Consider the following 144,179-nt stretch of genomic DNA (forward strand, 5'->3'; position numbering starts at 1 on the left):
GGTCATATATCAACTCATCTATAAAGATGTCTACATATTCACATTCGAGCAAGATTAACTGCTCTCATAACTGTACTCAAATACTTATTAGATATTTATAATACAAAGTTTCCCACATTGAATTATAGTTGATGGCCTCTGTGTCTTTCTTGTCTACTTAACCGTGAATTCTTCAAGAGAAGGTGCTGTCTTCTTTACCTTTGTTATGTCCAGAGCATGCTCAATAAATTATATTAAAGTAATTAAGAATTGTATGTTTTATCAACACAATAAAACAATTCTCTCAGTAAAAGTAATAGACAAGTAAGACAAGTTTCAGTTTTGCAATGTTGACACCCTTGCCTTCACCAAACTCTGTGTGGCTAGATGCAAAGCAGTTCTATCCATGTGTTCCTAAATTTCTAACTATGAATATTGGTGTAGTCATCATCATCTCCTTTAAAGGTGTCATCTCCACTATGGGAAACTTTATGATGAATTCCAGTATTATTTTCTTTTAAACTCAAAGAGAGTTATTAAAGGCTAATGTCAGATTTTTTTCACATATTAATGCCCATTCCTGGAAAAAGATTGCATATCCCCACTCACTTCAACTCAAACATACTCATGTGACATTCTATGACCAATCACTATGAATGAAAGTGCTGAGCATTAATTTCAGAGCAGAAGCTCTAACAGCCAGCAGATGATTACCAAGTTGCTTATTTTTTCCCCCATTCAGTAAATATCATCAGTGTTCTGGGTTGATACTGTACCATCAAAAGGAAAACCAAAACAGGACTGTAGTTGAGTCATGTGGATATGTAAAGAAAAAACAAAATACACTATGCTTTTGCAAACCACTTAGCACAGTTTGTTATATCCTGCCTGAGGAAATGCTCTTGTGACATTGAACTCTTGACTAATCATAAGCATCTTAGAGTTTCCCAAGCAGATATGACAATTAACCTGAACATGGAAACCTCAGCTACTGGGTTTGCTATGGTGTATTCAACAGTGTTTTCAGCTTTTTTGTGGGGAGGGAGTGAACACGAGGACATTTAGAATTCTGTGTGTGTGTGTGTGTGTGTGTGTGTGTGTGTGTATGTGTGTAGGGGCTTGGCTGTTATAGTTATGGGGGACGTACTGTCATGTGGTACCTAGGGGCTACAGATGCTATACATCCTGCAATCCAAGAGAGAGCCCTGCTTAAGAATTGTCAAGCCCAAATACCCATTGCTTTGGCTGAGAGACACTGGACCACGCAAACCAGTGACAAATGTGCAGATTCATTAGTTACTTTCATAGTGGGTTTATCAAAAGTGTGCACTAGAATTTAACCTTCATTGAAGCAGATTATTGAATCTACTAGTTTGTCAAGAATATTCTCATGTATTTTTCCAAACCGTTATTCAGAAAGTCATTGCATTTCTAATTTTATGGTAAATTCTTGAGGCAATTCGTTAATCAAAGGGTCATGTATGAAGACTTTTTTCCTGACATACACTGTTTTCCCTCCCACCAAGATTTTTAATTGTTACTAATATAGGTATAAATTTATTTATTCCCATTTTTACTAGTTTTATGTTTTCCTGCCCTTTAGAAAATATTATCTTTTGCTGCTATCCTTAACAGATGTGATATATCTGCAGACTGACGTTATAGCTCCTTTCCCCTTTGTTTAACAATACCATACATATTTTGATTTTTCATCATAAGCTGATCCTGCTCCTTCATCATCATTCCTGTTGCTATGCTCTGATTTTCCTCTGTACCTTTTTTTTATTCTAGGAAGAAATGATTCTAAAGAGAATAAATTCTGCCTTCCAGAAGAAAATTTAATATTATACTCAGAAACTGATGAATCTTTTTCATCTTCTTCTAATAGATCAAACATTATGTTATATCTCTTGGGTGATACCTGACACTGTAAACTTATATGCAAGTTGCTGTTTCCTGTCAGCTCATTGCATCCTTAGCATTGCTACTGCGTGTTTCTCTCCCTTCCAAGTTACTCTTGTGCATTGCATTTAATATATGTATTTCTTACTTGTGCTGGGACATTGGTGTAATTTTACTGGCCTCACTGCTTCTAGCAGCACCTTGTATCAACTGTGAATTTGGTTGGAATACTTCTACTCCCTTCTCTTTATTTAAGTACCATATTTAACTTTCACCTTGAGGGCAGTATCTAACATAAAGTATCCACAGATTCTGGTGGAATCCAAGTATACTGATCACTAAGAAGTCAAGAAACCAAGAGTGCCTGTCATCTTTTCCATGGATCCTTAGTATTAGACCAGGAAGATTGGATGACTGAAAACATTGGCTTGTCCTAAGACACAAGAAAAGACGAATAAAGGTATCCATGACCAAATTTTAGAGCATGAAGCGAATAAATAAGTTAGTAATATAAGTAACTTTCAAAAACAGCAAAAGTCTTTGAGGCAAAATCTATTTTCTTCTCTCTCTAAATCTGGATTGATTGTGTATATTGTCTGTAGTCATGGGGTGCATTCTAAGTCCTTTATTCCATTTCTTTTCATCAAGCCCAAGAAAGCAGTGTGAAGGTTAATAGGTACTGAATAAACCCTGTGATCACTGTAGTACCTTATAATGATGTGTTCCCAAGTTGCCATATCATGGTTCTTTTTCTTTGCAATCCTTCATTTAATTTCCATTCCTCACCTTGCTGTTAATATTCCTGACTATTTGAATTCATTTTAGAGTGCATGAGATGCTGTATCAAATGTTTTTGCTGAAATCCAAATGTATTACATCTCCCACATTGCATTCATCCACTAATCTTGTAATTCAATAAAAAAAAAAAAAGCAATCAGATGTGTTTGGCATGATTTGTTCTGTGTAAACCCATGCTGTTTATTGCTCAATGGTGCTTAAATGATAAGTAGTGCTCAACGCAAATTTCCTCATCTAACTTCTCATTTTAGCTCAGAAAAGTCTATAATGTTTTTGTTCATAGATTTCTTTCTGGCATATAGCTAGTTTCTAGGTCCTAAAAACCAGAGAACAGAAAGACTACACTAGCTTTATTAGAGAATTTTTTTTTTGCTTTTATATTATTCCTTTCCCAATTATTATTCCTACATTTTCTTATTAGATTTTCATTAAATTTACTATGTGAGTGATTTCTTTATTATTATTTTCATACAACATCTATTTAAGAAAAGTGTTAGTGAAGGTACAAGAAGACTATGAGAATGCAATTTATTTCAAGCATCTCCATTGAGAATAACGGATGATGCCTTGGTTATATTTATACAGTTTCTTTCTCTATATTAGTCATGTAATATAAGAAAGATAGATTTGCAGTTCATCTCTTAATCTCAAATATACTGGTGGTAGTCATTTGATTTTTATGGATCACTTTCATTTGGCCATAATTTAAGAACTTACCACTGCTTGTATTGTGTCTCTCAAAGAAGACATGTTGGAGTCCTAACCCCAGTACCTCAGAATGTGACCTTATTTAGAGATAGGGTCTTTATAGGGGTAAGTTGAAATGAGATCATTTGGGTACGACGGAATTGCAGTATGATTGGTGTCCTTCAAAAAGAGGGAAATTCAGTCAGAAACAGAAATGCGTACAGGGAAGATGAGAGAGACAGAGAGAGGATGTCATCCACAAGTCAAGTAAAGAGGCTTGAAACAGATCCGGCCCTCAGAAGGTACCGTCCCTGCTCACACCTTGATTTTGGAATTCTAGCATCTAGAATTACAAGGTAATAATTATCTGTTGTTTAAACCACCATCTATGCTACTTTGCTACAGCAGCTCTGGCCATCCAGTGTAGTACCTATCTCTTTTGTTGTTGTTGTTGTTGTTGTTGTTGAGACGAAGTCTCGCTCTGTCCCCCAGGCCTGGAGTGCAGTGGCCGGATCTCAGCTCACTGCAAACTCCGCCTCCCGGGTTCCCGCCGTTCTCCTGCCTCAGCCTCGCGAGTAGCTGGGACTACAGGCGCCCGCCACCTCGCCCGGCTAGTTTTTTTTGTATTTTTTTAGTAGAGACGGGGTTTCACCGTGTTAGCCAGGATAGTCTCGATCTCCTGACCTCGTGATCCGCCCGTCTCAGCCTCCCAAAGTGCTGGGATTACAGGCTTGAGCCACCGCGCCCGGCCTGCAGTACCTATCTTACATGTACATTATTTTGTTATCATCATTATTCTGCTTAGATTACACTCTTCTACAATGTGATAAATATTTCTGGTTCTTACTAATCACTGCTTTTATGCACATGTACCACAGCAAGCTTTAAGATACTTTAGGAATCAAAATATTCTTGAAAAAAAAATGGAAGAAAAAAGGGTATTATATATTCAACAGTTTTCCACTTCTAAATTTGGATGATATTATTTTTAGTGACTTTGAGAAAGACTTGACACCCAGGAGTTAATTCTACTTCTTTTTAAGTTGTCAATTACTTGGGGGAAATACCTGTCATCCGTTGGTCAAGGGCTTAATGAAACGGTAAGATAAGATTCCACATCTTTTTATAGGCACGGGGTGGGGACACAAATCAAGAGAAAATTTTTGGTTTCTCTCTTTTGGGTTCTGAATCTTGTGAGAAGTAATGCAAGAATGGAAAGATAGTTGGTGATCACTGATTTCAGCAACGGTAACTTAAATAGACCTATGATTTTTCTCCTGCTGGAAGAATCAATAGGAATAATCAATAAAAAAGAGTTTTTAAAGCAAAATTCTCTATTATTCCATCAGTTTTGCCATCTATTCGCATCCTTCTGCTATGCTCCTTTTCTACTTAAACAGGCATGGCCACGCTACATTCATTTTCATGAAGATATATCTAAAAGTTATAAACCTTAAAATCTACCCAGTTCAGCCTCATGCAAACTCAGATGCACATGTCCTTAATTCCTATAAATTTCCACAATTGGTTGACTGATAAAATAGAAGATGAAAGCTATTATGGGTCACCATAGATATATAAGGGGAAAAAAGGTTAATTTTACCAGATATAGAAAAGTATTCCTGTTTGGGATATTTGTTCTGGAAGGATATTGTGATAATTTAATCATAAAATTTCTCCTGCAAGGCAACTCATGAAGAGCATTTCAACCAGGTTATCCGATCTAGGGTGCAGTTAAAGAGTCCATTTATTTTCTAAACTTTAAGAGTAAGAGTGGGCATTGTTAGCAATATGCTGAGAAAATAGATGTAAACTCCTGAGATAAACTGTTGTACATAGGCAGTACCAAGTTAGGAGCTTCCTTTTACAAAATAGTCACTGCAGTGGACAGGTAGATCAAGGATTGGAATCCCTCAGTGTCGGAAAGATCCTGTGACTCACTTCTGGTGCCCTTCCTGAGCATCGATGGTGGTGGGGTTGGGGCAGGGGGCCAGTTGTTAGGTGTGCTCCACAGCATCCACCAAATAGGGGCCTCTTGGCTTTGAAAACCTGCTAACCAGTTACTAATTGTTGCTTGGAACCAGCAAACACTCACTAATACAATGACCCTTTTAGAAAACAGTGAGGACTCCTAGTATGTACGTGTGCACAACAAGTGGGCAGTTGATAAATGCTTTTAATCAAGGCGCTCATGATCAAGGCAGTCCACAAGTTAATGAGTCAGTGATCTGCCCTGCCTTGATTTTAACTTAAGTTTTCAATATCCTACTGCGTTTTATGCCATATAGACCTACCTTAGTGATTAATTATTTTATTTGATAGCAACTGGTATGATTGAACTTAAACTCTCATAAATTTGAGTAAAAGTATCCAGGCTTTTCACTGCCATCAGCAATCTTAAAGCTAGTTATTTACTGTACTCCTTTTACATAGGGTTTAAACCACATTGTTGAGCACTAAATGAGATATGACATCATATATCATCGAAGTGTGTGTTAGATCTACGTGGGTTAGTCTCAGTTTGAGGACAGGGATCACTTTTTTATAACTCTATTATATCTTCCATGGAATCCACCTATGAATTGGGATCCAGAAAATACACAGTCCACTGATGCTATAGTGGTGTTTAAAACTGATTAGGAAGATATTCCTATTTGGGGATTCTGAAGGATTGAGTAAACGGATTTCCCAACATAGAACAAAGTGAAATGAATAATCCAGAGTATGTTCTAATACAAGTGAATTAATACCCATTCAATGAATGAATCAGTGTACAGCTTTTCTCCTTTAGGACCTAAATTATCCAAATATTTATTTTCATATTTCTCCTTGTTTTGGTTTTAGAAATACTGCCTCGGTCTTTCTACAGACTCACAAATTCTTGTGAAAATAAGTGAACAGTAAATGCAGGGGAAGAAGTCTTTTTTCACTTGATTCTGTTTCATAATTTTCCTGATACTGCATTTCAGAGGTGAACATGTGAAATAATTTGAATGGCAATTTTATGAGTTACATTTGTAATATTTACTATTTATACCTGAAAAACAAGCTCTTCATAATGCCAACAAGTCAGAAACAATGAACACACTTGGAATGCATCTCATTAGGGGTTGGTATCACAGGTGTCCCTTGGTATATGCTAGAGATTGGTTCCAGGACCTCCACATGTACTCAGATCTGGGCATTCAAGTCTGAAAAGTTACAGAAAAATATTCAGTTTCTGTTTTAATTTAGCAGAATTATCTCATTAGCCTATTTTTATCTCATTAGCCTAATTTTACTTTAGTTAAATACTGTTGTTAGATCTAGCATGTTTCGGTTTTGGAATTTTTTTTCCTAAACAAAGTTATCTGAAATTATTATAGTCCTAAAGAGTTTAATAATAATCTATAGTTGCAATACGTTTGTGTCTTTATGATACAGTAATCAAATATATTAATTCAAACCAAAGAAACATGAATTCAAAATATCAGTTTGTTGTTTGATGTGATTTGTTTTAAGGGGCTGCTTGTAAATATAAATATAAAATACTGAATGATTTCAAAATATTTAACATGCTACTTAAACTTTTTTTCTTGCAATGGCTATTGGAACTATGTAAAATAGTGTTTTACACAACACTATTTATATACAATGTTCATTTTTTTTCCTTAATAAAGCTATTAGACCAGGCACAGTGGCTGACACCTGTAATCCCAGCACTTTGGGAGGCCAAGGTGGGTGGATCACGAGGTCAGGAGTTCAAGAGCAGCCTGGCCAAGATAGTGAAACCGTCTCTTCTAAAAAATTAGCCGGGCATGGTGGGGGGCGCCTGTAATCCCAGCTACTTGGGAGGCTGAGGCAGAGAATTGCTTGAGTCCAGGAGGTGGAGGCTGCACTGAGCCGAGATCTCGCTACTGCACTCCAGCCTGGATGACACAGCAAGACTCTGTCTCAAAAATAAATAAATAAATAAATAAATAAATAAATAAATAAATAAACAAAGCTATTAAACTACAGTATAAAATCAAGGTCAACCTATTAGTAAATAAATTACAATTAATTAAAATTATTAGAAAGCATAAATTTGCGTATTTAAATTACTAATTGTAATATACAAAAAAGTAGTTCTTTGACCATTTTTATTTTTATTTATTTTTAGTTAATTTTTTTTTCTTTTTTTTTGAGATAGAGTTTCACTCTTGTTGCTCAGGCTGGTGCAATCTTGGCTCTCAGCTGATCGCAGTGGTGTGATCTTGGCTCTCAGCAACTTCCATCTCTCAGGTTCAAGTGGTACTCCTGCCTCAGCCTCCCGAGTAGCTGAGATTACAGGTGCCTGCCACCATGCCCAGCTGATTTTTTGTATTTTTAGTAGAGATGGGGTTTCACCATGTTGGCCAGGCTGGTCTCGAACTCATGACCTCAGGCAATCCACCTGCCCCAGCCGCCCAAAGTGCTGGGATTACAGGCATGAGCCACTGTGATTGGCCCTAAAAAAAATTTTTTTTAAGATGGAGTCTTGCTGTCACCTAGGCTGGAGTACAGTGGTGCAATCTCAGCTCACTGCAACTCTGCCTCCCAGGTTCATGCAATTCTCCTACCTCAGCCTCCTGAGTAGCTGAGAGTACAAGCGCTTACCACCACACCAGGCTAATTTTTGTATTTTTAGTAGAGACAGGGTTTTGCCATTTTGGGCAACGTGGTCTCTAATTCCTGACATCAGGTGATTCATCTGCCTCGGCCTCCCAAATTGCTGGGATTACAAGCGTGAGCCACTGTACCTGGTCTCCTCGACTATTTTTAATAATACTTTATGAATAAAAAGTCTAAACACTTTAGAAATAGATAAAGGTGATGATTACACAACGGTGTGAATGTAATTAATGCCACTGAACTGTATACTAAAAAACAGTTAAAATGATTAGTATTTCATATACATTTTACCACATTTTTTTTAAAGTATAAAAATATTTGTTTAAAGAATGTAATGTTTGCAAATAATTTTAAGAATAAAGAAAAATATTTCTGTGGTCATTGAAAGTAGAATAGTATTTTGCAGTTTAAAAAGTAATGGCCAGGCATGGTGGCTCACACCTGTAATCTCAACACTTTGGGAGGTCAAGTCAGGAGGATTACTTGAGTCCAGGAGTTCAAGACCAGCCTGGGCAACATAAGAACATGGGGAGACCCCATCTTTATAAAAAAACAAAAACTAAAACAAAAAATGACCCCAAAAAATTGTGAGACCTCACCTCTGTAACAAATACAGACATTAGCTGGGAATAGCGGTGCACACCTATGGTCCCAGCTACATGGGAGGCTGAGGTGGGAGGATCACTTGAGCCTGGGAGGAGGTCAAGGCTGCAGTGAGCCGTGTTCGCATGAAACTCTAGCCTGGGTGGTGGAGCGAGATCCTGTCTCACAGAAAAATAAAAATAAAAAAAGTAATGTCACATGTGTAATCTTAATTTTTTTCTTCCACCAACCTTGCCAATTAAATTCCCACATTAAAGTTTCTATAAGACAAATAGTTTTAATGTTACCTAAATGTGTACAAGAATGCCATAGTCCCCTTTGCAGAAATATATCATTTAAAACAATTAATATTCTTTCATACATTAATTTATGTTTCTAGTCTTTCTTTCTTTTCTTTTCTTTTTTTTTTTTTGAGACAGAGTCTCACCCTGTCACCCAGGCTGGAGTGCAGTGGCACCATCTCAGCTCACTGAAAGCTCTGCCTCCCAGGTTCACGCCATTCTCCTGCCTCAGCCTCCTGAGTAGCTGGGACTACAGGTGCCCGCCACTATGTCCAGCTAATTTTTTGTATTTTTAGTAGAGATGGGATCTCACCGTGTTAGCCAAGAAGGTCTTGATCTCCTGACCTCGTGATCTGCCTGCCTCGGCCTCCCAAAGTGCTGGGATTACAGGGGTGAGCCACAGTGCCCCGCCTCTAGTCTTACTTTCTATTTTAAAAACCATTTTTTGGCTTTTTCTGAATCATTTGATTTGAATCTTCCATGCTTTAAAAGTTTTCTGAAAATTCTATTACTTTCAGAAGTCCTGTCTAATTATGTAAATTATGGGGATAGTGTATATAACTTTCTGAAGAGTTTGATTAGTATTTCTGTTTCTTCATTAAGCTGTACCAATCTCCAATAGAAAGAAATAAAGAGGTACTTCAATCAGTTTGGTTTCTAAATGCTTAAAGACACTTAAAACAAACTCAGTTTATTGTTGTTGTTGTTTACATAGTGCTTGATTTCTTTTTAGATTTTTCTACAAGGACTATTCAAAAATGATAAAAAAAAATTAACACCATGTTTCAGCAGAATGTGTTATTATTATAGATATTTTTGTCATTAGAAATTAAATCAGAAAAGTAGCTAGGTCCAAGTTCCACAAAAAAGATAGAGTTCATGATTTGCCTGTGACTACGACATCTTGACACAAAGACATTCTGGTTTTGCCATTGACTTCAGTTTCTCATCAGACAAAACCAAGCAATTTGGAGGCAGTAACATAAGTCACATATCTATGCTGCCTGGCACGTGGGAGTCACTGAAATAATTTAGTTAGTTCCCTTCCCCAAATTTCTCCATGATATATTTATGAATGATTTATGTGAAACAAGGTATTTAAAGATATTAGAACATAGAACTGAAAAAGGATTTATCAGGTGTCCTGGTATCTAAATTATCTAAAAAGAGAATAATATATGGAAAAGTAGTGCAAAGACATTACTTGAGTGCCATAGTCATAAACTATTAAAAACGACAAGATGATTAGAAGGCAGTCAAAAATTTAGATGACATTTATCAGTTTTAGATGTGCTACCTTTCAGAGTGATCACGACAGTCCAATATTTTCAGTTTCTGGGCTTTTATTTTAGATTTAAATTTTGAGCATATTTAATTTGCTATAATCACGATTTTCATAGCATGTTTTCTCAAACCATAAGTATAATTTTAATACAACCAAATGAATTAAAAATGTTCATCCCCATAGAAGCATAAATATAATTTTAGAATGAAAGTAAATAAGACTATTGGAGTCTATATGCAAAAAAGGCCCTACCTTACATATGAATCCATAAATAATAGCTACAGTATATACACTTTTAATTGAAAAGTCTAAAATCATTAATATTTCTGTAAAGATATCCACTAGTCTAATCAAATTCTCCTCTTAAACTATTCTTTCCACAAACTGTTTTTTTTTTTTAAGTATGTCCAAGTGAGTCTCATGTATTAAAAAAGAAGTCCTAAAAGTACTAGTTGAGCTCTGAATAAACTGGGTGAAATTTTCTACTATCATGTCCAACTATTACCATCTTTTTGAAAGTTGGTTTTTGCAATTCTTAGTAGAATTGCTTAATACATACATTTGCCTTCTTTATATTTTTTCCACCATCACTTTTACCCAATTTGTATTTTTTTTGTAACTCTATTTCCTCTCTTCTCCATACCAAAAAGCAACTGGAAAACAGCTTACTCACTTCTTATTTTTAAATTTTAGCTTTTGTTTTCTAAGATTCCAAGTAATAAACATCCAAATGACCTTCTCCTCTGTAATGTTTTCTCATTATAAGCTCTGAAAAGGTTGCATGATAGACAAAGTGGCTCATTTTAGAAATCCCTATGATCTGGCAAAATTCTGTAACTTCTGGCAATATATTTCTTTCCTGGTTATGTAAAGACAAGTTGACTCATTTTTACAATTGTTCTTTTGAATAATGGACATATTTTACACATTGCTCTTACCTAATAAGTAATAATCAACTAGCAAATGATAAGATCACATAGTAACTCATATTACTATTAGTAACTCACCAAAAGAAATGTATTAAAAAATAAAATCTGGATTAGACCACTGATTTCACTCTTGTTACTGTTATTATCATACCTTCTGTTTTTCTCTCTCATGACAGTATTTTCCTGGAGGCTGGGGAAGGATTTGAATAATCTGAAAGCTTGATGTGATTACCAGACATTTTAGTGGAATAGATGAACTTTAATATAGCAAACTTTCCAAATTATTTATGCAAAATAAGGAGAAAATATCTCAGTGGTAAATAAAAACGAACTCTGGTACTTTCAAATCCTAGCTCCCTCAGCAGAACTCTATTGTTCCTGAGTAAATGAATTAGAATTTTTGCTACACAGTCTTCCTCCATGTGGTGTTCTGAATAACAGCCCTGCCCTCACCCCTTATATCCATGTCCTAATCCCTGGGACCTGTGAATAATTATCTAGCCAAAGGGACTTGGCACACATGATTAAGTTAAGGATTTTGAGATGGGGAGATTGTCCTGGGTTATCTGAGCATCCCCTAAATGCAATCACAAGTGTCCTTATAAGAGGCAGGAAGGAAATTTGAGTATAGCAGAAGAGTATGTGACCATGGAAGCAGAGATTGAAGTGATGTAGCCAGGAGCCAAGGAATGCCAGCAGACTTTAGAAGTGAAAGCTGGAAGAATCTCCCTTGGAGCCTCCGGAAGGAACCAGACCCAAGGACATCTTGGTTTTACTCTCTTAAGGCTTCGTTTGAACTTCTCCCTCCAGAACTATAAGATAAATTTGTGTAAATGACTGAAGTTTTGGTGATTGGTTACAGCATCTACAGGAAACTAAACCTCCAAGATCCTTCTGTGATTTGAGAAAAATGTTCTGCACTGTCAGCCTTGTGGATTTTTATTTTGAAGCATTTTTCATGGACTTAAGAAAAATTATTTTTCCTTAGTTATTTAAGATATAAAAGTGTTTGTTGCAATTAATCTATTGGGTATTAGCAGGTCATCATCAAGAGACAGCAAACAGCAGTGAAGATAAAAGCTGAGAGAAGACATTACATCATTAATGAATGATTTCTATGTTTGAGTAGCCAATTCAAAGAGAAATTCAAAACACAAGAATCTTGCAGAAATCAGCTGCCAGATTTATTAATCTACCTGAAAATAAAAACATAAAAACACAACCAAAAAGTGGAATAAAAACAGAACTTAAAAAATTTTAGATACATTTTCCAAAAGAGTTTATAATGTAATATTTTCAACCCTTCTGTATTGGAAATACACTTAATGTTGGTCAATTATGTATTTAGTTCAGTGAGTCACTACCTTAAATAGCAAAACATATAGTTTGTCCTTAAATATTATATACTTAATACCATTTCTGCCATTGATCTCTTGTGATAACGCATGGCCCAATTCTTCCTCACTGACTGACTAAAACTAGACTATTAAAAAGAAGAAAAAGGAGCAAAGGGAAAAGGAAAAAAACAAAAGAACAAAAATGAATCTTCAATACAGTTTTCATTCAGAATATATTTTAAAGACTCACTTACATTTTCTCCTTCAATTTCACCAAATCTCAATTATATATCTCAATTCTCTTTCCAATAAAACTTTCACTGAATATTTTAACATCTGTTTTTATTCTAAGTGCTGTAGATGGCCACATAAGCATAGTGGGAGGAAAAGGTTCTGATTTTTAAGGCATAGTTTTCTTTTTTAGGCCCATAATGGGCCAAAATAATACATGATGTATATGAACAACAATCACTGAAATCGCAGGTTACATACGTATTTTGAAATTGGAGTATTTTTTTGTAGGATTAAATGTGAAGAGTAGCAATTTTGGTGTTTGGGTTGCTCGATAACTGCTCCATTTAGAGAAATGAGCTGTGATCTGTGTAGTTTTGGAAAATGGAGAGCTGGGGGGATCATCTTTAAACAATCTTTTCCATGCTCATCATGAAATGCTTTTATAATAGGTTTATTTTGACTTTGTGTTTAGAACTTTTTTTTTTTTTTTTTGCATTTTGCTATAGACTCTTTAAAAAAAGTTGTTCTTCTGGGATATTATTGATAGATGGAACAAAATTCATGTCCCTTGCTTGAATATTTTAGCAAGCTATTCAGAGATCCTATATCTCCATTGACTCATGTTTTTTTCAAGGTGAATGAAACAACATACCCTGCTTTCAGTATTTTCTCCAAATGCAAAACAAAAACAAAACAAAAAACTTTGAAACTTTAAATCTTTAAATCTTCTTTCAAACAATCCAATCACATTTACAGAAGTGTCCAAAAAGAGATGATGGATACTATCAGTGCCAGCACTATGTCATACAGCAACTTCCTCATATTCTTTGACAGTTTGTAAATAATTTTCCATATCACCAAAAGTTACAAAAGGTTCCACAGTTTCCCTTAGCAAGCTGAAGCTTACTTTTCATTTGTCAATGTGCATAAAAGCTGCTTATAGCATAGCATGGCATAAGCTATTTTTTAAGCAATAAATGGTTTGAGTCATCTATTTTGTCCTGAAATGCTATCTGTAGTTAACTGCACTGCTCATAAATGGTCATAGTAAATTCAGCATGAAAGAGAATATTACAGAAAAGACAGCAGCAGAAGCATTAGCATTATCTAATATTTATATATGTTATCAACATAACACAGCAGTAAAAGGTTTAAATGCATATCAATGGGTACCATGTCTAAAAATTACTATAGTATCTATTTAGTGTATTGGATATTTTTCTTAAAGAGTGCTTGCTGTGAATAGAACAGCATAATATGTGATTTAGTACAGTTAATTCTTATTGATTAAATAATGTATTTATGTACTGAAGAAAGTGAAAAGGAGACAGATTTTTTTGCTCCATTTTGATTCCAGATTTAACATTTAAATGAAGGTTCCAAAGGACCATGACATGTCATTATTTAACTGAAATGGGCTTCAAAATATTTAAGACAGTATGATTTGTATCTAAACAGCAAGGTGGCACCAGATACACATAATGCTACTGGCCTATGACTCAGTTTGGAGCCAGAGTCCAAAATTGTGCCCCTCATTTACAGTCATGGTGATTATTCAAATTCAGAGAGAATTACCCATTTTGTGGTTATCCTCTGCAAGTCATATATAAAGCAAAACAAAACAACAAACAGCAAATGCAATTGCTAAATACCTTTTTACAAGAGGTGCAAAAAACAGTCATTTCTAACAATTAAACTGCCATTTACAGTAGATTGGGGTTTTTTTGTACACCTGCAGAGACTCATAAATGATAGGGGAAAATGCCCAAGGCAAATAGTCTCCAAGTGGATATTTACACAACGTGAAATTAACTGTACCATAGACACCCAGAGAAAATAAACATTATCTTATGTTGTTATGAAATCAAATAGACATGATATAGTTTCATCATACTCAAAACTTGTAGGACCCCATCCCAAGCCTAAGTAAAAAGTAATCCCCAAATCCCTCTCCCCATTCACCCATTAGCTTCCTGTTACACAGAATAAATGTTTAGATTACTCCCACCCACCCTCAAATAAAGTGCACAGTCCATGGCAGACCATAGAATAATGCAACAGGAAAAGCCCCTTTTTGTGTATTATTATTTAAAAATAAAATACAAACAACAGAAATAAAACAAAGATTCTGCGATTCTCTGTATCTTGCAGAAAAAAGGAAAAGCGCAAAAACGCCCTGCTTGACTGTCACTTGTGTTAATACACGTAGCCTTCGTTGTAGGGATGGGGGTTGCAGCAGCCCCCTTCCGGCATGTAGGCCATGCTCTCATCAAAGTGAGAGAGAGGCACTGTGTCCTCCTCATTGATGTGACGTTCCATGTCTGTCTTCAGCAGTGGGCGCTGGTTATCTGGAAAGGCCATGGAGAAAAGGGCTTCTGGATCACACACAAATTTGTAGACATATCTCTCTCCAGCCACCTGATGATAACATGGAAGAGAAAAACCCATCCTCACCATCGCCAGATGGGGAAGGACAGGGAAGGAAAAAAACAAAAACGTGGTTTAATATACCAGAAAGGATGCGTAACTCGGGCCCAAAAAAAGCAAACAACTAATAGCAAATACACATACAAAAAAAAAAAAAAAAAGTCTCTACTTTGTGGAATAAACTATGGTTCAGTCAAGGGAAATGCAAAATGTTGACCTTGAATAATAATAGTTAATTCCAAATATAGCTAGGAAGCACAGAAATTTGCTTGTTTTAATATAGAGGTAAACTTATATTGTTGTTTTGAAAAAAGTCATTATTTTATGCAGGCATTTCATATTGAAAGTTTTTTTCTGCATTTTGAAAGGGAGTATCTACAAATCTGTACTTTTAAGGTATAATCTCCCTTTTAATATTACATATCTGAAATGGTACAGAAACTAGGTTCAAAATTTAAAAGAAAAATGTGCTTTATTCCCAGTAAGACTAGAGTAGTAATTCACTGATTCACAGAGTAAACTGATTCTTTACTTTTTTTCTTTTTGGCACTATGTGTTTTCACAAAGGAAAAAAAAAGAAAAGAAAAGAAAAAGAAAAAGAAAGAAAGAAAAGGAAGGAAGGATACATAGCCTCATTTAAATGAAAGATGGATCAAAAGGACAGTATCCTGGGTACATCACTTTTAAAAATGAAGGCAAGATGCATTAGACAGAGTTAAGGATGTGTGTAAAGTGTCAAATTGAAGTAAGAGGTGTAAAAAAGTGAAAGGAATTTAAAATACACAATGCCTAGGGAGGAAATGAGAAAAAAAATGTGACAACTGCCTGGAATAAAGAAGTAGCATAATTTACAGAGTATGACATACCCCAAACTTAAATTCTGAAGAGTAATGCTTTCCTAGAAAATTATAAACAACTGAGTGAGATGAATACGCCTCTTGTTAATAGACAATGCTGAGATGCTCTCAAAACCCAGGGCGAGTGGGTGGATGAATACAGTTCTTTGTATTATCTTTGATAGTCACTTTGTATGGGTGTGTAGAGGTATGACATTTTAGAAAGCTGAAGGTGACACGATACCTCCATGTCCCTGTATATCAACAAAGGCATATGCTACTTGATTTTTGATGTGGGGCAACAGTGTGTTCCTGGGTTATAAAGTATCGCTATATCTTTGGGGGAAAAGGAACAGTTGCCAATGAACACTGCTGCTCTGAATTCAAATTTAGAACTTTTTTTTTTTCTTTTGCCCTAAATTTAAGTAAGAGGAACCACTTTACAGAATTCAAACAATCTGAATGTTCCTAGGTTTGAAAGAAAGAACAGTTAGTAGTTTTTATGAATTTGGACCTGTTTCTTAGACTACTTCTCAGTGGCCTTTTCCGTGAAATGGAGACAGGAATGGCGCCTTAGAAAGCCCGTTGCGAGGTTGGGATGGAAGTCTCCAGCACAGAGAACTGTGGCATAAACAGAGGAGTCTGGCATACATTTATTTACTTTAGTCCTTCGTACAAAGAAAATTAAGATCTTAAAGGTGAAGTGATGAAATGACCATAAACATAAAAATAGGCACTATAAGGAACAAAGCTGAGATAATAAATCCTAGTTTTCCTTTATTTTTTATTTGTTCAAAGTATTTGGAGAAAAAATAAAATAAAATAAATGGCCTGCATACCTCTGAGTGTTTTATAACATGCTTTGTTTTGTTTGGGGCTGTGGAGGAAGAGACATTTGCTTTAAGTACTGGACTTTCTTTGACGGGTTGCTATTGGCTATACTTAGAAATCATGTAACAAATGAAGTAAAATGTGTAACATGCAATCAAGCTTATACAATCTCTTAAGGACTCTGCCTTTCCTCACTGCTTCCTTCTGTATTCCTTTTGAATAAACATTTTTAGGGCTACTACTTCATTTGCTGGACTATGTTAAATGCTACTGAGTCTAGAACAAGGGATGATAACCAACCAAGGGGAATGATGTATTCCATTATTAGTAATACTATAATACTAACATCGAAAACGCTGTACATTAAGTATAGCCAAACTGCAACACTGAGACAGACAGAAAAAACGGGAATTTTTCCAGGGAGATAAATCAAAAGTAAACAAGGAGATAGCTTTAGAGCTGTGCTTTCAATGGCTGGATATTTAAATTATGTTTTATCTCATAAAATTTCAGAAGTAATATGTGGATACTGAAGGATAAATTAGAAATTTACAATTAAGTTAAAACAAAGGGTCTATAATTATATCATCCAGAATATAATCACCACTAACATATTGGTATATATTTTTCTAGGCATTTCCAAATTTTGAAATAGAAGTACACATAGGCATTGTCTGTAAGGTAAATATACACTATTCCATTGTTTCTTACTTCTTCCGTAATTACTAAAATTAATTACCAGTTGTCAATTTTTTTAACATGTTTAGATGTAAGTTATTTTTTTCTCTAATCTTCTAATTTTTTATGTCACATACATCACATATGCCCACAAAGTTTGAAGTTAATGAACAAATATGGCCATATAAATATTTTCTCCTACATGTTGAAATACATAATTCAACATCATAGTTTTTGCTATTTAAAAAAGAACAGCATAGTTTTCCTCTGAATGACTCTATTAGAATTTACTTGAACATCAGAATGGTACACATGTGAGAATGTGATTAGCTGGGTGCAGTGAAGAAAACCTGTAGTTCCAGCTGCTCAGGAGGCTGAGGCAAGAGGATTGCTGGAGCCCAGGAGTTCAGGGCCAGCCTGGGCAACATAGCGAGATTCCTTCTTCAAATAAGTAACTAAATGTAATTTTAAAAATAAAGAACGTGAGTGATACATTGGGGGAGTCGGTGTGTGGCAAGAAACAGTAAGAAGAATGTGAATGAGAAGGGTAAATATAGTCATAAAAATTGTAAGGGGCCTTGATTGTTATGCTAGTTACAAGTTCTGTAGACTTGAACTATTGCATGTCCATTAAACAGCTTGCCTCTTCCTTCCTCCCTTCCTCCCTCCCTCCCTCCCTTCCTTCCTTCCTTCTTCTTTTTTTTTGAAACAAAGTCTTCGCTCTGTTGTCCAGGCTGGAGTGCAGTAGCATGATCTTGGCTCACTGCAAGCTCTGCTTCCCGGATTCATGCCATTCTCCTGCCTCAGCCTCCCAAGTATGGGACTACAGGCACCCGCTACCATGCCCGGCTAATTTTTTGTATTTTTTGGTAGAGACGGGGTCTCACCATGTTAGCCAGGATGGTCTCGATCTCCTGACCTTGTGATCTGCCTACCTCAGCCTCTCAAAGTGCTGGGATTACAGGCATGAGCCACCATGCCCGGCCAACAGCTTGCCCTTTCTTACATTATACAGTGACACCCCAAAAGGTCTATCACATTGCACTTTCCTATATTTGCTGATTAATGAGTTGTAAATAGTTTCCTCTGACAGTTACAGCCTAATGGGGAAAAACGTGAGGAGCAACAACACTTTAATCCATCATTCAGTATCTATGCCACCATTATTTGATAGCATTTTGCTTTATTAATTTATTAAAAGAAAACACACATAAATGTGATATGGGGTACAAGGATGAATAAAGAGGAATGTGGAAGTGGTGATACTAGTAACAAGTTTGAACACATTTGAGAATATTTAAGACCAGGCATGACAGCCTAGAGATACCCTGTCTACCACTGCATGTAAAAGCTGAGGTGTAATTAGGGGTCTCATAATAATTTTTAGTTCTCTGCAAATGCTCCCTTTAATAAGAGACTTGATGGTCAAGAGAAATACACCAAATATGACTTGGCTTACACTGACTTCAGGAGATGAGATGAACTGAAGCTACCCTTTATTGGAGACTCTTACTGTGCCAGTTACAATGTAAAGTATGTCAAGTACATTATTTCATTTAGTAATCACAGCAACTTTAATGAGGTAAGAATATCACCATTTACTAGGAAAATAATCTGTTCAAGAATCTGGTGAGAGGCTAGCATTCAAACCTAATTCCTGACTGCCTTATCTGTTACTACTGTGCAATACTGCCCAGGGACACTGCTGAGCACCATCTGTGACAGCCCAGGTGATGTGCCCCTGCATTAGGAGGATGGTGGTGAAAAAAAAGGAATGAAATGTATTTGAAGGATCTGACTACAAAAAAGTAGTTAAGAGAAAGGGAGGAATTAGAAATGACCCCAAGGTTGAGATGAGAAAGACAGGAGGAGCAGGTAGCGAACAGTTACACATTTTGAAGGCATGATTCAGAAAACAGGAAGCAACTGAAAATGGAAGTCAGCGTTTTCTTTTAAGGATCATGGAAGTTCTAACATCTGAGCCAGCAAATTCTACAGCATTAAGATAATAAGCCTCTTGTTAATAGACAATGTTCGAGGAAAGTCAACAGTGCTATTTTTCGCTGCTATAATAAGCTTCATGTAGCAACTGGTCTAGTTTTTCTCGGTATAACTATGGTGACATAAAAATATGCCCAATCTATAACATGTAACTATGTTTACAAACCCTAAAGTAAACAAACAATACAAAATAACACTATAACGTTCACAATAGGTAAATCATAAACTTGGTTCATAGTCAAAGCAATTAGATTTCTGTACACATGCAAAGCTAAAGAGTGTAATAAAAACAAATATCCATGTTTTATCTTCATTCATTTATTTATTCCTTTCTTCAAAAATTTTATATTTTAAGTGTAATTTACTTGTTTTATCTCTACTCTTTTTTAAAAAGTTACTTTTGGCCACGTGCATTGGCTCATGCTTGTAATCCTAGCCCCTTGGAGGCCAAGGCAGGCAGATCACCTGAGGTCAGGAGTTCAAGACCTGCCTGGCCAATATGGCGAAATGCCATCTCTACTAAAAAGACAAAAATGAGCTGGGCGTGGTGGTGCGCGTCTGTAGTCCCAGCAACTCAGGAGGCTGAGGCAGGAGAATTGCTTGAACCTGGGAGACAGAGGTTGCAGTGAATCAAGATCACGCCACTGCACTCTAACCTAGACGGCAGAGCTAGAATCTGTCTCAAAACAAACAAACAAACAAAAAACTACTTTCAAATATTATGGGAAGCTCATTTGAAATAAAATATATTGAACTTCCACCAACCAAATAAGATCAAATGTTTACTTTTTAATGAATGGTTTAGGATGTCAAACTATCAGATGATAAAACTAGGCAAGATTTGAGGCAAGGAAAAAAAATGTTTTTACAAATGAGAAAAAGAAATGTCTGTTTTAAGAATCAAAAGAAGAAAAAAGTACAAATTTATTCTACGATTCTTTATTGCTACAAACGAAAGCATTTCAAAATTATATAATTGTGGACAATGTACAATAAAAACTTCTGAAGACAGATGTGATATTAATACTAAAACAACCTTTTTTAACCATGTGCTGCAAAGCAGGACCTTCCAGAAAGCCTATTATTTTGTATATAATATCGCTACACATTTGTCTACAATGTCTATGCATTTATACATAGAAAGGCTTGTAATACCAAAACCAAGAGCTAAGCATTTGATAAAACGAGTGAAAACCTTGCTTCAGCAATGCAATGATATGTGGCGTTTAAAGTATGACGTGCAGATTAATGTGCAACATTTCAATGAATTTTAATGCTGTATTAGCTGCTCACCTTTTGCATAATTCCTTTCTCATAGTAATAGCGGAGTGAACGGCTAAGTTTATCATAGTTCATAGCTGGCCTGTTTTTCTGAATGCCCCAGCGTCGGGCCACCTGCCGCCAAAACAGAATTACATTATAGTGTTAAGTATTAACTTATCAGCATATTTCACAAAAATTAATTAACTAATTACTTCCAAACCCACAAAAAGGTCCAAGTCAAGGATATAAGCAAAGTAGCAAAAGCTATTGTAATCTGGATTTCCCGTGTCCTGGTTTGCTTTCTTTTTTTTTTTTTTTTTTGAGATGGAGTCTTGCTCTGTCACCCAGACTGGGAGTGCAGTGGTGCGATCTTGGCTTACTGCAACCTCTGCCTCCCGGGTTCAAGCAGTTCTCCTGCCTCAGCCTTCTGAGTAGCTGGGATTACAGGTGGGCCCCACCACACCTGACTAATTTTTGTAATTTTAGTAGAGATGGGTTTCACCATGTTGGCCAGGCTGGTCTCGAACTCCTGACCTCAGGTGATCCACCCACCCATACAGGCGTGAGCCACTGCGTCTGGCCTGGTTTACATTTTAAACCAGGCGTGCAGTGATCCTACTGAAGCACCACAATGGAATTATTTGTCACTATTGTTTTGGATACAAAATTAAATGAAAATAAGAAAATGTTTTCACAACAGGAATGAACAAGTTACAGTTCACCAAAATAAGGCATGTTTTTCATTCTGAGATATACTATCTGTTTTATCCTTCTTGGTTTTTCAGACAAAAACTATGGATAAAGAGTAGCTTAGTGATCTCCTTGCAAAGGTGTTTTACTGAGGTTATGATAAGCCAAAGGAAAAAAGATACCCTGCTCTATACTATGTGAAAGAGTGAACAAGTGACAATGTGTGTAGCAGAGGAAACAGTATACAAATTAATAAACCGACTGCAAATACTTTTTATTGCCTAAAGCAGCAGCAGAATAAAACTATGGGCAATACTAAACTGATGAATTAAGCATTCATTTAGAGAACAGTAATTGGATGCTAAATATAAGAAGGAAGTGGAAAAGGTCACCATGTATATGAGTCCGCAAACAAAAATCTCTAAAGCAGAATGTCTACTCTGTTGTTTAGTAAAAAATCTCAGAGCTTTTTATTATGTGGCTTTGGAGGAGCAATGTATCTAAGAGTTCTTCAATAGAGTTTTAAAAAAATCCTCTCTCCTCAATGTATATATATATCCCTACCTCATCACCATCCCAGGCTAGCCAAAGCAGTATACAGAATAGTGTAGCTTGCTTTTGCTACCCCAGCTAAAGTGATTAAATCTCATTAATTTCCGCTTTTTATTAGTCCGAGCAGAAACTGCAGCTGCCATGCAAACCTAGGCAACCGCAAGAGGACATTATCTAATAGGGCTAGGGAGTGCCTTCATTTCCGTAAAATTCCCAGTTGTTGCTATGTCACATATACTAAAATAGAATGCTTTTTCAAAGAGATCATTCTGTCTCTCTTCGCTTTATTAGTAATAACCTTTGTCCAAGGCTGTTTTTTTTTTCTTTTCTTTTAGAAATACCGATTCTAGCTATTTCTCTCTCAGTAATTTTTATTTTCTGAGTGAAGACATAAAGTACTTTAATGACATGCATCAGTATGCCTTTTTAAGAGTAGAGAGATGTGATGTAACAGGGACAACATCATATATCCCAGCAGATAATCACAGTGGCAGGTACATCTTAATTTTCCAAAGATAAACGTCATTTTAATGTAAATCTTCTGAGCAGTAGTGAATTGAAAAGGGGGTGGGGGGCCTGGAGAGGGAGGCAATAAGAAATGGAAGCATTTTCTAAAGAATATTTCATTCAAAAACCTAACTATGGACATCAGTGAACTTTTAATAGGCATAGCAGCCGAACAACATGCAAACCTGGAGGGGATGTGAAAATAAAGTATTAGTATCTCTTTAAACAATAATTTCTGAATCCTTATTCATTTATAAATGATTATTTCCTAGAAACTCACCAGGATGCACCTAGAAAATAAAATACTCGCCACAACTTTAAGACAATGTTGTGGAGGTCTCTAGGGAGAGAAATATGATTTTCAAAAATACCACAGAGTTTGATGCTTATCATGCCAGTTCACTCTCAGCATCATGGGTATTAGTGGACATTTAAACACAATAAAATGTATTCTTAGAGTTGTTTTTGTGTGATATTCCTAGTAAAGTTGAGGTAAATGGGAGAGAGCAATATGCTTAAGAGATGCAGACAAGAGAAAAGTTTTAAATTAATAGCATAAATAATTCCAGGCCAGGTAGACCAACCACCAACTGAGAAAGTTCATTCAGCCTTCACATATGACCCACCAATCGTCACCATATCACAACACCACTCAAAGTCAAGGCATAATTTCCAACACGGAGTGGGAAAAATGGTGGGAAAACTTCCAGTGACTTCCTTATAATACACCTTCAAATGAAAACTTAAGTTGTTAGCAAAGAGAGTAAAAAGATGATAGCACTATGGCATTCACTCTTATTGTCAAATATATTACATAAGACAATGTAATAGCTCAAGCATTATTCAACTTATTTTAAAATATCATGGTCGAATATGTAACATTGAACCTGAAAACAACAATCAGGGCCTGGCTATCAGACTTCCTGGTAACTCTTCCAGCTCAACAAGCTTCAACTTCATCAAAAGACTTTTATACTGAGTCTTATAGATGACTTACTATGTTAATAATTATTTCCTGGCCAGGCACTGTGGCTCACACCTATAATCCTAGCACTCCGGGAGGCTGAGGTGGGCAGATCACCTGAGGTCAGGAGTTCAAGAACACCCTGGCCAACATAGTGAAACCCTGTCCCTACTAAAATTACAAAAATTAGCTGGGTGTGGTGGTGCACACCTGAAGTCCCAGCTACTGGGGAGGCTGATGCAGGAGAATCACTTGAATCCAGGAAGCAGAGTTTGCAGTGAGCCAAGATCACACCACTGCACTCCAACCTGGGTGACAGAGTGAGATTCCATCTCAAAAAAAAAAAAAAAAATTGTTTCCTGGAACAATTCCCTAGGAGTCATGACTAATCCAAAAATAACATTTCATTATCTCAAATATCTCAGAGACTTTAAAGATCATGTGTTTTCTAAAGTTACCCTAAACACATTGAGCAGATAATCTGTGCAGGTCTGGAGTCTCACTCAATATCATTTTAAACTGCAAGTTGAAATATAAAGAAATGGAACCCATCAGTAATTCCAATAAGATGGCTTCAGAGACATCTTTCACGGATTGTGCTGACACAGGCACCCAATGAGCTGCTAGGCAGTAGAGGGAACAGGGTGACCACAGGTCACACAGACAAGAAATTTCACAAACCCTTTCCAAAGAAGAAATTTAAATAAGACCCTACAGTCATTGCCTGATGGAAGTAATAGCAACAGTCAGCAATGCAGCAATCAGATACGGGATGTTTCATTTTGAACAAAAGCCTTAGGAGACATTCAGTGCTTATTGCACAATTCCCATTGAGTTAGTTATTATTTGGAAATGCTCTACTGACTCTGAATTATCCAGCCTCCTTTTAACTTTATGAGGCTGCTACAGAAAAGTTGTCTAAATGTCAGTCTGTTGTATGGAATAGATGTAATTCTACTTCTTCCCTCCATTTAAAAATCACAATAACTCAGAATTTGATGAAACTTAATGGTCATCTGGTCAAATCTCCTACTTATTCAAATCTGAACATCATAAAAATCAACAGTTGCTACATAAAAAGCTTAATAATTTGCAAAAGAATTTTTCTTCTTCTGAGTGGATCAAGAAATACTGGCATAATTCAGTAATGTTCCCTACCTTAACAAATACATGGCAAGAACAACAACAACAAAAACCTCTGCTCAGTTTATTTTAATCACAGGTGGAGGGATCAGTTAACTGTTTAACTGATACAAATCCCTGTTGAATGTGCTCAGTTCCAGCATGAACCAACTCTTGCAGAGATTATTAACGTCTTCCATGAGGTGAAGAGCACACACTCCCATCATGAGAAAGGGCTTTCAAATTACTTTGTTAAATGCTTCTAGTCTCAATTTGTTAGTGCTTAACATTTTTGTGGTTCTTTCACTCACATCATTTAAGTATATCTATGAAAAACTAATCTTCTTTGACAGCTAAGTTAATTTTAAACTTAACTTACACTACAGCATTCAAACACACTACATCATCCTAGATAATGAGAATTTTCAAATACTGACATTGAGTCTTCTGTGTGTGCGTGCTTGATGTGGGGCAAGGGAGATACCGCAAAACTAACCCTCTAGTGTTACTAAAGTATTGATAGGAGACTTAACTGAAGGAGACTTAACTGTTCTAACCAGTGCCTTTTATTTCATACTTTCAGTACATTCTTGAGTCAGATAATCTCTTAAATTTTAATAAGTTATGTAACTTTATCTTCTGGACATCAAATTAGGGCATATTATCTGATTATAACTGAATACATGGTTTAATAAAGTCAGAAAATTCAAGATGGATGGACCCAGTAGTCGAGGGTGTGGATGTTCACTGTATATGAAAATCACTTTGGGTTCAAACATTTTTTTAAACTAACTGAATTTTTCAATATTACTGAGATGTTTAGATTCAATACCTAATATAATCAGTCAGGGGTATGCTAGCTAAAATTTTCCATCGCTTTTTTGGCTGATATAAACTAAAGTTAATTTTAATAGTAGCAGAGAAAGTATCTTTAGTAATGAAGACACAACAACTTGATATTAACTTTACCTTTCCATCAGAAGTCCAAAATGCTATTGATTGAGTTATGCTACAGGAACAATAGCAGCCTTAAGCCTAAAGCTAGTTCTAGGAAGAATAAAAACTGAACTGAGAAATTCTTCATGGAAATACTACATTTGTACGTAGGGAGTGGGAAAGAGGGGACAATTGAAGTTAGTTGAAGGTGTCCTCCATTTGTCCGTACAGTATTATCTCTGTCCAGGCTCTTCCTATTTTAGTAATTTCTTATGTGCTATGGCAACATTTTAAACTTCATTCCACCCTTCCAAAGGAGTATGCCAGTCCAGCTGACTTGGAACAAGTGTCACTAACAAAGGAAAATGTTTCTACCAGGCCTGTGTCTTGTAAGAGACACTTAAGGGCTGAGAATTTTCCACTGTTGCCCTTGCATCCCTTTATCCGCCACAGCTGTTTTTCCTCCATCTTCTTTTGAACATAACTTTGGCCTCTAAATGCTCCTCTCCAACCCTCATGACAAAATCCAGGTTGTCCAAATAATGATTGCTAATTTGAAAGAATCATTTGCCCATCCCCCAACCAGTTGACTTTTGCAGACATCGTTTCTCTCCCCTAAGGACCATAAAACCTCCTGCCTCTTTTCTCTAATTCAGATACTCCTTTAGAAACCCTGAAGCCAGACATTCTTAAATAAAGGTGCAAAGGATGCTCTGGTTAATTTTCTCCAACATCAATTTTGTAGGATTGTATTCAACTGGAAGGAACATGCAATACACTGGTGATTTTAAAGGTAGACATGTTTTATCTTTGCATGCTTTTTAATTCAGAAAGTTTCCCTAAAGTCTTAAAATGATTAAGAATACATTTTTGGTATATTAATCAAATATGTCAGTTTCTTTATGTTATAACATGCCTGAGTGCCCTAATTAAAATCTATTAAACTAACCTCTTCAGGCTCAATCAGTTTAAATTCCATGCCTCGACCAGTCCAGGCAATAAAATGAGAATTTGAAGGGTCATCCAGAAGAGCTACCAAAAACTGCCAGAGCTGAAGTGATCCTCGCCGTTGGTATGTGGGTCCTTCCCGATACATTCCTGGCTCTTGTTTGATGTCTCCTAAATTAAAACATTTTTAAGTTTCTGTTATTAGCAATATTATGCTATTTTACATAAAATTCATCTTAAATCAATAACTAATATGGTTAAACCACAATCAACCACTTTATAGGTTTTCATGAAATATATTGTTACCATTAAAAATGAATTTAAAATGGTTAAATGGTTGAATATAAACGAGCAAGCTGTACAAACTTACAGATAACTATATATAACACAGGTGCAGAATAAATCCTGTGTCAATATGAATGACACACATCATTTACTTACAAACATATTGTGGAACTATCTTTTTTTAAAATTGATCTCTTTAAAAACCATCGTATCTAATCAGACTTCTTTGCTTTTATTGTTAATGCTATTACCCACTGCTCTAAGCAACACTGAAGAGGGAATAATCAATCTTAAGCTCTGGACATTTTATTCATACAAATTAAATTCTGCAAACTATAATTTATAAATAACTTATTGACCAGCTCATGAAAAACTATTGAAAATTTTAATGCAAATATTTCAAAGCAAATTTAATAGTATCCTAAACTGAGTTAAGTAATCTTCACTTTATACAAATAAGGAAAATCTTATGGGTAATTCAGGGCATACTGCATTATCATATTACTGTTACTACCTTTCCTTCACCGGCATCATATACCTTCCTATTAAAGCTACTACTTTTTCAACTGGTAACAGAAATTCTCTCTCATTTTTCTTTATCTCTTGTTTGTCCTTCACTCACTTGAATTTAACTTGCTATTTTTTTTTCTAAAAGTCCAATTTAAAAATGTATGCATGAGAGATTTCTGTAAGTATGTATTTTTAAGCACAAAAAGTTTGTGTTACATTTATTTGATATTCATATCTAGTGTGAAAATCTGTTAAATAGAGCACAGCAATAAAGGTGTTCGTGTTGCAATGCTTCTGGTATAAATCTAGTCAGTTATATTAATTTTACAAAAAAATACAAAGTTTTATGAATGCTGATTATTTACTCTATCTGCGGCCACATGTCTCAAAAATATGTGGAACTGCTCACATTGGGGATTGAGTGTCTAGGGCCCTGCAAGTGTATCATTGTTAATGCATAAATTACTCTTCTCCACTAAGAAACAATTCAGACAAAATATATCTAAGCCTATGTAGTCATACTAAGTGTGAATTATAAAATACACCAAATTGCACACTTTCTAAAACTTACCTATCATCAGTAGAGACATATACCTCTTAAAATAATTATAGAAAGAGCAACATTTGAAAAACCTAAACCAAAATATAAAATGTGTGAGTCAATAGCTGCTAAAATCATTATGTTGTTTTGTTCTTAACATGATAATATAGAAGTGTATCTTCATATTGATTTCAATGACAGTTTTATTTATCTCAGTTTTTCCTTCTGAGATTTACAATTTTTTTTTATGGGAGTAACTAAGCAATTATGCAGATAGAGTAAAACACTGTTAAATTTTATAGTCTCTGTATTGCTTCTGCCTATAAATGTGACTGATCACACTGACCATGCACAGTGAAAAAATAAACCCCTCATTTTTCTTTCTTCTTGTTCTACATTACTTATAAAATACAAGACAAATACTATCTTCCAAAAAATGTTTTATTAGTATAAAATTTAAGAGTATTTAAAAGTCGAAGGGAATAAATAATCAAGGCAGCTAGTTCCCTAAATATTAGTGTGACTTTGGCCTCTCAGATTATATTGTAATTCTATCCATAATTTTGAGATATTTTTCTTCCTTATATGCCCTTACTAATTTTCAAGATCTCTGAAAACATGAAGCTCATCAAACACGAAAGAAACTAACGAAGGTCATTCCAAGAATAAGGGGCTTTATACTTTGTCTCAAGAGAAAAATCTGTATTTTAAGAATTCTGATGGTCTGCTAATGTTGCTGAATAGTAACGTTCACTCCTCTGAAACACAAAGCTTAAAAGCTAACATCTATTGTAGAATAAAACCAAAAATGTGATTCCTATAGGTTTTTTTTTTTTTCCTTGAATGCATTTAGAAACTTAAAGTGTGGATAAAGAAGCAGATCTTCCCTAGACTTACCAGCCGTTCTGAGAAGGGTAAGGGCAGCAGAAAGCTTGGGAACATAGGGTAAACTGCAAGCAACTAATTAGAAATTGAAAAGCAATCTGACCATGTACTTTGCTGTTTAAATAATGACAGTTTAAAACTTCAGAGAGTGCCCAAGTCGTTATAGCCAAGATCCCCAAAGTTTGTGCAATCAGCTAATCAGAGGGCCCCTGCTTGTTTCCTGTCAAACAATCAAAGCAGGAAATATGAAGACCCCTCTGAAGATCCACTAAACCAATTAACTGTTTACTTTTAACCCAAGCTTCCTCAAGATGCCAACTTTTGTCACCTTTGTCCAAAAAAAAAATCAATTTAGTTTGACACCCTTTTCTAACATGAGACCTTTGCGTTGCAATAGCAAGTGATATTAAAAAGGTAATGCTTTCCTAACTCCCTTTTAAGCAATTACAAAGTCATGCTACATTAGTAACATACATCTTCCCCAGTAAAAAAAAAAAAAAAAAAAAAAAAGAGGGGCTAACAATCACTAACTAAATGGGCAGTTATGTTGTTCCTGTGTTCCATAATGCATCTTTTCATGAACAATAAAAGAAGAGAGGTTGCATTAGTCATCAGTACATCCACAGTGGCACGTTTTCTGCTCTGCTTTGCTAATTACAGGATCAGCTTTCAATAAATCTTGAATAACAAGCTGCATGTGCTCAGCAGGGCAATGGAAAGCCCCCTCTTACCCTACACAAAGCTCAGCAAGAATGATGCTCTTTGGTTATTTCTCCAAAAGGGAACTCTCCCCTAATACAAAAGAAACGGCTTCTTACTGGGGCAAGGAAAGAGATAAATTGTAATAGGTCAACTTTAGCTAAAATTAAGTGCATGATGAATTATGTGCATAGAAATCTTTAAGTAGGGATGTCCACTGCTTTCAGAAGAAGTGAAGGTAATCACTCCATCTTTAAAAAAATCAAAACTTGAAGCAAAGTGTAAAACCTACCATCGAATTTTTCTGGGACAACGCAGGTGTCATCATAAAACTGCCTCGGGCCCTTTTCGAACATACAGCCTGTGGATGAAAAAGGAATACATTTATTCATGATAGAAATGAAGCCCACACACACTTAAAATATAACCATTTAAAATAAAAATTGTGATAGAAAATGACTCTGCCACCACCTTTCAGTTCCTTGACTCTGGACACATTATTTAACCTCTGTGCCTCAGTTTTGTCTTCTACTAAATGGGATGACGGTAACACCGCCTACCATGTTATAGGGCTGCTGTAGTTTAGAGTGATGCCTAGTACACAGTGAAATATAAAAGTTAGTTATTTATATTGCTAACTCAAGCCAGAGCTCACTAAACATTGGCAAGGATTTATCATGCATTGTCTCCTTTTTCAGATTCATCTAAATTTTCTTGTTCAATGAAAAAGTGAAAAGCAAGGTGAATTACTGGTATTCACATTATATTATTAGTCTGATGCTCTGAGACAGATTTATTTTATCCCCTTACTCTCTTGTAAAAATATTTAGGTGGGTTAACCTTCCTGTACTCAATTAGCAAATAAGAAGAAAGAAAAGTTTCCTTTTTTTTCTGTAACATAAGTCCACAGAAAAAAATGCAAAATAAATCAACAGCTTTTCATAATAATTTCCTCTCTCAAATATCCTTCACTGTGAACTTTCGTTGTTGCTATCTGTGATTACCAGGAATAAATTTCATAGAGTTTACTTTTATTTCTCAAATTTATTGGTCTTTATAGTGGGTGTATAATATTAACAACAGAAGCAACGATAATTACATTGCATTTGTGCAAAACTTTTAATTTCAAATATTTTACATTTACCATCTCATACTATCCTTTAAAATTCTACTAATATCATTTATACAAAATAACCAATATTAGACCTAGCCTAAAAGGATGCATCCAAGTCAATCCTACTAAAGAGATGTAGAGTGTTTAGGTTAGGAACCATGCACATATTTCAGAAATCCTTTACTGAGGATTATATCCTGACGAAATCATTTTTACCATTACTTTTTAGGTATCAAAGTCCTTTAGAAGCAAAGCTTTCCTACCACGGTTATCACAAGCCTGTCTATGAGAAAACTCCTTCCCTAGGCCTCCTATGTGAAATCTCATTCATATAAATTATTTGTCCAAAAATATAAAATCCAGAACATTTAAAGGTGAAAACCTTTAAATCGATGGTATTTTACTCCAAAACTATGACTAGGTCTGTAAAAGCAAAACCAAATATTCCTCAAAGATACATTTCAGTAGTAGTAAAGGGGGCTAATCCATAAAGCATATGTTCTATTTTAAAAGGATGTGATTGTTGGCAAAAAAGAACACAGAAATCCACTTTTCAGTTGTTTCTATGCATATGACTCATGTTAACAACACAATACAAGATAGCACTACTTGAAACATCTTCTTTTTACTTTGGAAATAGTCTTAAAACAATTACTTAGGGAACATAAATGATTTTTCCCAAATAATATAATGATTAATTAAATGACGTCATAATTGGGATGTCTGATTATTCTGAATGGTATTTATACGGAATTTCAATGATGGATAACTTAACTTCTGTTCTGCTGGGATGAGCCAGGAAGCCTTCTTGCCTCATATAAATGGAGTGGCAGCTAGGCACTTCTGAAAGAGGAAACAACATTGGTCAAAGAGTCTGGAGCTGAAACGCTGAGGTTATCAATGGACAGGGTGCAGACAGAAAAGTTACAGAAATGGACACGGGTTCCCATGTGGGGAACATGCCAACATATAATCAACATTTCATGCAGGGCCCACACATGAAATGAAAGAATGAAGAGCATATATCTTGGTGAATGCTGATTCTCTTGAACAGGAAGGTGAATTCAAAGTTTTACCCAAATAAACCTTGCTAAAGACCAGCTCAAACAGCAACCCACATGAATGTGATGGTGTCCTTGAAACAGGGTCACAAGTTTTAAATACGCACCAGGACATTTAGCAAATACATTTGTATTAATCCCATAGCATTCTATGAATATAGCAACATTTGAAATATTTAGAAGCTTGCAAGTTGAAAATACTGTAAAATGTATTATCAAAAGTTTTATTATGCTATTATACTATGCCTTCTTTATATGAAGTATTGCGATGCATATAATTCTGACCATATAAAAAACAGAGTTAACACTGTTTCCTGATATCTGCATTTATAATAGGGTTGCAGTATAGTTAATCTTTCAGGTTACCAAATAGTTAGCAATCCATTTTAGCCCAGCTTCTTAACCAATGGTACTTCAAATTAATTTTTAATGCTATTTTGATTTATTCCCAGACATAAGGTCCCTTAAAGCAGCTGGGGCTGGAAGGGACAGTGTTAATAACTCTGCCATCAGCTCAGCAGCTGCTTTGAGGCAAGCATTTTGTTGAACTAATGTTGACACCCTGCCACAAAATACTTTTATTGACTGCTGCACACCTGGATTGCGGCTATAAAAACAGCTGGCTGACTCTGGAGGCAGCTAGAGGAAAACAGATAGGCTAAACTCTATTACATACAAGTGTGACTAAATGCAGTCTTTCCTTCCCAGAGTGGGAGAAAAGGAAGGAGAAAGGAAATGCAAACATTTCTGAGAAATTCACTATTTAATGTCAAAGAACACCTTATAAAGGTGTTTTAACATATTACAAAATTAGCATAATCCTGGAAAACTAGATATTTGACATCAAACTTGAGATCTGATGGATAATTTCACTCATACCTTCCTTATTCAAATGGCTGATTTGTTTATTTTTATATTTATTTCATAATATTCTCAATAAATTCAAATTGATGATATTTAAGATATACTGACTTATAATTCATAATAAATTAATAACTTATCTGATAAGGCTAATGCCGGAATCTCCATTACACTTCCAAAGGCCCAACTTGCGAACTAAATTCTCAAAAAAGCAATGGATGGCAGTTTGGAAATATATGGAATGTGATTGTGTTTCTGCCAATTCCTATGACTATTTATACTCTAGTGTAAATAAAGTTAACATCTACCCCTTAAAATGGACACGCTTGGCTAGCATTGTTTAAATCTGGTCTATACTTAAAATTGGTGTCCTTTATACAGTCCAGAGAAGCCTGAAAAAAATATGGCTAAGAAGAGATTATCCCCATAAAGTAAGTAAAGTCATGTTATCCTTAAGTGATATCAGTTAATTTATGACTATCAGAGTGGGTCAGACTCTAATCAAATTGTAGAAACATTTCCAAAGTGATTATTCAATCAAATGACTAACATGGTTAATTAGGAGCCATAAACATTGCTCTGAAGTTCATCAAAGTAATGACTCGCCCTGAAAAATTACTGCTAATTAAATTGCCTGCTGCTTTCGTTTCTACCTTATCTAATAAAAAATCCAACCAATGAAGTTTGGCATTACATTTTAACTTTTGTTAAATGCTTGACTATGATCCAAACTAACTAAGCGGCGACTTCAAAGGCAAATGTTTTGTGGCAGAGAAAGGAGGTATTTCATATGCATTCACTTCTGTTTCTTCACGAATAAAATGTACAAAGTTCAACAACCATAACAAGCTGCAGTTTAACCCATGCAAAAATATTAAGATGACTGCATATTCACACTGTCCTATTATGCATCCACAGATTATAGTTTAAGGATCATTAGTACAAGTACAGCACAATGGTTATAAACATGCACCTTGTCATCTGGTAGAACTGATTTTGAATCTCAGTTGTGATATTGCACGGGAGTATGACATTTTGTTGTTAACATATCTAACTCCCAACTTTCTCATCTGTAAAATGGGAATAATAATAATAATGACATCCTTAAAAGGGTTGTTGGGAGGACCATATGGAGTAAGTTATGTGCAACATTTTGCACAGTATCTGCACACTGTGAGAATTCACCATATGGGACTTATTATTAATAACAGACTGTATTTTTAAGTGATCCTCACAAGTATTTAAACTTAGTACTTTAACCACAGTACTTAAAACTAGAAATAATTATATATCTAAATAAGTTACATTTGTTATCTTACTTTGTTGTTCTTAAATTATATGAGATGAGTGTTTTGTCGATTATTAGTGTACTTATTCTGGATATTTTTCACAAATCTATTAATCTATGATATTTAAAATACAATAACATTCATTATAAACTTACAAAGTTTAAGCCAGACTCTCCAGTAGATGCTTTAACTATTTGGGGGTACCTCTTTTTTTTGTTTTTTGAGACGGAGTCTCGCTCTGTTGCCCAGGCTAGAGTGCAGTGGTGCAATCTCGGCTCACTGCAAGCTCTGTCTCCTGGCTCACGTCATTCTCCTGTCTCAGCCTCCCGAGTAGCTGGGACTACAGGTGTCCGCCACCATACCCAGCTAATTTTTGTATTTTTAGTACAGTGTTTCACCATGTTGACCAGGCTGGTCTCGAACTCCTGACCTCAGTTGATTCACCTGCCTCGGCCTCCCAAAGTGCTGGGATTACAGGCGTGAGCCACTGCACCTGGCCGGGGGTGCCTCTTTTGAGCTTCTTTTTACAGTGTTACCCCTTCATGTTAGCTCCTAAAGCACTCTGGCTTTAAAATTTTTAAATTAAATCTAAAAATTAAATTATATAAATTTAATTTAGGACAAAGAATTTTATTTGTTTCAAAATTTGTGGATCAAAGAGCTCTATGACATATTAGTACTGGCCAAATCAGCTTACAGAAATTAAACCGCCTATAATTTGTTACAGATGAGTTCATGGTGATGAAAGCTGATCTAATATGCTGCAAAAATTCAAAGCAACAAAGCGCTGTTGTCCTTTTAAAGCACTAATCAATGTAGCGGAAGTTAAGAATAATAATAAACTGGCCGGGCGCGGTGGCTCAAGCCTGTAATCCCAGCACTTTGGGAGGCCGAGACAGGCGGATCACGAGGTCAGGAGATCGAGACCATCCTGGCTAACACGGTGAAACCCCGTCTCTACTAAAAATACAAAAACTAGCCGAGCGAAGTGGCGGGCGCCTGTAGTCCCAGCTACTCGGGAGGCTGAGGCAGGAGAATGGCATAAACCCGGGAGGCGGCGCTTGCAGTGAGCTGAGATCCAGTCACTGCACTCCAGCCCCGGCGACAGAGTGAGACTCTGCCAAAAAAAAAAAAAAAAAAAAAAAGAATAATAATAATAAACGAACACCCCAAACTATCTAATTTGATTAGTCTTCACATTTAGCAACACTGTAAAGTTCTCTTCAAATTAAAATACCCAGACAAGAAACTAAAAAAAAAAAAAAAGTTGCCTTCTTCTCTGTCTCTTGATTTGCATTTTCAGGCTATGCTGGGAAACATAATATTGATTTGGGAAGCTTTACAAAAGGTTTGACCACAAAGTGCAGTTTTGAATTTGCACATTTAAAATTGCTAGGCACTCTCTGATTTGCATATTTACTGCCTCTAGGGCAGAATGGAGGTTTTCCTTTAGGGCAGAGTTTGCTTAAAATTTCAAGGAGCTACATCAGGCCAGGGCAAAGAGAAAAGATTTGCCCCAATTGTCTGAGATATCTGTACACAAGTGGCTGCAATTGCTCTGTTATCAAATAGTGTGTAAATCTGGAATTATAATATATTATAACCTCTAAGTAAGGGAGAAAAACAAGTCTCTTTCATTTGATGCTTTTGGTTAAATTCCTCTAGCAATAAGGAGTGTATAACTTAATTAAGCATCCGAATCTCTTAGACTAAATGAGAAATCTCAGTAAAATATAAATACGTTTGATGTTGTATTTTAATGTGGTTTTGCTTCCCTACAAGTAAACAGTGCAAAGTTGGATTGATTATACACTTGACTAACTCCTTGTGGAGGTGAGATGACAAAATCAAGTCCATATAAACTTGTCTATTGTATATTGATGATTTCTAAAACTTGGCACATTAAATATCCAGAGCCAAAATGTGTATGTAAACACATATCTGAAATTATCATATACTCAGTAAAAAATATGTGTATCAATGCATAACTAGTTTTTCAAAAACGTTTGTCTATTATCTAAAAAATACTGACTTGTATTAATAATTAATGTCACCAATCTCATTCAAGAAAGATGAGCATAGTGACAGATCTTGCCAATATTTTATCTCTTTTAAACTTAGTGCTTCACTAGATTTTTTGTTTGCTTACTTCTTCTCATTTCCTGGTAAGCTCACAGTTTATGTTTAAAATCCAAAAGTTTTCAAGAGTGCATAAATAACCTGAGTTTTATGCAGATGTGTTTAAATGCAAAGGCATCACATATATGCCATACTTTTAGCCTGTTTTTCCAATTGTCACATCTCAAATTGAGTGTAGTCAATTGAGAAAACTTATTTCATAAAGTTTCCTAGAATGAATGATAATGGAAATACATTTTTATACCACTTTTACCATATAACCACTATATTGTAGAACAAGTCTAAAAGTAATTATCTCCCAAAATAAGGACATATATATCTGAATTCATGTGGGAATGATAGCAAAAAAAGTGGTTTTATGAGACCTAGCTGCTGTTTATTGGGAAGCTCAATGTGAATATAACATCTTAGTTACTAAACTTGATGTGAATGCAACATCTTAGTTACTGAACTGGATGTGAATATAACATCTTAGTTACTGAACTTCACATGAATGTAACATCTTAGTTACTGAACCTCATGTGAAGAAGGCAGCAAAGCTGGAGAAATCCTGACAATAGAGTGATGAATTTAGTATTACCTCACTCACACTTAGATGGGATCTTTCTCTTTAGGGTTTTAAGTAAACTGTGAATATAAATAATGTAAAATCTGCAGAGATACTTACTTCACCATAGATCAGATGTACTGAATCTACTATTGATTGACTGAGTATAGGGGGAGAACTATGTTATGGTTTTAATATGCTTGTAATAGCATTTGCAAAATCTTAAAAAAAGAGAGAAAAGTACGGGCCGGACGCAGTGGCTCAGGTCTGTATTCCTAGCACTTTGGGAGGCCGAGGTGGGCCGATCGCCTGAGGTCAGGGGTTGGAGACCAGCATGGCCAACATGGCGAAACCCCGTCTCTACTAAAAATACAAAATTTAGCTAGGCATGGTGGCACATGCCAGTAATCCCAGCTATTCGGGAGGCTGAGGCAGGAGAATCGCTTGAGCCCAGGAGGTGGAGGTTTCAGTGAGCCGAGATCGCACCACTGCACTCTAGCCTGGGTGACAGAGTGAGACTCCATCTCAAAAAAAGAGTAGGCTGGGCACAGTAGCTCACACCTGTAATCCTGGCACTTTAGGAGGCCAAGGTGGGAGCATTGATTGAGCCCAGGAGTTCAAGACCAGCCTGGGCAATATGGTGAAACCCCATCTCTACCAAAAATATTTAAAAAGTTAGCTGCGTGTGGTGGCACACACCTGTAATCCCAGCTATTCAGGAAGCTAAGATGGGAGGATGGTTTGAGCATAGGAGGCAGAGGTTGCAGTGAGCCCAGATCATACTACTGCACTCCAACCTAGGCAACAGAGCTAGACCTCAAAAAAAAAAAAAAGGTAAAAGTAAAATAAGTAAATAATGCAGTTATTGCAGTTATCTGAATTTAAGTGCTTTTGAAAATTTAAGGCTACATGGCAAAAAATAACAGTATAGAGTTTTATCTACACAATTAAAATCTTCTCTTGTAAGCACCTAGGGTTTTCTTTTGGACAGTACCCCACACAAATAATGACCAGATCCAAACAACATTAGATTATATGATCTACTAGGCTCACACTATTACAAGTTTTACAAGCCTGTGATAGTCTTATTAAGCTGAAATTTTAAAATAAAGTTGAAGTGATAGAAAACATAGGCACAATTGTAACTTTGAGTATTTATTTATTTATTTTGAGACAGAGTTTCACTCTTGTTGCCCAGGCTGGAGTGTAATGGTGTGATCTCAGCTCACTACAACCTCTGCCTCCCAGGTTCAAGTGATTCTCCTGCTTCAGCCTCCCTAGTGGCTAGGATTCCAGGCATGCACCACCATGCCCGGCTAATTTTGTATTTTTAGTAGAGACAGGGTTTCACTATCTTAGTCTGGCTGGTTTTGAACTCCTGACCTCAAGTGATCCACCCACCTCGGCCTTCCAAAGTGCTGGGATTACAGGCGTGAGCCACCGCGCCTGACCCACTTAGAGTATTTGTTTCATACTACCAAACACTGACAATTAACAGAGGTTTAAAAGAAAATATGATACAGTATGCCATTAGCTGCCAAAATGGGCTACACAAAATTCTGAAGAGATAGTGGTTTTAATGTGGAATTTCAGTGCCAAATTTCTCTCTTGCTGGAATCTACATGATTTGAAAAAAAACATACCATGAACAGCTTTGTCTTCTTGTTTTCATCTCTCCTTGGATCACCAAAACATTCAGAAAACTTTTTCTATTTGCTTTGAATATGAATAATACTAGTAAGAAGTTCAGCAAGACTGTTTCCCTATATCAGAAGCAGTGTAACCCTACAGTATCTTGCTGGACTAGCACAATATGATTGCTTTAAGAGTATCGTCTCTCTTATTTTATCTTATCCTCTAGCCCCAAATATTGGACTTTTAATTGTTAGAAATAATAATGGCATCTTAATAAAGGACTAGCAGTCTTTGAAGAAGTATCTAGTCAAAATAAAATCGCGTCAACGGAAATCCTTTATTATTGTCTGCACCCCATTACATGCTAGAAACTGTATCAGTAACTTTATGAACATAACCATATTTAACCCTTACAAAAATACTGAGAGATGAGAGTTATTTGCCCTTTTATAAATGAGGAAACTGGAGGCATAAGGGGTTACAAAACATGCTCAATATGACACAAATTGTAAATGGATGTCAGGCCCATGGTTTAGTTTAATATTTCCAGTGTCCTACTACATGAGTGGTTTTAGTTTTTAATATTAAGAAAAACAGATGAAGCAGTGAACTGTACAGACCCACACACTAAAAAGAAAAAAAAAAAAAAAACACGCGCACACACACACACAAAAATTACCAGAATGGAGAGTTCAAAAACACTTTTAAAGAGAATAGTTAAATGAATCACAATAACACATGCTTGTTGTTCTTTTGCTTTTGTGTTTTTGATACTTTTCATATTTATCTTTGAATTACTCTCCTGTAAAATTTTCCAGACTGTTAGAAACAACTAAATAGAAACCACACACACACACACACACACACACACACACACACACACACACAAGAATAACTATCTATTTAATCTGATAAAAACTCCTTGAAAATTTTTTCAAGTTGTTCATATCCTAGTTGAAAATGTTTTATGAAATAAAATGTCTCTTTTCCTCAAAGCTATTAGTTAACTCACTTAAATATAGAAATCACGTAAGTGTAAAAATTCTACAACTATATTCGAAAGCTAAAATCATATACTTAGTTATGTAAACACTTCAAAAAAGTTAAAAGTTCTTCTTTTGTTCACATTCATGAAACAGACAAAAACACACAAAGACACACACACACAAACACACACACAGAGAGAGAGAGAGAGAGATCCAAACATGTATCTTTAAACTCATTTAATTTCAAATCTCAGTTCCACTTAGAAAAACAGTTGTATGTACACTTTACCCACTTGAAATAAGCAGTTCTGGGGCTAAATATCCTGGTTGTTTTATTAAAAAAGAAACGAAAAGTCCCACACTATAAAAGCACACTCCACCCCCTTCTAATTGCCTTTTTCCAAGCTAGTACAACTCACAAGCAGATTATCCATCCCTTCCCCCTTTCCTGCCTGTAAAATCCAAGTTAGACAAACACTGTGAGGCTGAAATGACATATTTGAATGGAATTCAGACCCACCAGTTCCTGTTTATGTTTCTGATTTGAGAATGTTGTCTTCTCATTCACTATACATTAGGAACACTGCAAGGCCATAAATAGTGTCAGGTTACTTGCAAGCAGGACCAATGAGCATTAATCATTACTTCCAGTCAACTGGCAAAAGCAGCAGCTGATGGAACACTACACCCTTCAGCTCTGTATAAATGGACATTCCAGAGAGAGAGAGAGAGAAAGAGTGAGTGTGTATGTGTGTGCGTGTGTGTGTCCTTTCAGTCTCCATTTTATGAATGAAACTCCAGGCTCTATAGCATCCATTCATGTAAGAGAAATGCTTACAGGGCTCTGCCCCTAGGGATCAATCAGTCATGGGTAAAACTGGTATGATTGGTTTAAGACAGCCTTCAGCCTTCCATTACTGACTTAAAATGCAGTCCCTGTCCATTTGGCCTGTGTTAATGCATAAAGAGTAAATCCAGACTGTACTCTCAATTCTCAAATCAAATCACTAGAGCCAATGCCACTTACTGTAACTGTAGATTTAGAGCATATTTAAGGATTTCTTAGAAAAACTGGTATAGTGGGCCAGAGTACTGGTTTGGGAGATTTGCAATTTTAACTCCAAAAGGAATGAGGAAAACTCATATGAGACATGCTAAGCAATAAAAGTCAAAGTCAAATTGTGAGGCCAATCTATGACCTCTGTTATAATAACAAAATCAATTAGGAAGACATCACTGTCACTTTTCATAATTAAAGCACCTAAAAATCAGAGATTAAGTGATCTACTAGTCCACAAATCACTGGCTGAGTAAAAGAAAATTATCTTTGGATATTGAGAAAGAGCTAGGATGTTAACATTTTCTGAAAGTTCAATAGCTCATTCTTTAAAGTTCCCAAGTGATCCTACACTTGAATTTCTTTAAGCAATAGTTTTAGAGTTAGGAGGGAAAAAATGAGTGGCCATGTTTCAGGAGAAAATGTAGCCATAAGCAAATGATGTTTTGTAATGGAATAAGGCCACGGTTTGGCCTTTGGAAGTGTTACATATCAAGTACAAAAGGCCACAGTTCATAGAATCATAATCATTGCTGCACTGGAAATTACTGAAGATGGCAATATTTAAAAATATCCAGAGTTTTTAGGGGGAGGAAGCAATATATGAGTAATTATGGAAATGGAAATAGTTTATGAAGAGTCAGTCCTATCCTGAATAGTGTTAAATATGGAATGGGTTTTATCAGTCATTTATAATTTGATCCTTAACTCCAAAGGGGAAAAAATCGCTTTTTTCTTTCAGTGACCTGAAGCCATGTGAGAAAAAGGTTGCAGTCAACAGTCCCTGTGTATATCTCTAAACCACTGATCAACAGATCCTTATCATGCCCACAGAAAAAGAAGAGGATAAACATAAAAATTGCCCAATCTTTGGTTTTAAAGCTGGGAAGGATTATTTATTATGGCATAATGACAAATATTTAACCTCCAATTTCTAATATCTGATAAATAAAGTCATACAGAATAAATAAATTTATGGCCATATGTTAGAGCTCAAAACAAAAATACTTAACATAGGCAGGTGGGAGATGAACCCACCATTCAGAAAATATATGGGACAGAGGAAAATCACTAAAGAGTGAACGTATACCGAATTATTAATTTTTTGTTAACTTTTTTTCCAGGGCTTTAAAAATATTCAATATTTTCTAAGGAATTACTCCTTAAGGTGGTTCAAAAATATGTAAATAAAAATGACAAACAAGATGAATATTTTCAAATGTAATATTTCATATTTAAAATAATTGTAATATGTTGCCTAACTTATATTATTCAATGTATTTAAAGTCTGATCAATGTAATACATGAATTACAATTTTATAATTATTAGCATATAAAACTCGTAATAGATTGATTTGAGAAGTATATGCATTATCTATATTGAAATAATTTGTTTAGGTGTTCAGAATTCTAGATATTGTGGTTTTTATAATTCTAGGCCTTCTCCTATAACTATATAAGAGGGCGGCGGGCCTTGAGACTGTTACGTGGTTGCTAAGAAGAAGGCACACATTCATAATAACCTGGTGACTCTTTCACACTTTCAAAGGGAATATGAGTGGAAAAATACTATCCTACTTCCTTTCCTCCTTAGCTGCCTAATTAGAATCCCAGCAATAATACAATTTTTAAAAAATAACTAAGATAAAATAATTTCTTCAATATGAAAACACTGAATAGTAAGTGACACTGGAATGTTCAAACAGTGGTGGTATGTGCCTGTAATCCCAACCATGGTGAGGCTAAGGAGGGAGAATTGCTTGAGGCCAAGAGTTAGCAACTTACCTGGGCAAGACAGCGAGACCCCATCTCTTTAAAAAACATCAGCCAAAACAAAACAAGACACACACACATAGAATGTTCAAGAGGGATAAATTATTGATCATGGGCTTTTCATTTTGGAAATAATAAAGCCTGCTAGTTTATGGCAAACCTTGGATATTCAAACTAAACATCAGTTACCTTTATTTCTACTCCCTGTGTTCCATCTGACTTTAATTAGTATCTTTCAACAGCTTTCCTTTTTGTAATCACTGTACGCTTTCTGTTTCCTGGATAATATTTTTGGTTGTTTATGTGTGCTCCAATTGTTCAGAAAGGATGAAAGAAAAATGTGTTGGAAAATATGAGGTTAGTTTCCCAAGAATACATATCTCCTCTTGTAAGTAAACAGTAATAAATTGTTTTTTAAGGTAAAATATCCTGATGACACAATTTCTGAGATATTGCTAGACGAGTAGTAGTAATAAATGCAATAGTAATCGTTTAGAAATAAATAACTGGGATATTTTCGCCCTCTGAATTTTGTTATTTTTTTCTTAGGTTTTGTGCAAGTTTAGTCAGTTGATTGAGGCTCTGACACCTCATCTCCAAACCTATAAAACACTACTCATTTATGTTTTTATATAGATGCAGAAAATAACCGTGTTGTTCTTGCTGCATTACCCAATGATTTAATCCTACAACTTTCACTTTCAAACCATATTATAAACTCTGCAAGGGGAAGTCCAAGCAATGCTTACTACTACAGGCAGCATTAGGAATTACTTCACTACTTTTCCTACTATTTGATTAGGATGAATATCCACCAACACAGCAAAACATAGAATAACATTTACAATATAAAAACATTCCTCTCTTGCCATTTCAGAAACCCAAGAGTATTTAAATTTCTTGATTAAAGTGCCAGCTTGGGCCTATGTGAATAGCAGATAGATTTGTCAGCTCTGACAGATGAATGTTAAACATATTCCAGTTTTAACATATTTAACATGAGGTAAATATTTTTTCAGTATTTATTTCATCATTTTTCTGCCTACACATAATTTTTCGATGTGCTAAGGACAGATAACTGTTCTCTAAATTTACAGGCTTTTCTACTGGCTTTTGTCAAAGCTCTAATAGGGTAATAAAGACGTGTATGAGGAGCTTGGGAAGGGTTGTTGGGGTGAATAATGGATGGATTTTAAATGAAGAATGGGCCGGGCGCGATTGCTCACGCCTGTTATCCCAGCATTTTGGGAGGCTGAGGCGGGCAGATCACCTAAAGTTGGAAGTTTGCGACCAGCATGACCAACATGGAGAAACCCTGTCTCTACTAAAAATACAAAATTAGCCGGGCATCGTGGTGGTGCACCCCTGTGATCCCAGCTACTCGGGAGGCTGAGGCGGGAGAATCGTTGGAATCCGGAAGGGGGAGGTTGCAGTGAGCTGAGATTGAGCCATTGCTCTCCAGCCTGGGTGACAAGAGCGAAACTCCGCCTTAAAAAACATAAAAAAAATAAAAAATAAAATAAAATGAAGAATGGAAGAAGCACCCTATTCCTCAAAACCAGCTTTCTTTACATCTGTTTGAGATCCAGTAGTCCCTCATAAGCTTACTCCTGAAAAATGGATTCAGCTGACAATGGTCTGAAAAGCACAGCTCAAGGTGAAGTGTAAGCCACTGAGCGAGCCATCAAGGGCATTAAGAAAGAAAGAGTGAGGTCCAATGAGAAGACTCAAGCTCTAAGTTCATGCAATCAAGGACTTAGAGCTTGGAAGGGTCATTAATTAGCCACTTTTTCTTCTCATTGTTTTTCAGCCTTTTTCAAAAGAACACTTCTTTGATAATCTCAAAAGATCACAAAAGATCACTTTTTTGATAATCTCTGTTCTTAAGAATGCTCGTGGTATATTTTTTAAAAGAAAGTAGAATGCATCTTCCTCATTTATATCATTGAATTGCTATATTTTTCTACCTCACTGCAGTGAACACCTAACATTTAGAGTAAAATGCGGGCACTATTTAATGTGAAATGTGCTCCTCCCAAATTAGTGAAAGCACACCTCACATCTTCAAGCAGATGCTCTTACTGCCCTGGAGCACGAAAAGCCTTCGAGGCCGGGCGCGGTGGCTCAAGCCTGTAATCCCAGCACTTTGGGAGGCCGAGACGGGTGGATCACGAGGTCAGGAGATCGAGACCATCCTGGCTAACATGGTGAAACCCCGTCTCTACTAAAAATACAAAAAACTAGCCTGGCGAGGTGGCGGGCGCCTGTAGTCCCAGCTACTTCGGAGGCTGAGGCAGGAGAATGGCGTAAACCCAGGGGGCGGAGCTTGCAATCTGAACAATTATGTAGAAAGACAAATCATGAACTCTGTACTAAACTAACAATTAGAAAATCCTAATTTTAGTTTTGGCTGCTTCACAATATATCTGTGTAACTGACGGTAAGTTACTTCAGTTGGATGTACCTCAGATATTTATCTGTAAAATTTGGGTGTGGAGAAGAAGTTTGAAGTAGGTGAACTTCAAGAGCTTTCATGATAAAAGGATTTAGAATTCTATGAAACATTTATTTGTGTCAACTTCCCAATTTAAAATAGGGGAACAACAGTTGCCGCCAAAGAGTTACATGCCTCCAAATTGAAAAAAGGCCTCATCAGTAGGGGCAGGAGTGGCCTTAAGAAACACAATTTAAAAATGCAAAATCATTTTCTTTGGCAAACATATGATGTTGAGTTCTCACCCCTACCCTCTGCTTGTATTTTCTGTTCTCTCCAAGCTCAAAGTTCGCAGCATTGTCCTTCATTTTCTTATTTTAGCTATCTTCCTCTTGCGTTTGAAAGTTCTTCTTTTCCTCTCTTCATTCCCTACCATGATTAAGTTGCTCCACCACAAGGCTGAGAAGCATTGTTTAAACTAATTAGGATAACAGAATAGGTCTTAAGGGCTAAAAACACCTTATTAATGTATATTATTCCTCCAACCAACTCCTGGGTAAAGATTTTTAATACACTACAACGTGCAAAGGAATAAAATCCTAATGGTAGGATTGCAAGCACTGTGCAAGGGGAACATGAATCCCACTAAGTAGGGCATTATTTTCCCTCCCTCCTCTAAGGCAGTCCAAGACACAAACCAATAGAAAGTCATTTACACTTACAACATATGAGACTATAACATCCTTTAGTTGTTTTCACTTGTAGGACTGACATGATGAGTTTGGACACTTATCTTCTTCAACTATAAATGGATTGATTTTTTTGAAAAAAAATACTTATTCTGGTTGATTAGGAAAGCAGAACATAAGCATTGTTAAAATATAAAATATTAATACTTCACAGATAAAAAATATCACCCATAATATCACCACCTATATACAGCCACGGTGTTTCTGCACTGGCTCTTAATTTGCATGAGTTATGCTTTATGTTATGCTTTATATACTTTTAAAAACTCAGTAGTCTCATTTCATTAAATATTTTTCAAAAATCTCACTTCTAATGGCTGCACAATATTTCTTTTACAGGTACCTATAACTTACTTTACCATTCACCTAGTAAATATTTTTAATATTTTGCTTTCTCTCTGTCTCTCTCAAACATTCACTATGCATCTTTCACTATTCCTTAGAATAAATTCCTGAGAGTGAAATTACCCCCATCAAAACATGTGAACATTGTGTGCTGATATTTTCTAAAGTCAAAGTTTAGTTTCATGTGCCCACTACCCCTCTAAAAAAAATCTACTGTGAGATATCAACAAGTAAAATAAAATGAAACAAAAAAAGCAAAATATCAACCAACCAACTAACACATTCAGCTCTAATAAAATATATTGCTATAAACGTCTAAAATATTTGACTCACTGGACATTATGAATTTGCAAAAACCTCATATGTGGTCATGAAAATGAGAAAACAGTCTTGACTCTAAGAAAATAGGATACTTTGTACGGGAATCTCCATGAGGCACTGCAGATGAAGCACTCAATGTGTATTTAACATTTGTTATGTGGGCATTAGGCCATAAAGGCATGAAAAAAAAAATGTTGGCTTTAGAAAAAAACACCCAAGCAACAACAACAACAACAAAAAATGTGTACTGCTTTATGCAGCACAATAGGCTAGAGAAGAGAAGGAAAGGGACAATAATAGATGGATTGCATTGGATCTTTTAGAACCTAGTATGATACAATCATGATCATACTGTACTGGTTCATCAAATTGGCCCTAAATATCTATTTCTTGTTTCCTCACTGTCTTCTGATCAAAGTTTTTTCCTTTTCTCCTGAATAAAAATTCCTACTCTACTAACATAGTATTTTGCATTTTTTATCTTAAATATTAGGCAATTGAAATTGCATTCCTGTAATTATAATTATAACTAATAGACCTTCCATTTCCCATGTCATAATTAATGTCAGGCTTTATTAGAGCACAATCATGCTACCTTTTCCCTTACGAGGCTTCTTTTATTTTCACAACATTTATGGTGTATAGAATTAAGCAATAAAGAGTTCTAAAGGCCTTCCATAAGAATAGCCTTCGGATTGTAGATGCTGAGATCGTAATTGACTTTGAAAATGCTTTTTACGACAGGGCTCAGTGGGTCATGCCTGTAATCCCTGCACTTTGGGAGGCTTAGGCTGGCGGATTACTTGAGGTCAGGCGTTTGAGACCAGCCTAGCCAACATGGTGAACCCCCATCTCTAATTAAAAACATAGAAAAATCAGCTGCACATGGTGGCACATGCCTGTTGTCCCAGCTACTTGGGAGGCTGAGGGAGGAGAACTGCTTGAACCTGGCAGGCGGAGGTTGCAGTGAGCCGAAATCACACACTGCACTTCAGCCTGGGTGACAGAATGAAACTCCATCTCAAAATACAAATACAAATACAAAAGAAAATGCTTTCTACATTGTTTTTAAACCACATATAAGTCTACGTGCTTCCTAATGTGCTATTTGTTCAACACCAATAAGTGAAAAAAGAAATCAGTGATTCAGTGATAAATACATTAGATTTCCTCAAAGGTTATTAAGTGTACTTTCAGCAGGGATGAAAAAACTAACAACAAGCAAACAAAATATCTACAGATCATACTTGTTGATTGCAATGCATGACATATACAGATGTGTCAACTTAACTGCAGCAATTTCGTGGCCAGCAAAATACATTTTGATACCCACAGATTAAGTTTTCATAGGCCCTGGTTATGGGGTTACTATATTTATTTTAAATCCTATCAGAAAGATATAATTTTACTATTTACCTATTCAAGCAAAACACAACTGTATCCTACTGGCAATATTGAAATTAGAACTCAAAGGTGGTATACAACTTTGGTAATTTTAAATATAGTTTAAAGGGGAGAATACAATATAAAATTAACAGCTTTTTAGGTAAGTATTTTACAAGTAATCTCCAAGACATGGCATACTTACAAAAGAGATGCCATACATACCTTCAAAAACCGATGCTGGACTATGTTTTGAAGATTATATATGACTGTCTGTGCTTTTGAGGGTCAAAGAGTGACTGGCTCTGAAGTCCGTATTATGTATGAATGTAATTCTTACAGCACAAGATTCTATATTTTGCCCTTATTAGAATCGTAAAATCTCTTTTCCATTAGGTTCACATCTTCTTAAGAAAAGTTATACATTCTCAATACTACACTACATATAACTGTATATACAATAAAAATATGAGGAGAAGATATACATGGAGCAATCACAGAATCAAGAAAAGAGTTTCAGGCCAGGCAAGGTGGCTCACACCTGTAATCTCAGCACTTTGGGAGGCCAAGGCGGGCGGATCACGAGGTCAAGAGATTGAGACCAGCCTGACCAACCTGCAGAAACCCCGTCTCTACTAAAAACACAAAATTAGCCAGGCATGGTGGAGCATGCCTGTAATCCCAGCTACTTCAGAGGCTGAGGCAGGAGAATTACTTGAATCCAGGAGGCTGAGGTTGTGGTGAGCCAAGATTGCGCCACTGCACTCCAGCCTGGCAATAGAGCGAGACTCTGTCTCAAAAAAAAAAAAAAAAAAAAAAAAAAAAAGAAGAGTTTCAATGTTGCTCTTTTTGGTATCATACATATAAAAACATTTCTAGGCAGGGCATGGTGGCTCACACCAGTAATCCCAGCACTTTGTGAGGCCAAGGCAGCCAGATCACCTGAGGTCAGGAGTTCGAGACCAGCTTGGCCAACGTGGTGAAATCCCGTCTCTACTAAAAATACAAAAATCAGAGGGGCGTGGTGGTGGGTGACTGTAATCCCAGTTACTCGGAAGGCTGAGGCAGGAGAATCGCTTGGATCCGGGAGACAGAGGTTGCAGTGAGCTGAGAATGAACCTCTCTGCACTCCGGTATGGGTGACAGAGTGAGACTCCACCTCAAAAAAAAAAAAAAACATTTCTAGAGCACAAAAAGAAACATTTTAAGTGCTATGCTATACATGTTCTTTGGAATGATTATTTGTGATAATTTATATGATTTCCACATAAAGTTTCTTGAAATCATGATTAATTTTAAAAATGACAACAAATTAAAATGTGGTTTGGAGAATAAAGATAATATTAATTAACAGTATTTGAAATTTACAGAGAGAAATGTATGCTATTTACAATAAAGCCCACTGTATTGCAGGGTTCTTCATTATAGACACCAATGGACAGATACAAAAGATTCTAAACTGAAACCACAAGGGGGATTTCAAGATACTCCCCAAATTACAGTCCCTGAGGCAAAAATTCAAATAAGACCCTTATATAATCTGCTAAAATTTCTTAAATTATAAATCAGCCAAGCAAACTGATAAATAAGATGCCTCCTCATCTTTGCAACTATATACCATAACAACCTCGCAGCTCTGTCAAATTTAGTAGTTGAGGAAATCTCTAAAATGATCCGGGAAGGGTATGGTATGAAGAGAGCCAGTACCCAGTCTTCAGATCCTGGCACACCCTAAATTTTGTGTCTCTTCCTATCCTTGAGCTCAATATTGGGCCACACTGTAAGAGTCTCACACATCAAGATTCATCCTCATGCCCTCACAAACAGCTGCCCTTTAGCCACCCTTGAATCTAGGGCTATATATAGGAGCAACGTGCTCTGCTTTTCAGAAAACAGGGCCTGGGATGAACTTACTCAGGCCCTGTAAGTAGACTTAAGGCCACTTGGGCAGAGAATTCATAGGTCTTGGGGAGCCTGCATGCTTTCTAGAAGTTGAGGCATGCCTCAAGGGGGCCAATTCCCCTTGTCCTTTGAACTTATTGGCCAGTGTAGAAGGATGATTAGAAGGAGACTTCTAAGTCATAGGGTTCTCTGTTGAAGAGCCTTAAGGACAGTTCATTATCAAGTAGGTAATCTTATATGCAAACTGGTAACTCAAGACCTGGAGATAGTTTTCTTTACTCAGGTAGACTAATGATACAAAAACTGAGCAGAGGGGGCCGGGCGCGGTGGCTCACACCTGTAATCCCAGCACTTTGGGAGGCCGAAGCGGGCGGATCACGAGTTTAGGAGATGGAGACCATCCTGGCCAACACGGTGAAACCCCGTCTTTACTAAAAATACAAAAAATTTGCCGGGGGCCTTGGCACGTGCCTGTAGTCCCAGCTATTCCGGAGGCTGAGGAAGGAGAATGGCGTGAACCCAGCAGGAGGAGCTTGCGGTGAGCCGAGACAGCACCACTGCACTCCAACCAGGATAACAGAGTGAGACTCCGTCTCAAAAAAAAAAAAAAAGAAAAAAGAAAAAAAAGAAAAAGAAAAACTCAGCAGAGGAAGTAACAGTCGCTTCCTAGAGAATGCCCAAACTTTATATCCAGACAAAAGGAAATGATACTGTTCTCAAATATGTCCACATCCACAACCATCTATTGATCACAGATACAATAATGTTAACAATACACGTACATGGCAACCTTATAAACATTAGCTTGTATTTCATAGTTTTCAAAATACCTGAGATGTGTTAAAAACAGATGTCCTGATTTGTCAGATTATAGAAGGAAAAACTCGGCAGAGTTAAGTAATTCTTCTAAGGTCTCAAGGTTCAAATATTGGCAAAGTTGGTGGTACTATTTGGAATTTTTTTTTTTTTTTTTTTTTGAGACGGAGTCTCGCTCTGTCGCCCAGGCTGGAGTGCAGTGGCGCCATCCCCGCTCACTGCAAGCTCCGCATCCCGGGTTCAAGCGACTCTCCTGCCTCAGCCTCCTGAGTAGCTGGGACTACCGGCGCCCGCCACCACGCCCAGCTAATTTTTTTTTGTATTTTTAGTAGAACCGGGGTTTCACCATGTTGGCGAGGAAGGTCTCAATCTCCTGACCTTGTGATCCGCCCACCTCGGCCTCCCAAAGTGCTGGGATTATAGGCATGAGTCACTGTGTACGGCTTGGAAAAGATTTTAAACCCTCCCTCCTTTCAGGAAACCCCTCTCCCCTACTTGACGTGCTGCTTTGTACTACTTTCTAGCTCACAGAGACAAAGCTAAGCTCTACGAATAATCTGTGTTATTCCCCGCTTAATATGTGAGAATTCTTACTTAAGAACACTTAGAATCTTTGCCACCAATTTTTTTTGTTTGTTTGTTTTTGTTTTTGTTTGAGATAAGAGTCTCAGTATGTCACCCAGGCTGGAGTGCAGTGGTGCAACCTTGGCTCCCTGCCACCTCCGCCTCCCGGGTTCAAGGGATTCTCCTGCCTCAGCCTCCAGAGTAGCTGGGACTACAGGCACCTGCCACCACGCCTGGCTATTTTTTTGTATTTTTAGTAGAGATGGGGTTTCACCATGTTAGCCAGGATGATCTCCATCTCCTGACCTCATGATCCGCCGGCCTCCCAAAGTGCTGGGATTACAGGCATGACACACCGCACCAGGACCTCAGTAATTTTTTAAAAAATGTTATAAGCAATATGTGACCTAGTTCAGAAGAATATTACTTTCTGTAAACATTGTTATTAAGTAGCACTGTCGTAGCAAAATAAGAAGGAAAAAAGTGCAGAATTAAGAAAAAACATTGCAATGTCCCTCTCAAGCTGAGACTGTGCATGATTCTGTAAAGTGTATTTTTCTTTGAACTGGTTTTGTTTCCAGACACTATTTCAACCATCACCTCATGTCAAAATGACTTGATAGTCTAAATCTTTACATGTAGATGAAGTTTCAATGAAGGGACAATATCTGAAAGATCTCATTAAAAAATGGTCCGGAGCTACCCAGTCTGATACCAACACTAACCAATGTGACAGGGGAGGTGAAAAGGTGCCTTAAATGTAATTTGAGTAGAGCAGGGGCCTACCTGAGTCATATGCAAAATCTCTGGGTTCCTGTTTAATCATCAGAGGAGGGGGAAAGCTTTGGCTGGCCGCACTGCCAACCATGGTGTTGTGTTCATACACTGGGTCGTGGTACTCCTGCTTAAAGCCTTGTGGTGGGAAGGGGATGTTTGGCTCAGACATCTGGCGTTGGTACATAGGACGTCCTTCCCTTGGCATTGTCGGCAAAGGAGGAAAGGAGTTACAGGGTTCAGAAAGCTGGCGGCGAAATCTAGGGAATAAGAGAGTGTGTTTCAGATGAAATGGTAACATGGAACATTCTTTAAAATACTGATACAGTTTTTCATTTCTTAGTGAATGAACATGATACCAGCTGACCTGAAGTGTAAATCTTTAACAAGCATTACATTTCTTTCCTGGATTAGTAGCGCTACGTTTTGTAATCAGATGACTTATACTCCCCTTCTAATCAGTCTCTTGCAGCACTGTTGCAGTATATGAATTAAAGATGTACTTTGAGTAAAGATTGGAGAGCAATGAACAACTTGAGGGTTTTACACACACACACACACACACACACACACACACACACACACACACCCATTAATGGCTAAAACGACCAGTTCTAAATCAATTGGATCACTGATAATTTCCACACAAAAGGGTCTGAAATGATTATATACAAGAAAAAAAAGGGGAGGGAGGAATAGAGTCTGATCTCAAACTACATCCTCTATCTTTTAATTCTGTTACCAAACTGATCAATAAACAAAAAACCAACCAAACAAAAATCTACTTATTGGTTTTCCTTCCATTACCATCCATTGCTGAGGAAGCAAGAGAGGAATGACTCTTCTTAAATCAGCAGGACTCTCAATTCCTCAACAATGTCCTAGTTAACACTGTCTTCTAGCAATAAACAAAACTGTTTATTATAAGGACTCAAACCCAAGCTGGTTTTAAAAAGACTACCTCTTTACTGTCAAACAGCAATGCAGACCATACTGGCTTCCAAAAGATTCAAATACAGTATCAGGGTGATAAAAATAAGCGTAAATACACAGCTGATCTCCAAAGGTGAAAATAACATATAGCGGTATATAGATTTAGGGCAAGTCCCACTGTTAGGATATGAGGAAGTTCTGAGGCCTCAGCAGAAGGCTAGAAATGAGTCCTATGCCTCTTCGTTCTTGGTTATACTTTATAACGATTGGCTAATCACATAATCGTACTGTTCTGTGTTTCTCATCCATAATATCATTGACCCACCACAAAGATGTGGATTAATTAAAGATTTAAAAGTGCTCTAAAAATGCCCCAGGAGTGCTTAAAAATAACCTATAACATTTCTATGAGCAAATATAAGCCTATTAACCCCCCTACTAAAAGCATTCCTGAGACTTTAATTTGGAAAGTTAGCATTTAATTTCCGTAATGTTAAATGAAAATAAGGTAAAAGCTAAAGAATGGCAAAGAGATTGCTTTAGCATTTCTAAGAACACTCCATCCTGTGATTTAACTCTAGGCTCACTGGCGGTCATGGAAAGCACTGAAATTCCACCTACACCTGCAGAAAATAAACTTAGAAACTCGGATATTGCAGAGCAGTTAGGCTGACTGGCACTGCATTCATTTCCCTTCTCTTGCTTATTTCATTAGCCAAAAAAAGAAACAGAAATTATCATTAAGAACTGTCAAGGAGTGAATCAGAAAATTGTAACTTGAAGTTAAAATAAGAAACTGGCTCACTTGTGAAGCCTTAAAAGGAAGTTAATAATACTTGTAACTGAAAGCTTTGTAAGGAATCAAGCCATTTGTTTTTACGAGTCGACCTGATTCCAGTTGGAAGTTGCTGGGGAACATGTATATATCAAACTCGCATGCTTCCCAGAAGTTGCAAGGTTTCGGTGCAATTCTTAGGAGTCGCTGACCAACGGTAAAGAGAAAGTGATTCAAGAAGCTTCTGGAAAGGAGTTAACAGATACAGAGAACATGCTGATGAACTCCCAGATAAAGAAAAACAGGGTGTAAGTGGTGGAAACACTGAGAAAGAGAGACAGGGCTCCTGCACAGTGGGTTCAGGAAAAAGTGCCAAAGGGCTGGCCCGAGGAGCAGAGTGAGGCTGAGGAAAGGAAGCAGGGTGCAGGCCAGTTGGCCGTAAAGCGTTCCCAGAGTGAAGTGGGGTGCCTGGCTGGAGGGGGTGTTCTGGGGAAAGGATCTGTTCCCAGAGCAAATTTGCCATTTATAACTGAGGGACTGTCATTTGTTGGCCAGAGCCCTCTAAGAAATCCTCCTCAGAAACATACGGCTTTAGAGATTTTCCCGGGACTGGCCAGCTGGTACTGTCCTCAAAACTCAGTCAGGGGTCAGTGGGAAAAGACCCCGAGCTTCCCTCTTGGAGTTCCGGGCCGGCTGTTCTCAGTCTCAAATATTTGACTTCAAGTAGAGAAACTAAAATGGATTTGGCTAAAGCATTTCAAGTTAGGTCACCTAAAACCAGGCACACTGCTTATTCAGCAGTCACCTTCCCTAAGAAATAACCAGTTTGCACAAAAAGTGAATTATACAATCTATAATTCTGGCACTGATCAGAAGAGTGAGATTCAGTTATCGAGAATTCCAAGAAGTCACCAGTAGTGGAGAAAATAAAACTTTGTTTGTTCATACTTTTGTTCCCTTTTAGCGGTGCACAATGTGCATCTGTTTAATGGCCCACCCTGCAATAAGAATTCTTTCATCTGTATTTACAAAACTGTTTACACAGATGCACATACCATTGCACTCTGACAAAGTCTCAAGGCTACGGGGTGAGAAGAAAAAGATAATAGGAAGCATTTGATAACTACCCCACAAGAGGACTTAGTGATGGATACAAGGGTGGAAAAGATAAGGCTTTGTATCACATTGTAAAGAATGCTTTCATCTTATGCCCTTTATAGCAAAATGAGTTTCTGAATTTGAGATTGAGTCCCATGAAAAAACCTATAAAAAGCAGACTTGAGTGCTCCCTTATTTTCAGAAAGTTGCCAGTGGCACATCTTCTGCTTTCCTCTGCTGATCTAGAAGATTCCTTTGGCTGAGTTATTTTTACAATGGTGTCTCAGAGCCAGTTTGCACTGACTTATTGTTAAATTTGCAGGCATTTTTTGAGCCAGTTCTTAAACACAGCCACTATTAATTTAAATTATACAACTTCACAATCAAAAAAAAGTTAAAAACAAAAGATAAAAATGCAAAACTCATCACTTTCTAATTATTTTACTACATTTCATTACCAGTTACACACCTGAGTTTACTTATGTCTCCCGTATCCATATGCTAGAAATACTACATTATGCTGTGCTATTGCATCTTTGCAAGTCGGCATTCAGGGTTGTCACAGTGATGGCTCATCGTGGGCCATGAAAGCAATATGTACATCACAGACCCAGCAAAAGCTACTGATGAGGCCTTTTTGTTTTTCTCCCATGCAGGCTAAACATTTGCCAGTAAATGGTAAATGTTGCTAAACATTTACCAGCACACCACTGCATATAAAAGCACAAAGCAGAAGTGATAAAGAAGGAGAGCTGCTGTATATGAGCAACCTGGATTTTAAGCTGTATATTAAGGTAGTACATCTCAGAACCTCTACAGGTTTTATTTAATATTTTATTTAAATATGAATTTCTTAATCTCAAGGAGTCACAAATTACCTAACACAGTATTCTCCTTAGATCTATGCTATGTTTCCTGTCTTGCTCCTTTCTAAGTAATACTAATTGAGTCTCTATCTCTTTAATTGTATATTCTCACTGTCCAGAGTCATGTGTCTATTGATATTAAATATTCATCACTTGGAAAGGATGGTAAACAGTTTTAATCAAATAAGTTCTATTCTGCAAAACTATGTACAGCTGAACCATTCAATATAAGGTAAAAAACCTAATTCCATAAGCTACCTACTAAAATTAGTCTCCTAACTTTACAGAAGACGTACACACATATGCTCATAAAAATGGGATGATCTGATTTAAAGTTTAAGTGAAGCAATTTAATTCAAGCAAAGCGAAAGGGAAATGCTCAAATGTCAGTAGATAGATTAATTTTCCATTTTAGCAACCAATTTAAATGTTTATAAAAGGAATGTTTATAAATGACTTTCTCCACAAATTATAAGTATAGATAGAGTGAGCTCTTTCTAAAAATATTTTGCACAGATGTGCAAAATTAATAGGCTCACCTTAAATCTACTCTAGGTCTTCAGAACTGTTAATAGAAATTTTTTCCGAGAATGCAAAAAACAGTTTCTAGAAAAGTGGTATCTGCAGGTTACCTGTGGTCCATGGGGTAGCTGCTATCTGGTATGGACTGCGATGGAGGGAGGTGAGCTGGGAAGGCCCGGTCAGGTTTCGGTGTATGAGTTGAGTTTGGAGATGCATGATGCAGTGGGGACACTGGCGTGCTGGATGGTGTGGGGGGATTGGAGGGCCTCATTCCCACTTGTGGCTTCTGATCATAGGCACTACCCAGGGGACAAAAGAAAAGAGAACATTTCTTTCTTTGGAGCTATTTTTTAAAAAAGTTTCTAATCCAAAGGAAGAAAAGATATTTTAACTTAAGTCAAATGGAAATGAAAACTTTGTTGTTGCTGTTGTTTTTTAAATCCAGAACAGATAAACTTCAAAAATCACAACACTCTTAAACAGAAAATAGGATAATTAATGCAAAACCTTGTAACAGAACAAATATTAAATGTGTATTTTTAATGCATATACAAACAACTTAGTATATGGAAAATTACTGTCCAGAAAAGTAGTGGTATTTTTTCCATCTACTCTTGATATATCTATTCAAGAAAGTTTGATAGATCTTTCCTGAATCATTAAATAGTTCTAACACTACATTTTTCTTTTATATTATGTAAGATTTTAAAATAATAACTAACATCAGCTTAATAAGGTAGAGACTATACCTGGCTTGCTTTTATTTGTGGTGGGATTTTAAGAAGGCAATGCTTTTACTTTATTTTCATTTTATTATATTAAATAAATGATGCTTGGCCTTAACTTCCTCACATGGGATAATGAAGATTAATGAGGTCAATTAAAATGTCTCATATATTTAAACTTTCTTGGAGAATAAGTACAAAATAATGTTATTAGGAATAAAATCCTATTATAGTCTAACTCCTAAACACTCACAATTACAAAATAATAAAATGAGTAAGCTTGATTTTTATATTATGATTTTAAACTGCTTTCCTATGTGTAACTTTCAGGAATGTGATTTAACTAGTTTTTGTCATCTATAAAATATTTTACTAAAACTAAATTTCCTTAAATTTTTTTAACAACAGGACATTTCTAAGTTAGAACGCTGTATGTCATTTTGCTGGGCGCAGTGGCTCATGCCCGTGATCCCAGCACTTTGGGAGGCTGAGGTGGGAGGATCACTTAAGCACAGGAGTTTAAGACCAGCCTGAGCAACATGGTGAAATGCCGTCTCTACTAAAAATACAAAAAATTAGCTGGGCATGGTGACTCATGTCTGTAGGCTCAGATATTCACAAGACTGAGGTGAGAGGATCGCTTGAACCCGGGAGGCAGAGGTTGCAGTGAGCCCAGATTGCGCCACTGCACTCCAGCCTGGCTGACAGAGTGAGACCCTGTCTCAAAAAAAAATAAGTAAAATAAAATAAAAAGCAATCATCAGTACACTTTTTTTCCTTTAGAAAGAAATATTTCTTTTTGAATTAAATTATGTAATAATTTATTCTATTGCTCCATCAATGCAACAGAATTATATCCACCTGCAAAAACCTTTTACAAGGAGTAAAGGAATACATGCTGCACAAGCCCACTCTTGCTTTAAAGCAAAGTCAACAATGTTCATATAATGAAGTGCATGTTTGGTTACACGTATGTTCTTTACCAGTATTTCTGAAGAAAAACCCACTTCTTTTGTGAAATGGTTAACCTAACTCATTCTCATGAATGAAGAAAAAAATGAAACTATTCCCCCATGAAATGCTGTACTCAATAATATTTTCTGTATAGAGATGGAAGTATCAGAATTTATTGCATATACCATATATCACTGTGGAGATTATTCATCCCCCAAAAGAAACTCAAAATAATCAGGCAATTCCTTTATTATTGATTTATGGATGTCAGATATGGCATATAAAACAGTGATGATTTCACAATCACAATTCTGATTAATCCTGAAAGGCAATGACAATTCTATATCTAACTGGCATTGACTAGAAAGTCCTCAATATGTTAAATAATTATGTTGTGGATACACAGTACTTGTAAGGAGAAAATGCAAAAACAAAACTAAACTATAAAATAAAACTCAGATCTATCAATACTGTCTTATCTGAACTCAGTACACTTTGATAGTTAGCTTCTACAAGAGACCTTTTTTATAAAACTTTGCAGTTTCAATTGAGCCTGTTTATAATTTCGGGCTCTGGTGAACTTCTTAGAAAAGCAAACACAAAAGACAAGTTTGCAAGAACAAATGGTAATAAAATATCTGAGCACTGGTCAGCTGCCATAATGGCACAAGTCTATGTTTCTTTTTTATTTTTGAGGTGGATTATCTCTCTTGTTGCCCAGGCTGGAGTGCAATGGCACGATCTTGGCTCACCACAACCTCCACCTCCCGGGTTCAAGTGATTCTTCTGCCTCAGCCTCCGGAGTAGCTGGGATTACAGCATGCGCCACCATGCCCGGCTAATTTTGTATTTTTAGTAGAGACGGGGCTTCTCCAGGTTGGTCAGGCTGGTCTCGAACTCCTGACCTCAGGTGATCTGCCCAGCTCTGCCTCCCAAAGTGCTGGGATTACAGGCATGAGCCACCACGTCTGGCCTATGTTTCTACAATCTTACATATCTTGGACATAAACAGTGCATGCAATAAATATCTGAGGAAATATTTAATAGAAGACTCCTTTGGGTCATAATGTATGATGAATCTGAATTGACATAACTTATAAAACAGTACGAATATCTGGAATCATTTGTGTAAGTTTCCAAACTCCTTGTAAGAACTAAGTTTCTACTGTAATTGAGAGTGATAATATTCAGCAGAAACAGCCAACTTTTTCTTTATACAATTAAAGGCCAATATGAAAAGTAGCATCATGCAATTTACTTTGAAGGGTTTTTAATGAACATATATGTGATAAAATTTTCTAACAAATGAACAATGTACTTTTACTGCACCATCCTTTATTATCATCATCAGAACAACCAGCTTTTTAATAGATAATAGCCTCTGCTAAGTCTTATGAAATTCTAGTTTTATTGCAAATTGTCCATGAACTCATCTTATAGATCATCTGCAAAACCTGACAGATAACTAATGTACTGCTTAGGCCTGCCAAATGTTTCATTTTTTTTTTTTTTTCTACAAACTCTATCTAAAGTGTATAATGCATTCATTCTAATGGGAACTTTCAAAAGCTGCTTGTGCCAAGTAAAACTCCTTTTTCAAACCCAAGATGCATACCTACAGTAGAAAAGCAACTAATGATCTGGATAAAAATTATTGCTTTAAAATGAATCCAAAGTGTGTGTTTGGATGGTAAATGGTTCTTTAGAATTCTGCTAAATGCATTACCTAATTAGCTTGTTACATATTAAAGATGTAACTCAAAAAATATGACTTGAGATTTCATATTATTCTGGACTTTTTGATTCAATAAGAACCACTATCTTATATACAAACACCTGGTGGCTTTACCTGACATTGTACAGGCACTTTTCTCCATAGCTGAATTTAAAGGGCTGTTCTTGACTGCAGGCAGAGCCGATTTCTGAACACGGACTGTGGGGTTCTTTCTTGATTTTCAGGGGTAGGCCATGAAAAGCCACTGGAAAAAAGAACAAAATACCCACAAAAATTAAATGCTGTTAGGAATTATGGAGATTAATGTGTTCTACTTCTCTTGTTGAAAATGTCATTCACATCTCATATTTTATATGTAAGAAAAATCACATTTGATGAATTTCAGTAGCAGAAGATTTCAGAAAATCTTCGTATACTCCTTTTCTGCCTTTATTGTATAACAAAATGCATGCTTGAATTTTCTCTCATTACTTAAGTGAGTCACTTGTAGTTTGCTTAACTGATATTAACAATGCTAGAAGCTCAGTTTCAAGAAAGTACATTTTGAAAACATATCAGAAAGGTTTACAATGACTAAAGCAGAAAAATTACAACTGATTAGCCAAGAATCAACTAAAGACCAAAATACAATTTTAAGCATTATTGAAAGTAAAATATATCAACTGCATCAATAATAATAGTTTAATGAAATGACAACTAGACTAGGACAAAGAAAATCCAGGCGCAGGTCCAAAAGTGACTGATTTTACTTTGGGCAAAAAGTCAACATCTTTGAGGCCAGTTCTCATCTATAAAATAGAGATTAAGTATCTGCCTATCTAATTACCAGAACTGTGAAGATGAAATCTGAGAAATACGTAAATGTTGTTTGTCACATGTAATCTACCATGAAACAATTATTCTATATGAAATGACGTTTTCACCTTTTTACTGTGACTTAAAGCACATAAATGCTTATATGCATTTATGTTTAATAACATACAAAGCTACATCACAAAATATGAAAACGTAAAAAATACGTATATGGGAAGGGAATCACACTTTTAAATCCAATAATTAAAAAACATGCTATAGGCCGGGCGCTGTGGCTCACATCGGTAATCCCAACACTTTGGGAGGCTAAGGCAAGTGGATCACCTGAGGTCAGGAGTTCAAGACCAACCTGAGCAACATGGTGAAACCCTGTCTCTACAAAAATACAAAGATTAGCCGGGTATGATGGCAGGTGCTTGTAATCCCAGCTACTTGGGAGGCTAAGACAGGAGAATTACTTGAACCCAGAAGGTGGAGGTTGCAGTGAGCCAAGGTCATACCATTGCATTCCAGCCTGGGCAACAGAGTGAGACTCCATCTCAAAAAAAAAAAAAAAAAAAAAAAAAAGCTTTTTTTTTTTATTCTTCAATATGAAACTGAAGAAATGCTTATTAGAAATCTTAGAGTAATTAAATTTTTGGTATAAATGGGAAATTGGTTAAAAAAGGAAAAAATAGTCATAAGAATAGATTTTGTAATTTACGTATAATATCCACAGGTATGAATAGTCAAGGGATAAATGTAACAGAAACACATGCTGTGGAGATTTATTCTAAACTTATACAAACTGAAATTAAAACACAGTATGTTAAGTCCACATTCCAAAAAGAAAGATATGACAAGAGGAATTTTGTGGTTTATGATGTTATTTGTCATTCAATCTAATTACGCCATTACAGAATTATAAACTTGCATTAGCTTGAATGCTATATATAATTTTTAATATAAAAATTTGATATCACAAACTACCAAGCTTCAGAAAAACAAATACTATTTGTTTTATATGCATATAATTTTGATACAAGTGTTCAATGGCAATCAAGAGTCATCTGAAATATTCTAGAAAATGAATTTGCCAAATAGGTAAACTTTACTTAAGTGATCTAAGAGAAAATTAACACATAATAATAAAATAATTATCCTAGGTATACAATTCTAAAGTATTTTTTAATGTGTGTGTGTGTGTGTGTGCATACATGTTTAGTACGCCTATTCAAAGTAAAGAGAAAAGAAAACCAAAAGAGAAATTTTGTATATCTCCATATGTCAAGAATACTCATGTGCATTAACTTTACCAAGTCAGAAAGCTCTAATTCTTCTGTCAGAAGAGGCTTAAGGACCTCAAGAATCAATTATGAGGACTTGTTCGAACTCTGATTTGAACAAGCCAACTATAAAAAGGCAACTCTGCAATAAATAAGACATTTTAGTATAGACTAGTTATTAGAGAATTTAATAAATCATTGTTAATTTTGTTGGACGTGATAATGGCACAGTAGCTGTATTTAAAAAGTTTTAATTTTAGAGGTTCATAAAGTATTTACAGATAAAATATCCAGAATTTTCTTTAAAATACTCTAGAAAAAATAATTATTTATGAGGAAAGTGATGAATAAGATTAGAAAAATATTGATAAATAGTAAAAGCCAATTGAAGGGCAGGAGGGAATTAACATTATTCTCTTTACATTTGTCTATGTGTCCTCAATTTCCTGGGTAAACATTTTTTTAATGTGAAAAGAAAACTCACAAAGAATTTAAAGTAGTGCTCTAGGCCCAGTACAGTGGGTCACACCTGTAATCCCAGCTCTTTGGGAGGTCAATGTGGGGAGATCACTTGAGTCCAAGAGTTTGAGAACAGCCTTGTCAACATGGTGAAACTCCACCTCCACTAAAAATACAAAAATTAGCCAGACATGGTGGTGTTCACCTATAATTACAGCTACTCAGGAGGCTGGGGCACGAGAATCACTTGAACCCACGAGACAGAGGTTGCCAAGATCGTGCCACTGCACTCCAGCCTAGGTGACAGAGTGAGACTCTGACTCAAATAAATAAATAAGCAAACAAAAAAATAAAGTAGTACTCTATAAGAAAATTGTCTCCCAGTGTATATCTGCATGTTGTGTGTGTGTACATGACATCTTAGAATAACAAATACTAAATGACACACTTTTGTAATACATTAACCATGCATTTCTTTTTTTTTAAACAAATGGTTTTCTATTATTTATTACATCGTTGAACATATTTAGCAAAATATGTATTCCCAAGTTTTGTTTTGTTTTTTAACTTTCATTTTAGGTTCAGGGATACATGTGCAGGTTTATTATATAGGTAAGCTCATGTCATGGGAGTTTGTTGTACAGATTATTTTATCACCCAGATACTAAGCCTAGGACTCAGTAGTTATTTTTTTCTGATCCTCTTCATCTTCCCACCCTCCATCCTCAAGTAGCCCCCAGCGTCTGTTCTTCCCCTTTGTGTCCATGTGTTCTCATCATCTAGCTCCTACTTATAAGTGAGAACACGCATACATCCAAGTTTTAGCACTTCAGATTAAGTATTGGGTTTTACATTTTCATAAGAAAAAGCAGTAGCAACATATAAGGAATTCAAGTAACAAATCATATTGTACCTGAGAGATTAGATCAAATTTATATGACTAAAAATTGATGACCTCTATAGCTAATAAATATGCATGCAGTATGATGTAAAGTTTATCATATTTATCAAAATGTCAGCCATATTGGAGACTATAATGTTTAATATTACTATATTTTAAGTCTTGAGTACCATCAAGTTGGAAAATATTTATAAACAGGACACAAAAAGCACTAACCATAAAAGAAAAAATATCAGCAAATTAGGCTTCATTGAAATCAAGAACACTTTTTCAAAAGACACTATTAAAAAAAAGGAAAGTAAGTCACAAGCTATAAGATGTTTTAAGTAGAAAGATCTGACAAAGAACTCATATTTAAGAAAATAAGAATTGCAACATATCAGTAAGATAAGACAAATTCCCCATTTAAAAAATTGGCAAAAAGTCTTGAAACAGGCAGGCAGTTCACAAAAGAGGATATCCAGACAGCAAAACAAATGGGAACAACAATAAAATATATGCAAAGGTATTTAAAATCTTTATTCTTCAGAAAACTGCAAAATAATTCACATGAGATTATCACTATATAACTGTATCAGATAGATATAGATATCACCAGAATGACTAACCTGCAAAAGATAGACATTACGAAGTTTTGGTGAAGACAAGAAGCAATGGGAACTTTTATACAAGCTGCTGAGAGTATGGATTAGTATAACAAGCACTTTGGAAAACTTTCTGGCAATATCTACTAGGGCAACAGAAATCTCTTCTATGATCCAATAATACACCCTTAGGTATATATCCAAGAAAAAGGAGTGCATATATTCACCAAAAGACATGTGTGAGAATGTTCAAAGAAGCTTTAATCATGATAGCAAAACCTGGAAAAACTCAAATATTCACCAATGGGCAAATGGATAAATAAATCATGGCATAAGCATACAATGGAATGAATACTATACAGGAATAAAAAGGGACAAATTACATGCAAAAACACAGATGATCTCACAGGTACGAAGTTATGGAAATACATCTTGCTAGAAACATTTTATATCTTGCTCTGGGTGGTGGTTATGTGGATATATACACATGTAAAATTCATCAAACTATACACTTCAGATTTTTGCATTATAATGAATGTGTATCAATATAAAGTTTGAAAAACTCTGAGGGACATTAATCAAAGCTACACTAATTAAGTTACTTGAACAGGTCCGGCCTTTTGACACAGCTGAGACATCTGAAAATGCGCTTCAACTTCACAGGAGAGATTATTCCAGATGGGTAAGGAATGGAGGGTGGGGAGGAATGGCATGTTTTCGGCACCATCATGAATGGCTGCTAGCATAACAACAGCCTTCTATGAAAATGTCCGTTAGTATGGACCTAGAAGCAAAAGGCATGATCCATGCTAGTGGAAATGCTATTTGGTGCTCTACTACTTTCAGATTGGCCCAGTGAGTTTCCTGAAGTGACCTCAAAAGAAGGAGCATGTCTTAATCTGTTTAGGCTGCTGTAACAAAAATACCATAGACTGTATGATTTATAAACAACAGGTATTTATTGCTGACAGTTCTGGAAGCTGGGAAATCCAGCATCAAGTCACCAGCAGATTCAGTGTTTGGTGAAAGCTCACTTCCTGGTTCAGATAGTCATCTTCTTGTTGCAACTTCACATAGCAAAAATCACAAGTGAGTTCCCTGGGATCTCTTTAGTAAGGGAATAGGGGCACTAATCCCATTGGCTCCATCTTCATGACCTAATCACTTCCCGAAGTCCTCACCTCCAAATACCATCACACTGGGGAATCCGTTTCAATATCTGAATTTGCTGGGGCGGGGACAGTGAGAGGGGGACACAAACATTCAGTCTACTACTGCAGAGCGTAAGGATTCTCAAAGGGTTATTAGAGGCGAGCTGATCCCTGAACACAGGATCCCCAAATCTGGCACATCATCAAATTATCTAGGGAGCTGCTGGAGAAACACAGATTCTCAAACCCCATTTGTTATGGGTTGGATTGTGTCCCCTCAGAATTTACATGTTGAAATTTCAACACCAGAATCTCTTATTTAGAAGATTACATTAATATAAGGTCATTAAGGTGAGCACTAATCCAATGTGACTAGTATCCTTATAAAATGGAGAATCTGGTTAAAGAGACATGCACACAGGGAGACTGCTACGTGAAAACGAGGGCATAGGTAAGAGTGAGGCCTCTACAAGCCAAGGAATGCCAGAGATTCCCAGGAAACTACCAGAAGCTAGGAAGAAGTAGGGAATAGATTCTCTCTCAGCCCTCCGAGTCCTGCTGACAGCCTTCATCTTGGATTCCCAGCCTCCAGAGCTTGAAACAACAAATTTCACAAAGCAACCCAGCTTGTGATACTTTGTTACAGCAGCCTGGGAAAACTAATACACCACTCCCAGAAATTCCATTCATTAGAACTGGGTTGTATCAGGATTCTGAATCTTATAAAACTTTCTAGGTGATTGCTCATAATTGGGCAAATTTGAATCCACTGTGATCTGATGTATGCTGCATTCAAATAGGTCCAGTAGTTAAAAAGATTTTTTTTTTTTTAATCCAGTAACATCTTCCATTTCCTTAGATGCCAACACTCAAGGATTCTTACAAGTTCTCCCACTCCAGCAGTTTTGGGATACCCAGCTCTCTCCATAACAGGTTCAACCTATGTGAGCCTCAGTCACTATGGGGCCTTGAAACTGATTTTATTTTTTATTTTTTTCCTAATCATAAGCCAAATAAGTAATCCAATGAATCTGAGTTGGTAAGAATTTTTTGTGTTTGAATTGCTGCATGTGAGGAAAAAAGAGAAAGCCAACCTAAAAATCTTCAACTTACAGCACAAAAGCCGTAGGCTACATTGTTTTCCTCATTTTAACTTTCCTGCTTCCTGGAGATTCTGTGTCACAAAAATGACTTCTCTTATTTATTCTTAAATAAGAGTAGTGTAGAGACTTCCATCAGAGAGGGCTGAGTTGAAAACGTGTTGGGTATTTCATCACAGGGCTGAGAATCTGAATCTGCTAACAGGCGGTTTTCCAGTTCATTGGCACAGGCACAAGCAAAAGCAGCACATTCATTTTGTGCAATTTGCTTTACCTTCCCACATGGAGTTGGTGCATGTAAAAGGCTGTTAAGTACTAAATTATTCCTTATCAAATCACCATCATCTGGAGTCATGATCAACACTAATTAAATTACTTTCGTTGAACACGGCTCCAGCCTGCTGCCGAGGCTGCTAGGTACCTTTCATTCCTCTTGCAGTACCATCCTTGCTGGGTCTGGAACAGAGTTACAGGCATCTGCATTGTTTGTGGTTTTAATTAAAGTGAATCTTTCCTTCTTCAAGTGTACCAAATCAAGTGAGTTAACTCCTTCATTTCATTTGCAAAGTGGTGGTTCAAAATGATATTATATTTTTTATCCCTGACTTCAGACAGTTCAGATAATTTATCTAGAAAATCTGCAGTCTTCCTCTGGCATTCTTCAGACACATTTTCCATGGAAACTTTTATGATCCACAACTCCTCCGGACAATCAAATTTTTGGGAGGAAAGGCAGAAAGAACGCTCAAGAGATGTGTCTTGCATTTTTTCTTTGATGGAAGCTTGACCTTTAAAACCACATCTTAAGGCTGACTAATGATCACTTGAGTTCTTCTAATGGTTAAATTTAAGAGCCCCAAAATACCAAGACTTTAAAAAATGTACTTCCAAAATAAACTTAACTACTTCTTCATTCGGAAGTTTACTTGGGGTTATGGTATTCCTCATGAAGTTTTTGCTTAATTAGTAACTGTTTTCATTTTAGAACTATGAACTATGACACATCATTGCTTTCAATTTTTTCTACCTATATTTTAGAAAGAGGGCACAATCTTGTCATTATTATTTTACCAGAGCATAGAAATGCCCTTAGCTTTCTAAGAGCAACAATGCTGGTATACAACTACATCTTTGGTTGTGGGTAGATACATAATGTAAAATCACATTTGAACACTTGAAATATAAGTGGAGAATATGCATTTATTTACTTCTTTTATTTATTCATTCATTCATTTATTTTGAGATGGAGTCTCGCTCTGTCTCCCAGACTGGAGTGCAGTGGCACGATCTCAACTCACCACAACCTCTGACTCGCGGGTTCAAGTGATTCTCCTACCTCAGCCTCCCAAGTAGCTGGGATTACAGGTGTGTGCCACCATGCTCAGCTAATTTTTTTGTATTTTTAATAAAGACGGGGTTTCACCATGTTGGCCAGGCTGGTCTCAAACTCCTGACCACTTCGGGCTCCCAAAGTGCTGGGATTATAGGCATGAGCCACCACACCTGGCTGAGAATATGAACTTAAAATTTGCTCATAGGAGAATAATTTCCCAAACAATCATAACATCGGGGCATTATTTGTATCCTTACATTGAAAACAGATAATGTTTGTTACAACTGACTGGTTAATGTAAATCCAGAGAATGAACAATGAAATCTATGATTCATGTATGTTTTTGTTTTTATTTTTACAATGAAGACGATGTCTTATAAATTTAACAAAGATAATATGTTTAACTTAAGTGTTGACTTAACAAACTCTGATTGAGTTTGTAATCCTAATAGAAAACACTAATTGTAATCCTAATAGAAAACATTAACTATACAAAACAAAACAAAAAAAAAACACTCAAACACATAATATTTAACTATTTTCAAAGAATTGTCCCATACTCTATTTGATTCTCATCATTTAAGACAAGAACATATACAATCATTCCCATGTAACAGATCTTTTTAAAAGGTACAAAGAAGCTAAGACCATGTCTGACTAAAGATCTAACACTAAATCATAGCACATTAAGAATTAGAGCCCTGGCCAGGCACGGTGGCTCACGCTTGTAATCCCAACACTTTGGGAAGCCGAGGAGGGCAGATCACGAAGTCAGGATATCGAGACCATCCTGGCTAACACAGTGAAACTCCATCTCTACTAAAAACACAAAAAATTAGCTGGGCGCGATGGCGGGCACCTGTAGTCCCAGCTACTCAGGAGGCTGAGGCAGGAGAATGGCATGAACCCAGGAGGCGGAGCTTGCAGTGAGCTGCGCCACTGCACTTCCAGGCTGAGTGACAGAGGAGACTCTGACTCAAAATAAGTAAATAAATAAATAAATTAGAGTCCTGGGCTCAATCTTAAGATTGTAACTGTTGAACTCTTGAGTGTATAATTCAAATTTATTTATACACACACACTCATTATTTCCTTCATGCATGAGCACTACTATCACATTATACGAGATTTTTATTCATTCATTTCTTCAACAACTAATTCATTAATTCATTCGTTAATTCATCTACCATGCCCCAGACACTATGGCAGGTCCTGAGAGGGTGAAGGAATGCGGAGCTATGGAATGAAGATAAATAGTAAGACACAGTCCTTATTATCAAGAGCTCATAGAAGTCCAATTAGATCTTTATTTGGTGTTTTAAAAATTCCCTAATAAAAATATTAAGCAGTATTCTTTAAGTATGACTAATTCACGTGTGTCTGATACATGTATCTGTATGTATGACCTTACTACTATATTCTTGGCATTTGTATCCAAATAAAAACGCTTCTCAAGAGTATTCATGTTTGCTTTTATGCAATCTGCCTTCTTTCAATTTATTACTGTGACCAAAGGCATTTAAAAATTCACACCACTCATATTCCACTGAAGGAAGAATGTTGCTATTCAACATTTGAAGCTTCCCCTATACTCTGATAGCCAAAATGTCACAATGATGGAAAGGTCTCCTTCTATATGTGGACAGCGAAAGTAAATACAGTGATAAGTTGTCTTGGCTCTGACCTTTCACTCTGCTTTCCTCCCAACTCTTGTCATAAGAGTGAAATAGGGTAGCAGTTTCTGTGAGTAGCAAACAATTACCCTGGGAAGAAAAACACATCACATTTTTAATTCTTCTCTAAACAGAAATAAAATCTATAGTTTTGGAGGAAGAGCCTTGAAGACAGTCTCTTTATTTTGAGGTTGCGATTTCTGGTCTGTTCAAAAATTATGTTTTAGAATAGTCTTCTGTATGCTGTTCTAGAACAGAGGTTGGCAAATTACAGCCCATGGGCCAAATCCGGCCTTCCACCTGTTTTTGTAAATGAAGCGTTAGTAGAACACTCTCCCACCCATTCATTTCGGTCTAGTCTAGGGCTACTTTGAGCTACAATGGCCAAATGGAGTAGTTGTAACAGAAACCATATGACCCACAAAGCCCGAAATATTTACCATCTGACTCTTTACAGAAAAAAGTTTGCTGATTCCTGTTCCAGAATATAGTCTACAATAAAAAAGGAGAAGGAAAATACTAAAGTGGCTGGATGGAAAGTGACACCTGCTAGTGAGAGAGACAGCTCAACTAGTCAACAAAGGATACTTAATTTTAATCTCTTAACTCTTGGTTTACTCTGACTCTCAAAACCAAAAATGTGGAGCCTTGTGTAGCCAATTTTACAGCAATATACACAAACTAGCTGATGAAAAAAATGACACAAAATTGAGACTAAAAATCTACAAATTTATGTGCTTTGAGAAATTTCAAGGCATTTACTTAGATCAGGGTGATGATGTATAACATGGAGAATTTTTTGCACCTGTCTAAAAAATGTAACTGAAAAAGTCAAAACAAATCATAGTGTGGATACTAAAGTGCTTGTAAAAAAAATTTTCGCTTGGCTACAGCAGTGATTAAAAAAAAAAAAAAAAAAAAAAAAAACTCTGTAAAAGGGAGGGGGGAAGTAAATGGTATACATAAATTAGATTATTTAAGACCAGATACAAGCATGGCATGAAAAATGCACACAGCCTTTTATACAAATATATGTAGTTAGGAATACACTCAGTAGATGAAAAGCATTCACTTTAAGTTAATATGACTTCAATTTCAGGTAATAAATGGATCGCAATGACCTCAATTAGTGCTCAGTTAAATTCCAGAAGCAAAGGCGAAGGCTTGAGTATAAATAAAGACAATGGTGTCACATGCTTTGTGAATCCATCTTCCAAGACACACAGAAGCACAAGGCACTTTCAGCTGCATCTGAGGCTCTCAAAGATTCTTTCTAGTACATTTACCTCTTCCAAGTCCTCCCCACCCCCACTGTGTACATATACCACTCACACATACACACACCAATATCCATTACTAAAGGGCCTAATCTCAGCCATCAGCAGAGTGCCTTTATGGGGCCATTAAACCATTTCTCTTGTTTACAGTGCCTGAAGAAAGATGTGAATTATGTCTGTGACAAAACAAGCGATAACATTTCTAAACTGCAATCAAAATGCAAACTGAAACACATTTAAGGACAGAGATCCTGATTCGAGTTTTCATGATTTTCCATTATTTGCAGCATCTGGAAATCCATTCACCTATAATATTTCCGAGACACGAATTTAGACCATAGCACAGCAAGTTGATATGAGTTTTTTTCTTAAATAATATTCTTTAAGGAGAGCAACCATTAAAAAAAAAATGCCACCAAGCTTTAAAAGAGTACTGTCAGTCTGCAGAGATCAGATACCCAGTTTGCTCCTGGAAGTTACTTTGGCAACACAGGGGAAAAGTAATGTGAACTCTCCTCCCTTTTTAGGAACATCAGGGTTTTTAAATTGAAGCAGACATTAGATATGATTAAGTTTTCAAGATTGAGCCAATGTTTGTTTTAGCTTTAGAGACCGCTGTACTAAGGGAATCATAAGTGGAAGCCCAATGTGTAAAAGAGGTAAGAGTGGAGCTACCTTTATGGGGGAAGGCAAGCAGTCATCAATATGCCCCCACCTTGCTTCTTGAAGTAGATCCTTAGCATGTGCAAGGATCTTCTTGGGCAGTTCAAAAACCAGTGCTGAGTCTCAGAACTCATTTCACAGAAGGAAGCATCAAACTTTTTTGAGTGTGTATGTATGAGAGAGAGAGAGATCCCAAACTCCTATCAGTAACAGTAACTTCACACTCTCTCGCAGGGATCCCTGAGTAGTCTTGCCAGGGTGTACCTAAATGAAGGAGATACAGTTTGAAAAAGTCCTGGAAGGGATCAGGTATCTATAGACTTGGAAACTAGTGCTGAGGACAGAGCTGAAATCGGATGCCAGGATTCCTCACTCTACATATTGGGGACCTTTGGATGAATGCTGCAACCTCACAAGGCAGCTGTTTCTCAAAAGCAGACTTAAAAATTCAACTGTCTCTACATTGCATAATACCATAACATCTTAATAGAAGAGAATGGATAAGTATTCTGGATTGGGGTCCATCTTTCATCTTTTCCAAAAGTAGTGGGGATACCAAGATGTGGCCAAGTCTCACTTCCAGAAGGTCACTTTCCCCCAGCCCTGATGATCTAAATCAGAGGTTGCCAATATTTCTTTCTTTCAGAGTGGTTGCAAATAACTTCAAGTAACTGTGATTATTTAAAAATCAGCTTCAAAATCTTCTTCTGGTTTAAAAATCCAAACTGCTGACCTCTCTAGGAACACACACACACACACACACACACACACACACACACACACACACACACAATATCCAGCAACACTGGGTCCACTTTCCTGCTTGAAAAACATGTCAGGAGTTGGCTGAGCCACTGTCAGCTGCCCCTTTGGCCAGGACCTGTGCTTTCCTATATGCCACAGTCCCCACAGTCCCCGCCACCCCATTCCCTACACCACTTGTGCTAAGTTCACTTCACTCACTTATCTGCCTGCCTACCCCCTATTTAACACACAGATAAGAAATCATCATTTTTACAAGTAAATGTGCATGTGCATGTTCTCTTTCTCTCGCTCTCTCTCTCTCTCACACACACACAAAACATCATCTCTAATTAGCAAAAATAAATATTATAAAACTCATGTTACACCCATGGATTAAATACTCAAGTACCTACTTTCAGGCAATAAGACATAGTGGCAAAGCTAGCAGGCACTTAAATCTGCCTAGTTCTAAATCTTGCCACTGTCACTTATTAACTACAAGACTGGGCCATCCACTTAACCTCTCTGTACTTCGATTTTCTCATCTATAAAATGGGATAATAACAGCACTTGCCTCATAAAGTTGCTGATAGGACTAAGGGAGCCACTACATAAAAAGTGTATATTGAGTCCTTAGTGACGTTAGTTGTTGGTGTTATTATTCAAACCCAGAATCATCAAGTGTTACAGCCAAAAGAGAAAATGTAGATGATCCAGTCACATAAAAGCTGACTGGTTACGAACACGGAGACTAAATCTTGGCTTTGCCACTTACTAAACGAAGGACCTCTGGTGAGCTAGGTAACCTTTGTGTCACTGAGTTTCCCCTTTTGTAATATCAAATATTGTAATATCAAAATTATTAATTATAATATCAAATATTGTAATGTCACAAATCCCACAGAACTTCCTCATGGGATTTGTGTAAGAATTTAATGAGGTAACACATATGAGAACTTAATAGTACCTGACATGTGGCAAGTACTCAGTAAATGTTTGTTACTACTAGTATTAGTCCAACCACTTCCTTATACAAAAGACAAACAGAGTCAAGGATGTACATTGACTTGTAGAAACAGAGCTTCAAGTCATCAGATGTTACTTCACTGCTTTTTCTATTTAATCTTGTTTCCAATTTCTCTATCAGTCAACTACACACTAAGAGCAAAAATACATAAATAAACATGGAAAAAGTCAATTTGGACAAGGTATCCTGACAGAAGGAAAAGCAAAAGGTGTGGCCTGGTAGAAAGAACACTGGATTAGGAGTTAAGTAATCTCTACTCAGCTCCTAGCCCAGCTAGCTGCATAATCATGGACTAACTGTGCAACCTCCCTGGGCTTCTATTCCTAATCTGCAAACTAAAGCCATTAGGCCAAGTCATCTTTTTTATAGCTCTAAAATGTAGTGCCTGTGTGTAAGTGCTTGCTTACTTACTGATGTAAAAGAGAAAAGGAAAATGGCAAAGGTCTGATACAAGAATTGCACGGGCATAACATTCTAAAGTCATTTACTAATAAGGGCACAGAACTCTACAAGCCTCAATAATAACTGAGGGCATTTGCTGCATTTTAGCAAAGGGTGGCAACCAACATTCATAATGACAACCCTTAATCATCATGAAAAAGCAAAATTGGGTATAAGCACTATATTTAAGAAGGGAAGGAGGGTACATAATGCACATTAGAAAGAGGTACATGCAATATGGTTAACATTTTAAAACACTTGATGCTTTAAAATTTGACTACAGGGACCCCCCCCCCAACTTTTTAGTAGGAAATGTGGGAAAGTAAGAAGTTATTATATTAATTTTAAAAAGGCAGAATAGAAAGACAAAGTTAGATTCCTAATTTTAAAAGCATCACAAGCATCATTAATTGAAAAATAAAGAGACCAAATGCAGAATATGTTGATTCATTCCTCTAAATTTTAAAGCCTAAACTTAATATAATGGTACTTCAGCAGTAGTGGTACTAAATGATCCTCGTCTTCACAGTCTAATTGCCAGGAGAAAGTGCCCTGGGAGGAAACTGGTTCTTCCATCTGGAAAAAGGATAAGAACAGGGAAAGGAAGGCCTAATGTATGAACAATCCAAATCTAATCAGTTTTGCATTTTGCACTGGCTTCAAATCAGATCTTCCTACCCCTACTGGTCCAGTAGATGGAAAGCAGCACGACACTATTTTTTTGGAAACAAATTCTGTACAGGGAGCCCAAACATACAGTACTTCATATCCAACTGGCAGGAATAAAACCTGAACAAGCTGCAGCTATTTGAGAAACAGATCTAATAAATTGAAATGAAATGCCTGAATCAAGATACCCATCCAAATCCACACCTCTCAAAATTTGCTATACTTAATAAATTACCTAATTATGACCTTTATGAATATTGAAAACACCTCTTCTACAGAAATTGTCCCACTTTGCTGTAATAGGGACACTCTTTAAGCCCTGCACATCTCCAAAAATAAAAATCTCTTCTCTGCCTAGTAATTCCGTAATTTTTTTCAAAGAATGGACAATACGTATTTAGAAGAGACTGGGAAGTGTTTGTTATTATTCATAGCTGAGTAGGGGCTGGAAGATCCCAACACTTCCTGGTGTTTCTCAGGCCAGGATGAAGTACTGAGGAATGCTATGGCAGATGGGCCTGCAGAATGTGCAGACACCAAAGGTGCTTTGTCCTGGCTACTGAGTGACTATGAAGTCAGGTTCTTACCACAAGAACATGAAAAAAAAGAAAAGAAAAAAAAAAAAAAGGTGGGCTTCCTTCTACCCTGCATCCCCTACACCTCCACCAGGATGCCAGAACAGATTCCATAGTGCTATCCTCTGTAGGCAATCTGTGTAGATCTCTAACAAATAGTTTAGAACAAAGTGGTAAATATATTCCTTGAAATCCAGTGCTACAAAAAAGAAAGCAGATCATAACAGACAATAGTCGATGAAGATGTAGCATCTAAAGATAACTTATTCAGAAATAAATGATAAATGTGATCTTTAATTTTCCTTTTTTATTAAATCACAAACACAGGAGCTCACCTTAAGATTTTACATTAGTTATTTTATCTATGCACCATAGTAACATACGAAACAAAATTAAGATAATACTGCATTGCCATGGAAGACTACAAAATACTAATATGCCTGTCATCACTTTGAAATGATAATTACTAAAAAGGCATTTCTAAGGTTTGTAAGTTTTATACACTAAGAACAAGTAGTCAAATAAGTATGTTAGCATGAAATAAAATAAAATCATTTTCTCCAGCAGTATTTTAAAGGCAATAAAATAAGTAATTAGTGATGCAAATACTTGTTTAATGAATTTATTACTGTGGTCTTCAGAACTAGAGCAGTATAATTCTAAATTTAGAATTCATCTCACATGGATTAGCATGATCTAAACAATTCTTCAAATAAGCCCAGAGGTAAGAGCAATGGTACATGGCTTACAAAGTGGGGAAGACCACCACCAAGACAACTAAAACTCCACATCTATACACCACATTCATGAATCTATGGAAACACTATTATTGTTCCATTCTTCAAATGTTTGTGCAGTACCTGTTTTAATATTTAGCTCCTGGAAAGGATCTTTCAATTTCAGTTTGGTGATCCTATATTGCTTAAAAAAATTTATTGTCTTTTGAGTTATTGAATCCTCACTTTTGATACATCATTTCACTTATTTTTCTTCCAGTCTGTATATAAAAAGAGTCTGTAGTTTGAACGGTCGCAAACTGACTATTTTAGCACCAAAGTGGCATGCTGGATAAGTAGGAAACAACCCTCAATGGTTGAAGTACACCTGCAGCATTCTTATGTCACCCTACTGAAGACAAGATTGAGATCAATTCAGACATCACTCACTAGTCACTTGGCTCCTTGTTCAAAACAACCCCATTGGTAGACAATCAAAGCTGAAAATATGTTCTGAATACCAGAGCTAGGAAAGTTTGCCCAAAAAAAGAAAGCCAGCTGGCTAGGGCCAAAAAAAGTACCTTTCAGTAAATGCCAATAAAACTTTACAAGCTGCCAAAATAACAAAGATAGAGTAATTACAAAGGAAACTTCACAATTTTCCTGACAATAAACACCTTCTTAAAACAAATTTTTTCTGTCACCTGGCCTCAATTGTTACAGCTGTTAATACTGACTGGGGTAAATCTTGCAAAAACATTTCATTTGAACCAACTACTAATTTGGCACAACATTTTTATAATTTTTATCCCAAAATAAATTTGGAAAATGTTCTTTAAAAATCCCTTCTAATATTTAATTCAATGTATATTAAAGGAGTTTCCATGAGGAACCGCCACTCTGACAGAAAAGCTTCTACCCAAAGTATTTCACCCAACTTGAAAAAATTTCATTTAATTCTATAAGATTAAGAATCCACCCCCTCAAAAAAAAGGGAGCTATATGACATACAAAAGTAAAGGCTGTGATTGGGTAGGGCCACTTTTTTTTTTAAGCGTCAAGTCCTTTTTTAATTTCTTAACAATAAAATAAATATTAACTTAAAGACATTTACAGCACAAGAGCTACATCAGAATAATGAACTATAAGAGTCTCTGCTGACGCAAACCGAGCCATTGCCAATAAAACAAGGAGCAAACAAGCCAAATGCTGACAAGGAAAGCCAAGCAAGAAAGCCTTGGATAGACTTAACCATGGCCATGAAAAACACACTGAGGAGACACTGTGTAAGAGACCTATGTAAGAAATTAATTTGAATACCTCTTTAAATACTTTGCAAGTATTGTAGGAACTAAATGTATTGGATCAGTGAATGCACAGATCACATTTCCATACCTAAAGGATATAATCCCAAGAAAATTATTATTGGAATGAAGAATTTTTGAATTATATTAGCATATTATGAGTAATTTTTGTGATTTCTTAACACACTCATTTTTTTCTGCAAGAACATATCTCTAATTTCTCATCGGGATCCATTTGGGAGTTCTGAATCACACATGAACCAAGCCAAATTACAGTATTTCATAAGGAGTTTAAGAGATTACTCTTGTCCACCTGCACAGTCTTTAAAATGAACAGTTACTGAGAAGTGCTGTAATCATAGATACGCAGCTTGTTAAAACTGATTTCAATACCAATACCCTGCATGCAGTTTATACTAAGACATATTTATACAAAGTCACAATTACATTTGACTTAGTTGATATGATCTAGTGATAAAGAAATATTACAATAGCTGAAAATATAAAATCAAGTACTATACAACTATTCTTCAATTACATACACTTGTCACCTAAGAAATGTTTTTAATTTTCACCCTATTTATAATAATCCACAAGAGCTTCTTAAATGTTCCTTAAATTCTTGTTACACTTTATAGAGTTGTTCATGTAACCTCCCAGCTGCTAGTTCAAAGGATTTTTGTTTCTTTTTTATCGGCTCTAGAGTCTCCCTATTACACTATTCCAGGAGTGTACCCTTAAGGCTATATTATAGGAAAGAACTCCATATAATAAGATCATTGCCATCCTTCAGGAACCAAGCCTTGTCTGATGGGAACCAAGATAGTTCACCTGTTACTAAATTTGCCTTCATAGCAATAGTGTCATGGCAACATTCCAATATATATTTTTTACTTTGACTTGCTAACTGCAAATAAGGGGAAATTAGATTACCACATTAAGCATAAAGTGTAGAGCATAACTAGGTAGCGGTGGTGTACAGGTGTTATTGGAAATAGAAAATCTCAGCATGGAAGCAATAATACTTCAACATTACAAATCTTTTTACTTCTATCTTGGGCAGAGCATTTTGTAGTAACATCAAAATACATATCAAATCATACTAATCCTTGCACAATGCAAGTCTTTATGTTATACATAATATGCAATATACAGAGGCACTACATAGGAAATAAACTGCATTTGATTTTATTGTCACATAAATTTCATTTAAGTAAATATCAGTTACTAATTTCTGTGGATCAATGAAATTTTTAAAAGACTCCAAGGAAAATAGCAAAATGTCAAAAAAATTAAGATGTGATTATTAAGGTGGATCTCTATTATTAAATGAGGAGGTATATCCAAATACTCAAGTGTTCTAATGTTTAACTGCCTGTTTTTAAAACATCAAACTATATTTACTGCTACGTAAACCTAAGGCACCTATTTAAATGTAACCTTTTGAGATGCTTAGATGGTGGCACCAAGCCCATTTGAATGAACAGGTATTACAAAGTTTGCTCTAGATCACAGATCAATTATAGGGATAATCAGTTTTCTATAACTTGGTGATCAAAGAGGACGGTAAACAATGACAGCAAACAGCATTGGTTGTCTACCAACACAATACAATGGTGGAAACTTGCACATGGAATGAATTTTTTAGTATTTCTGTCTTATTTTATTTTCTGCATTATAATCTAATTCTTTAAAATACTGAGCTCTGCCAAAGCGTCTGCTGTAACTCCAGGTGGAAGGTGCATCAAATACTGTAGCCAGCTGATATATTCAGCAGCTTATATTAGCACTTAAACACACAAAGAAGATTTATACAGCACTCCTTTGTAATTGATAGTTCCAAGAAACTAGAAAAGTATGAAGATGAAAGCGTGCTCTGCTCTCCTTCCAAGTGTGCAAAGAGAAAAGATGAGCTTTGGAGAAACACATGGATACCACCTGCAAAACAATCCTATGATCACAACCATGATAGGCCTGGTTTGCATTCTCCTCCTCACGCCTTTGAAGTAAATAGAAGCTTTGTAAATTGAGGGTGTGCATAGGGATAAAAGTTAATTCAGATAAAGCCTGATTCTCCTCTTCCCATACAGGGCATGCATAAATTCTTAGCCAGTGACTATTTCTTTGAATTACTACATTAGATTCCACTGACATAAAATATCTGGTATATATGTATTATTTAGCATGTATTTGTTTTAAATATGGTTAAGTAGAAGTGTGCCTATATGCTAAAATCCATTTACAAAAAGACATTATACTCCTTTGCTTTTTTCTTTCCACTTTCTCCTCCCCAATAACATGACATTTTCATCCTCAGAAATTTCCAGGTTGGGCCCATTTGTTGTTCTTCAGATAAAAGTTGGAATACATCTGACTTTTGCTAACCCACAAAATGACCTATCAAACTTCATTTCCATTACTATCCAGTGTGTATGCCTATATTCAAACACTGCTACCATTCTCTCTGATAGACAGAAAATGCTCATTCTTACTTCAGAACAATTAATACCTGGTCTTCTCCCGACTTAATAGGCCCTCCCTTCATCACTGGGTAAATCATGCAAATCTTGAGAAGCCCAGTTGATGTGTGGTAAGCACAGATATATTAAAAATCAGGTGCCAAGGAAGATCGTTCCAGTTCTGTCACTACTTGGGTACTGTTTGTCACTTTGAGCAAATTGTTTTGCTCCCGACAATCTTAGTTTTGGCACACAGCTCTATCTAGGAGACAGTGTAGCATCATGGTTAACAGTATAAACTCTGGAGCCAGATCTACAACTTGGTTGCTGTGTGACACAGTACAATCCACCTAACTACTCTGTGCCTTGATTTTCTCACCAAAAGAAGGAGATAATAATAGTTTCTACTAAATAAGGATGCTATGAAGACTGGCTGCATTAAGATATTTACAAAGTGTTTAGAAGAGGAATTAACACATAGTGAGCATTATACAAGTATTAGCTATTATCCAACAAATACAGAGACACGGGGTGAATAATCTCTAGGTTCCTGTCATTTCTAATATTTCTCGTTCTATTGTAGGTCAGGCTTCATTTTCTTCATGAGGTCTTTCTCAAGTACTCCAATCTGTGTTGATCTTACTTAAAAAAAAATCTATAGAATTTAGTGTCTGTAAGGACCGTTCATTTAATTTGTAGTCAGGTAGTATTTTTTAAATTGTTAATACAATAATAGTATTAATATTAATAACTATGAGTGATCTATTTTATCCTCCTTACACATCTGTAGTATCCTCACTCTTCAAAGTCCCTTTGAAAGATGAGGAAGTACTAAGAGATTAATTGACATACCAAGGTTACCCAGCTATCAATAGGAAGTAGTAGATGGAGCACTGAGCCTAACTAGTAGGACTCCAAAGGCTGCACTCTTAGGTGCTATTTTAACTTCCCACTCACTGTACCTTAAGTAGTCCCAGCATATGCTTCCCCTTCTTCCATACTTCACAGTATGCTTTTACAAGGCAGGAATCATGTTTTTTAAAATATTTTTATGCATAAGAATTGTATCCCATATAAATAGATACTTAAGTACCTATCTATCTTTATCCTGGCATGATAACTATGCAAGTAATTCACACAATGTCTAAAATGGAATGAGTCTCAAAACGATTGCTTAAAAATGGTTTGTTCTGGCTAGCCACAGTGGCTCACAACTGTAATCCCAGAACTTTGCAAGGCCGAGGTAGGTGGATCATTTGAGGTCAGGAGTTTGAGACCAGCCTGGCCAACATGGTGAAACCCCGTCTCTACTAAAATTACGAAAAGTAGCCAGAGTGGTGGCACATGCCTGTAGTCCCAGCTACTCGGGAGGCTGAGGCAGGAGAAAGACTGGAATCTGGGAGGCAGAGGTTGCAGTGAGCCAAGATAATACCACTGACCTCCAACCTGGGCAACAGAGTGAGACTCTATCTCAAAAAAGGAAAAAAAAAAAGATTTATTCCCTGGAACCTTTTTTTTTTTTTAATTGGGAGCCATACATAGATTATTTATCTTTCTTAAGTTAAATACATAGAGTACTGTGCATAGACAACCTGACACATAAAATAAAGATCCGAGTCTTCCACAGATCTGTCATGTATTTGCTGCTACATCTACAGTACTTCTTTTTGAGTTGTTAGTGGAGGACAATGGAAAGGAAGATGGTGTTCACCTCTTAGAGAACAATGTATAATGAATAATTACATCTATCTAGGGAAGATATGCTACCAGTATGTGGCAGCAGTAATGACATCACAAACCAACTCTTTCATGGCTAAATTAATCAAATGCAATCATCTTACATTCTTTTAACTATATTATCAACATTGCTATTCTGAATCTTCATTACTGTTATCTGCCCTCAAAACAGTACATAAATTAAGTAGATATTGATACTGCCTGAATTCTACAGAGCTACTGAGTTATTCAATACTCATCTATGTGCGAAGTTCTTTATACATATTCCTCATTTAATCATTACATTCACCCATTTATTTTCCCCTTTAACTTACACAGCTTAAAGAAGTGAATTAATTAGTTCAAAATCACAAAAATGGCAAATTATAAAACTAATATTTAAACCTAGACATGCTGTACTCCAAAGCTCACATGTTGCCGTGTGAGCTTTTAGCTACTTCAAGATTTTACCTCAGTGCCAAATTCTCTGATGCTAGTAATTCTTTTTGGAGAGAGAAAAACTAGAATCTATTTTTCTTATACTTAGCATGCAGAATCCGATTGATGAAAATCAAATTCTAATTTGTTTTTTTGTTTTTCCTTGGGAGCTGAAAATATAATAATCTGCTATTGTATGTCAGGAGTGGTGGCTCATGCCTACAATCCCAACACTTTGTGAGGAAAGATCACTTGGGTCCACAAGTTCAAGACTGCTGGGCAACACAGCAATACTTCCTATCTACAAACAATAATAATAATTTAAAAATAGCTGGGCATGGTAGTGCTCACCGGTAGTCCCAGCTACTCAAGAGGCTGAGTTGGGAGGATCGTTTGAGTGCGGGTGGTTAAGGCTGCAGTGAGCCATGATTGCCCCACTGCACTCCAGTCTGGAAAACAGAGCAAGACCTCATCTCAAAAAAAAAAAAAAAAAAAAAAAAAAAAATCTGTTATTATGTAAGAATGATTGCACTAATATTTGTGAAATATTTTGGGTCAAAGAAGCCCAGCCATAGCCTTATAACTGATTCATTGGAAAAGCAGCTATTTTATAAGGTGATCTTTGGTCATTCACAATTTAAGCAGCCCATTAATTTTAAATGGGCTTCAAGAGGACCATTTTAAAGCTGAATACCACTTCATTGCAAATAGTGTTACAGCAAAGGTCTTGTGGATTCATCTTTATTATTTAAATAGCAATGATCATAAAATTAGCACCCTTCTAATGTAGTTCTCATCTTGATTATTGCTATTTAACTAGTGAAATTTTTTCTTCAGGCTGAGTGAACACTATAATTATTATTGCTTTGCATTGTAAAGGTTGCATCTTAATTGAAAAATCAACACTTTTTTTCCCCCTTTCAATGAATACATCAACTTTGAAATCAACAAAACATTGAGGATAGAAGCAATTTTGCTAGACCCACAAATTAGGGTGTCCTTGATTGACCAGAATTCATAACCCATAATCTTACACATAAGATGCTAACTGATCCTATAACAGGGTCTGTATTACAAGCATCAGAATGTTTCCAGCACAACACTTTTTGTTTGTGAATTCCTATGGTCAAAGTAGATTTGAACAAACAACACTTCTGAGTTTCTTCTGACAGTATCATTACAGATATGCACTGAACTACTTAGTGTGATCAACAGCAAAAGGTCAAGTTGCTACAACTATTTACAGTATGTGTGGATATAGTAGATAAAGCCCACATGTTGGTAGGTGTAGACATTATTTATGAGTATGAAGAAAAACACAATAAGGTAAGTTGATCAGAAATTAATGCACTTGTGATGTATTATGAATGGTATGTTCTGTGTATTTCATATATCTATATATTTTTGTATATACAGAACAAAAGCTTATATAGTATATTCTATGTGCCAAATATATTACTTAGATATTTCACACAAACATATACAATGTTACACACACACACATATATATACATATACACACACATATATATTTTTATATATATATTCTCATTTAGTACTGATTTAGTCACCCTAGGGAAGATAATATTTATCCCATTTTTACGCAAGAGGAAACTGAGGTACAATGATCTTAAATTGCTTGTATAAGGTCACACACCTAGTAAATAGTAGAGATTTGAACTCAAGAGGCCTAGGTCCAATGTCCTACTCTTATACAGTACATTGTACTCAGTCCCATAAATAAATCTCATTATGTTTATATCATATGGCTTTAGTGTCTTCAACATCAACACTATCAGTAGCATGAAATAATATAAAAAAGACGTATCAGACAAAATGCAAAATGTGATATTCAATTAATTTCGGCACATTAGCAAATGTTCCTGGTCTAATTATGTGTTGCCAAACACAGTCCAAACCAAAATTTAAAAATTCTCTTTTGAGAACATCCCTATTTTGTTAAGCAAACATTCAGGATTCCTGAAGCTGAAGACCTAGGTATACATAGACCTTGACCACATTCCTGCAATCCAAAGCACAAGGATAAAGATTTTCATAGAGAAATAGGGAACTTCAGGGATTGTCTACTCCACCCTTGCTTTCCATATATGTATTAGTTTGTGCATTATGTTATAAATTAGAATAATTCCATGAAGAATAAAAATCATTTTTGATAAATTTTCTATTTTTCTTTTATTGTATTACACAGGCATACAAATTTATGTATGTATGTATTACAGAAGCATATAAATTTATCCATATATGTATACATGGATATGGCAAAAACACTTATTTTATGTCTTTAATTCACTTGTATAGTCATGGCAAATCAATGAATAACAACTTTGTACATTTTACTGGAATGCATACAAGGGAAAATGTTACATGGTGAGTTTTGGTTCTGTCATTCAACACCTATGAATGTAGTTCCTTATATAGGAACCACACTAAACCTGTATGAGCTTTGTCTACTCTGTCTACATCCCAAGGTCATTGTGAGAATCAAATGAGATGTAGGATGTGAAAATGGCCTATGAAATCTAAAATGCTAAACAAATATAAATGATTAGTATTATTGCTAGTATTGTATTCATCTTTCAGTTCACAGCACCTAGCATAATGCCTGGCACTATGAATATTTATGAACACAACTTATTTTTCATTATGAAAAAAAGCTACGGTAGGAATGTAACCAACAGGACAAGCTGCATGTTACCAAAATAAAGATGCCAAATCTAAAGAGTCTAAAACTGCTATTCCCTTAATTATTATAAATAATATGAAAATAAGAGCATATTTTTCCAATTTTGTAATTACAAAATTCATGTGTATTTTACTATATTCACAACTATTGAAATTTTACATTAAGGTTTTTGAAAGCATTTTAATACCAATCTTGGCAAAAAAAAAAAAAATGTAATGCATGCACACACCTATACATATATAGAGAGAGAGAAGTTTACCGATGACTTCTCATTTTCTTAGAATTTAACAAAACTTCTAAGAAAAGAATGTTATAGTTTACATAAAATTCAGATGTTTGTATATATTAGCCTGCATATATGTACATCACACACACATAAATTCGTATGTCCATCTCTACATAAGACCAATACATAAGAGGACAGGTCTATATATTCCATAAGCACATTATCCGAACTTTCAGAAATTGCTGTGTAAGAGCCAAAAGTCTAAATTTCCACTTTGATCAATGGGACAGCTTTATCACAAAATGGGATGACTGATGTTTATTGATTAGCTGATAACTTTCTAATGCATCAGCCTTTAATCTGCAATAAAACTGTGAATGAAAATAGAGCTTTCACAAAGGAAAACAGGGGTGATTTTCCCGAAAGAATACAAGAACATGGAGATTTCAGATGGCAAAAATATCCAGAGAAACACAGCAGTGGCATCCAGCTATTTGGCTTTCCCTGCAGACCCGTGAGTTGAGACAACTACATCACCTGACATTCTGGCCCCAGTGCCAAGGACTAGGAAATCAAATCAAATCAACATAATAAGGCTGTTGTGTTCATAAGGATGGAGAAAAACAACCGCAAACAGCAGTAGAAGTTCACTTCACAGCATGACCACCATTTCAAAGGAAAAGCTGACATTACTGAGAGGTTTGCTTCAATACTACCCATACATCTTGATAGGGATGAGCCATTTTTAACCATGTTGGGTGGCCTTGATAGTATTTGGCAGAACTTTTGCTGGTAACTCTAGCTGGAAATAATTCTAAGAAAAGCATCTTATGGTTTAGGACCAAATGTCAGTGATGAAAAGTTCTGGGGGATAAATGGAGAAAGGGGTGCATATATTTTTAATCAAAATTTATCCAGAATGTTGTATTGGTTTATAGATCATGATCATACTTCATGTGAAAAATCTACATAATACTAAGCTAAGAATTATGCATAGATGCATTAACATTGATAAAGGAGACAAAACCTGGCATAAAGATACTGAATTGAATTTATTCTTACATCCAACAAATATACATTTGTGCTAGTGATGTAGCAGAATTTAAAAATACCCTTTTGAATAACAAAATGGGTGAGAAAAGTATTTCTTATTCCAGTGTCACAAATAGTGAATCTGATAAAGAAAAGAAAATCACTAATTAGTGAAAGTATCCAGGTTCATATTTTTCCTTATTTACTATTTTCCCAACACACAGCTAAGGGCATACAATCTTTGTTTTAAAATCATAAAGAGCCTGATAACCTTTTTGGATTTCAGTTTCTCATCTTTAAATTAATGGTGTTGATATCATTAATCTTTATCATCTCAAGCTGCAGTTTTGAACTTTCTATGAATATTTACTACCATAATGGGAATTCCATGATCACTAGTAATCCTCCTCCTCCTACTACTAATACCTCTGCTGCTGCTGCTACCACTACTACTGCCTCCGTTCCCAAACGGCTGTTCTTCTCCATGAGAAAAGTACGCCATGTCTGAAACACTCTGGGGCCAAAACCTGTGCATAAACAATACACAAATATACAGTGTTATCATAAACATCTCTCGAATTCTGATAAATAAGAGAAAATCTTTGAGGCAGAGAAGTGCACACACTGTAGCCTAGACAAGGACTGGAATAGTTTCTAAACACCATGTCCTCCCATCTATTTTTCTCACAGCTATTCGCTCAGATGAGTTCACAGAGTATCTTTCTTGAGACAAACCTCTATTGGAAAGTCCTCTTGGTCTCTCTTCCTCTATCATACCTTGATGAGAATAATTTTCAAAGACTATTAGCAAAACACATTCTTTGTTAGCCATGCAGATTTTTTTTTTCCAGAATAGAAACAGTTTTGAAGCTTGTATATGTAGTCTGAGTATTGGCTATCAGGGAGGAAAGATCTGCACACACTAAGCAACCATGAGCTGGGATTCTCAGCTGTGTAATTTCAGTCATTGCATGCCTTAGTTATTTGGTTATTTTATGCCCTGGGTTTCTCTTCATGTAAAACAGGAACAATAACAAGTTATTTCAGAGTATTTGTCCTAATTGAGAAATGTGTGGTGAGATAGGAGTATCTAATAATATTTATTACAGTGCCCTAATCTGATAACTGAGATTTAGCTCTAATGTTACATAAATGCAAACAGCTTTCCATTAGCCCTCAAAGAAATATAAAACAGAGGGAAACAAAAGCAGCTATTGGCATTCGTTTTCAAACAATTCAAACCACTTGTGTATGAATATGTTTTTTAAAATATAAGATTCTAAATACCCAAGAAACTACCCATTCAATTCAGTATTCAATGTGAATAACACACACAAATAGGGTATGAACCATCCTCTATAAGCCAATGAAAACAGGATTAAAATTAGGATGTATGGATTAAATTAATATGTATTGGTACACAGAAGTTGTTAATTCTGACTAAGATAATCAAGGGAAAAATAACATCTGATCTGAATCTTAAAGAACAAATATGGTCTCAATGAATAGGACAATACTCTGCATATAGTAATAATTAACATTAGAGTACACCATTTTTAAAAAGTCCAAATATATTCTTCTTAGTCTCCTATAACATGAATTTTAGCATAGGTCAACAAGGTATTAACACTGACTCTGATAGCCATCATCCACTGGGAAATCCAGTGGCCTCACCTTTGGACAGAGTACATTTTGTTAAAATAATCATAAAATTGGTTGGACGCGGTGGCTCATGCCTGTAATCCCAGCACTTTGGGAGGCAGAGGCGGGCGGATCACAGGATCAGGAGATCGAGACCACAGTGAAACCCCGTGCTACTAAAAATACAAAAAAATAATTAGCCGGGCGTGGTGGCAGGCATCTGTAATCCCAGCTACTCAGGAGGCTGAGGCAGAAGAATGGCGTGAACTCGGCAGGCGGAGCTTGCAGTGAGCCGAGATCGCAGCACTGCACTCCAGCCTGGGCGATAGAGCGAGACTCCATCCCCCCCGCAAAAAAATTAATAATAATAATAATAATAAATTAAGTCCAGGTGTGGTGGCTCACACTTGTAATCCCAGCACAGTAGGAGGCCGAGGCAGGAGGACTGCTTGGTCTCAGGAGTTCGAGACGAGCATGGGCAACATGGCGAAACCCCATCTCTACAAAAAAATACAAAAATTATCTAGGGAGGGCGGTGCACGCCTATGGTCTCAGGCTGAGGCAGGAGGGTCACTTGAGCCCAGGAGATTGAGGTTGCTTGAACTCAGGAGATTGAGGCTGCAGTGAGCCGAGATTATCCCATTGCACTCCAGACTGGGCGACAAAGTGAGACCCTGTCTCAAAAACAAAACCAAAAACCAAAAAAAACAAAAACAAAAAAAAACAAAAAAAACCCTAAAATTACATGAAATCTAAGCACATTTTCTTCACTATGTAATAGATCAGAGTCTAAATACGCAGTGATTATGCATAGATTTCACACCACTCATATAATTTCACATCATTCAATATGCGATAAATACAACTTCATTTATCAATTATATGCAGTAAGAACATGAGCTAAATGATAGCAGATATTTTTCTGACTTTTTTCACCACTGTATCACCAGTAACTAGTACAAAACCTGCCATATAATAGGGACTCAAAACACATTTGTTGAATTAATAAACATCAAGAGTCTTATAAACCTACTTAACACCTGTATAAGACTACAACTGTGGAGCATATGTACCCAATAAATAAATTAATTAAACTAAAATCTCATAGGTAAAATAAGAATTGTTAAACTGTTAAGATTTATTATTCATATTTAAAATCATAAAAATAACAGTAATGGATATGGATCTCATTTGCAAGAATATAATCATTCCAATTTTGAAAACAGAAACGTGAATACAAGATTCTGCTACAATAAGAGATAATTAAAGGGTCCATCACAATTCAAACCTCTTCAACAGGACCTAAAAACTAGTCAAAACAGGATTGTATACGCAATAACTAGGAGTAACTATGAAACAAATCTCTGAATAGTTGAATAATGTCACACCTACAGCAAAACAAACCAAAAAAACCTTCTTTGCTAAACTCTAGATTTACAAAAGATTCAAAAGATTATGTAGAAAACCATTGCACAAAGGTACTTTTCTGATCTTAAAGCTTAATCAGACATTGTATAAACAGTATTTTTAATCTAGCCTTTCCTGATATATTGCCAATAATTAAGTTATTGAGTTAACACTGCCCTTAGCTACTGTCAAATGCAAACAGTGCTTTAGATTTTAAAAAACAATAACATCTAACCAAAACTTCTACCTAGTAAGACACGGCACCAACTCTCATTAGGAAAAAATTCAGTGACAGACAGAAGCAAATATGCACTGTGCATCTTAAATAGATGTTTATTATGATAAAAAGAAAAAGTGGAAAAATGACACCAATAAAAACCCATAACAAACACTAAACATACAATTATGATGTGAAGGTCCACATGTAGTAGTTTAGCTCAGGTTACTTATTTTTTGTATCTTATTTCATGAAACTTACATATTCTATGAGGTGGTAGCCCCCAAATATATTTATTTTCATGACTGCTTTTATTTTAGTTCCAAATACTAATAATTGCTATGTTTACTTTTTTACATATCAGAATATATAGATGTATGCATATTTATTAAAAATATGGGGACAAAAAGTACAATATTTGGTTCTGCAAATAATTTTCCACTGACATCCTTTACCTAGATTTTTTGAATAAATATTGTTTGACTTATATTTCTATCAGTTCCATTCATTGTATAACAAAATAATGATTTAATATGAGGCCAAGTTCAACCAGAGAAGGTATAGATCACTTTCTTCAAAATAACTTGTGACTAATTACAGGGAGGGTAAGTAAAAAATATTTGCTGACATACTTCCTTTGAGCACATTTCAAAAGTCAATTTCTATAATATCTTGTTATATTAAGGACAAAATTAAAGAAGGAAAATAGGAAAGAAAAAGCTGAAGACTTGGGTTAATATATATATTTTTAGCTTTCAGCTTTGGAAGAGCAAGCACCAGTTTTGTAGGGTTTTGAATTTTATTTTTTGGTTTTCGTCTGGGCAGGAGTCTGCCCTATCTACCTTAACAAGAGTAAACCAAAAATAGTGAAAAGTATCTGCTAGAGCATACTTTATTAAAATCAAGACTAATGTAATTTTCTCACTGTAAGTATTGGCTGCACCTGTCCAATACTTACATTCCGTATACTTACAGTGAGAAAACTGTAAGTATACCAATAAAGGAAAGTACATCTACTTCCCATAAAGGAAAGTGGTCCTTCATAGTAAATTCTACATACATTATTCCCCCATGAATTATGTTTTTTTCTAAAACCCTCTTTTCAATTTAAGCATGCATGCACCATATTTAGATAGTATCCTTTCTCTTTTCCTTCTGGCACAAAATCGTAATGTGGCTCTGAGCCTGAAAGATTTGTTTCCCTGTCAACTTATAGATAAGTAAATAAAGGTCAAGAGACATACCCGAGGTATATGATTTAGATTTTATTTCTTTTGTTGGACTTGATGGATTCCTGGGAGGGTATCTAAAACAAAAATTCTTGCAAGAGAGCCTACTTGCAAGATGGAGAGTACTTTTCATTGGATTTTCATTTTGATTTAAAAAATGTATTCCTTGCAAAACATCAAGCACCAAACTAAAATTTTTGCTTTACTGGAAAGGGGGCTGCTGGGCTTTTAATTGGGGCAGACATAGAACGCATCTGCACCAATGGAAGAGTAGAACATCTAAAGACAAGAATTCCTACCAGACACACCTAGAACAGGGTGAGTCATCTATGCCTTGGTTCTCTCTAATCAGCATTGGGAAGTTCCTTCTAAACTAGAATTGATTCCAGTGTAACAGAAATCTACAATCAGCAATGACTGTCTCACAGCAAAAGTAGAGAATAATCTTTGGAAGTGGAAAATATATATAATTCTAGCAAAGATAATAAAAAATAAGAATATATTAAAAACATTTTTATATAGCCTTCATTTTTTGATTCTCTAGTATATTTTAAAAATAAGGTGACAATATGTTACTTAAATAATATTTTCCAGAAATTGATTGCCTCTATTACATAACAAATTGTATATGGGTATGAATGGCAAGATCCATCTTACAATTTAATTGCAAAACAGTGATACTGCTGCCTTTATTTTACAATTAAGTACATGACAAAATATCTAACCTTGCACTTCATGAAAAGCTTGCATCAGAATGACCTAACAGCTCCTTAGAGATTCAGAAGCCTAGTTCTAGGCCTCTAATGTCAAGCTCTCACAGGACAGGAAACATGAAGCTGCATTTGCACTAGCTTCCCAAATGATTTTTATTCGCGCCTAGGTCTGAATAAGATTACCGAACTAAAGTAGAATAAAACCGCTGATTACTAGCATTAAAGTAATTGAAACCTATCCAAAATGTTTTTCTATCTCCATAGAACAACAGGTAAAATCTAAAACTGATAAAACAAGAATTTGCAGTGCAAGCTATTTAGTATATAGAACAACTAAAAGGCAGTTGCTTCTAGAGAGGACTGAGTTGTGGAGTTGCAGAAATGGGGACTAATTTTATTTGCACTTTTTCCTACTCTATAAATATACTGCTTTGACAAAATATTTACACTGGGCCGGGTGCAGTGGCTCACGCCTGTAATCCCAGCACTTTGGGAGGCCATGGCAGGTGGACCACGAGGTCAGGAGATTGAGACCATCCTGGCCAACACGGTAAAACCCCATCTCTACTAAAAATACATAAAATTAGCCGGGCGTGGTGGTGGGCGCCCATAGTCTCAGCTAGTCGGGAGGCTGAGGCAGGAGAATGGCGTGAACCCGGGATGCGGAGCTTGCAGTGAGCCGAGATCATGCCACTGCACTCCAGGCTGGGCGACAGAGCGGGATTCCGTCTAAAAAAAAAAAAAAAAAAAAAAAAACCCACAAAGCAGCAACTACAAAAAACATACCCCAAAGAAACTTAGAACCATCAAGAGGTAGCTATCGTATAGCTCTCAGGAATACTAACTTGGGTGGGAAGGTATGCAACTAGTAATCCTTGAAATGGATAGTTTGAGTTTACTTGGTAACATGTTTAAATAACATGCCTCAAAAAAAGTTTTAATTTTTTTTGAAACTGAAAACAAACCAAAAAACTCATGTTCTTAAATCCAAAAACTGCCATTTCCCTTTCAGTGTGTGCTCTCATTTTGGTAAAAGCAGTCAGAAAGACGAAAGAAGACAAAGTTTTCCTGACCAATCATATCAAAAAAACTTAATCGGGTAAGAAAGTTTTCAAAATTAGTAAAAAAAAAAAATCAAATTTATAAAGTACTCACTGTATGTGTTGAAAGAAACAAGATGTAGGAAGGTAGCTTAGTAAAAAGGCAGGAAATTATGAAAACAAACCATAAATGGAATTTTTCTGATCCTGGACAAGTACATGTTAACATAAATTATTCAGTCAGGGTCTACATAGACCTGACTGACTTCAATTTTCTAAGAAGCAGATTTTTAACAGTAATCTAAGTATTTCTTTTTTCTACTTCATTGCAAAAAAAGAAAAAAAGGAAAAAAAAAGTCAAATGCTATTATTTTATTTATTTATTTATTTTTTGAGACACAATCTTACTCTATCACCCAGACTGGAGTGCAATAGCATGATCTTGGCTCACTGCCACCTCTACCTCCCAGGTTAAAGTAATTCTCCTGCCTCAGCCTCCCAGAGTAGCTGGGATTACAGGCATGCAACACCACGCCCAGCTAATTATGTAGTTTTAGTAGAGACGGGGTTTCGCCATGTTAGCCAGGCTGGTCTTGAACTCCTGACATCAGGTGATCCGCCCTCCTCGGCCTCCCAAAGTGCTGGGACTACAGGCAGGAGCCACTGTGTCCAACCCAATGCTATTCTTAAAACCAGAAATTCCTAAAGAAACAAAGTGTAGTTATGATTTTCATTTAGTTAAAGAAAATGTCATCCATGTAATAATAATAGTGGTTTTAAACAGTTGAGTCCCCACACACGGGTTTGTCAGGATGATTTTTGTGTGGTCCACTAGTATTGTATTACAGATATCTGATAAAGTATAGAAGTTTGCAAAAGATTTACTTTTGTAAATAGTGAAGAGTCAGGGTTATTATTATTTCTGTAATAACATTTTTTCCAATTGACTTGCTTTCCCGGTGTGTTTTACTGAGTGTAAGACAAAACAGTAGAGTAACAAGGATCTATCCTGTTAGGAATTTTGCATAACCCTGGGAGTTATGCACACTCCTGAAAATGCTCTGGAAGAAGCTAAAATGTAAATGGGAACATCATTATCATGTGAATCACTATAGAGAAAAGACTGAAATGAACTAATGCAACCAAATGGAAACAAACTAGCTATAAAAATAACACACAATTTTGTTGGGAAGAACAAAATGAAAGGTGGTAGATTTTTAAAGATTAATGATATAACTGCCAGGCGCGGTGGCTCACGCCTGTAATCCCAACACTTTGGGAGGCTAAAGTGGGCGGATCACTTGAGGTCAGGAGTTCGAGACCAGCCTGGACAACATAGTGAAACTCCATCTCTACTAAAAATACAAAAATTAGCCAGGCATGGTAGCGCATGCCTGTAATCCCAGCTACCTGGGAGGCTAAGGCAGGGGACACTTAAACCCAGGAGGCTGGGGTTGCAGTAAGCCGAGATCGTGCCACTGCACTCCAACCTGAGTGATACAATGAGACTCTGTCTCAAAAAGGAAAAAAAAAAAAGATATAGCTAAATTTAAAATATATGATTTTATATTATTTAAGGCTGGGCACGATGGCTCGTGCCTGCAATCCTAATACTTCAGGAGGCCGACGTGGGCAGATCACTTAACCCAGGAGTTCAAGACCAGCCTGGGCAACAGGGCAAAACCACATCTCTACATAAAATACAAAAATTGGCCAGGCATGGTGGTGTGTGTCTGTAGTCCCAGCTACTTGGGAGGAAGAAGTAGGGTAGAATGCTTGAACTAAGGAGACAGAGTTTTCAGTGAGACAAAATCATGGCACTGCACTCTAGCCAGGGCAACCAAGCGAGACCCTGTCTCAGAATAAAATAAGATTGAAAACATTGATGTAATTAAAGTATACAATTTAGGAAAATTCTGTTTAAATACAAATGTATATCCACTTCAGAAACATAAGTTTCACCTATGTTTGAAATACTCCTTAATTTGTCCTTTTTGAGAAGACACACTTCTATTTCTTCTGGACTAAAGCACATCCTAACGTAATTCTATTTTTTCCAGCAGAGTTCTGAGTTATGAAAAGATTTATTGCTAAGGAATAAACAATTTGTTAAAAGCATGTTATTGTTTCTCTTAGCCTTCATCGATTTCCTGCATGCACTTGTAGGAAGTTGTTTTCACTTGGTTTTTATTTTTATTTTCTGATAGATATAGGGTCTCACTATGTTACCCAGGCTGGTCTCCAACTCCCGAGCTCAAGCAATTCTTCACTTCAGCCTTCCAAAGTGCTGGGATTATAGGCATGAGCCACCATGCCCAGGCTCTGTTTTCACTTATTTTTAATGCCTATACTTGCTTCAAAGTTAGCATCCTTCAAAGGTTAGTAATTTATAGTATACCATCACTGGATTCCACATTTCCAATGAAAATATTTTGTAAACAGCAATAAATAATGCTCAGGGAAATTTTTAGAAAGTTCTCAAATGTTATGGTTTAATCTCATTTTCACAATTTTTGGATGCTCTGATCTTTATTATTCTACATGCATTTAAACATGCTACAGTCAAATGCGTGTTCTATAATCCAGTATTGAGCAAAATTTTGTTCTTCATTCTCTTAACCTTCATTCACCAAAGGACTAAAGCGGTAAAAGCTAAGGCAGAAGCATCTTATTTCATTGAGGTATGCAAGGAAATCTGATTATTCACATTTTCAAAAATATCCACATAGAATTCACAGACAGGCCACACAGAGGGGATGGAGTTTCTTTCTCTTTCTAGAGATAGGACCCCTCTGCCCCCACTAAGCATACCCAGACAGATGAGAATCAAGCATCTGTTTAAAGGCATTTTGGAGACCATCTAACCTCTCAATTCCAATATTTGATAAACCTCTGCATCCAGAAATCCTCTTTAGTATCTAATACAAATGCCTTATTCTTCTTTTTAAATCATTTCCCTCTCGTCCTTTCTTCAGTGAAGACTAAAATTAGTTGGTCACTGTGATCTGAACAATAGTCCTTCATGTCTATGAAAACCTGAAATAACATATACCTTCACTTTTTTTAATTAGGCTATTTCAGACTTATTTTTGCCTCTGCTTATAGGTATTTTTTAGTTATTATGTATCTTATTTACATGTCCCAAAGCCATATTGGTTAAACTGTAAATATTCTCTAATTGAAGTAAAATAAACCTTCATGATTCTGAAAACCTTTGGTTAAACTTTCCTGGTTTCGGCAAGTTTTCCCAGAATGAGACTATATGTGCAGTTTTAAGGCATATCATATGTTTCTACCTTAAGAAAGGAATTAAGACTCTGAAGATGCTTAGGAGGAAATAAGCACTAAGAAGGTGATCAAGAACACAATAATAATTTTACTTGTTATTCTTCTATAACATGCAAGTCATGCTGAATGTGACATGCTTCATGTACCCTCAAGAAGTTCACAATCTTATCAAAGACACAAATGTATCTAAAATACTATAAATAATAAATGTAACATACAAGATGCGGTGGAGTCCAGCTAACTCTGTGGGGCTAGGGTGGCAAGAAAAGGCTGAGAAAGACTTCAATGAGGTGAAATCTAAGCAGAGTCTGAAATAGGAGGTTCACCAGATTGCCAAGCAAAAATGAAAACTTTTAAAGCAAAATGAACATATGCAAGGGCAAAGAGACTTAAAACAGCTCAATCTGCCCAGAGAACTGAAAAATTAGAAGCGCTAAAGTACAGAGGAAAGGAAAAGACAGGGTACTGGAGTAGCAAGAGTTTAAACCAAAAGGATAGTCAAGGCCTGGGTTATAGAACAATTTTCTGTACAGCTAAAGAAATAGGACTTTGTCCTGCAGACAGTCTAAGAAGAAAACTAGCAAGGCCAAATAGCTATGTGTTAATGCTACTGCACAGGGTGGCTTGCAAAGAGGGAAAATCAAAAGGCAAGAAAACCAACCAAAAGGCTGACTCAGAAGTTCAGTGAAGGCAAAATTTAGGTGTGTGAACTAAAGCAATGAAATAGGGATGAAGGAGAGGCCATGAAATTAAGGTATTTTTGAAAGCTAGGATCAAGAACTTGGTTAGCAATTTGAGGTTTATGGTAAAGAACCGAGGTCTCTGAGGAGAAATATCAGGATTTCAGTTTGGATGGTGATGCCACTAACTTAGAAAGGCAACAGAAGTAACAGAGCAATGTTGGTCAGGAAAAATCGTGATTTCACTGTTGGACTTGCTGAGTGTAAACTGTCTGTGGAACATTGCGTTAAAGATTGGAGTTGGCGTGTAAATGGTGTTTAAATGCACAGCCGAGGGCTGAGGGAGTGAGTCCAGAGGTGTTGCCTTTTTCTCATCTGCACAGGGACACTAGTGGGGGATCAGGTGAGGATATCCACTGGACAGCTTCGGAGGGAAGAACCAGGCTGGAGACAACAATGCGGAAGACATTGTTGTTCAAAGCTGTGCAGTCCAATATAGTAGCCAGTAGCCAGACATGTTTAAATTTAAAATAATCAAAATTAAATAAAGTTAAAAATTCATTTCCTCAGTCCCACTAACCACATTTTGTGTGCTCAACGGCCAATGTGGTTAGTGCACACTGTATCAGGTGGCACAGGTGTAGTCATGTCGATCACAGAAAGTTCTATGGGACAGTGCTGGCATGGTGCATGTAAAATAAGAGGAAAGGGGCTCACGCCTGAGATACCAAAGCTTTCGGAGGCCAAGGCAGGTGCATCACGAGGTCAGGAGATTGAGACCATCCTGGCCAACACGGTGAAAGCCCGTCTCTACTAAAAATACAAAAAAATTAGTTGGGCGTGGTGGTGGGTACCTGTAGTCCCAGCTACTCGGGAGGCTGAGGCAGGAGAATGGCGGGAACCTGGGAGGTGGAGCTTGCAGGGAGCCGAGATCGCACCACTGCACTCCAGCCTGGGCAGTAAAGCGAGACTCTGTCTCAAAAAAAAAAAAAAAAAGAAAAAGAAAAAAAGAAAGAAAAGAAAGAAAAAGTAAAAGGAAAGGTTTGGGGACAGAACCCTAGGTAAACAAGAGGTCCACAAAGAGGAGGGAAGGAAAATGAGTTCAGTGAGAAGGAGTAGTCAAGGGAGTAAAAAAAAAAAAAAAAAAAAAGGAAGAAAATCATGCCCGTGTGACCTTAAGAAGAGTTCAAAGAGATTAAATATTCAACAATAAGAAAAGCTGAAAAGAGGTCAAATAAGAAAAGTAGTAAAAAATTACCTCTAGGTGGTTCATTTTACTCTGACAATTGGTATAGTAATGGAATTGTTACCGATTACTTTAGATGTAAAATATCAACAAGTTTAATTCTTTTACTCAGACGACGTGGTTAGCTTTTAGAAAGAATAATTCAACTGCTCACAGGCAGGGAAATGTTGGAATATGACCATTCTCTTCCCAGACTTTAATCAAGAAGGGGAGGACTTGTGTGAGCCATCGTCTGCTGGGAGTGTTTCTAAGGGTGTCTAATTAAGTTCTATATATTTGCTGAGTAAGTTTCTTGGAAGCCTATGTCAAATACCTGCATTTAGACATCAAAGAGCATTATACAGTCTTCTTCTTGGATCAAAAATAAAGCTAATAGAACAGCAGTTACCAGGGACTGAGGGCAGTGAAATGGGAGTTACTGTTTTATAGGTTCGGAACTTCAGCTTGGGATATAAAAAAGTTCTGAAGTTGAATAGTGGTGAAGGTTGTACAACAATGTGAATGTACTTAATGCCACTGAACTACAAACTTAAAAATAGTTAAAATTTTATGGTACGTATATTTTACCACAGTGATTTCTTTATAACCAAGCTGAGCTAAAACATGTAACATGTTAGAGAATCTGGACAAAACGTTGCACAGCCCTCTACGCCTGAGAAATTTAATACACCAAACATAAATGCTGAAAATATTGCCCACAAACATCTGTTACTTGAAGTAATGCAGGTATTTGTATTAGATTTATGATATAAAGGTGTGAACATATGGGTTTCATAAGTTGTAAGACATCAAGCATCTCTTGTTACTACCGATATTGCCTCCTCTGATACTATCAATGGTCTGAAAAAATAAAACAAATTTAGATGTCACCAACAGAACAAAAATGCATTAGGCCAGTTTCATAAATAAGATGGCATTTATATCCTTTTCCTTACTATTTGCTCCTTTGGTCAGTAGCGGCAGTTAGCTGGTAGAATGGCAAATTATAAATATCAGTAGTAAACCCTGAGGCAACCACGTTTGCACAGGCAAAATGCTCACTCTGCAATTAAGGGACAGTGAGTATCCCATGAATAACTCCTCATGCATTCTCTGACAGACCCGGGAGCAAGGCTCAGGGAAAGGAGCGTGGAAGGAGGAACCCTGAGAGAAGCCAATGGCTGTTTCCATTTGTGCTACTGCAACCAGGAAGCAGAAAATTTCAGGTTAAAAATTAAATAAAAGCAGATGACAATTCATGAATTTAAAATACTACAATAAGCCAACGAATGTTTGCTCCAGAATCTTTTATAAATTATACAATAACTAATCTCAAATAGTTTTTAACTCTATCTCCCATCAACATCCAGGCATTTCTCTGTAAGCATATTGGCACACTGGAAGTAAACATGTGCATATTCATGGATCACACCCTATTTCCTCCCAAAGATATTTACCAATATGAAGAACAAGACCATCTTTCAATCAACTCAGTTTTCCTTGCCTACTATTTGGAGTTCTCTTCCGATATACAGAATTCAGGGATTCTGCTCAAAATAGAGTTTCTGCTGATGTCACAACCTGACAAATCAAATCATCTTATGGCTGTAAGTTCAAAAGGCGCTTGTACAATGTAAGACAAGACACTGGACGTGAAAACCAACCAAAGAGAAAGAAGGAAAGAAGGAAACCAGAAAGACAGAAAAATACAAGAGATGAGTCATACTATACTTACAACTTTCAGCCTGATAGTCTGGTACAAACTGCTCATCATTGTCAGGTACCTGAGCTGAAGAAGAAAAAGAAAATTAAAAAAAAAAAAAAATTAAGAGAGAAACTGCCAAAAGCATAAGGAATGTCAAGTAAAATCTGTCAAGTAAGATATTCTTAGGCTGAGATCAAACCTATGATTATTTGCCAATGAGCTCCTATTTAAAATGGTATTGACAACACTACTTAGGAGGGGAAATGGAAGGGGATCATTGATGTCAACTAGGAACCATATATATGTCAGAAATAGGACTATAGCAGGTGTATTCCCTCTGAATTTCACCTGCCAGATGGAAATAAAAGAGATGCAAAATAAAAAAAGCTACAGAATTTCCATTTCCTACAGTTTTTTTTTTTTTTTTTTGAAGAATGGAGCAAAAGCTATTTCACACTGCCAATGTGTAAGCAGCCCATTTAAATTAACCATACAATTATTTTAAGTGATGTGCAGTTATCACACACATCCCTCCGCTTTTTTAGAAACGTCTGCTAGTATGTTCTCTGTCCTGCAAAATACACCATATTTTAAAATGCTTGCCCTGAATTTTGCCAGAGTATGCTACAAAGATTTTTAAATGGAAGAATAGTCCTTGATTTGGCTCATATATAATAAAGTATTATATTTCAAAGATTATATTCATATTAATAAAATAATAAACAATAATACAAATGTCATCTTTTCATTCAAAATATTTTCCTGGCAACTACTAGGCATTAACAAAAAGAATATCACTATTTCGTCAGTCCTAATGTCAAAAGACTTTCCTATTTTTAGTAAAGGAAAAATACTGAATAGCAAGGACTTAATACATTTGGCAGCAATCAAAACACAAGTGCATTTTTCACTTCAAAAACGTTTTCATCACAGTTAATTTAGACATCGAAGTAACCTATTCCAAACTGAATATTAATAATAAGCTTTCACAAACACACATAAATACACACACACACCCAAAAACTAGAAGGTAGGTTACTTTTAATTTGATAAAAATATAATGACTTATCATCCTAATTAACTTTAGCTGCGATTTGATTAGCTAGTATTACTTTATTAGTGTTACGTAATACTGAAACTTTTTTATCCAGCCAAGTCATATTTAAATAGATGTTAATTAACTTTTCAAAATGAGCCTATTCTGTATGAGGAATGCTTATTAAAATAAACAGTCTCTTTTGAAAATGCTTCAGGTTGATAATTGAATGGCTTAAGAAAAAAATCTACATAAAAAGGAATTCTATATTTTAAAAAATTGTTATATAAAAAAGAATACAGTATACAGAATTAAAGTTTCTTTTTATTAGTTTAATATTATTCTTTAAAAACAGACATTTGGCTGAATAAAATTTATGTTCTATTATGAAGAGCATAACAATCTGGTAATTGTGCCTATTATAAAAATGTATGCAGTTTGACATTCAGCTGTTTTCTAACAACTCTCTTCTGTACACCAATAATTAACTTTATTACGAATGCACTCTATCCCCACTACCAAACAAAATCAAACAAATTAAGAACTTTTTCAAGTTTTAACTGATGCCTATTTAATCAGCCTATATTGCAAGGAGAATTTTTTTCTCTTCATATTGCTCTAATATCTGATAATGTGGGTAACAACTTTAAAGTCAGCAAACTGCAAATCTTAATTCTATGACATGCTAGCTGTGCAACTTTGGTTAAGTTACTGAACCTCGTCAAACTGAATTTTACTCATCAGTTTAATAGTGACCAAATACAGTTTTTTTGGCAAGGATTAAATGAAACAGTCTAAACAATGCCAGCTACTCAAGAAATGTTCCTTATTTTCTTCTTTCCAGTCCTCTACCCACCTACCCTTGTCTTTCAAGTCATCCACAAAAAAGTACTTATCATTAGAATGCTCGGTTTAATATCTTTACTTCTAATGAAGTCTACTGGAGAGGCAAAGAAACAGCTAAAATCTGTACACTAGCATTCTCTCTGCTATTAACACAACATATTTTTTTGACACTGCAGAAAAAAATGTTCTAAAAGATTCATAAATTACAAGTCGAAGGGTGCGCTTTCAAGTAAGTCTTCATACCAAAAAAATTACAAGTGTTTTAAATATATATTTAATAAATAACAGCAAGTACACAGAATCAAATCCTGCACATTTTTCCCATTATATCCTTGTTTTGGTGTTCCCTCAGAATTAACAGCTAAACAGATATAACTATTGAGATGCAAATTTATCAACCATAACAATTACTGGGCTTTTAAAAAGCCAACATTTATAAGAATCTGATAAAAATATAATATCCCTTTACAGGAAAAGTTAAAAATAGCTAGTGAGTAACAAAAGTATATTTGTAACTGAATATAATGGTATGAATGCCCTAAAGGTCTTTTGTTCGTTTTTGTAGTATGGTAAGCAAATTTGCAACTTCGTAATATATGTCACTGCAAGAGTAGCACAGAGTCATTGATGGGAGCGTGATGTGTGCTGGAATATGTGTGAGGAAAAAAGGGCCAAATTTTAGGAGTAGAATAATCTAGAAATTATACCTCGCAAATATACAGAAAATAGCTGCACACCAACAATCTGTAAAGAGTAAGAATAAGAATTCCTATTTCTGTTCTAACTCCTTAACATACTGAATAAATACTTCACACTTATTCCTGAACATATTACAGAATTTTAACAAAAAACATATGACTCACATTTCCACAGAAGCTAATCTTAAGAAACTGAATAGACCAAATGAAGCAGCATGCTACTTAAATAGACAAAGGCTTAAGTATACCTCTAATTTCAAGTTAGAGTAAACGGAAAGCAGTTAACTAAAAACACAAGTTGGATCTAGGCAAGGAAAATATGACAAAGTATTGCCACACTTGTATCATACATTTCCTTTTTTCTTCAATTCAGGGGAATACTGTGAAGGAGCAAACTACAGCTGCCTGAAAATTTGCAGCAAGCCATACCAACGCCAAAGTTGAAAATTAACAATAGAGGTCAACCTAAAAAAGCAATGTTTTTTCCACTGCTATCTATTATAAACTGTGCTTGATATAATCACCTTTGGGGAATGAAAAATGTTTCCCCACACTATGTAATTAAAGATGAAGGGGAAGAGAAGGAAAGGAGAAGGGGAGAAAGTATATACCAAAAGACCAATAAAATGCTTTCAAGGAGATTAAGCATGTGGATTTTATTGGTAATAGCTGTAGCGGCTCTATCAGTTCATTGCACATTAATAGACAAGTTGCCATCAAGTCTCAGGATCTCGGCTTTAAAAGGGTAGTATGTGCACTCTCAGCTATTTGCTTTACCTAGATTATTATCCAAAGTTGTTTTACTGTTTTCTCTGTTTTTGCTACATATCAATACATATTATCAGAAAGAAACTCATCAAAATATTAATCATGACCTATATGTCACAAACTCACCAATTCTCCTTTTTAATTTTAATATCCTTTCTTAACTAATATTGCCTTGGGGATGGGTAATTTTAAATATAGCTTGCCTTTATGTTATACTTCTTTTTAACTTTCAAATGAAATAATAATCATTACTTAAGAAAAAGTAAGCAATGAAAAATTTTCCAAGGTTGGCTGCAGGAAAGCGAAAACCCTCCTATTCTTACAAACTATGTGCCTGTTGGGTTTTCTTTTAAAGCTAAGGAAAAAGTGGAAGAATTACAAATAAAACAAACATCAAGTATAAAAGGGGTTAATATTTAATTAAAACCAGTTCTATCCACTGTAACAATGACCTGGAGCCAAACAAGGCGGAAGATGTATGAGTCATTCTTTCTGCCCGTGAATGAGACAGCTGATCTCCTCAGCAATTCCTCAAGACAAGCAGGCAGAACTGGAGTTCTGCCTCCATTCACAAAAACACAGTCCAGCATATGAGCCATGTGGTCCAACCACAATCTTTTCATGTCACACCCATCCAGGGAGCTAAAGCAAGTAAACTTGGACTTGCAATATAAACACACCAATTTTATTGCTCTGTCTCAGAGCACAGATTAAAGGAACACATTTAAATAAATGACAAGTTTACAAAGTTACATACAGACATACATATATATACACACAAATACATACATACACATATCCCATCCTGCTTTACAGAGTAACTTGTTACAGAAACTTGCATGTATAAAACTAAGGAAGAAAAAAGGAAAAGATGGAAATGCAAAGAATGTTTCAAGAAAAGGAAAAGAAAAACCATTACAGAAATGCCTTATTTTTCTTGCCTATTATCCAAGTATTTTTATCATAAGAATACTGTAGATTGTTTGCTGAACTTTGTAGTATTTCTCTTTGAATTAAAGAGTTAGAAACAAATTTCTTGTGATAAATTTAAATTTTATTTCAAATAAGAAGTAAAACAAGAAAAATCCGCCTTCCTACAGTGGTATTCTGTTTAATCCTAAAGTGAAGCTACAGGCCATGGAACAAAATAATCATGAGTCCACTAAGTTTTTTTTTTTTTTTTTTTTGAGAAGGAGTCTCGCTCTGTCACCCAGGCTGGAGTGCAGTGGCCAGATCTCAGCTCACTGCAAACTCCGCCTCCCGGGTTTACGCCATTCTCCTGCCTCAGCCTCCCGAGTAGCTGGGACTACAGGCGCCCGCCACCTCGCCCGGCTAATTTTTTGTATTTTTTTAGTACAGACGGGGTTTCACCGTGTTAGCCAGGATGGTCTCGATCTCCTGACCTCGTGATCCGCCCGTCTCGGCCTCCCAAAGTGCTGGGATTACAGGCTTGAGCCACCGCGCCCGGCCTAAGTTTGGTTTTATACCACATCCACTTTTAACAATAAAATGATTGTACAAATGTAAAAACATTAATTATGCAGAAATATAAACATATTAAACATACAAAAAAAGGAGGCAACTTTCCAATGACAAAAACACCTTTACTACTTGATTAAGGCATTATTTTCATATTTCTATATTCTTACTGTAACAGTAAAGTTTTAGTTGTGGTGAGTGTCAAATCAGCTTAAATTCCTAACTAAACCTGACCTGTAGTAACTTGAAAACTTAAGGGAAGCTCAGAGCCAACTAGCTGTTGTTTCTAGCCAAATATTTTCCCTAATGCTACAGAGGTCTGACTCTATTAATTTTTTTTTTATTATAACATTATACACAAGTGAAAGGGAATAAAGTTATACTACAAAATGTAACAAACTGCAGATTTCCCATAACTGAAATAGAAAAGCTTAGTCATATTTTATTTATTAGGATCCTCTGGAAAAACTACACTGTACTATACCAAATCTTATTTTTCTATTTAAAAAAAAAATTCTATTTTGTAAATAAAACATGTATGAAAAAACATTCATGCAATTCCAATGAATGTTTAGAAATAAAGTATACTTACTCTATTTGCTATCTAAGTCAAACTCAAATGAGAAGTTTTTCTCTCATATTTTAGATTATTTTCTGGTACAACAAAGAGAGGGGTGATAGTCCATCCTCTCCCTGCCCACACACACATGAAATGATTGCTGTTCAATTGTAAGAAACTATATGGACTTCTCTAATTCAATGCTTAATTCTGAAGTCATGTTTTATGTAAACCACATAAAATAATGTAGTTTTTAAAGTCTTTAATCCTGATTGCACCAAGTGGGGCAAAATAATTCATGAGCACATAACCAATTTTATGTTCCATTAAAAAAAAAAGCAGGATTTTTGAAAAATAAAAATGAGTGTATTACGACTGCTATATATTGTGGATGACATTACACATAGTGAGTAACAATAGCACATATTACTTAAGAAACATCACATAATGATTTTGAATATAAATTTAGCATCAGCCATTAAAGCGAATTGAGGGGAAAGTAATGACATCTCTGCTTTAAAGTCAACATGACTGTTGTTTGAAGGTCACATAAAACCAAAAGAAAAAAACCCTTCTTTGTATGATGTAATAACCTTTGCTATAGAAAGGTTGTTCTTGGAGATAAAACTCCTACTCAGAGTGTGGCGGCAGCACTAAACTTGACTCAATACAAAACCACTGAAAAACATTTTACCCTGAAGACAGAGAATACTGTTGATGAACGTGAACCTGAAAGAACATCTAGACCAGAAACAAAATAACAGTCAAGAGAGCAGCTATACATTTACATCAGATATACTGAAAATTCTTATTTCCCTTTAAGTTGTGTTAGTAGGTGAGCTTTAAGAAGCAAGTTTGTAAGAATGCAATCCTTTCTTAATTTTTTACATCTTTCTATTTTTGTTCCGGATACACAAGAGATTCCATTTTAACTATGACTTTCAGGCTGTTATGAATAAGACATCACCATGATGTTGATAGGATTGATATTTAAACTCATTATTTCATGGGATCAAATAATTGCAACTGCCTTTCTGTCAGTAGCAGCCTAATTCAGAAGACAAAGAATCAATAAAGAATTGCACATAGTAAAATTATAACATAAAGTGACTATGGCAACATTTTAAAATTGGCATATTCCCTGACTTAAAAAAAAAAAAAAAACTACTGTGGTCACTGAAAATATTAACTTTTCAATTTTCTTCAGAATAAGATAATTATTTTAAACTGTGTTTAGATGTTGAAAAATCTCTAAATTGCAGTGTTAGTTCTTGGGAAATGATATTAATGTAAAGTTGTATTCTCCACCAACATATTTAAATCTATGTATGGGAATTAACTTTCTTGGTAGAATGCAAGTATATTTTTACAGAGGACTTTACTGAATTGAAAATACTGGTTCCATCCCCACCCTTAAACAGTCCTGCCTTATCTATTCCAACTTCCCCTTAGAAATAAAAAAAAAAATTTATAATCCATAATAATTTACCCATGACTAATCCATATGTTGCATTTGGGGTAAAATTTATGAACAGTCTTACAGAAAAAACAAACTAAACATGCTAAGATATCATTTAACAAATAATTGAGGACTTTTATAATTTTTCAAAAACACCATTATCATATGACATATGACAACTAACTTGACTCTTATGTCTAATAAGGTTTTTAGACCTCTTTAACTTCCGGGTGGAATTCTAACTCATGGGAGAAACTTGATTAATTGCCAATGATCTTTTTTAAAGAGGTCAAGATGTCTTAAAATTCCATGGTCACTTTCTTGGCTATGGAATATTATGAAAAGAAATATGTAAACGGTTCATAGTCTGGCAATTTGGCAATGTTTTAATTTCTAGATGTCCAGAAAGACATAAATGGGCACATCTCACTACAAATAATGAGGGTAATTTGGGGATCTCTTCTTAGCTAAATACTGTTCAAGACGTGGGATAAGTCAAGTTAAAATATCAGTGCAAAATGATATATTTAATTTCTCAAAACAAAAAAAAGTGGAGTCTAGAAACAAGAAGTTAAAAAGATCTCTTTTCTCATTATTAGATTTTAAACACCACATTAACAACTTTTTGCTTGCATCACGATTAGATAAATTAATTTAAACTATTTTGAAAATGTTTAAATTATTCTAAAATGAAATTTTATCCATAGTTTGTAAATAGTAGTCCTCCTGGGAATTCATATAAAACACTCATGATTAATTCCTGAACTTAATTGAAATTACAATTCTTTTCAAAGTAAAGGTCCATGTTCTTCCAAATACATTGATCATTTTCTAGGTTTATTTTTTGTAATGCTAAGTCTTCAAGTTTGATTTACAGGTATGTTAATAATCCCGGAGAAAGACTATTCCCTGCAGAGTTTTAAAAGATAAATTTGGATAAATTATTCAAATCACTTATCTGAGCTACAAGACACAAAACAAGTCAAAAGTTAAAAAAAAGAAATGTACTGAAACTGATTATAAAATGGTAAGAGTCTGTCACAGATTCCACATTTTAAAATTCCAGGAACAGAGTTGCTATGCACATTCAAAATCTGCCAGCAAGTGCACTGACTTGGAATCAATGAGATTTAAACATCTAAGAACCAACAAACCTTCCAGAACAATTAAAATATATATTTTAAGTTATTCTGGAGAAGCAAATAAATTCTCTCATAAAGGTAATGTTCTCACAACCTTTGACTTTGCAAAACTAATAGGCATAAGTTAATACAAGAATCTCCATGCAGATTTTCCATGAAAAAGTTATATCTGAATATGACTTATGTTGCAATAAAAAGTAATGTACTGCAGTAAGATTCATTTACAGAGACTAGCAAAATGATCCTTAAATATAGCCAAAACTTTCAGTAAGTCTTACCTTCATTAACATGTAAATACAATCATCCTTTCAAAGGACTATTAGGAAAGCTATTTAACTAAAGATTGATAAAGATTGAAAAAGCTCTTTAGAGAACTAGACTATCAGCAAAACAAAGAAACTTATTTTACATGCTAACAGCAACTTGATCAACTGCATTCAAGACCACCGATAAAACACATCAGTCTGCCTCAAAGTAGCTACAGCAACACCTGGGTTCCACTTAAAGAGACCCACTCTCTCCTTTTTAACCATCCTAAAATCTGTTCCAAAACTTGCATGTTTCCCATATAATGTGAACACACAAATAACACTGCTATACACTCAATGCTTAAATATCTATAATTTTTCTCTTTGTATTTCCCACAAAACACATCATAAAATTAACATTTCACATTTTTATGCCAAATCCAAAAGAAAAATTTCAAATTATGAATGCCAACAAAAGTCCCTCAATATTAGGCATTTTCGAAGTTGTATAAAGCTTTATGAAGCAATATCTCATTTTCCTATAAAGTTGCATGCAATAAAATATATAACAGATAGAACCACAAAATTTTATCATAAAATAATCCAAAATAAAAGTAATGCCTTTAAATGTACCTTTGCTCTATTAAATAAATCCTAATAAAACTGACAAAATAGCAAAGGTCAGTTTCAACAAACATCACATGAATAGTAACACATGGAAAACATTTTAAAAATCCTCATATCTCCCATTTATTTTAAACCCATAGATTTCCTAAGAATTAGATACACACCTAAGGTTCTGTGTTGTGAACAAGGTGGAAAGAAGACACTTGCACTTAAATCTTGAAGCATCCCGTCCTGATGAACCCAGAGAAACTAATTTCTGCCATCAGAAAAGTCCTCCACCAGAACACCAAATAATGATATGCGCTGCTCTAAAGGAAACAGCAAGCCAGCCGGGTTCTGGCTCTAGGAGGTCTCTGGAGGTACAATAATATAAACCTGATCAATTGCAATTAAAATCTGAACAGAGGCTTAGAACTTGAAGTCTTGGTGCATTAGTTCTTGCCAAAAGCAGATGTGATTGTGAGCTGGAAGCAATTTCTCCTGGTAATTTGTGATGACACTGGGTAGTACAGCCCCAGAGTCCCCAAAGACAAACTCATCAGAGGCTCTAATGTATGCATGACACATGAGGTGGCTCTTTTAGAGCTCAATTAATTGGGCTGAATATTAAGACAGCAAGTTCAGGGTTTCTTTTTTTTCTTCTTCTGGAGTTGCTTTTCCCCCCTTTTAAAGCAATTTTTGCCTTACCTTCTGCAAGCCATGTTTCCTGTAATTGACTTAGATCTTGAAAGAGTTCTAAAAAACAAGTCAAAGACATAAACATAAGATTTGCAAATCTTTAGTCTTCATTAAATGGAAATGTTTGTCATGAAATTGGTATTAAATAAAAAGTTAATTTCAAGAGATGCAGTCAACATAAAAATAAAAAAGGAGGCATAACTTAAATATCTCAATAATACTGCCTACTTTTCATGCCTATTAAGCAACTCTTTAAGAAATTATTTTAGTCAACTAAAGAATAAAGTCAATCATCTTTCCTTTTTCCTTTTTAACAAATGGCTTAATAAGCTCAGGGATACCAGAATTCACAAAAAGACTGAGGTGAATGTGTGTCTATTCACTGAAATATTTCTTAAATATTTTTAACTCTTGCTAAAATAGTAGTAGGAGGAAGATTAGAAAGAATGAAAAGCATTTTATTCATATCTTCTAAATCTTACATAAAAAATATAACAGCACATCATGGTACAACTGTCAAAGTACTATGTTTTCAACTTTAATACCTCAAAACTAAAAGAAACCACTTCAAATACAAGTTTTTAGAGGAAAATGTCTACGTTAATAGGTTTGTAAAAGTCGGAAAGACAATTATTTGGCACCACATTGTCATCAAGTTCAAAACTATATGGTCATGTTAGGGAGGGAGGGAGGTGTTAAAATAGTAAGAAGATTTGAGGAAGTTTCAGAATTCAGTATATCTAATTAAAATTGCCAACTAAACTTCAATAATTAAATCTAAGTATATTGTTTATTATGAATGTCCTCATATGGTTAAAATAATTTGTAATATATTGACTTCCTACCAGCAGTTCATCAAAAGAATCTGCAAACTAATTTCCCAAATAGTATTATAATTATTAAGTAGGCCTTAAGTATGATTCAGTGAACACTTTATGGTCAATAAACAAGGTATTATGACCTCACAATTTAGTCATCAAAATCACCCTTGAAAATTCTGTTAACAGTAGATGGTTTTAGTGTAAAGGGGGTGGGAAACCAAACAATCATTAATATTATTTAACTTGTAATAAAGGAGAAAGGAAAAAGTAAGCAGTGTACATAGCTGCTGAATTTGCCCCACTGTAATGGATATTTTTAAACTGTTATCTTAGTGAATGGGGTGAGTTATATGCCATTTGGACAAAGGTATTTAAACACAAAACAATGATTAAAAGAAGGTTGTCATTGTTAAGATTTTATTTCCTTCTTTCATTAGTTTGTGATAGGACCATAAAATAGGCTCCCATGCAAACTGCCACATTATATAAATTGTTCCAAGTTAAAGTCTCAGTTAAATTCAGTAATTTCAAAGTTTATTATTTTTAAGATAAGACTGAAGTGCTCCTTTTCTTTTAGCAGGGTGGAGAGTGTAGGTAAAAAAATGGGGATTCAGCCCAAAATCAAACCTCACCTTCTGAATCATGAGCCAGATCTCTGTTAATGAATTTTCTTTTCCTGACATTTGTTGGTTTCTCGTTACAATTTCTCCCACGCTGACTCTACAAAGGGAAAGATAAAATCCTTTAAAAGAATGTAAACCTCAGATCACACGCACACGCACACGCACACACACACACACAGAGACATGCATACATAAGTCTAATGGATCTTCTCTCTGAATAGAAAAATAAAAGTCCATAGTATCAATTCTAATATTCATTTTCTCACTTATTTGACAGTGAAAGCTTATGTTAAGCAGTCAGGGAGAGTTGCTTCCCAGTGCCGATCCTAGCACATTACTATTCATCAGTCATATATTCATGGTATCTCAGCATCAAAACAACCTTAAGCATTTACACTTAAAGTTGTTTTTAGGTTGGTTCAATGCTAGATTAAAAGAGTGGATTTTATTCTCTTTTGGACAGCCCCTCCTCCCAACCCCCCTCCCACAAAAAAAAAAAAGCAAAAAGGGTAGAGAAATGAAAAAAAGAGAGAGAAAAACGAGAGAGAGAGAAAAAAAAAGAAACAAAAACACCCCATATAAACAAAAAGTGTCAGCATTTGTCTCAACTTCATTCTTTTCAATGTGGCAGACAAACCCAGCCAAAAACTTTGAGTGCAGCAGCTGCTGCTGCCCTCCATCTCCTCTTCCACTCATCTTGGGAGCTTTAATCAGAAAAAGGGGTCTTAAAAACAAAACTATGCCTTATCCAAATCACTGAAAGGTAAGCTCATTTTGAAGACTGGGCTTCTAGAAGCAGAGTCGCCCTACAGTGGCAACAAAGCAGATAAGTATCTGCAATCCCAACCTCGTGCCCCCTCCCTTCTCATTTTCTCCCTCTCCCCACCCCCGTCGGAGTCAAGTTTATAAACAGCAACTTTCAAACTGATCACTCACATTGGTGACCATGTAAGGCACTTGCTGGTCATAAAATCCATCCATGCTGCTGCTCTTCGCAAATCTCAGCTCAGTATTTTATATTTTGAGCATTTAGCTGGAGATTTCCTCAGGATCTGGACTTCTATCAACCTAGAGGGGAACAAGATGGCTTTTAGACTTTAAAAAAAAATCATGAATGAAGCTCTTGAATTTGCATAGCTAATTACCCTCAGACAGTCCCATTCACAAAAATAACCCTCCCTACACCGCCTCCTTCACCTGGATCCAAAGAGAGCCAAGAGAGTTCACAATTTACATATTTTCGGTAGTAGCAAAAATCCGAACAAGAGGCGATGTATTTATTTACACTCTCGATGTTTCCCTGCGCGGTCGGTGTACCCCGGGCAGCTCTGATTCGCAAACGTGTGCAAAACTAGCAATGGCGATCAACGAGACTTGCTTTGCACCTAACGGGACTAAAGAGACGGAGACACCTCTTTCATCAGGATAGTTTTTGCGACCCACAACCATGCAATTATCTGGAGAGACATAAAAAGTTGTTGGAAAGACCCACCTGAAGGCCACGCTAGGCGAAAGGCTGCAAAAACTTCCCTCCAAATTTAATAAAAACATTAATTATTGCCCAGCACTTCCCCCTTGGAAGCCGAAAGCGCCTCTGACAGAGCTCAATTCGGTGGTTTTTCCTCTACTTCTCCTCCAGGGGCCTCCAATCCAAACTGATGGATCGCTGCCTCCCATTGGCTCCGCGTCTCTTTCACAAGATCAGATTTCGGGCTGTCAATCAGGCGGCTTGCTGCCCCTTCCCGCGGGTCTCCCTCGCCCCTCTGCCCTAGGGGGTGCTCGGTCGGTAGGCGCTGAGTCCTCAGCCTGGAAGCACCACGGAGAGACTCGACTTCCTCTGTAACCCGCAGCTTATTGTTAAAGCGCCTGGGGATACTGAAACCATGTGTTTCGAGTCGCCAGTTCCCATTATTGGGGTGTTAGGTCCACTATTGGGCTGGTTCCCTTAAAGCACTGTTGTGCGGTTCTGGTATACACTTAGAGGCGCGATCCACAAAGCCTGTACCTCCTTATTCAGCCGCCCTGCCCACCCTAACCCTAACCCTCTACTCTTGCCCCGACTAGGAGCCCACCTCGCTCTTTAGATCCTCATTCCCACTAAGCTTTTGGACCAATTTATTATCCTGTTTTTCAAAACCCACCATCACCATTATGATTTATCAAAACATTTTTTTAACACTCATCCTCAACTAAAATTAGATCCTATCGTTCGTGGGACAGAAACTAAAGAATCTATAAGGAAGGCACCTAGAAGATGCAAAACTGCTGATTAGCAGAGGTTGTGATGGGAGGACGACAGAGCAAGCTAGGTGAAAAAGTGTAAGTCAAAATTGTCCCTACGTGTGCACAGGGAAAAGGTACTTCCAGTCCACTGTGGCTGTGGGGAGTAGGAGGGAGGGCTTGGGGTGGCTCGTATATCCTAGAACCCGCACGTTTCCTGAGCTTTTGTTATGTATACACGGAGGCGGAGGGTGTCACTTATTGTACTTGACGCTTTCACTTCCTCTACAGCTCTTAAACAGCCAGAGCCCAGGGTTGGGGGCGAGCGGTGAGACGGCTCGGGTTTCAAGGACAATAACTAGGACGTTAAGAAGTGAGGGCTGCATCTCTGAAGCCACTTGCCCTATCCCTCGTATGGGACTCAAAACAGTAAAGCGTCACTTTAAGGAGCCAGTGCCCAACAGGGGACGGGAGGCCGCGTGGATAGGACCAGGGACTCAATGCTGTTGAAATTGATTTGTGACCAGAACTAGTGACCAGAAGACGTTTCCGGCAGCTGTTCCGCCCATTAGGAAACGTGCTGCAGTTCTCAATTTCTATTTGAAATTTTCCTTCCTTAAATGGAACGTTATGGAGACACATTAAAATGGAGTGTAAGAGTGCACAGCACTCAACCCCGGACCTATGCAGGAGAAATATCCATTTAAAAAACAAGCAAGCAAACAAACAAAATCAACACTTATTACTGGGAAAACAACCAATAACTATGGACAGCAAAGACAGACCCCGCGCATTCCCTGAAACTACTAAATCAGAGTTCACAACGCGCGCACCTATAAGCATTTTGAGCGGGAACTGCATTTTAACCCCGGCCAAGGAGAGATTCCAGGAAGAGCCTGGGCCGGGAGGCTGGAACAGTGAAGCTCATGGGTATTATCTGAGGGTGCAACCAAGCAGGGGGTCAATAACAAGGGTGCTCCACCACCCTTCACTCCAGGAATAACCCAGCGCCTGTAATCTGAGCAACAGTTTCCAAAGACCTTCTCTGCAGCCGGAGCCTGACGGGTATCCAGGGTAACCGCGAGGGGGCGGAGCTTCGGGTTAGGTCCCTGCGAGGTTCTTCCTGCAGCCAATAACAAGCCGTAAATCCCCAGCCCATTGTTGTTTATTGCTGACCCCTCAGCGCTCCGCTAGGAGATTGGCCGCTTTAGGGAAGGGGGCGGAGTCCCGCCCGCCCCAACAGCCACCTTTCGTCTCCATTCACAAAATTCCGGCCCTTCTTGGTCACGTGGTTGGGGGCGTGGAGGGGTAGGGGGAAATGACACAACAAAGGCCCAAGTCGCCCAAACCACAAAAGTTTTTTCAGCTCGCTGACTTCTCTTTGTCCCGTCCCCGAAACAGATACTAAATGAGGAAAAGGAGGTTGGGGTCTGGGAGTAATAACAAGAGAAAAAAAAATTAAGACCGAAATTAAAGGAAGGCTCACGTGGGGATCATTCCGGCGTGCACGGCTTAAGGCAGCTTTTGCACTAGAGGAAAGAAAGAATTGAGAGTGGGGAGAAAGTCTTAAGGACTGGGAACTTTTGCTTGCTGCTTCAAGTCCTTGCTTTTAAAAGTGCAAACTGTTCGACTGTAGATGGATTTCAGTTTTTTCACTTAACATTCTGTAATTTTCATTTCTACCTCTTTTTTTTTTTTTGTATCCCACAGTATCTTGTTAGTTTTTTAAAGCTTTTATTTATTTATTATTATTATCATTATATATTTTTAGGAATATTGATGATTTTCGCTGGCTGATAGTTTTAGTTTCCATTTCCAAAGTCTTCTCACTCCTTCCCAGGCCCCCATAAACTCTGTGCCCCTTCTCCCTCCCTTTAGCAGACTGGCACTCTCAGGCACTGCGCTGTAAGCCTCAGATTTTACTACGTATTGCGATGGCTTCATCTTTTCCCTTTTGAGTTCTTTAAACGAACTCATATCTTTTAACTCTGATCTTCATAGTAACTAAAAATGATGTTCTCATGTGAATAAGCAACTAGTCTCACTACAGCTCGGTTTTGTTGAAACAGCCTAAAATTTTGAGATAAATGTGGCCCTCTTGCCTGTGAATGATTGAACCACGCTCTTTTCTTTCTCCCACTTTCTCTTCTGTCCTTTCTCTGCATTGATACTTAATGAAACACTATCTCTTCTGTCCTTTCTGTGCCTTGATACTCAGTGAGACACTAGCTTCTAGTTTGGCAGTTGTTTATCGTCTATGCTTGGCACTGGGAAAAACCAATAGACCCAGTTGCTGAAGACAGTGGAAGGGCTGAGAATATGTTTTTCAGAAAATGTAAGATCTTGGAAAATATCTGCAGAGGCAGCTGTTCCGTCTACAAGACAGGAACATAAAAAGCTGGACAAAGTTTCCACTACTTTTTGAGAATGTCTTTAAAAAATCAGTTTAGTAAATGCCAGTCCTTTTGAATGGAAAATTTCATTTTGGCAGGATTTCAGGCATAGAATGGCAGAGCAGAGGCCAAGAGGCTTTGACATTTATTTACTTGTGTTTTGAAATCCCATTTGGATTTTGAAATAAGAGTTCTTGAGAGAAAGCTACCTCCCTCCAAAAAAAGCCAATTTTTGAGTTTGGAAAGTTTTTAGGTTGCATGTAAAACGATTTACATTTTTATAGTTCCCTTGCTGTTACTTAATAAAGTAAAATAATATTCATTAGTGACTTCTCTACAGTTAACTTACTATGGCATTATGCTGAAAATGCATGTTGTTAAAGAAAGTGAATTTCTAAAAGCAGTTACAGAAAGGAAACAAGCTAAAATGGCACTGCTTTTTTTAAATGGTTGCTATGATTAAAATCAAATGACGTTTGCTCAAAATTGAGTAGAGTATTAAGTAAAACGGTAACTTTTAAAGTTTGTTTTATTAAAACTGTATGTAAGGCAAATTGTTAGAGATCTAGTTTGCACAGAGTTACATCAAATAGATAAGAAAAAGATATAAAATTAAACAGCAAAATTGGCCAAGAAAATGAACAAGTGAAAATAATTCCAAAGAAAAACATGGAGTCCTCACAGGAGGGTGAAAGATAATCAGTGGCTTTATGAACACTGTATGGGAGAAGTAACAGAAATTTGGGAGGAGGGTGGAGCCTGAGAAGAAGGTAAGGCTATCAAGGAAACTGATACTATGTAGATGCACCCTCTCTCACTCTCAATACTGCCATTTTCAACTGGTGAGTGTCTGTAAACTCCCTCAAGAAGAGGAATTGCAAACAACTTATAAATGTGGAAAAAAAAAAAAAAAAAAACTTTTAACTGCCCCCCAAATCAGTACATTATACCGTACACTTAAAAAATAATGTTTTTATTTTTATTATTTATTTATTTATTTAGAGACAGAGTCTCGCTCTGTCGCCCAGGCTGAAGTACAGTGGCACGATCTCGGCTCACTGCAACCTCTACCTCCCGGGTTCAAGCGATTCTCTTGCCTCAGTCTCCCTAGTAGCTGGGACTACAGGTGCCTGCCACCATGCCCAGCTAATTTTTGTATTTTTACTAGAGATGGAATTTCACCATATTGGCCAGGGTGGTCTTGAACTATTGACCTTGTGATCCACCCACCTCAGTCTCCCAAAGCGCTGGGATAACAGGTGTGAGCCACCATGCCCGGACTTAAAGAATGTTTTTAACTCATCAAGTTGGAAGGAAGTTTTTAATATATTTAGAGGTGGATCCTAGGATAAGGGCACTCATGTATATTGCTGATTGGAATGTGACTTTTTGAAACCTTATTAAAGTAAGTTTACAATGTCTACTAGACTCTAAAATGAACATCTATTAGACCCTAACATTATATACAATAATCCTCATTTGGGAAATTTATCCTACAAAAGTAAAAACAATGGTGCATAAAGACATTTATTGCAGTATTAGGTACCAAGGAAAAAAATCTGGCAGCAACTTCAATATCCACCAACAAGGAAATTCATTTGACAAAGTATGATACTCCCATACTTCGGAATTCAATTATCGTTATATACCTGTTGAAAAGTATGCTATATAGTTGGTTCTCAAATTTGAGATTATGTAAGACACTCCTTGTTACAAAGTGACATCCCTGGGTGGATTCACAGAGTTTCTGATTCCGTAGGCTTGAGCAAATCACATAGGTTGTGTTGCAGTTAGTCGGTCAACATTTCATTGAAAAACCCTGAGTTGAACTTCTACCTAACAAGTCCAAAGGGAAGCCAGCATTGTATGCTAGTCCAGACCTGTTTTGCTTCACCCACATAATGTTGACCCACATGGGAAAGTTATTGTCAACATTCAAAATTCAAATTATGGGGCCGGGCGCGGTGGCTCAAGCCTGTAATCCCAGCACTTTGGGAGGCCGAGACGGGCGGATTACGAGGTCAGGAGATCGAGACCATCCTGGCTAACAAGGTGAAACCCCGTCTCTACTAAAAAATACAAAAAACTAGCCGGGCGGCGTAGCGGGCGCCTGTAGTCCCAGCTACTCCGGAGGCTGAGGCAGGAGAATGGCGTAAACCCGGGAGGCGGAGCTTGCAGTGAGCTGAGATCCGGCCACTGCACTCCAGCCTGGGCGACTGAGCGAGACTCCGTCTCAAAAAAAAAAAAAAAAAAAAAAAAAAAAAAAAAAAAAAAAAAAAAAAAAAAAAAAAAAAAAATTCAAATTATACATAAAAATTTAGACTTCCATTGCTTGAAAAATTAGAGAATAAGGTAACAGTGGGCCTAAATTCCCACATAGCAACCATCAGCTGGAGCTGATGTAAAGGAGTTGTGTTCCCTTTTAAAGAAGCATGGGCTCACATTTTTGCCATGGTCCACACTCTTCCCCAAACCCTGTTTGTCTTGTTGATGTTACCTACCTTACCTCTGAAATGATTTGCATGCAACTATGATTTACATGTGACATAGCACGTTGAATAATAATAAAAGCAAGAGACAGAATATACTGTATCATATATTCTGTTTTTGTTAAAAAGAAAAAATAGTATACATAAAGGTATGTGTATATACACTTACACATATATGTGTATTCACAATCTGTTTTTTTTGTTGTTGTTGTTATTGCCCCCAAGGAGCTTTTTTAGACATTTTTATTCCTTATCACCTCCTTCTCATTATATTTTAATACCACAGTTTTACTGTGTGTCTGTTTGTGTCCTGTAGTCCTTTAGAGTGTCACAAACCATTATAATACCTAAGATACATCCCTCCAAGAACCAGTTTTCAACACTTGGGGGCAATATCACCCCCACTAAGAATGTATGGTATGTATCTATAGTATCTTATTTTTTAAGATACTATATTACCTATAAATATTAAAATGTTTATAATCAAATGAATGGCAGGGAAGGATGCTTACCTTTTACACTGTTACATTTTTCTAATAGGTTGGATTGCAAGTGGGAATCAAAAGATAATATTTTTTCTAATACTTGAAATGGTTTGTTACAACATGCATGTTTCATAGACTTATTTTTTCTTAATCCACTATATGAAGGAAGAAGTTAGTAGTTTATTAAAGTTAACTAATTTGAGATAAATTATTAGAGTTCAAATTAAAGTTTGCAAGGACAGCAGAAATTTTTATTTATAGAACAGGTGGTTATAGGTCTTAATTTTTGAGTGATACATAAAGTTTGGTAACTGATAAGCAAAAAACAAAACACGAATCTCTACCTGCCTTTAAAAATATGATCGTTTGGCCAGGCAGTGGCTCACGTCTGTAATTCCAGCACTTTGGGAAGCTGAGGCGGACGGATCACAAGGTCAAGAGATCAAGACCACCCTGGCCAACATGGTGAAACCCCGTCTCTATTAAAAATGCAAAATTAGCTGGGCGTGGTGGTGTGCACCTGTAGTTCCAGCTACTTGGGAGGCTGAGGCAGGAGAATCACTTGAACCCGGGAGGCAGAGAGTGCAGTGAGCCAAGATCGTGCCACTGCACTCCAGCCTGGTGACAGAAAAAAAAAAACAGATCATTTGCATTTCTTTTAGAATGAAAAGTATGATTATGTTGGTGACTTCAAAGTAAACAGTAAAACATCACCAGACTTCACTAATCTCCACTTCATGGACAACAGTGAGAGATGCAGGTGTGGTTGCTATGGTTTCTTTAAATGTAAAAGACAGAGTAGTAACAAAGACAAAAAAGCATCACAAAAGTTTGTTTTGAAAGATAATTTTATTCTCCTGAGTTACAACTTGATTTGGAATGATTTAAAGCACAGCAGTAAAGTTAGTGTTTTATATGTATTACCCATTAGGAGGAATAATATTTCCAGCCTGGTTGCCTGAAGTACCTCCTCTGTAAGATCTTTCCAGAATAAGTTGGTTTTCCCCAGTTCTGAACCTCAAGTTAGTCTTAGGGAACCTCGTCTTGTGAACTTTCAAAGCTGGCATTTCTCTATAGCATTATATTCTGTATAAATATTTGTTACAGTTTTTTCATTTGATAAACGTTTTAGGACCTTGAGCTCCTATTCACTGGCACATAGAAGGTATTTGATGCATGTTTTTGGATGAATGAATTAATGAAAGGATAGCATACTTTTGAATTGCCTTTCTCTACAAATTTAAACTAATTTTCAATATTAACCTAAGCAATGTTTTGGGAAATGACTTTTCTGAAAACAAACAGAAAATTATTGGAAAACAGCTTGAATATGTGAGTACAAATAAGTTTTAGTTAACAGATTTTTCTTATTTTTGAGAGTAGATCTCTTACCATACTCTCCCCCCAAAAAAGTAACTATGTGCGGTGATGAATATGCTAATTAACTTGATTGTACAAATCACTTCACAACTTATATACAATCATAAATAGCTTAATGATGGGGATATGTTCTGAAAAAAATGTTTGGTTACAGTATTAGTCCATTTTCACACTGCTATGGAGAAGTGCCTGAGACTGGGTAATTTATAAAGAAAAAGAGGTTTAATGGACTCACGGGTCCCCATAGCTGGGGAGGCCTCACAATCATGGCAGAAGGTGAAGGAGGAGTAAAGACCCTTCTTACATGGTGGCAGACAACACAGCGTGTGTAGGGAAACTTCCCTTTATAAAACCATCAGATCTCGTGAGACTGATTCACTATCATGAGCACAGTACAGGAGAAGCCCACCCCTCATGATTCAATTACTTCTCAGAAGGTCCCCTCCCATGACACATGGGGATTATGGGAACTACAATTCAAGATGAGATTTGGGTAGAGACACAGCCAAAACATATCATCCTGTCCCTGGCCTTCCCAAATCTCATGTCCTCATATTTCAAAACCAATCATGCCTTCCCTCCCAACAGTCCCCTAAAGTCTTAACTCATTTTAGCTTTAACTCAAGTCCAAGTCCCAAGTCTCATCTGAGACAAGGCAAGTCCCTTTTACCTATGAGCCCGTAAAAGCAAAAGCAATTTAGTTACTTCCTAGATACAATGAGGGTACAGGCATTGAGTAAATACACCATTTCCAAATGGGAGAAATTGGCCAAAACAAAGGGGTTATAGGCCCCACACAATTCCAAAACCCAATAGAGCAGTCATTAAACTTTAAAGTTCTAAAGTGATCTCCTTTGACTCCATGTGTCACATCCAGGTCACGCTGATGCAAGAGGTGGGTTTCCATGGTATTGGACAGCTCCATCCCTGTGGTTTTGCAGGGTACAGCGCCCATCTCAGCTGCTTTCATGGGCTGGCATTGAGTGTCTGCAGCTTTTCCAGGCACACAATCCAGGCTGGCGGTGGATCTAACATTTTGAGGTCTGGAAGACTGTGGTCCTTTTCTCATGGCTCCACTAGGCAGTGGCCTAGTAGGAACTTTGTGTGGGGGCTCTGACCCCACATTTCCCTTCTGCATTGCCCTAGCAGGGGTTTTCCCTGAGGACCCCGCCCCTGCAGCAAATACATAAACCAATAATAGACATTTATTATTATTATATACTGTATGTTATTGTGTGTGCTATACTTTTACATGACTGGCAATGCCTCAAGTTTTTTTATATCAGCATCAACACAAACAGGTGAGTATCACATTGCACTATGATGCCATGCCCACTAGACAATAGGAAATTTTCAGCTCCATTGTAATCTTTTGAGCCCACCATTGAATATGCAGTCTGTTGTTGACTAAAACATTGTTATGCAGTGCATGAATGTATATTAAAACATTACGTTACATACCTTAAATATATACAATTTTTATTTGTCAATCGTACCTCAATAAAACTGAAAAATAAAAATAAATGAGTTTTTTCTTTAAATCATGATCAAAAGAAAATTAAAAGCTGTACTGAACTAAATACATTTCTCTAATGCGTAGGTTTCTTTCCTTTTTTTTTTTTTTCCTTTGGCACAGAAACAGATTCTTTGTGATTTCTAAAGATGTGATATTTATGTGACCAACACAGAGTATCTGAAGTTTATAATTCAGAATCATAGCTTGTATTAATGTGAACTTTCTTTCTCTTTCTCTTTTTTTAACTTATTAAATAAAGGATTTGTACTGGGTTCCCTTAAGATCCATTATAAAAGAAATTCCTGATTTTTTTTTTTTTTTTTTTTTTGTAATCATTGGTTATGTTGAGCTCACTAAGGAAAAAAACAAAAAACAAAAAAACAATGTAGTGGAAAGAGGATTTGGCATGAGACAGTCATGGATTTGAATGCTGGCTCCATCACAGGTCTAACTACTTCATCTCTCTGAGTCTGTTTCCACATGTGGATAATGGATATAAAACCTATATTCCAAAATTGCTGTGAGAAGGAAATATGCTAACATATTGAAACCGCCTTACAGAGCTGGTACTCTGTAAAAGTTGCCATTCTTGCTTGTTAGAGCTTTTTCTCTAACATTTGACAATAGACTTCTCCTCTCTAGTTCAGCCTCCATGGCCTGTTCCCATTGAGATCTATCCATAAGACCTTCTGGATGGCTTCTAGGACTGTCCTTTACATCTGGCAATAGCCTGACATCCTGCCTATGTTTAAAAAAATTTTCTAGCTTCCCATCCATGAGGGAGCAAATTCCTGATATGCAATACTCACTTTGCCCAGACAGGAGATTGTCACATCAGAGTCCTCTTCCTGGTCTCTGGTGGTCAGCTGACCTGATACCTGACACAGCATACCAATTACATTGCAGTTGAGATCTCGCTGAGTTCAAAATGTCTAGCACAACAGGAGAATTAGTCTTAAGGAAGCTAAACATAATAGTTATCCAAAACCAAGAGTTTCTGAAAAGGGGGCAAAAGAATGGCCTCATGTCTGTCACTTCCTTAAACCCTAGAAAGTATCCCCTGAAGAAGGGTCAGAATTGGTATTTAAGTCAGCTTCTTGATATTTGAAGAACAATGTGTCTTTGAACTTTTGTAATAGTGATTTCACTTCTTTGTGATCTCCCTGAATTCCCTTTTATATTTAAAATGTTCCTTTTGTCCTGAATTTCTTCTCAAGTTTAAAAATAGCCGTTTGACTACAGGCATTTCATGTGAGCACATCAAAGAAAGCTACAAATCTTCTTTGTATCTTATGACACACTCTAAATAAAACTCGGATTTTTGTTCTTGATTCACTTTTACACTGTAAGTTAAAATTACTCATTTCTATTGTGTCATATCCCATCAATGCTCATTGGTTTATCAAATATATTTGGAAGCAAGTGATCACCCAAAAAATAAGTTATTTAGGAACAAGAGTCTTACCTTGGTAAGGAAAAATTTGTATGTAACACACTTGACAACATTTGAGTCAATAAAGGCAGGCAGCATTTTCAGAAAGGCATTCAGGAAGCAGAATACCATTACTTCAGGTACGTGTATGGATGGGACCTAAAAATAATCTTTGCATTTAGAGTTAAAACAAAAATATTCTTTTCTATACATATGCACATTGTCACACCCACTCCTACTAAAATCTACTGAGAATTCTTAAAATAATGTGTTATCAGTTAAAATACAGGAAAAGGCCATGACATTTATTATAAATAGCTCTTGCTACTTGACTCATTTCTGATGTAATGGGGGATATCAGTGCTTGGATTCTGGATACTTCAATCTTAGAACAGGAAGAGGCATCAGTAGATCATCTATTTTATTATCAATGGCATAACTACTGTTCTTATTTTCCAACACAGAGCCATGCTTAATAGGAATTTGTCAGTTCATTTTTAAGCCCTGAAAATCTTTTTATTGGCCAGGAGCACTCTAAATTATTGCTTCCCAAACTATCTGCAGTTATCTGTATTAGTTATCAATCACTGAGTTACAAACTATCCCAAAATTTAGGAGCTTAAGTTATTACACATTTATAATCTTACAGTTTCTATGACTCAAGAATCTAGGGCAAATAGCTGGTAGATTCTGCCTCACAGTTTCTCTTGAAGTAGTAGTCAAGCTGTTGAGTAGGGCACAGTCATCTGTGGCTAGGAAATCTGCTTCTAGTCTCACTAATGGCAGTTGGCAGGTCTTAGTTCCTTGTTGACTTTTGGCCATATACTTTCACTTTTTGCCCTGTGAGTTTCTTCATAAGGCTGCTGACAACATGACCTTCCTTGTGTGAATAAGCTGAGAGAGCCCAAGATGGAGTCCATGGTCTTTTGCAATCTTATCTTGAAAGTGACTTAACCATCACTTCTACCATATGTTATTGATCACACAGGTCAATCTTCTTACAATGTAAGGTGGGGTATGAATTCATAAGGTTGTGAATACCAGGATGCTGGGATCATTAATGGTCATCTCAGAAGCTGGCTAAAGATCTTTTTTCTTTTTAGGATGTTCAACCTATCACAGATTGAATAAATTTATTTGCTGTCCTTGTCTATGCAATATTGCTTCCACAGTTAGACATATGACTTCCAGGAGGAAAAGCATTTTATCTTATTCATGATTGTATTCTCATCATCTAGCAGAATGTTTGCCACATTGTAGATATTCAATGACTATTTGTTGATGGAATTAATAAATATACACACTATTTTTAAAACAGCTAAAACAAAGCAAATCCATAGCTTCAAGTAAGAATTTTATTTAGGGAATTAACATCTTGGGGTTAGGTTATGTTAATTATACCTAAACGAAATCCGTTATACTGACGTTTAAACTTATTTCTTCATATTAAAATCTCTATTCACATTCATCATCTACAGTGTGCAAACACTGTATTATATTAGGAACGCACAGATAATATAGCATCCCCCCACCAAATCAAGAGCGTAAACTAAAAGTATGTATTATATTAGGAACGCACAGATAATATAGCATCCCCCCACCAAATCAAGAGCGTAAACTAAAAGTAGAGACATAATAACCACGAAACACCTCTTCAGGGGGTCTTCTGTAATCCCCCTCATGTTTCCTCTGTTAAAGAAAAGATAGCAAGTTCAAAATGGAGTTACTCATGCTAAGGCTCCACACCACCAAACTGAAACCTAAGTTGATTACTTGTAAGATCTGATCTTCCAAGAAATCAAGAGGAATAATAGCCAAATCACTCACTCAGTTTAGTTCATCAGAGCTCCCTTCTAATTTACAGATTGAAAGCTGTCTGATTCATGAATCACTAATAAAAAGCTAATTATGTTTCTTAAACTCAATTTGTTGAAACTTTGATCTTTGACACCTTTAACTCCGTCCTTAACATATTAATCTGTTTTATTTTCATCATAGGATTTGGCCTATTTGAGGCAAGATGGAATCTATTACTCTTTCCTATAAATCCTGTTTCAGATTTTCCGTGACGAGGCGGAAAATTCTGCTTTGTTTCATTTATGCTTTCACTTAAAGTCTTACTTCTCAACATTTTAATCACTGTTTCGTTTTTACTCTGAGTCCTCATACTCACCCTAGTTTTTAAATTTAAGTTGTGGAGCCACAACATAAGCACGAGATTCTTGTGTCTATTCAATGATTTTGCTTTTATAATTTACATTACCTAATTTAGTTAAGAACTAAGTGATGTCAATGGGAGTTTTGCATGAATAAGGGCTGCAAATGAATCTCTTCAAATTAAATGGAAATAGACATTTTCAAGAACATTTGTTCTGAAAATTGATCTGCTTTGCAATTATCCATATGTAAATGTATTTTTCAGTAGTCATGGAAATAACAGGTAGCCCACTAACCCAAGACTAGTAGAGTAGACCATTTCCTTGGAATTTATAAAATTTGAATGTGCTAAGCATTTTTTATTTATTTATTTAATTTTTACCTGTTCTTTTTTTAAAATGTTGGGTGGTGGAGGGCTGAGAACAGACATTTAATGGAGTTCTGCTTGGTGCTAGGCTATGAACTGGACACTTCATTTACTGCATGAATTATTTCACTGGATGTTTAGAACAACCCTGCTTCGGAAGACTAGTGTGTCATTTTACAGCGAAGGAAACAGATGCTCAAGAAAGTGAAAGGATTCACCCAAAGTCATAGAGCCAGCAAATGAACGAACAGAGCCCCTCAGACTATGAATAACTGGTTGCTAGTTAATTGTTCGGGTCTCATTGCAAGCCCTTTCTAATGTGAAGTCTAAACACCTGTGATAGCACAATAAACAGGACACAGTTTCCCAAAGTATATCCTGAGGAAAGAACATTACGTTGGAATGATAATGGAAGTTTTCTGGAAATGAAAAACAAAAAGTTGCCAGGGTAAATTTGAAAGTTTGAGAAATGTTGGGTTGGACACAATTAAATTGATTTTAAAAACATGAAACAAAAAACCCTCTGGCACTTTTCAAAGCCTTTTTTTTTTTTTTTCTTTTTTCTGGGACAGAATTTCGCTCTGTCACCCAGGCTGGAGTGCAGCGGCGGGATCTCGGCTCACTGCAAGCTCCGCCTCCCAGGCTCACGCCATTCTCCTGCCTCAGCCCCCCGAGTAGCTGGGACCACAGGTGCCCATCACGACGCCCAGATAATGTTTTGTATTTTTAGTGGAGACGCGGTTTCACCGCGTTAGCCAGGATGGTCTCCATCTCCTGACCTCATGATCCACCCGCTTCAGCCTACCAAAGTGCTAGGATTACAGGCGTGAGCCACCGCGTCTGGCCTTTTCAAAGCCTTTAACAAGCAAATGTTTCCTGTGAATAAATGTCAGGGTTAGTGTTTTGGTGGGGAGGGTGCCTCCAAGAGATGGGGATGGGGAGCCAGGATGAGGTAAAGACAGACTATGCTAAACTTTCCAAATGTGTTTGATTATTTTATTCCCTTGGCAAAACATCTTCTAAGACTGATGCTCTATGGATTACAGTTTGTGAAATATGTGTCTAAATTGTGAAAGTAAAAACAATCAAATAATGTTCAGGGAGTTTACCACGAGGACTGCTAAATACATTGGTTCAATATGACCATGTAGACATAAAGAGGCTGTTTTCTAAGAAAGGGTTATAATAGGAATAGTGTAAGTTGGTGTCAATTAATATTATCCAAAATGATTGTTCGAGGCACGTTTCTTTTTCTTTGCATTTTTTCTCATCTCTATTTTTCTCTTTTTTTTCTATGGTGCCCTAAGTCTGTCAGTTCATCAAGTACCGCTTAGTCACCTAGGAAAATGGAGCAATTGTTTCACATTTAGAATACCAGGAACAGTTTTTTGTAGAGACTTGATGGTTTCTGAATAGCTCATCAGTTTGCTCAAATTGTAGGTTGATAAAATTTTTTCAAAAGGTATTGAAAGGTCAACATTAAGCTAACAATATTTTATTTTGTCAGATAAGAACACAACTATTGTAAACACAGTTAATACAGATTTATCATACTCTTACATTTTTCAAGAATACACTATGTATTATATTGAAAAACTGAAAAATGTTGAGAGTAGATTTTAAGTATTCTCACGACACAATTGATAACTATGTGAGGCAGTGAATATGTTAATTTACTCCATTTAGCCATGCCACAATGTATATATATTTTAAACATCATGTTGTATATGGTAAATATATACAATTTTATTTGTCAATTAAAAGCAACAACCAAAAAAAAAAAAAAAAAAGGCAGGGTGGAATAACCTACTTTTGACTATCAAATTATTTTATGAAGAGAATACATTTGTTCAATTAAGTTTCTAGGAAGCCATTGGTTTGGAATGAACTCCTGTACTACACTCAACAGACCAAAACAAAATGGAGTTATTCACACTGACATTTCAAACCACCAAGTAGAAATTAAGCATTTATCTGATCCTCAGTGAAATCATGAAAGAGAGATAATAGCCAATTCCCCACAAGCTAGTTTTAGCCGGTATGATAAGGAAGTCCCCTCTGCTTAGACCTTTACAAACAAACAAACAAACAAAAACAACTTTAGAAAATACCAGTCTGCTTTTGTTTTTTGATTCTGTTTTCCTCAGCTCTTTTCTGTCTGCATTAATAAAACCAAGTTTCTCTGCTGGGCTCATCAGAACTCACACTCTATTTTATGGAATGAGATGTTGCAGGATTCTAGAACAGTAAATAAAAGTCAATTATGATCTTTATCCTAAATTTGTTTAAATTTTGTCCTTTGATGCATTTTAACAAAAAATAAAACGGTACAAGGAACATGCACTTAGAATTAAGTTCTATGTGTTAAATTGTATAACCTCCTAAAACCTGCATGTGTGTTGTGTGTGTGTATGTATTTCACTTTGCCTCATACTTGTGAAAACACTTTTTTCTGTAAAAGCACTTGACTGTGGACCACAACTGGAAAACTACGTTTCTAACTTGAATCTTTAAACCAAAGTACCAACCCACAATCTCTTATTTGAAACTTTTGTTATTTTTCACATATGGAAAGGAAATCTGTATCTCAATATACTATGCATTGTATAATTCTTAGAGTATGGGAAAACTCTCTGGAATATAATACAGTAATACTTCTGTAGGAAAATATATGTATATATATTAAACATTGAATAAATATAGACTATAAGAAGGCCTAATGTCAGTTTACATAAAGATGCAGCATCAAAACTGCCTTTTGGTGGCCGAGTACAGTGGCTCATGCCTGTAATCCCAGCACTTTGGGAGGCCGAGGCAGGACGATCCCCTGAGGTCAGGAGTTCAAGACCAGCCTGGCCAACATGGTGAAATCCCATCTCTACTAAAAATACAAAAATTAGGCCGGGTGCGGTGGCTCAAGCCTGTAATCCCAGTACTTTGGGAGGCCGAGACGGGTGGATCACGAGGTCAGGAGATCGAGACCATCCTGGCTAACATGGTGAAACCCCGTCTCTACTAAAAAATACAAAAAACTAGCCAGGCGAGGTGGTGGGTGCCTGTAGTCCCAGCTACTTGGGAGGCTGAGGCAGGAGAATGGCGTAAATGCGGGAGGCAGAGCTTGCAGTGAGCTGAGATCCGGCCACTGCACTCCAGCCCGGGCGACAGAGCGAGACTCCGTCTCAAAAAAAAAAAAAAAAAAAAAAAAAAAAAATTAGCTGGGCGTGGTGTTGTGCACCTGTAATCCCAGCTACTTGGGAGGCTGAGGCAGGAGAATCACTTGAACCTGGGAGCCAGAGGTTGCAGTGAGCCAAGACAGCACCACCGCACTCTAGCCTGGCAACAAAGTGAGACTGTCTCAAAACAAAAAACAAAACCCAAAAAAACTACCTTTTGGTTTTCAGAGCATTTTTGAACCTATGCTGTCTACCCTGTCCCCAACTACCCCCTGCACCCCAATACATCTGGCTTTCCATTAATCTGGCCTAGTAAAAAAAAAAAAAATTCAGTCTCAGAATTTGTGAAATTTACCTCACCTATGTGTTATTGAGTCTACAAGCGCTTTCCCTTATGATTCTGAGTATGAGATTTAGCAGTAATGAATGATATTTGCAAGAAAAGGAGGATGGTAAATAATAGGTAACTTATTGGGAAAATTATTTTCACAGCTACATTTAAGAATGTTTGACTGTAAACATTATTTATTGATAAGAGGCACATGGCACAAAGATTAAGAAAATGGCTGCATGTTGGTTTTCATGGGCCCTGGGTATTTTTTTCCTTAATTGAGGAGGCTGCAGCGTTCTCCTGTTTTTTCCCTAGATCCAATTAGTGTTAAAAAAAAAAAAAAGAAAGAAAGAAAGAAAGAAAAAGGCTGGGCACGGTGGCTCATGCCTACACTGCTTCCAATTACATTGACCATATATATCATTGGTTCTAAAGAAGAATCTTAGATAAATAACTACAACCAAGAATGATTGCGATAACATTTAATGCAGGCCAATCCTAAATATTTTCAGGACCTGGGACAAAAGTACAAGTCAAAGGCCACAGATCATATTTCATTAAAAAGTATGAATTAAGCTAAGCTCACATCCCAGCAACAGCCTTCATCCCAAGACAGACCATTTGCTAGAGGCCAGAGGACCTGAGCACTGTTGTCTGGGAGTCTGTACTATGGCTGGGCAGAGCAGGATGGAAGTTGGTTCCAGGTGGGGATTGAATCTGCCTCAGCCTAGGATGGGGACTGTCCCATTCCAGCACTTCAAGGAGCTAGGCAGGCAGGTTTCCATCTCCTGTATCTTACTTCTGCCTCTCAAGAGTTTTGGGCAGTTCTGAGCATCTATCAAAACTAGACCAACCAAGAAGAGAGAAGGAAATGGTTATCTGAGCAACCAAGTCTGTATAGATACCTCTCCTGGGGTGATTGGGTGTTGCCAGTTTAAGCAAACTCCCCACTCCACCTGTGATTTCAATGGTGTCCTCTCCAACATGGACTCCTGGGCTCTCTACCCTGGTCTTCTGGCCTGAGGACATCCTCTTCTACATTTCTGTTTTTTGTAATTCCCATTTACTTAACAGGGTACCAAACTCTCAAGAAAACTTTTTTATATGACAGAAAATTAAACACACACACACACACACACACACACACACACACACACACACTGTTTTTGTATTTATAAAGCAATGAATTTTTCTTGGCTGAATCTAAAGACAAAACTGCTTAGAGGCACCAGTCTCTCCCAGTCTCTTCTCTCACACTTTTAAGAATAAAAGGCCGGGCGCGGTGGCTCAAGCCTGTAGTCCCAGCACTTTGGGAGGCCGAGACGGGCGGATCGCGAGGTCAGGAGATCGAGACCATCCTGGCTAACACGGTAAAACCCCGTCTCTACTAAAAAAAATACAAAAACTAGCCGGGCGAGGTGGCGGGCGCCTGTAGTCCCAGCTACTCGGGAGGCTGAGGCAGGAGAATGGCGTAAACCCAGGAGGTGGAGCTTGCAGTGAGCTGAGATCCGGCCACTGCACTCCAGTCCGGGCGACAGAGCGAGACTCCGCCTCAATAAATAAATAAATAAATAAATAAATAAATAAATAAATATAAAATAAAATAAAATAAAAATAAAAAAGAGTGGGATATATACATATATTTGGTACTTACTATCTCATCCTAATGGCTGGTTTGTGTTCAACAAAAGTCTCTAATCCAATGAAGTGGTATATCTTTGATGGAAGAATTACAAAGAAAGGAAATTTGTATTTTCTGTTTAGTAAAATCAATACAATATATAGAATTTAAGAAGTGGCTGCTAATATTGTCAGGAGGAGGTTTATATATTATTACAAAAGATTTACTTCCTGACTGAAGTCATATATATAGGCTTAATTTTTGTGTCTATAAAGGAAAGAGTTGAGAATTTTTAACCAAGAATTAAAAACATAGGTACTTTAGGGTAAGTCTCTGTGTATATAAATATAAACCTATAAAGGTAAATACATGTTTCAAAAATAACACGGGGAGGGGAGAATAAACATATTTTTACATATTTGTCTATTTATAAAAACTTTCTGCAGTTTGACTGCTTAGCTTATTTTCTGTAGGTCAAGGAAAGCAAACTATATGATTTATTTGTTGTTTAGATGTAAAACTGGCTGGGCACAGTGGCTCACACCTGTAATCCCGCACCTTGGGAGGCTGAGGCAGGCAGATCATGAGGTCAAAAGATCGAGACCTTCCTGGCCAACATGGTGAAACCCCATCTCTACTAAAAACACAAAGTATTAGCTGAGCATGCTGGTGCACTCCTGTAGTCCCAGCTACTCAGCAGGCTGAGGCAGGAGGATCGCTTGAACCTGGGAGGCAGAGGTTGCAGTCGTTTGAAGCAGGGAGGCGGAGGTTTCAGTGAGCTGAGGTCGTGCCACTGGACTGCAGCCTGGTGTCTCAAAAACAAAGAAACAAACAAACAACAAAAACAAAAAAAAAACTTTCACAGACACTTCAATAAGACAGGCTGCATCACCCATGGTATTATTGGGGTTCAGAACACAATACCCCAAAGTGTGGTGGCTTGGGGTGATAAATACTTTGAACTGAAGGACATTGAAAAAGCCTCAGAAGCAAGATCTGTCTGACCTTCTCCAATCCTCCTGTCTCCCACCCCTTTCTCTACTGAAGCAAGTTATCGAAAGCAGATCAGCTTCCCCAAGGCAAGTCAAAGAACTAGAACCCTTCTTCCCCAAAGTAAGCCATAAAACCTGGAAAGGTCACTCTCTTCCCTCTCCCTTCTCCCTGATGATCTCTATTCCAGACGGTTCCTGCCCCATATCTGGGAAGGAGAAATGCTACACTGAAGCACCAAGAAGAATATGAACAGACAGGCTTTGTTGGGTTTCCCCCTCAGTCTGTTATCATAAGATCATACTGTTTTGTCCAATCATATTTCTACCTGACTGTCCATTCTTCATCAAATCTAAGCATCGAAAGACAGTTTTCCCTGATCTTCGATCTTCCGGTCTTCATTTCTGAGGTTTCCCATGTAATTTAAATACATTTGTTATGCTTTTCTCTTGTTAACCTGTCTTTTGTTATTGGAGTGTTGGCCACTGACACTTACGATGGGTGAGGAGAAGTATTACACTTTTCTGTCCCTACAGTATTCTCTATTTTGTATTAGTTGTTTCTGTTATTGTTTCTTTAGAGAATGTGAGAAAACTTACTTTATTGGCTAAATATTCTTGCACTTCAGTAAGTACAAAGTATAACCAGAAAGGTTTACCGAGAGAATGAATCTATCTGACATTAATCGTAATATCTGTTATCATCAAAATGAAAGACAAATAGCATAAGATTATTTGTATTCTAGACTTGATAATGCCTACTCCATAATTTTTCAGAAATCAGTGATGTCTATGCTGTAGTTTTCTGAACTATAAAACGGAATTACTACTTTTCTCTGCTTTCCAGTCCTAAAAGCATGTGGGCAAATCCAAATATTTGGAGTTCAAATGAAGGCCTTCATTTTAGTCTCAATAAAGTATTACAAATAATTCTCATTGATAAGAGCTAACGTTCAAAGATATGTATACAAATTGTGATTTTTACAGCGATTAGACCGATTTCCAGCAAATATTTAACAACTTTAGATTTAAAAGAATGCTGGTTCTCTGAGATTCTGGCTCTTTGCTCTGCAGTTGGCACTTGCCTATTAGATGTGTCTAGAAAAAGGCATTTTTTAAAGAAAATCATAAATGAGACTAATGCACATTCCTTGTTTTTAGTGAATTGAATACAATATATACACTAAAGGATGATGCTGATTTCAAAGATGCTGCTATTGCCTAAAACATTTTCAGATCTCATCCTTTGTAGCTGGTGTCAAGTCTGGCAACATACTCTTGGTAAATAATTCTAATATAAGAGAGTCTTTGAGTGTGGGTTTTCACTGAAACAACTTAAACTATTTGGAGGGCTTCTTGTGAACAAAACAAGGTGGGTAATGCTGCCTTCATTCAACAGTAATGTGAGTTTAACTAGTAGCATTGAGACTTTGATGTGTTACTCAAATGGACTCTTAAGACGATAAGAAAAGGGAATTCTGAAAATGATAGTTGATGACAGAATCATATTAGTGACTACTTTAACTGGCAGTATTTCTTCTAGATAAATGATAGTGAAGATGGCAAGGTTTGGGATATTTGACTAAAGATCAGGAAAATAAAATGTTTGGAAGAATTACGATTATAAAATAAATTTGAATTTGGTTGAAGCTGTAGAATCGCCTATTACAATCTTCTTAATGTACAGATGATACCACTGAGAATCAGAAGAGTTAACTGATTTAACCAAATCTACCGTGTTAAGATCAGAATTGGGACGAGAGTCAGCACACTTGATAGTACGTGAATGGTGACAAGTTTACTGGGTTCTCTTTCAAAATAACTAAGCTTTATAGAGTCAAACCTCCTAAATATTTGGTGATATATACAAATAAGTGCTAAAGAATGCTGCAATTTTTTAAATTTTAGGTTTCATCACTTGGGCTTATAAAAATAAATTCAAGAGCTTTAAATTTTTCTATGCACTGAAAAATCCTACAGGATCTTTACCTACAATAATCTATCCTAACAAACTATAACAGTATTTTCATTCTATTGTAACATATATGTTTATTCAATATATATGGTTTGAACTTTGCTTTTTGATGTGTACAGCTGAGGAAAATAATTTTAATCTCATTATTCAGACTTATGTTTATAATTCATTTGCTAAGGACATTTTTATTGCTCAATACTTACAGTCATTATAATTTTTAGTTCCTAAACTCACAGGCAAGAAATGTCATATTATCTTTATGTCATTAAATCAAATTGAATCTGATTCCAAACCTTATCTTTTTTTGCTGTTAAGGGAGCCAAACTTAGTTATTCTAGCAACATTCATCCGCCTCTCTAGAGCCACTGGGGAATTTAAGATTTTGCTGGATGACTGAAAAATGAGGGAAGATCTCAGTGGCTCAGTCAAGCATGACTATGATGACATGTTCATTATCCAAACCCACTTCTTCTTTTTTTAAAAAAAAGTTAGTTTTGATTCAGGAAGGACATGTATTTGTTTGTTACATAGGTGTATTGCGTAATGGTGGGGGTTGGGATTCCAGTATACCTGTCACCCAAGTATTGAACATTGTACCCAATAGGTTATTTTTCAACCTTCACCCTCCTCCCATCCTCTCAACTTTTGGAGTCCCCAGGGTCTATTATCTTCTTCTTTATGCCCATATATATATCCATTGTTTAACTCCTGTTTACAAGTGAGAATATGAAATATTTCATTTTCTGCTTTTGAGTTAGTTCACTTAGGATAATGGCCTCCAGATGGATCCATGTTGCTGCAAAGGACATGATTTCATTTTCGTTATGCCAAACCCACTTCTTCTTGAAGGTAGATAATGACAACCACAGAGAACTTTCCTAAGTCTTTCAGGAACGTCCCTGGACATCTCATGACTCAGCCAACCTCCCCCAATTCTTCCATACCTGAGTGGCTTCAGCAGGCACCGGGGCATGGATCCCTGTTAATCATGGGCCCAGCAGGTCTCCATCCCTTTCCTAGTCAAGACAACGTTCTTTCTCTTCTTTGATGTTTGTGGTACCCTGAACCTTCCCCCAATTCTTTGCTTCCCTCTCCAACCTCCAGCATCACCCCTCAATAAGCTAAGCCTTTTGAAAACAAAAGCTGGAAAGAGTTTACCTTCGGGTAACAAAAGGAACACAAATTCTGCCTACTTTTTGGAATGAGGAAGGAGGGGAATACGATATAAAAATACAAATAGATCTGATTTTTTCTAATCCTCACATAGCAGTGAAAACAAAACACAAAATAGTATCTCAACAAACTATCCTGTCACATGCTTGACACCTAGGACAGCCTAGAATTATGGATTGATATTAAAAAACAACAAAACAGAAGTCTCTATAACTGCAATATCTTAAGATTAGAGGAAGCAGTGGAGATGATGTTGCACTAATTCTTTATTTTACAGGAAATAAAATTAAGGACCAGAGTGGGACCTCTTACCATTAAATACTTTGTCACCTGGTGAAGTTAGTATTAATTATCAGCACAGCATTTTTTTGTATTAGAAAAATTCAAAGGCTTTTTCTTGTGAATAGGAATGAATGATCCTAATGAAAGCTGAATAATTTTTTAAAGCACCAACTCTGCCAAAGTTAGCAATAGTTTCAGAGTAATTTGCACAGAGCTCTTGCCTTGACCTGAACCCTAGTTAAATCAATTAATAAAACATTGGGTAATCATATTAAAAAAAAACTTATTTTCATCACAAATTGTTTCAGATTGGAATTCTCCCCTTGCCTCTCCACCCCACCTTATAGACACTGCAAAATTATTGAAATGTTTAGACAATAATAAATAATTTTAGGTATATTTTCTTTGATGATGAAAGTTTGAGAATGGGGGTCCATTTTCCTATGGGACTTCCTTTACCCATTCTTACCTATGGTGACTTGGGATGAATAACACACTCAATGTGTCACCTTCTTCAGAATTCTTGGAAAGAGAGAGAACCTGCTGTTATCAAAGTGTATGTGGCCAAAGAAAAACCAAGTCAGAATTGTTCACTTGGACATGAAATTTATTGTTGTAGGCATCTTGTGTTACTCTAAAAGAATCCTGAGGCTGAATAACTTATAAAGAAAAAAGGTTTATTTGACTCACAATTCTGAGGGTCAGAAAATTCAAGATTGGATGCCTGCATCTGGAGAGGGCCTCAGCTGCTTTCACTCACAATGGAAGGCAAAAGGGAGCTGTGTGCAGAGAGTACATGGGGAGAGAGAAAGCAAGGGAAAGGGGAGGAAGATGCTAGGCTTTTTTTGTTAACAACCTGGAACCGTGAGAACTCATTCACTCCTCCCTACAGCCCCTCAGGATATTAACTTATTCATTAGGGATCCACCCTCATGGCCTAAACACCTCCCATTAGGCCCCATCCCCAACTTTGGGAATCAAATTTCAACATGAGATTTGATGAGGACAAACAAACCATATCCAAACTATAGCATTTATTATAAAAGTCAGCTAAGGATTTTCGATAGCCAATCTCAAGGGATTTAAAATAACACAGAGGATTCCGTATTTAATTTTAAAATTTTGCCATAATAATATGGCAAAAAAATATTTATTTATTTATTTATTTTAGACAGAGTCTCACTCTCTCGCCCAGGTTGGAGTGTAGTGGTGTGATTTCAGCTTACTGCAACCTCTGCCTCCTGGTTTCAAGTGATTTTCATGCCTTAGCCTCCTAAGTAGCTGGGATTACAGGTGTGTACCACAAGGCCCAGCTAATTTTTCTTTTTTTCAGTAGAGACGGGGTTTCACCATGTTGGTCAGGCTGTTCTTAAACTCCTGACCTTAAGTGATCTACTTACCTTAGCCTCCCAAAGTGCTAGGATTATAGGCTGAGTCACAATGCCTGGCTGACTTTAAACTGTTATTTTACTTTCATTTTCAGCTTCTAGGTTTTAGGTATGACCGTTATACAGCAGTTACTAGTTGCATATTAATTTAAAAAAATAGTTATTAAGCTCTAAATTCTTGAATCACTTAGCACTTTCTAATACTGTCCTATCTTATATAAAAGAGGCTTGAGAGGAAATTCAGGTTTTGACCATCATCCTATTATTAACAAAAATATAGCCAAATATGCAGTTATGGATTTTATTAAGTTTCATGGCAAAATAGTAAACTTTTTGAAATAAAATTATATATAAATAAGATGGCCTAGCAAAGTATTTATATATAACATGTTGCGTAGATCGTAGGCAATTATGTAGGGAGTCAAAGATTTGGTAAAATTATTAAATGTTGATTAGTTTGTAAAGTGGTGTCATTTTCACATGGAAAGTCAAATAATTTTTATTTTTATTTTATTTTATTTTTAAGTCAGTAAAATCTAGCTGTGGGGGTTGTATACCAACTTTAGTGACACTAATGTTAATAAGTTCTGATAATCCGTAATCATCAGACCAACCAGAAAGTCAATATATATGTGTAAAATATTCTGCAGTGTATTTATTTATGTGCATGATCCATGAAGTTTTCTTTAAAGAACGGTTTACTGAAACTGATCTTGAGCAACATGTGTCAGAGTCAACCAAGGTAATTGCTAAAAATTCAGATCTTCAGGAATTTTCTCACAAATTTTATCAATGGAGACTAAAAATTATATCTTTTAATTCTTCTGTTTGGGTAAACAGGAATTAGAATCCAAATCCATTTATATATATATATAAATGCCCATAAACATATATATATGTATATATGTTTTTTGTTTCTTTTTTTGTTTTTTTGTTTTTGTTTTGTTTTGAGACAGAGTTTTGCTCTGTCGCCAGGCTGAAGTGCAGTGGCATGATCTTGGCTCACTCCAGCCTCTACCTCCCTGGTTCAAGCAATTCTCCTGCCTCATCTTCCTGAGTAGCTGGGACTACAGGCATGTGCCACCACACCTGGCTAATTTTTTGTATTTTTAGCAGACACAGGATTTCACTGTGTTAGCCAGGATGATCTTGATCTCCTGACCTCGTGATCCGCCCGCCTCGGCCTCTCAATCTTTTTAGAGTTTTACTCAATTTAATTGCTAGCCTGAATAGAGTCACTGTAATCTTTCACAGTAACAGAACTATGAATAATAAATAGTATAGCCATACATATGAACATTTTGCCAAGTTCAAAGTCAAAATGAACTATATATTTTTCAGTTTCATAATGGTTACATAGAAAATATATTTATATATGGCTAATTTTCACTTAATTTCCTATAAGTTGTAAAATGTTACAAAGAGTAACTACAATTTTATCTTTAGAAATGAAGTATTTTGATACATGCAATCCACTTTTTAGATATTAAATATAAATGTATGCATAATAAAAAGTAATTATAGAGACAGATGGTAGGTTGGTCACTGTGCTCATCACATCTTTCACATGCCTCCATGCACTTTGCTATGTGGCTTTGGAGTTTTCTCCACTAGAAGTGGTGTTGTTGGGCTTGACCAAATACTTCTTTTGGCCAATGGAACGTGGGCATAAATGATGGTGTCTAGTGACATGCCAAGAAAAAAGGTAAGCCCCAGGTAGTTGCTGCCTCTTTAACTTGGCCCCTCAGAAAGCACACACATGAATAAAACATTAACCCCATTGTCCGTCTGTAGCTAAGCCCACTGAACTGCAACCTGAAGCAGAATATGGTGTAGCTCAGCTGAATCACAATCAACCACAGTCTTCTAAGTATGAGGATACATGCTTCTATTTGCTATTGGATCTTTGTGATTGTTAATTATAGAGTGTTGTTGTAGCAATAGAATAAGCTTCTACAAAAATAAAAAAAAATGCTAATTCATGATGTAATAAATGTATAAATCATTTGGGTAGTATAAATATGTAAATCATTAGTTCAAAGTACTGGTCCCAGTGTCATTCTTACCAGTATGATTTAAGCAAGACATTGTGGTTCTCAGATTTATTAACCGTAGTGAGAATGTTTAGATGGGGTGAATTCTAAGGTCCATACACTTTCAATAAAGTAAGAATGCCTTTTCATTCCAAAAATAATTAAAAGTACCCAAAGATAAATATTTCATAAGTCGAGTATCTCTAGAGAATCATTATTACAAGTTACATGTTACTATCATTTATTCATTCAGTGGTTACTTTAGAACAGCTATTGAGTTCAGAATTATGTCAAGAACTATGAGTGATCATAGGATGAAGAGGCAATGCCTTCTTCACCTGTATGAAATTAAAAACCTAATGGGGGTATAGTAATACAAAGAAAAATCTTAGAGTTATAAAAGTGCTCCAAACTAAGGGTTTTGAGAGGGTACTCTCTATCTGGAGAGATTAGAAAAAGCTCTTGGGAGAAGATGGTATTTGAGCTGGATCTTGGTGGATATGATTTCAACAGGAAGACATTTAATGTCGTTTGCTGATAGAAGGAAGGGCTTGCAAGCAGGACAGAAGAAATTATTTAAAATGATAATTTTTTTGTTTATTTCAGTGGAGTATACTGTGTCATGGACAGGATGGAAATATGGCTGAACAGAGAGGCTGGGGCTTTATGCTTTGAGGATTTTGATTTCTATGTTCAGGAGCTCAGAATTTATCATGTAGATAATGATTACTAAAATACTTTGAAAAAGAGAGTGTCTAATAAGTGTTTTAGAAAAATCCAACTCGTAATGTGCAGGGAAAAAAGAGATGAGTAAGACTCAAGAGAAGATGGCCTCAGAATGGAAGCAGTTTTACATGGGCCTGAGCTCAGATGGCGGTGGGGTTGGGGATTTCAAACAGAAAACCCAGCAATGTGCATTTATTTTCTTCCAGGAAGAAGAAAACCTGCTGATAAGATAACATGATGCAGTTACTTAAAAGAAGCTTTATAGTGCTGCTAGATTATAAGAAAACAGTATTTAAAAATGAAATTATTTTGGTAATTATCTTGAAATTTTAATATGCATAAGAATTACCCGGGTTCTTATGAAAAATACAGATTTCTGGACTTCAACTCTAGAATTCTTGAAATAGTAGATGTTGTGACAGACCCATGAATCTGTATTTTAATAAGTACCTCAAGTTATAAGGAAGCAGGTGGTCTGCAAATCACTCTTTGATGCTGGTTGGAGAACATAATATTAATAATAAAAGGAAACGTTTATCACCCACTTCCTGTGTATCCAACACTTGGCTAAGTGCATATATACATTACCACATTTCATCCTCCATAGTAAGCCTAAGAAGTGACTATTAATATTATTTTCCAACTTACTGAAAATCAAAACTAGGAGGGGTTCAACAGCACTTTGCAAGTCACAGAGCTATTAAGTGATGAATTCAGGATATGAACCAAAGACTGTCCAGCCTCAGTACTCACATTGGAGAAGTTCATGATATTAAAGAGTACAGCTTTTGTCTTTTCTCTTGTACATTCTTTTTTTTCCAAAAGTTTCAACTGATTGGGACCAGTGCCACATTTAACAAGATTGCCTGATTAAATTTACTCCAGTAAAAAATTTCATTCCTAAGTAGAGAAAGACCAGCTGGAACATAATCAGTCATCATAGTGGGATGCCCTAGATATGAAGATGCCCATCCTACCAAGAATAATACATATGCACATAGCAGTAATTCCAAAATAAATATAGAAAATTTCTACAGCATGTGTTATTATAACCATTTAAGCAAAAACACAAGAACTTTAAAGTGGGACATTATCATTGCCTTGAGCATTTTTTTTCCTCGCTGTCTTAAAACTGACATCTCAAAATAAATTCATGGTCTTGAAGCCTAAGAATTAATTGTCTAAAGGAATGGCCCACAATAAAACACGATACAAGTCAGATTTAATTTTATTCTTCTTAACTATCTCTTGGCCCAAACTACTGTGTCTTTTTAGACTGAAAGGCCACTCATTTATCTACATTTCCTACGGTAATGGAAACATAGTAGCTTCTGTTTCTTCAAGAGAAAAAAATGAGGTAAAATATGTTATGAGTCATATTCAAAGTCCAATCAACCCACCACAGATGTTAATTCTCTCCACTTTGAGAAACAGGCTTAAAAAAGGAATCATTAATATAAATTTTCCTCCTAAAACTTAAGAATAAAAAAATACAAAAAATTTTCCATGAGTTGGGGTAGCAATTAATATTTGTCATCAGCTATAATTTTCCAGTTTAAAACCCAACAGCTCTTCGTTTTGATTTTATTTGCTCTTGAAGATAGTGACTGAGGAAAAGGTGGTGGTGGTAGTATGTGTCCATTTGAATTGATACAGCGTTTAAATGTGCTTTTATATCCATGGTGTTTTTTCATGTGATATTTTGCCTTGGTCCCCAGAAGTGAAGATGATAGTGTTAGAAAAAATCCTCCTTTTATTTCAAACTTAGTAATAAAAGTCAATGTATCAAGTTTTTATTATTTGTCTAGGCCTTTTGGAAATCACTTTTGTTGAAAATTTATTCAGAATAAGCTGTTTACCAGACACTGTGCTACACTATGTGCAGGACACCAGTGGACACTGATTTCTCTGCTTTACTTTCCATTTGTATCCAGTTGCCGGGTATCTTCTTATGCCTTTAAGGAACTTATTAGCCCCCCCAAAAAGACAGGAAAACAAAAAACCTACTCGATACCAGAGACAGAAAGTTTAGCATATTATAAAAAATATAAAAAACTAGATTAAAAAACAATTTAATTAATTTAAAAATTAAATTAAATTGAAAAAAATACCATATGCAGAAGTTGCAGATTTTTAAAAATTTCTTTTAATGAATCACGCATCACAGGTGCTGGACAGAAAGTATGCTGGATAACCCTTCAAGTCCCATTCCACCTACGTCCTCTGATTTACACTTGGAAACATACTTTTTGATTGCCTGATAATGTGGAGAGACCTGGCAGCTTTTTATAGACATGGAAGACTGAGAACAGAATTGCAATATTATTATATACTTAAAATAAAATTGTTTATTGGGAAACCAAAGAAAATCAACTGAAACAGCATAAGACTAATGTATAAATACAAAAAGTAAATAAAAATGAATACATTTATGTCAATAACATCCTTACAAATAGCCAAAAATAGCTAGAAAATAAAAAGATTCTATTCTTAATAACAACATATCCAGTATAAAAATGGACAAAACTTATATGGAAAAACAATAGACTATTAGTATCTTTTTTATTGCATAAATGAGACATAACATGAAAATACTCAATTGCAAATATGTTGATTTTTTCAAAATGTACTATAAATTTAGTATAATTTCACTCAATATCCCAATTAGATTTTTCTTATAAAAATGAACAAATTCTAAAGAGCCCTCAAATTTTGTCTTAAGAAGAGTATTTGAGGTACAATTTAAAGTGTACTTTTTATCATTATTAGTGAATGCAATGTGGTATAGGCACAAGTTTTAACAAGCAGATAATTGGCATGAAAGAGAAAATCTAGAAATGGAACCTAGTATATGTAATAACTCAAAATATAATAAGGTAGCTCTTGACTAATAGAGAATATAATTAAATACTTGGTATTGGGATAATTGGCAAATCATTTAGGAAACATGTATTAAGCGTTCCTAATCTCATGCTACTTTATTGCCATTAGATTTGAAAAGGACTAAAGATAATAATAGCTAATATTGTTGGTTGAAAAATTTGAACAAGAATTTGGCAAAGTGTAATAAAAATTTTAAAGCATACATGAGAAACTAATAATTTAATTCCTAAGCATCTATAGTAAGAAAAACATTGAACAAATGTGAAAATATTCATGTATAAAAATTTAGCATATTTTTAATAGGGAAAATTAGAACTGACTAAATGGCTAATAGTTGAGAATTTTTTTGATAAATTATGGCAAACATTATGCAATGAAATATTACATAACCATTTAGTGTGAGGACTGGAATGTTTATTCAATCCTATTTATTCAATGTACCAAAATTTTCTTGTGCGTGTAATATAATTTTAAAATGTTTACAAAGACACACACCTTGAAGGAAATATATAGAAATTTTAATACTAGTTATCTCTTGATTGCATGAACATTTGTTTTTGAGAACACTATCCTTTTTTTATTCTGCTTATATATGAATTTTCTTATTTTCAAATGTAAATATGCTCTGCTTTTAATATTAAAAGGGAACAAAAATATTCATTTTTTTCTCCACCTGTAAAATGGAACAGATGAAAAATTGGGAAAGTAAATATCTTTCAAGGCAATGTAAATTTACATTGCCATTCTGATGAGTTTTCTACCCACAACAATCTTGTGAGAGTAAATTCACAAGTTATTGGTACCAGGACTCATTCACTGAGTTATAAAGACCATTTTGTATCTCAGGAGAACACAGAGCAAGTGGGGTCATTTGGCTTGGAGGATCTTAGGAGATTCGACTAACTATATAACACCTATTTTGCCATGAAAGTTAGGCAACACCTTTGCACAGGGAAAAGAGAGGGAATGTTTTGAAAAACTTCAGTATACCATATCCTCTCCAGTCTCTTCCAAATGTAACTTTCTTCAGTCATAGACCACAGAACAAAAGGGTAAGTAGAAATGTTTCTGCTGTTTGTCATGTCACAGGCATTAACTTCTCTTTGATATGGCATGGGCAGTCACTTGGACATTCCATGCCAGGCATTTTAAATCTTAGATTACCTTGATCATGAGGTGATGATCATGTACAAGAACCCCACAGCCAGTATGTCTGGATTGAAATTCTAACTTTGCCTCTCAGCCAGTTGTGAAATTCTGAGTACTTTGTACATCAGTTTTCTCACTTTCAGTCTGGAGAACTGGATTTTGTATGAATTTTTCTGATTTTTAAATGTCAACTGAAGTTTCCTCTGTAAACACCACACTGTTTTAACCAAGTACATACACAGGCAACTAAGTCTGGTCTAAAGTTATCAACTTGATTGACCTTTTGAAGCTTTCAGGATAAACTTTAAACTACATGGGTTGGCATGAAAGACCCATCTTTGATCTGATCCTGTCTTTCCTCATCTATTTCTTCAAACTTTCTAGGCTGCTTTCAATCCTTCATGCACAGCACTTAACTCAATGCTTTTGTATGTCATATCTTTCTGTCTGAATTCTATTCTGATTTGTTTATTTTCTGAAAAGCTCTTCTCATGTAGAACTCAGGCACCACATTCCCCAGGAAGCATTTCTAACTTTCACCTTTAGTTTAAGCTGTATTCCCTTCTTAGATTTTCACAGACCTTCATATGTATTTGCATGGAGCAAATTATATATTTACCTCTCTACACTAAACTACAAAATCTCTGTACTAAACTACAAACTCTCTAAACTGCAAACTCTCTACACTAAATTGTATCTATCTATATATAGATGTATATACCTCTCTATACTAAATTATATGTATACATATATACTTCTCTAAACTACAAATTCTTTGAAGACAAGCACTGCATCTATTATTCTAAGATTCTTGCGCAGTTCCTTGCCCCAAATAGATGTTAACAAATTCCTTGTGTTTCTGTCGCTTTGCACCTGGCAAAGATGAACAAATTCACACTTGTTTATTTCTTACAATCCTTGAGTATGACTCATTTTCTGATCTTTATAGTAATTGTAGGTCCTCTAATATAATAACACTAATGACCAAACACTTACCACTTTATTACTTTATTTCTTCAAGGCCTACTATTTGCTGCTGTACTTATGATGCTGTGCAGAAGACACGTAAAACATGAAGGATTCTGAATGTTTAATCATGGGTATTCTGTTTTCATGTTTGCCTTCTTCGTCTGTTTGCTATCTGGTAGGTGACTGTTAAAATGGAGAGAATCTAAAGTGAAAAGGATAGAAGAAGAACCACTTATAAAGAATATGAGCAATTTATAAATTAGATAAAAGTTGGTTTGAATAGTTGAGAATTGATGGCTTAACACTACCACAACTCCTCTTCTTAAGAGCAAATAGCCAGAGTGTAATAAACTGCTTTAAACTCCTACTAGTAAAGACATTACCCATTTAGGTATAAACTCCAAAATGAAGACAAATAAACAATTCTGTAATCTCAGTTAGGATTAAAGTATTATTCTTTTTTTTGGTATTCATAGGAGACAGAAAATAAATCAAAGGGACAAATAACTAAAACATAAAATATGCCTACATTTTAATCCAGAAAGATTAAACCTGAACCCGTAGAACCTGGGAGCCTTCTTCAATTTCACTATAGTCCACTTCCCTGTCTAGTCCCCAGTATTATAGCATGCCTGCCCAGCATCTCATCAAAATCTCGAAGACCTATATAGGTCTAACTCTATTCGAGTTTTTCATCACATTCATTCAGGACTATATCATCAGAATCATCTGGACATGTTTATTAAAAATGCAAATTCCTTGGCACTATTCCAAACCTACTAAATCATTTTCTGAATATTATCAGCAGAAAATCTTCACTTTTTCACCAGTTCTCCAGGTGGTGATTACTCACACTACAATCTGAGAACCACTGCTACAGATGGGGAAAAAATGCTATGTGGTGCTGCATAATTGTGGAAAAATTATACAAAATGAAAAATAATATCAGTTACACAAACCCTGAATCATGAGTCATAATTTTACTTGTTTGTCAACAATAAAAAGCACAAATATTTTATTAACATATTAGAATACAAGTACATATATATACACACACGTGTGCACACACACACATACACACACACAGAGAGGTGAAAAAAAACCCTTGTAATAAAAATATGTATTGCTTTCTCATCAGATTGTGCTCCCGTTTGCATTTTTTCCCACTCAACACTTAGGGTAGAATTCAAAAAATCTGTTCTTTTAGCTCAAAAAATAATTATGACAGACTAGTTTCTTCCTTGAAATTAGTGCTTTTTTTTTTTTTTTTTTTTTTTTTTTCGTGAAACGACTTCCTACTTCCAACTTTTACTTCATCTTCTGGCAACTATTTATATTCTTTAAATGAATTATCAGCATGCAAACCTCCTGTTATTTTTCCTAGTTTAAAAAAGTCTCTCTCGACCTCACTAACTCCTCAAACTACCACTTGCTGCTTCTCCTCTCTTTACAGCAATACTCCATCAAAGATTTGTCTGTACTTACATTTAAAAATTTCCCTTTACCTGCCGGGCGCAGTGGCTCACGCCTGTAATCCCAGCACTTTGGGAGGCTGAGGCGGGTGGATCACGAGGTCAGGAGATGGAGACCATCCTGGCTAACACGGTGAAATCCCGTCTCTACTAAAAATACAAAAAATTAGCCAGGCGTGGTGGCGGGCGCCTGTAGTCCCAGCTACTGTGGAGGCTGAGGCAGGAGAATGGCGTGAACCCCAGAGGCAGAGCTTGCAGTGAGCCGAGATTGTGCCACTGCATTTCTGCCTGGGAGACAGTGAGACTCCATCTAAAAAAATAAAATAAAATAAAATAAATCCCGTTACCTACTTTACCTATGCTTTTTTCAGTTCACCTCATGTCTCCACCAGAATTCTGCTATCAAGGCCACCAATGACTTCCACCTTGCTAAAACCTATGGTCCATTGTCAGTTTTTAGTATACAGGACCTGTCAGCAGCATTTGACAAAACAGATGTGTTTAAACACAACTTACCTAAGCAGTTTTTTTATCTTGACTTCTAGGACACTGCACTTCCCTGGTCTTATTTCCTGATAATCTGCTCTCTCTCAGAATCGTAGTTATCAATTTTCTGCAGCTCCCTGACCTCTAAATTTTGAGATGATTTTTCAGTTTGGTACTTAAATTACTTCCCTTTCTATTGATGTGTAGCTCTAGAAGGTCTTATCCAGATTCAAGGCTTTAAATGACATCTATATTTCGCATATTCCTAAGTTTATATTTGCAATTTGGACCTCTCCCCTGATCATTTGATTCACACATCTAGTTGATCACTTGGAGCTTCATTTGCATGTCTAACAGGTTTTTTTAACGGGGCAGACCTCAATCTGAGCTCTCATATCCTCCATCTTTAAATGTGCTTCTCTTATAACTTTCCCCATCTCTGTATATAGAATATTAACCTTGTCAGATACTTTGGAGACCTTCTTGACTTTTCCCTTCTTTCTTACAGCTTACCTCTATCTCATCAACAAACCCTTTTGGCTCTTTCTACAAATGTGTCAGACTCTGACCACTTCTCATCACTTCCCCTGCTTGCGCTGGAGTTCAGGTCTTTATCATTACTCACTTGAACTAGGAAAATAGCCTCTAAACTCTTCTTCATGCTTCTGCCTTTATTCCCCAAAAATCATACTCGATGCAACAGCAACAGTAATCCTTTTAAAACGTAAGTCATCACTCCTCTTCCCAAAATCTTCCAGTGGTTTTCCGTCGCATTCAGAGAGATGAAAAGTTATCAAAATGACCTATAAGATCTTCAGTAGCATATATTAGTCGTCTATGACTGCATAACAACTTGCCCAAAAATGTCACAGCTTAAGACAACAAATATTTATATATCACAGTTCCTGTGGGTCAAGAATTTGGGTGCAACTTAGCTGGTTTCTCTGACTCAGGGTCTCTCACAAGGTGTCCGTTGAGGCTGTTGTGTCCT

General features: G+C 36.2%; 1 protein-coding gene across 3 annotated transcripts; it reads right to left on the minus strand.

Moving 5' to 3' along the window:
* Window positions 1–12,258: 12,258 nt before the first annotated feature.
* ETV1 (ETS variant transcription factor 1) lies at window positions 12,259–110,046 on the minus strand. 3 transcript variants are annotated; one of them, XM_030933207.1, is made up of 14 exons: window positions 109,592–109,819; window positions 109,297–109,493; window positions 109,036–109,167; window positions 108,109–108,196; window positions 106,665–106,712; window positions 97,146–97,199; window positions 58,815–58,944; window positions 55,397–55,585; window positions 51,105–51,352; window positions 31,231–31,299; window positions 29,635–29,703; window positions 26,424–26,593; window positions 20,734–20,835; window positions 12,259–15,085 (listed from the first exon to the last, which is right to left on the minus strand). In XM_030933207.1, the coding sequence occupies exons 3-14, from the start codon at window positions 109,078–109,080 to the stop codon at window positions 14,864–14,866; spliced, it is 1,434 nt and encodes a 477-aa protein (XP_030789067.1). In that variant the 5' UTR covers window positions 109,081–109,167; window positions 109,297–109,493; window positions 109,592–109,819; the 3' UTR covers window positions 12,259–14,863. The 3 variants fall into 3 exon arrangements, with proteins under 3 accessions (XP_030789067.1, XP_030789066.1, XP_030789069.1); XM_030933206.1 differs by lacking the exon at window positions 109,297–109,493; XM_030933209.1 differs by lacking the exons at window positions 31,231–31,299; window positions 109,297–109,493 and having other exon boundaries at window positions 109,592–110,046.
* Between the last annotated feature and the right edge of the window lie 34,133 nt (window positions 110,047–144,179).

Source organism: Rhinopithecus roxellana, chromosome 6 (assembly GCF_007565055.1).
Source record: "Rhinopithecus roxellana isolate Shanxi Qingling chromosome 6, ASM756505v1, whole genome shotgun sequence".
Taxonomy (NCBI): Eukaryota; Metazoa; Chordata; class Mammalia; order Primates; family Cercopithecidae; genus Rhinopithecus; species Rhinopithecus roxellana.

Excerpts from the sequence above, each read along its gene's own strand:
- ETV1 (XM_030933206.1), bottom strand. The coding sequence starts at position 109,080 with ATGGATGGATTTTATGACCAGCAAGTGCCTTACATGGTCACCAAT. Across the intron at positions 97,200-106,664 it reads GGAAACATGGCTTGCAGAAG|CTCAGGTACCTGACAATGAT; the intron begins GTAAGGCAAAAA and ends TTTCTTCTTCAG. Across the intron at positions 58,945-97,145 it reads AGACTATCAGGCTGAAAGTT|TGGCTTTTCATGGCCTACCC; the intron begins GTAAGTATAGTA and ends TCTTTTTTCCAG.